The 144,179-nt window shown below is 39.4% G+C and overlaps 5 protein-coding genes across 9 annotated transcripts; 2 read left to right on the forward strand and 3 right to left on the reverse strand.

The window, feature by feature from the left end:
* Positions 1 to 260: 260 nt before the first annotated feature.
* osbpl2b (oxysterol binding protein-like 2b) lies at positions 261 to 24,113 on the reverse strand. Its single transcript, XM_058409820.1, has 14 exons — positions 24,005 to 24,113; positions 14,551 to 14,680; positions 10,941 to 11,061; positions 10,682 to 10,757; positions 10,457 to 10,591; positions 9,592 to 9,689; positions 8,253 to 8,435; positions 7,838 to 7,945; positions 6,353 to 6,442; positions 5,321 to 5,447; positions 3,685 to 3,810; positions 3,470 to 3,593; positions 3,276 to 3,366; positions 261 to 2,239 (listed from the first exon to the last, which is right to left on the reverse strand). Exons 2-14 carry the CDS (start codon positions 14,585 to 14,587, stop codon positions 2,137 to 2,139), a joined length of 1,419 nt encoding a protein of 472 aa, XP_058265803.1. The 5' UTR covers positions 14,588 to 14,680; positions 24,005 to 24,113; the 3' UTR covers positions 261 to 2,136.
* An 8,007-nt stretch (positions 24,114 to 32,120) lies between these two features.
* soga1 (suppressor of glucose, autophagy associated 1) lies at positions 32,121 to 75,181 on the forward strand. Of its 2 annotated transcripts, none has more exons than XM_058409569.1 (14): positions 32,121 to 33,232; positions 35,676 to 35,900; positions 43,573 to 43,731; positions 57,922 to 57,984; positions 58,189 to 59,484; positions 61,344 to 61,472; positions 63,793 to 63,930; positions 64,541 to 64,771; positions 67,405 to 67,548; positions 67,668 to 67,838; positions 69,635 to 69,895; positions 70,405 to 70,463; positions 70,576 to 72,028; positions 72,550 to 75,181. In XM_058409569.1, the coding sequence occupies exons 1-14, from the start codon at positions 32,393 to 32,395 to the stop codon at positions 72,700 to 72,702; spliced, it is 5,322 nt and encodes a 1,773-aa protein (XP_058265552.1). In that variant the 5' UTR covers positions 32,121 to 32,392; the 3' UTR covers positions 72,703 to 75,181. The 2 variants fall into 2 exon arrangements, with proteins under 2 accessions (XP_058265552.1, XP_058265553.1); XM_058409570.1 differs by having other exon boundaries at positions 67,671 to 67,838.
* A 22,533-nt stretch (positions 75,182 to 97,714) lies between these two features.
* On the reverse strand, positions 97,715 to 117,838 carry acss2 (acyl-CoA synthetase short chain family member 2). 2 transcript variants are annotated; one of them, XM_058409898.1, is made up of 20 exons: positions 117,492 to 117,838; positions 117,007 to 117,155; positions 116,141 to 116,336; positions 114,176 to 114,267; positions 113,993 to 114,096; positions 112,838 to 112,910; positions 111,281 to 111,356; positions 111,059 to 111,173; positions 109,761 to 109,808; positions 107,998 to 108,135; positions 106,250 to 106,420; positions 106,018 to 106,151; positions 105,548 to 105,680; positions 103,750 to 103,806; positions 103,536 to 103,616; positions 100,835 to 100,943; positions 100,444 to 100,512; positions 100,173 to 100,349; positions 99,051 to 99,125; positions 97,715 to 98,937 (listed from the first exon to the last, which is right to left on the reverse strand). In XM_058409898.1, the coding sequence occupies exons 2-20, from the start codon at positions 117,131 to 117,133 to the stop codon at positions 98,810 to 98,812; spliced, it is 2,103 nt and encodes a 700-aa protein (XP_058265881.1). In that variant the 5' UTR covers positions 117,134 to 117,155; positions 117,492 to 117,838; the 3' UTR covers positions 97,715 to 98,809. The 2 variants fall into 2 exon arrangements, with proteins under 2 accessions (XP_058265881.1, XP_058265882.1); XM_058409899.1 differs by lacking the exon at positions 109,761 to 109,808.
* Positions 117,839 to 118,492: 654 nt separating this feature from the next.
* On the forward strand, positions 118,493 to 120,521 carry rps21 (ribosomal protein S21). 2 transcript variants are annotated; one of them, XM_058410124.1, is made up of 6 exons: positions 118,493 to 118,575; positions 119,027 to 119,103; positions 119,238 to 119,301; positions 119,691 to 119,762; positions 120,111 to 120,166; positions 120,459 to 120,521. In XM_058410124.1, the coding sequence occupies exons 2-6, from the start codon at positions 119,054 to 119,056 to the stop codon at positions 120,466 to 120,468; spliced, it is 252 nt and encodes an 83-aa protein (XP_058266107.1). In that variant the 5' UTR covers positions 118,493 to 118,575; positions 119,027 to 119,053; the 3' UTR covers positions 120,469 to 120,521. The 2 variants fall into 2 exon arrangements, with proteins under 2 accessions (XP_058266107.1, XP_058266108.1); XM_058410125.1 differs by lacking the exon at positions 120,459 to 120,521 and having other exon boundaries at positions 120,111 to 120,170.
* A 5,095-nt stretch (positions 120,522 to 125,616) lies between these two features.
* On the reverse strand, positions 125,617 to 138,721 carry gss (glutathione synthetase). 2 transcript variants are annotated; one of them, XM_058410123.1, is made up of 13 exons: positions 138,281 to 138,721; positions 134,121 to 134,265; positions 133,866 to 134,011; positions 133,615 to 133,690; positions 132,872 to 133,008; positions 132,637 to 132,753; positions 132,377 to 132,457; positions 131,249 to 131,326; positions 131,081 to 131,150; positions 130,726 to 130,920; positions 130,559 to 130,640; positions 128,198 to 128,387; positions 125,617 to 128,020 (listed from the first exon to the last, which is right to left on the reverse strand). In XM_058410123.1, exons 2-13 carry the CDS (start codon positions 134,259 to 134,261, stop codon positions 127,897 to 127,899), a joined length of 1,437 nt encoding a protein of 478 aa, XP_058266106.1. In that variant the 5' UTR covers positions 134,262 to 134,265; positions 138,281 to 138,721; the 3' UTR covers positions 125,617 to 127,896. The 2 variants fall into 2 exon arrangements, with proteins under 2 accessions (XP_058266106.1, XP_058266104.1); XM_058410121.1 differs by lacking the exon at positions 138,281 to 138,721 and adding an exon at positions 138,109 to 138,172.
* Positions 138,722 to 144,179: the final 5,458 nt, after the last annotated feature.

A 144,179-nucleotide genomic window follows, 5' to 3' on the forward strand; every position in this document is an offset into this window, starting at 1 on the left:
CCGGAGTGGCAGCCTTTGCATTTTTAATGGAAATTAAAATTTGAAAATTAATCCCGATGTAAAATAAAGAGTTTTAATAATTTCTCACCAAGAAAGTATTTAAATACTATAAAAATAAATCATTGCACAAAGTAATAGGCTGTTTGCGATTATTATGGATGTGCAACATCTGGGATAAAATGACCTTTGTACACAGAAATATGACGTACAGTGAAGCCTACTAGCAAAACACTGGACTAACAAAATGAATCCACACAAAGCCCAAGAAACTCTGTATAAGTTTTATATTGCTAGATTTCATATAATCAAATGTACACTCGATGGAGGAGCAACTTATTTAATGGAGGCAATCAAGTAGTGTAATGCACTGTGCATGTGTACATCATACAGCGTGTGAAAATCTGACAACAATTCTCACTGACTTGAGTATTTGAAACTGTTAATCACAGAGGAAAAAGAACGTGAGATTTGCTTAAGCACACGGAAGACAGAACAAAAAAGCGAGGATACTTGTGAAGAAATCTTAAAACACCCATGACACTGATTAAGAAACAATAATAAAAAAAAACATCAACCAAAACATCAAGTATCAGTGATTCAAACTCAGGCACTGAAGGAGAAAAATAAAGTTTGGTATTTAAAATCAAAACGCATGAAATTCTAGCATCACTGTGCTGAGAAAACGTCAAGGTGACAACTCCACAGATCACAGATCATAACTAGAGATTCAGCGATTAAAGGAAAAGAAAATAAGATTATATTGTGGGCGCGGGGGGGGGGGGGGGGCTTATTTTTACAATCCCTTACACTGTCTATAGACACTTGTCTGCAGTAAGACTAAACTATGGACTATTTATTTAGCTTCAGACCCAATACAAGAAAATATACAGGGATTTCGAACATTTGATGAGTTGCATAGACTGCTCTTACAAGAGGTGTGTGACTTCCCTCAAGTCTAGGAATAGTGATGAGGCATGAAACTGAAATGAGATGTGCTCTAAACTGATGGAAAGAACAAGACGCAAAAGTCTTGAGAACAGGGGTGAAAACCAAATCACAAGGAATTGCTACCATACTAACAAAAACACAACGTTGATGCTATTAAGGCATGATGCCGAGTGCATGATTATTATCTTTTTTTTTTCCCTCTTGCAATTCTAATCTTGTCATCACAACACAAATGGTCACACGTCACATGATACTTCGAGAACGATCTCTCAGTAATCATTAACAATACATTTTATAGGTGCATTTTTTTAAAATGTGAACTTTAATGTGAATATTTCTGCTCTAGAAAAATCTTTTTCCCCGCCATGAGAATTAAAAACCATCACATTACAATGTACATCCACATGAGGAATGTTGGCCTTTACATAAACTGAAATATTCTATATAGGCACACACACTCACACCCAGAGCAGTTCATTATTATTATTATTATATTAGTTTTTTTCCCCATTTTTTTTTTTATCATGGTGATTTGGTTCACTTTTGACTATTTAACAGTGGTCAGTTGGTCAGGTAAGTATGTAGCATATCAGTGCTCTCAAATGTCAAAAACGTTTGTCCACTATTTTGTTTCACGCACATTTGAGTTTGATTAGAAAAATCAGATCCATGTGACAGAATGTGATGAATATGGAGCTCGAGCTGTAGGTTTGGTGATGGAGCAATAAACTGGAATGAAGCACGGCACACGGATGTAACGGGAGTATTAAGAGTTCTAAGGCAGAGAATAAGGCAATTCTCTGATCACCAGTCCCTCTTCTTTTCTTCAGCATGTTCCTTATGTTCTATAGGAAACACATCAGTGCTCTCACAGCAAAAACCCTCACCGAAAAAAAAAGAAAGAAAGAAAGAGGAAAAAAAAAAGTCCGAGTTGTGTAATCACGTCGTCCACTTTCACCCATCAGAAAGGCTTAACTCGAATGAGTGCTCAAATCCCTGATTTCAATACAGACCAGACAAGTTACGTTTCGGTAAATACAGTAAGCAGTGTGTGATGAATATATTTGGTTGAATGAAGGAAAACCTACTAATGCTGCTGCATCAGCAGAACATGTGAGATATGACGTGATGCTGAATGCTGTGGTGGTGGTGGCAAAGGAAGGAAAGGAAGTGAGTGCTGGTCTCTCATTAGTAAATATCAGGGCAGTCTGTGTAGTTCCTATCAAAGTAACCTCCAGTGTAGAGCCAGTCCTGTGATCCTGTGTGTAGGTTTGTTCCCAGTTGAAACCACCTGCAAGAGAAGAAAGTAGAAATGAAAGTTCATTTTTAAAACAGGAGATAAGAACACGTTGTATCTGATTCATCTGTCCGTTCAGAGATGCCTGTCTGTACTGTTTGTACATTCTGTACTGTTACTACAGGCAACATCAAGTAAACATCAAATACATCCATCCATCCATTTTCTAAACCTGCTTTATTCATAATTATGGTCACAAGGATCTGCTGGAGCTTGTCCCAGCACACACTAGGCAAAAGGCAGGGGTACACTGTAGACAGGTCACAGGGCCACACATATAGACTGACAGCCACACATAATCAAATACGTTTATTTTCATGTTCTCACTTTTATTTATACTTATTCTTAATTCAGTTATTCATCTGCGAGGTGGAGTAGGCCAGCTTTTCAGTTCCCCACAAATTGTATACTGTATATAACAGTGTACGTGGCAAAAAATATCTATAATTCCTCCCTGTGGACAAAACACCAACACTACCAATTTCCATCTGATCATGCACAGATGTCATATAACCTCCATAGGTGAAATAGGGTTCCTCAGGGCTTCTGATGGGTTACTGATGCTAGCTTTCGAAAGGGAATCTATCAGGATCCATTATTTTGAAACCCACACAATGAAGCAGCAGCTCCCACAAGGGAACAAACCAAATAGCTAAAGGATCTGCTGTATATTTTTCAATAAACATTGTCATTCAGATATTTTACCCCAAATTAAGGCCTTCATTTCTGCAAAATTGATTTGATGCTTTTTATAATGACCTGCAGCACTGAGTGTGTGTGTGTGTGTGTGTTACTTAAGTACAAGAGCTGATACTTTATTATTAAGATTAGTCCCACATACCAAGTTGTTCATGATCAAATATTAAATTGAAAAGGAATGCTACCAAATAGGCCTATCTAGCAATTATTTTTTATCATGAATGACAAACACCGTGATAAAGTATTTATCCCCAGATGTTTTGGAGAAAAGCACCTTAAAAAAGTTATACATTAAATACAGAGCTATACAGTAGAAACTCTTTGTGCTTACCTAGTACACCATTCCTCATTATCCTTTGCCCTATCTTTACGAGCTGCTCTCTGCTTCTCCTCCAGTCGCTCCTTCTCCCTGCTGGCTTCATCTATACACACACACACACATCATTTTTGACGAATTTTTTGAAGAATACTGTTCATCAACTCAAGAAATTTATTTTTTTTTAAAAAAACAAAAAACTTCATTACCCATGTCTCCATTCTCCATGGCTCGTATATCGGGTCGTAGCCGGCAGTCTGTCTGGGGTAAAATGCCCTCCATTCCAGACTCCAATTCATTCAGTGTGATAGCAAAGTTAGTAAAGTTATACATCTGCCGAGAGATACGAGGAGGCATGGGGACGATCAGTGTGATGATTTAGGATGAGTAATAGACTCAAATGTTCTATGTGATTTGTGTGTACCTCTGCTGAGTGAGATGGCCTAGGACACACTCTCCAGAGTAGAGTGCTTCCAGGGATCACAGCTACAGTCTCCTGTATCTCCGGCATGTCGTCTGCTTCATCATTTTCTGCAACATCTGCTTCTTCCTGCATGTTTGTACACACATCCTGTTACCTTACTTTTTTCCCCAAGATCAATAATAACAGCATGTATTTCAGACAATTTGAATTGATCTTAACTTATGTACCACTTTTAGATTATAGTGCTGTATAATCCATCACAAACATCTGTATGCCACTCACACAACTCACATTACAGTTATATTACAGAACAGGATAATGAAGCCCAAAGAGATAAAACTAACAACCAGTCACACTCTGCTGCCTTGAAGGGAGTGTGATTTACTATTTGGCATTTTTTTAAGTAACATTATGACAACATTATGTTTTGATTGCTTGTGATTAAACAGGTTGCCAAGCAGGTTATAGCATATCTTAAGCGGGTGTAGTTCAGTGTCATAATGAACATTCATTATGATTACTTGATGAACTTGTTCTTTGGCATGGGGGTGTGTTATGAAGAATTGTATGGCACTCATCAAATTATCATACATTCAAATCTGATCTTAAAAAGTAGTGTACAAAATTTCCAATCATAGTTTCCCTGTTTGTTTTATTTGATTGCAATAATTAAACAGCTGCAATAGGTGAATGTTTGACTTGCAGATCATCAAGATCAGTATACTCAAGAAGTACAGCAAGTAATAATAATCGGAAAAAATGTTTAATAATAAATAGCAAATGATAGTAAATAATGGCATAAGAATGTCATGATAACATATACAGTAGCTAATGGGGTTTGGTTTAGTGTATTTAATGTATACACCAATCAAGCATAACATTATGACCACCTGCCTAATATTGTGTTGGTCCCCCTTTTGCTGCCGACAGCCCTGGCCCATTGAGGCATGGACTCCACCACTAGATCCCTGAAGGTGTGCTGTGGTATCTGGCACACCCTTTAATTCCTGCAAGTTCTACACTTTAAGTCCTGTAAGTTGCGAGGTGGGGCCCATGGAGTTCAAAAAGGGAACCAACACAATATTACTACAGGACTTAAAGGGTACTTTCAATAGACACTGACCACTGCAGTCTGCGAGAACACCCCACAAGAGCTGCAGTTTTGGAGAGGCTCTGTTCCAGTGGTCTACCCATCACAACTTGGCCCTTGTCAAACTCGCTCAAATCCTTACGCTTGAGGACAAAATGTTCACTTGCTGCCTAATATATCCCACCCACTAACAGGTGCCATGATGAGGAGATAATCAGTGTTATTCACGTCACCTGTCAGTGGTCATAATGTTATGGCTGATCTGTGTATTCAGTCTATAGGGCTTCCATTCTGTCAGTGATTATTCTGCAGACAGAAACGTCTAGCTGATGAAAGAGGCACAGTTAAACAGGAAGATTACAGAAATCTAAAAAGAACCACTGATGAGCAGAAACACACATCAGAATGCACAACACATTGAACCTTAAGATAGATTGTCAACAACAACAGAAAACGAAATCCGGTTCCACTCATGTCAAGAACCAAGAATCTGAGGCTACAATAGGCACAGTCTCACTGTACTGATCACTTCTACCGATTTCTTACCGGTTTCTGTTTCTTGGTGTCTGAAGCTCCTTTTTTATCGTTCCTGCGATGAGATTCGTATGCCTGTGCGTCTACGCTCCATATGCATTCTGTCCATTTCCCATAGATCACACATAGCTTCTTCTTACTGCAGCATGAGGACAGACATGAGAAAAGAACGTCCAGAAGACAGTAGCAACGAATCCTCGTGGTGATCATCTTTTATGTGTGTGTGTGTGTGTGTGTGTGTATGTGTCATATTTGTGCACTGGTACAGTGTCATTCACAGGATTTCTGATCAAGAAATGAAATAACCAATGCAAGAATTGATAGTAGCCAAGAACAAATGACTTGAGCATGATTCAAATTCAATTCCTCACTTGAGTGACATGTCAGATAACATTGTCACAGATATGTCTAGTAAGTAAACAAAGAAGCTAGGTCAATAAATAAATGGGCTTTAAAAAGTTACAAATTAGTCACTGTAGAGCTATGCATCCCCATTGGTTACAACAAAACATACACACACACACACACGCATGCACACACACGCATGCACACACACGCATGCACACACACGCGCACACACGCACACAAAGATAAGAGTACAATCTCAGTGACTCATTCTCGTGTGTGCACAATGAGAAGTGACACACAGTGATACACTGTATATATATAGTGGTGGCTCAAGTGTTTAAGGCTCTGGTTTGTTGCTCGGAGGATCAGGGTTCAAGCCCCAAGCTGCCACTGCTGGCAATTAAGCAAGGCCCTTAACCCTCTCTGCTCCAGGGGGGCTGTATCATAGCTGCCCCTGCGCTCTGACCCCAACTTCCTCAGCTAGGAAATGCGAAGAAAAGAATTCCACTGTGCTGTAATGTATGTGTGGTGATAATATTAATATAATAAAAATATTTTTGATGAATAATTAATTAAATGTTAATGCTGGCAAATTGTTGAGGCATAACAGGAATACAACAACAAAAGCTTTGGGGTGATAGATTATTTTATTCAGATTTAAAGTATTTAAAGTGTTTAAAAGACAGAGGGTCTCACCTTTTATCCTGGATGTATCCCTCCACTCTGTGCAGCTCTTTGCCAAACATCCCACAGGGTTTGAAGTTCAGCACACACTTATCTCCAGTACTGTCAATTGAACCAGCCAAAGCAAACATAAGATTACACACATTTACATCAAACAGCATCAGAAAAAGCAGCAACACTATATAGGCAAAAGTTTTTGGACACCCTTCCAAATCATTGAATTCAGGTGTGGTTTTTCAGGAGTTGGGCTCGGCCCCTTAGTTCCAGTGAAAGGAACTCTTAATGCTTCAGCATACCAAGACATTTTGAACAATTTCATGCTCCCAACTTTGTGGGAACAGTTTGGGGATGACCCCTTCCTGTTCCAACATGACTGCACACCAGTGCATAAAGCAAGGTCCAAAAAGACATGGATGAGCGAGTTTGGTGTGAAAGAACTGGACTGGCCTGCACAGAGTCCCGACCTCAACCCGAGAGAACACCTTTGAGATGAATTAGAGTGGAGACTGCGAGCCATTCCAAAACTGAGACGTCTGCCTTTACATACACGTGAATGTAATATGGCATTGTCCCGCCCTTCGCAGCTATAACAGCTTCAACTCTTCTGGAAAGGCTTTCCACAATGTTTAGGAGTGTGTTTATGGGAATTTTTTGACCATTCCTCTAGAAGCTCATTTGTGAGGTCAGGCACTGATGCTGGACGAGAAGGCCTGGCTCACAGTCTCCGCTCTAATTCATCCCAAAGATCGGTTGAGGTAAGGACTCTGTACAGGCCAGTCAAGTTCCTCCACACCAAACTCACTGATCAATGTTTTTATGGACCTTGCTTTGTGCACTGGTGTGCAGTCATGTTGTAACAGGAAGGGGTCATCCCCAAACCGTCCCTACAAAGTTGGGAGCGTGAAATTGTCCAAAAAGTTGATTCACTGGAACTAAGGGGCCAAGCCCAACCCCTGAAAAACAACTGAATTCAATGATTTGAAGGGGTGTCCCAAAACCTTTGGCAATATCTATGAATTGGTAAAACTGCTTTTGGCTGAGGTTACAGCTGCTACATCTAGATTCTGATATTTTGCCAATTCTTCTTAGCTAAAAAGCTCAAGCTCAGCCTGACCCTGGGTTCTGGGTTATGATGCACTCCACTGTATTTTTGGCAGTATTCTTGAGAGTTATGAACCTCCACCTTTTGGTCTCATCAATCCAGAGCAGATATTTGTCCACATGTTCGTCTCCAAATATAGACAACACCCTTCCCCCAATAATGGCGTTCTTATTTAATTTTATTCTCCACACACAATACTGTAAATATCAATATTCCACATCATTACTGTAATAAAATTACTGCATATATTAAAAGCATAACATACTTCTCGACTGTGACTGGACAAGGCTATATTTTAGATTTGTCCTTTAGCAACAGTAGAAGCAAGTCATATTAATTTCTTATGTTTTCGTAATACTGTCATTTTTAATGCCGTAAATAAATGAGTTGTGTACCTGTGATTCAGTATTTCTACAGTGCCGTATTGTTCAATCCACAGTTTGCCCACAATGACATTGTGTACACAGCAGAAAGGGTTTGACCATGTGTATGCCTCATTGTGCCTACAAGGAACCCGCACACACACACACACACACACAGAGAGAGAGAGAGAGAGAGAGAGAGAGAGAGAGAGAGCATGTGATCAACCAGTTACCCAGCAACTCAAGAACACTTTTGGTCTGAAAAAAAAACCTTGGTATTCTGCCTCATGCAGGAAAAGCCCCAGTGAAGAAAACAAATATACACTCATAGACTGACTGATACACACACGCATCACACACACACACAGGCCTTGGTTAGACAGTAAATCAAGGTTAAGTCCACTATCTACACACATTAATCTAATCACACCTACAGGATGTGACTCACTTGAGGAGCTCTAACGTGATGGTTCCTTTTGGTTCTGCTTCCACACTCTTGCCCCAGAACTTGAGCTTTGGGTATATAGAGCCATGGAACAGGAAGTCGCCTGCTAGGCCCTCCGCATGGAACGCACTGATTGGTGGGTGATGACTAACCTGTTCTGAGATCAGCCTGTAGCCTTGATCCTCTCTAAAAGACACAGAGAGGGAAACAGAAACAAACAGTATATGAAGAAAAGGGAAGGAAGATATATTGCACCAATTAAACATGCCTACAGGTATTTAGTGCAACTATCAAATCCGGTAATCTTCAGATGACATGCTAATACGATTTTAGGAACCCATTTATATGTAAGTGGGCTCCAAGAAGAGCAGAGAAGAAAGCAGAGCCACTTTCACATCCGAAGCCTTGTGTTCGAGTTTTTTCGCTTTTCTGCTTGAATCTGATCTTTCAACCTTGGCAGAACAAATTCCTATTAATAAAGTCATGACCATTGTATTATAAGGTTCTATTGGGGTTAAACACTATATGGCCAAAAGTTTTTAAACACTTGATCATCACATCCATATTTAGGTCTTTCCTTATCTGTTGTCACAAAATGGTAAGCACAGAATTGTATAGGATGTCTTAGTATGCTGTGGCATTACATCTTTGTCACTGTCAGCATGACAACGTCCCTGTACACAAGGCGAGGTCCATAAAACCAAGGTTTGAGTGTAATAACTCAAGTGGCCTGCAAAGATCCCTGACCTCAACTCCAGTGAACACCTTTGGAATGAACTGGAAACGCTGGCTGCACCCCAGGCCTCCTCACAAGCCATCAGTGCAAGACATCACAAATGCTCTTGTGGCTGAATGAGCAAAGGCCATTCTCTCAAAATCTAGTGGAAAGTCTTCCCAGAAGAGTGGAGGTTATTATAACAGCCAAAGCAAGACTCATATTATGGCTTTGAAGGTCCAGTGTAGTGTATATTACTAAGGTTACCAGATGACCAATCGGTCATTAGTGTGAACGGAACTGATGAATTAACCAACACACTTTTTTTTTTTTAACCAGCAACATAATTTCTACAGGCGTCATAAACAAAAAAAAGTAGTTGTATTCACAAGCAGCAAACTGAACAAACTAGAAGCACAAGCCTTCAATCCTAATTACAAAGAATATTTACTCTGTTTCTGAAAGCACATATTTGTGTTCACACTGCTTTAATAAAACCTTTTTGCAGCTTCACCTCTGTACCATAATTATATAAGGTGGTATGTAAACCTACACCCATTAACTACAATGCCTTGTTTCTGTTTGTATAGTCTTCAAAGTGAGCTGGTGGATATTTCTGTTGTTTACCGTATGAGTTCATAGGTTTCCCCTAAGAGAGGGTTAAAGGGCTTTCCAGTTCTGTCCCACTGAGAGGCCACAGCGGACACAGCAAAGGCAGCTACAGCCTGGGGGCATGAAGGGAAGAATGATTGATTGATAGAAAAAAAATACAGAATCTGACAGGGGCCATTAAAAGGGAAACTAGAAATTGAACCTTTATTATCATATTATTTATACATACTATATATACACAGACCAGGCATAACATTATGACCACATACAGGTGAAGTGAACAACATTGATGATCTCCTCATCATGGCACCTGTTAGTGGGTGGGATATATTAGGCAGCGAGTGAACATTTTGTCCTCAAAGTTGATGTGTTAGAAGCAGGAAATATGAGCAAGTGTAAGGATCTGAGCGAGTTTGATGAAGGGCCAAATTGTGATGGTTAGATGACTCTCAAATACTGCAGCTCTTGTGGGGTGTTCCCGGTCTGCAGTGGTCAGTATCTATCAAAAGTGGTCCAAGGAAGGAACAGTGGTGAACCGGTGACAGGGTCATGGGTGGCCAAGGCTTATTGATGTATGTGGGGGGCAAAGGCTGGCCCATGTGATCTGATCCAACAGCTACTGTTGCTCGATAGAAAGGTGTCAGAATGCACAGGGCATGACGGGTCAGGGCTGTTTTGGCAGCAAAAGGGGGTCTAACGTAATATTAGGCAGGTGGTCATAATGTTATGCCTGGTTAGTGTATATTTGTCTGTGTAATTTAGCCTTAGGGAAAGCTACATTTTTCTATTTAAAATGTTAATATATATTTAAATTATGCAGAAACTGAAAACTTTTACAGACTTCTACAATGTGTATGTTTTTGTGTATGCTTGCACCCACCTGCATTCTCTCAATGGAGTCAGACTCGGCACAGGCTTTGGAGATGAGGTATGTGTGCTCCATGTACTCGCTGATTCTCTGCAGAAAGCTCAGTGGCTCATTGAACACAATGGGCATGGTGATCTTAGACAGCTCCTGCAACAACAACACAACTCACTTGTTCATAACCACAACAACTAGGAGGAATCCATTCAAGTCACTAGTTATTGTGTCTGATGGCCTCACCAGTCCTATACATTTCTTCAGGATGCTCCATACGCTGAAGTTATTTCTGGAGAACATCTTGGCAGGAAGGGTTGTCCTGAGGGGTAAATTCACACCCATGTTAGCACCCACAATCTGCCACTTTGGGCAAAAAAAAGTGTTACCTTGTACAGTTACTGTCACTGTCAAGTAGCATAGATAGCTGCATATTTTTAGCACATTTTTAGAATAGACAGGTTCACACCCCTGGGGTGAATCCAGCCAAGGAATCTGACTCTACCTGCGTTTCTTGATTCCATTCTCTTGTACAGTGGCATTGTTTTTCTCAACACCAGCATCCACTACTGCATCTTTAAAGCTGGCTTCTGAAGTGCCCTCACACGACTCGTCTGAATCCAAGCCTGTCGCACAAAAATAATGATTCAGACTGAAACTTTCCAGACATACTGGAAAAGTTGCATAATGTCTTGTACCAAATGAATGCATGCAAATTCACTTACGTTCACTCATACACACACGAGCCCAAAAAAGAACATGTACAGACATAGAGAATGCAAACAGACTGACAAAATGCAGTCCTTCTAGGTTTTTTGTAAAGATTTTTTTGTGAAAACTATTAAAATTGCAAACACAAGATTCTCCCTATAACAGCTCCCAGTGAAGAAACATGTCTAATGACTTCCTATGATTGCTGCACTCATGTTCAACACACATGAAATGAAGAGGGCTTTGGCTGAATGTGTGTTGTGAAAAACCTGCGACAATTCTGAAACATTTCAACCTTCTTCTGCATCATGAGAAATCCTGGAGAGACTGTTATTGGTACTTCCAGCATTCGCCTCACACACTGTCTAAAAGCACAGCTTCTGAGAGTCTGGACTAAAACCAAAACACAAGTAATTACAGCTGAATGGCTCTCAGCAGCACTACAGCTCACTCACACCCTTCAGAGGCTCCCAGAGGAGGGACCCCTGATAATGACGAGTTCTTTTAGAAAATTAGGAACTCTTAAATTCAACCCCACTCACTCCCATATTACCAAAGGATGAATGCCCTAATTGGCATTAGCTAGTGACTAACGTAGCTCAGCAACCAAGACCTAGCCTCAAAAACTCCGGTCTAAAGCGATTTCCATGACCACCAAGGTTCCGTGTAAAGGAGCAAAAGGGGTGACTTGATATGGAGGATTATTTGCTAGGTCGTGTCGACCTTTTGTTATCAAGTACAATCTGACTAGAACAAAGACTTTAGAAACTTTATATGGCTTTAACGCTCTGATTCTCCCTTTTATTGATTTATCCATTTTTTTTCCAGTGTACGCAGCAGTGACAGAAGCTGTCAGCCAGTCTGGTCAACGGTGCTACATTATTAAAAGCGTGGGCAAAGAGGAAGGGTAAGATGATACCCAGGTGCTTCGCTATTGTCCTCCACTGGCCTGTTAAACGCAAACAAACAGCCTGATGGAGCTCATTCAGAAGGCACAACATAGAAAAAGGAGTGCTAAAGAGAGTTAAGAGAGGGCAGTGCTGTTTAAAAGCAGCTACAAAGTGGATGTATGCTAGGTCCAGCTTGCATTCTAACTCACAATTTCCAGGAATATCCTCAGAATAAGAATTAATAGAACAGCTATCGATTTAACAACAAAAAAATGTTTAGAAACCATAAAAGCAATTGCTGTTGTCAGCTAGAACATTTTCACTCAGGGAAGTAGCGTTTCTTCTGGATGTGAATTCGATTCAAAATCCAAATAAACAAGTTTGCACTGAAACAAGGCATGTCTCATTTGATGTTAATATCCTCCATCTCTCTCTGTCTCTCAGTCTCTCAAGTGAAGCTCAAAATACAATTAATGGAAGCACACACACCCAAACAAGCATGAAAATACTTTGACCTTTAGCACTGCATCTGTGGATGAATCTCAAATGTCTTTCAACGCTGTGTGAGTGCTCTAGGTAAGGCATTCATCTCTGTTACATTATAACACAAACAAAAGCCATTTAAAATGTGCTCTAAATAGAAGACAGTGGATTTTAATTGGATCACTGGGAAGCAACATTACTGTGGGCAAATAATTAAAAACTAATCTGAAACATTTAATGTTAGGGATGAGCAGCTTCTACTGGTAACTGCTACCATTAAACTGGAGTTCAGAAAAAAGAACAATTCAAGACTGTCTTTCTCTGTCAAGCTATACATCCCACTCTCGAGTTCCCAGAGTGACCACTTCTTCCCGGACCCGTTTGATCCATCTAGACGCTCTACCCCTGGTTGGAGTTCCGTCACTTGGTGGTGCTCACTGATGCTGGGGATAGATCTGCATGGACAGCCTGTGACCCAGAGGACTGCTGAGGAGAGAACCACTTGGAGACATCTCTGAACTGCCGTCGCATCACTCAGCTTGCGACAGCAAGGAATTAGTGCCAAGTCTATCAAAACCTCAGAAACTACACTGACCTATTAGTTCCTCAAGAGCTCTTGGTTGCTGTTGTAGAAAGGACATTATTTACATGTACATTATAAACTGTCCAGTGTCACCCAAATGAGGATGAGGTTCCCTTCTGAGTCTGGTTCCTCTCAAGGTTTCTTCCTCATATTATCACAGGGAGTTTTTCCTTGCCACCACCACCTATACAAATAAACTGACTTTGGCTGTCACTATGCCAGACTCCTGCTGTCTTCAGCCAGAGATATTAATCAGAAAGTCTGTTCAAATGCCTTTGACCAATCACTGACCTGCTCTATTCTTAGCTCCACCTGTGCGTCATTCTGTCATGCCACACCGGCCGGCGTAAAAGCACCACAAGAAACATCGAGAACACTCTGTACTGAATTGCTCATGAATGCACCTAGGCACATATTACACATGCTGGCAAAGACTCACAACTTTCCAGGAAAATGTCAGGAATTAGAATTACTTACATAACTACTTATTAAACTACTCACCACCTGCTCAACCTCCTCACAATTCCAGGTCTTAGAAAAATAAATAAACAACGTTCATGACACTGTATCTGTATATAGGAGGTATTCAAACTGTGAGGCAAGGCAGGGATGAGGAGTAAGATGGAAAATACCAAAAAAATTGAAATATTTATACAGCTTTAGGTAGTTTGGATAGGAGTCCCATATTGTTCACTTTTTGCAGACTTTTTCTACCTAATAAAAACAGAAGTTGAGCCAAGAGGACATTTGCGCAAGGTGTTTTGAACGCTCCGATAATAACCGACACTCACTAGAAGCTCCTCCCTGTCTAATATTTCACACGAGTAATGTTTTAGTCCTTAATCCCAGTGCATAAAACATGTGTTGATGCAATGCCCTTGCTTTCTAGGTGAATGTTTTCTAGCTTTTCTTTTTTTTTCTAAAAATGATTTAATAGACATATAACTAATACCTAATAAAATGTTAATGAGGCAACAGCAATTAAAATGCTGTTTCACTGCCTGAATATGTGAAGTTAATATCTAAACTACATTCACAGTGTTATGTAATAACGCAGCACTGGAAAATGTGCCAGGTATTGAATGATGCTATGTTCACACACAGACAGCAACTTGCAGCACAAGGTGACCAGAGATCGTTGATGTGCTGGCGACTTCCAGTGACATGAGTGACGTCAACTTTTGGTGATGAGAAAAGTTTTATCTTTATGTAAACATGGAGCAAATTGGTGCAGTGAAGACAGAAGAGCACGTGTACACCGTGGTAAAGCGCACACACTGTTTCTCCTTCATCTCGTAGGTTATAATTCCTGTATATTGGCTTTGTGACAGAAGCACTACACAAATAAAACTGAACAGAAGTGAATATATACCCAGGTGAATTTTATATACAAACGCTCACCTAGTTGTTAGTCTGAACAAATGAGTTTCTGACTGGTCTGTACTCACCTGTGACGGCGTCATAGAACTCGTCCTCATTGTTCATTGTATTGTCGGACAGCCAGCGCGAGCCACTAGAACATGGTCCCTCGATGGATGCTTGACTGACGTTCCTGTCTGAACGGACTCCAGGTCCGAGCTATAAACAGGTAAATAAACAGGAACACAAGTGCACATCAATAATTTGATCAATAATCCCATGGTGTCTTCTGTACACCCCTTACAATCATTTCACACAGAAAAGAAGTGCTGGAGCACCGATTTGTCATGTGTAGTGATGCTTCCAAGCATCATTTTAACTGCATGCACATCAATCAATTTTAGGAAATGGTGAGTCTCCGCCATACGGCAGGTATTTGGGAACATGCATGCTAGAGGACTGATCTTTGGACTCGATCACCACCCAGTACATGCCAGCCTGTGTGTCTGCAGCTGATGGACTGATAAGCTAACATGAGCAGAGAACACAGTCACTAGTATGCAGGCCTTGATCGCTGTAATCAAAACTAAGAGAAAAGGCTTCTGCAAAGACAACCACTCCACAGAAGGGGGCAAATTTCATTCCCCATCTCATTTTAGACAAAACATTTCCTCTGCTTTATTAAATGACTCTGCATGCATGGAAACCTCTGAGTATATCTATGGACTATTTTTTGGACTGGTGAATTTCACAGGTTGCCTAATAAGCAGGAAAGCATGGGTGAGGCTCGCTTGAACTCTGAACCTTATTAATATTTCTAAGCTGAATGGCTGTGAACTCGAGCATGTCAGATCGACGGTGTAGGTTAACGTGAGCTCTCATGTTCGGTGGGACTATAAACGCTGAAAAGCCGCTGACAGGGGCTCTGTGTGACAGCAGATAGAATGATTTTATGAAAAAACACAAACAGGTTATGTTGCACAAGAAGACATCTCTGTTTAAACTTCTATTTATCTTGTAGGATGTAATGCTACACAGTGTCCCTGCATGAATGCCTCGCAGTACAGAGTGAGCCGAAAATCCAAATGGTTTTGGTTTGCACCAGTAACAAACACCACAAGACATAGGTTACTGTACAAACAATATACAAACAATACATCCCTCTGCTAGAATGTAAAAGCACAGAATTATGGTACTGCCCTCATCAATACATGGCATGTCACCTTCAAAAAAAAAAAAAAAACAGAAAATAGAACTAAATACTCATCTTTCGCTCATCGTTCACTGCAGCCAATCATGTTGAAGTAGCACAAGGCATAAAATCGTACAGCTACAGGTAAAGAGTGGGGATACAGGTCAGAATGAAGAAAAGTGTTACACCGAGTTCACACTGCACTGATTTAGCCCTGATTTTCAGTCGCAGACAAATGCCCAAAATCAAGGCAAATCAGAGCTTGTGCACACGAGGGACAATCGCGAAGTGTCTCGATCTAACCGAGTCGCCGATGACCCCTCGAAGCTCGTGAAATATTTAGCATGCTAAATATCTGGACCTGTCTTTGAGTCGTGCAGTGTGAAAGGAGTTCTGACTGAAAAATACCTAGGCAATGACCTACAGCCAATGAGAGAGCGAGATACAGGGCAGCGGGCAGTTCGGGGAGGAGTTATAGACCACAATATCAGCAAGCACGGCTTCAGTTGGAGCACAATATTATAGTTTAATTGAGTTCATAGGTTTTTATCAGGAAAAAAAAGTCTTAAATATAGTTATATCAGAATAAATAAACTTTACAATTACATCAAACAGAAATAAAGCAGAAACATTTGCTTGACCAGCCACTTCAGCAGCAGCAAATTGCAAAATTATTCATTTGTTCAATTATACAGAACGCACAATGCTTGTTTCCCGCACCGAGCATCTGGCTTGCGAACCTTTTGCATGGTACCATTTCCAGTCTTGCGTGAGAACTCTCACGTGTGATCTTGCATTACTTCCTTATTATTTCTCGCGTACTTTCAGTTGTGAAACGCAGTTTGTGGACCATACAGAGTTGTGGGTGATTCTTCCTACTGTGAAGTCATGCAGTGTGAAACCTCCTGTCACCGATCCATCATGCAGTGTGAACACAGCAGTGACTGAATGCTACCCTAGATAGTCATGCAATATGAAAGCAACCATGATTCGACAACTTTGAAAATCACGCAGTGTGAACTCGCATAACTGTGGCATGGCTGCTGGTCTTTGGTGGTATGGTTTGAGTATTTCAGAAACTGACCTGAACAGAACCGCTGATCTCCTGTGATCTCCACACACAATGGTCTTTAGAGTTACAGAGAATGGTGCAAAAAACAAATAAACATCATTTGTGTGGAGGGAGGTCGGGCTGAAACACCACGGTGATGAAAAAGATCATAGGTAAAAAACTAAACTGGTTTGAGCTGCTGGGAGGGATACACTAACTCATATAATCACTCTTTATAACCACGGTAAGCAGAAAGGCATGCGCAACACACCAAACCTTCAGCTGGAGGCGGAGCCTGTTGTGTGTGAAATTCCTAGAGCAGCAGTATCTGAAATAATCAAACTAGAAAATTTTCTTCATTCAGATGTTTGATGATTTATTAGCAGAAACTCACAATGCATTATCCTGTGACATGATTGGCTGATTAGATAACTGTATTAAATGTGTTCCTATTAAAGTGGAGTGTATAGTGTATACACAATTATCAGCACATGCAAACTTCCTCTATCAAAAAAAAAAAAACAAAACAGGTTGATGTATGCCAATGTTTTAAACCCCATATCTCTGCTGAGCTAGCTGATTTCGGATTTCATCATGCCTTCGTGACTGCCCAACTAATCATCGGATTTAAAAAGGCAAAGATCACGCTTACCCACTGCCATGCAATTCTCTACAAGAACTCACACACACACACAATGTATTGTCTGTTTCATGGATCATGGCTACAGTTTCCCTTTAAAAAATGTTAACCCTCCCCAAAAAGACAACAGAGCAGTAACATGACTACAGTGAGATGGAGAGCAGTACTGAACGCTTGACCTCTTCTGAATCCTGATACATTATTAACTTTGAACTTTCAATCAATAATACACTGTGAGATGTTAAAGGGAACACATGAAATATCATAGTGAAATATCTGTAGTGGTGAGGATTTGTTGGTTGGCTAGCTATGGTGCTAGTTACAGTCGTGTTTAACATTAGATTAAGGGAGATAATCATAAGATTTAAGTCTTAGCGCTTGAAAAGAAGACAGTAAGAAATCCGGTGTCGTAGTGGAGGTGGATAAATTCCAAACAGCACAGTTATATGAGTAACGGAGTAACGCAGGATCCCGCGCTCTCATTGCTGTGACCGGGATTCGATTCCTGGGCAGTGTGCTAACCCAGCCACTGAAGAGTTAACTCAGTGTGGGTCCCAAGCCCGAATAAAATGGGAGGGTTGGGTCAGGAAGGGCATCCAGCGTAAAACCTAAATTGAAATGTGCGAACCAAATGATCCGCTGTGGCATCCCCAAACCGGGAGCAGCCGAAACAACAACAACAACAACAATTATACGAGTAACAGCAGAGACTCAGCTTGGCTTCTTCGCAACATACTAGAGAACGTTTTTGTTGATGCATTTTCTGCATAAATGTGGGATTAAACCTCTATAACAAAACGATCCTCCTGAAAGTCAAACACTCCAGTTTTAACACGTTGGCTGATTTAATAAAATATAGTCTCAAATATAGCGTATGCTTTAATAGTATATACCCACAAACCCCACATCTCTGCCATGCAGTTTATTTTTATATTCAGAGTGCAGAGCTCTGCGTGGAGGAGTAAAGCTCCAGCGGAAACCAAGTCCAAATGCCCTGTCGAATGACACCTGGCTAAATAAACCATGCCTCAGCAGTGCGCAGGTGCTGTATTGTCTGTTAGATCGAAACACAAAAGTCATGTGAACATGGAGGGATGAGCAGCTTCTACTGGGTGTTAAGTTTGCACAAGCAAACACGCACAAAACCCAAGCTCATGGCCAAGCATCATGAAGTTCACATCACACTGTTAGACAGATAGATAGATAGATACACTATATTGCCAAAAGTATTCGCTCACCTGCCTTGACTCGCATATGAACTTAAGTGACATCCCATTCCTAATCCATAGGGTTCAATATGACATCGGTTCACCCTTTGCAGCTATAACAGCTTCAACTCTTCTGGGAAGGCTGTCCACAAGGTTTAGGAGTGTGTTTATGGGAATTTTTGACCATTCTTCCAGAAGCGCATTTGTGAGGTCACACACTGATGTTGGACGAGAAGGCCTGGCTCTCAGTCTCCGCTCTAATTCATCCCAAAGGTGTTCTATCGGGTTGAGGTCAGGACTCTGTGCAGGCCAGTCAAGTTCATCCACACCAGACTCTGTCATCCATGTCTTTATGGACCTTGCTTTGGTCACTGGTGCACAGTCATGTTGGAAGAGGAAGGGGCCAGCTCCAAACTGTTCCCACAAAGTTGGGAGCATGGAATTGTCCAAAATGTCTTGGTATGCTGAAGCATTCAGAGTTCCTTTCACTGGAACTAAGGGGCCAAGCCCAGCTCCTGAAAAACAACCCCACACCATAATCCCCCCTCCACCAAACTTTACACTTGGCACAATGCAGTCAGACAAGTACTGTTCTCCTGGCAACCGGCAAACTGAGACTCGTCCATCAGATTGCCAGATGGAGAAGCGTGATTTGTCACTCCAGAGAACGCGTCTCCACTGCTCTAGAGTCCAGTGGCGGCGTGCTTTACACCACTGCATCCGATGCTCTGCATTGCACTTGGTGATGTATGGCTTGGATGCAGCTGCTCGGCCATGGAAACCCATTCCATGAAGCTCTCTGCGCACTGTTCTTGAGTTAATCTGAAGGCCACATGAAGTTTGGAGGTCTGTAGCGAATGACTCTGCAGAAAGTTGGCGACCTCTTCGCACTATGCGCCTCAGCATCCGCTGACCCCGCTCCGTCAGTTTACGTGGCCTACCACTTCGTGGCTGAGTTGCTGTCGTTCCCAAACACTTCCACGTTCTTATAATACAGCTGACAGTTGACTGTGGAATATTTAGGAGCGAGGAAATTTCACGACTGGATTTGTTGCACAGGTGGCATCCTATCACAGTTCCACGCTGGAATTCACTGAGCTCCTGAGAGCGACCCATTCTTTCACAAATGTTTGTAAAAACAGTCTGCATGCCTAGGTGCTTGATTTTATACACCTGTGGCCATGGAAGTGATTGGAACACCTGATTCTGATTATTTGGATGGGTGAGCGAATACTTTTGGCAATATAGATAGATAGATAGATAGATAGATAGATAGATAGATAGATAGAAAATTATATACATATACAACAACCAGGTATAACATTATGACCACCTGCCTAATACTGTGTTGGTCCCCCTTTTGCTGCCAAATAACCCTGACCCATCATGCACTGTGTATTCTGACACCTTTCTATCAGAACCAGCATTAACTTCTTCAGCAATTTGAGCAACAGTAGCTCGTCTGTTGGATCGGATCACACGGGCCAGCCTTCGCTCCCCACGTATATCAATGAGCCTTGGCCGGCCATGACCCTGTCACCGGTTCACCACTGTTCCTTTTTTGGACCACTTTTGATAGATATTGACCACTGCAGACCGGGAACACCCCACATTTGGAGATGCTCTGATCCGGTGGTCTAGCCATCACAATTTGGCCCTTCATCAAACTTGCTCAAATCCTTACACTTGCTCATTTTTCCAGAGACATCACACTGTTTTGTGTAGAGTGTGTGCTGCTACAGAAGAGCTGCAGAGTGAAAGATCTGTGGAGGAGTTCTGGGTTTTAATATTTAGCCCTAGAGTACATCTGTACATCACGCATGCATGCTCATGACCAGAAGCAGGAGGAAAGTGTAAATGCAGATGAAGAGAGATGCTTGGTTATGTATCCAACTCTACCCACTCAAACAGATGATCATCTCCTTCTTTATCGTTTCTTTATTATTTTTTTGTAAAAGTTGCAGCCAGAAACACTCGATTTTGAAGTGCTTTTCCCCCAAACTTTGTGATGCAACTTGTTTTTGTGCTTTTTTTGGAAAAATATTGACAGTCTTCTGTTAAACTACCACCAGTGAAGACACAGGTGTTGTTCCATTTTTGTTCCATGATCGCTGTGTTAATGTTAGACGTGATGTGAAGCAAGCTTTGGCTGAATGTGTGTTGTGATGATGTCACATGACCCAAATCTGCAAATCTGTCATTTTGAGAAATAGCAAACTCCTTGGAATATCATGGAATTTCATGTTAATCTCAGTAATCACAAAATCCGTGAGGAACTGTCTTAGCAGTCAATCACGCAGTGTGAATTACTAAAGACGCGATCTGAGTGATGTGTTGCCAGCGACCGTGAAATATTTGGCATGCTAAATACCTAGACCTGTCAGTGACTCCAAGTCGTGCAGTGTGAATGGAGTTCTGACTGAAAAATACCTCGGCAATGACCTACAGCCAATGAAAGCATGAGATACAGGGCAGCGGGCAGTTCGGGGAGGAGTTATAGACCACAGTATCAACTAGCACGGCTTATAATAGAGTTTATAGGTTTTTATCAGGAAAAAAAAAAAAGGCCTTAAATTTAGTTATATCAGAAGCTTTACAATAGCATCAAACAGAAATAAAGCAGAAACATTTGCTTGACCAGCCACATCAGCAGCAGCACATTGCAAAATTATTCATTTGTTCAATTGTACAATTGAACAATCCTTGTTCCCTGCACTGACCATTTGGCTCGTGAACTTTTTGCAGTGTACCATTTCTAGTCTCGAGAGAATTATTTCTTTATTATTTCTCACGTACGTTAGGTTGTGAAATGCAGTTTGCGGACCAGACAGAGTTGTCGGCGATTCTTCCTATTGTGAAGTCACGCAGTGTGAAACCTCCTGTCGCCGATCCTGTCGCCTCCTGTCGCCGATCAGCATGAACACAGCAGAGACTGAATGCTACCCTGAATGCTAAAAGTTAATGGTCTGAAAATGCAAGAAGGCTAAACCTCTGATTAGTTAGTAACCAACAGGAGAAGCTGCTTATTTTTTGTTCAAATAGATCAGGCACAAAGTCCGACATCCAGCAAGACTGGCATTTGTAAAAGTAAATTTATATCATTACAACTACAAGGAAATGTATGGAAGCTTCTGCTCATTTAAGCTAAGTGCAAGAGCAAATGCAGGAGCACTGAGGGAGCAGGTACAACATGTGAGCTTGAACTGCATGGGACACTGTCCAATGAAAAGTGTGTGATTAGCAGAAGTACTGGCCTCTGCTGATTCACTTCATTATTGTCCTTACGCGACAACATGCAACAAATTAGAAAATTAAGCTAGGTAAAACACAGCTGTATTGCAATAGTAAAATCTTACTAGGGTCAATAACAGCTGTATAAGGTCACAATAACATTTCTAGTAACTTTCCTGGTGAGACAATTAGAAAGACTTCTAAGCATGTACCTTCTGAATAAAAGCATTAGCCAGTATTGTCAAGAGTAGTGTATTAGTGTATGCAAAGGAGTGTCATTCATGTATGCCGAGGAGTTGTCTTGTTTTACAGGAATCCCCACACACACACTCTTTCAATTTCATGACAGATGGTCATGTGTGATTAACTGAGCACATGCAAACAGGTTTGGTTAAGCACAAAGGTCAGGACTGAAAATCTGAAACACTTACACAAAGCTCCCACACCTTTAAATCACACGTCAACTTTTACACACACACACAACAAAGCATAGCATGGATCAGCAAGTTCAGGCACAAGACACTGATGTACAGACAAGTGGACACACCTTCACTCTGACATACCTGCCGACCCATATACCTGCCCACACACACTTGCGCACTCGCACTCACTCGCGCACACGCTCACTCGCACACTCATCAGCAACAGGAGGGCAAACTGGAAACTTGAGAAACAATTCATTGCAGGACCCCAGTGATTTGCATGGCAGTGCAGCAGGTAGTTTTGTCACCTCACAGCTCCAGGGTCTCCAGTTTGATCCTGAGCTAGGGTTAATGTCTGTGTGGAGTTCTGCAGTGTTCTCCATGTGTCTGTGTGAATTTCCACCAGGTTCTCCATGTTTTCACCCACCTCCCTAAAAATATGATGAACTGGCAACTCTAAATCCCTAGTTGTGAAAGGATGCGTGTGTGTGTATAGTCCTCTGTTATGGATTTGTGTCATATTCCGGATGTATTCCTGCCTCATGCCCAGTGTTCCTGGGATATGCTCCACACCCAGAGTGACCATGCCCTGGACAAAGTGACAAATTTCGAACCTCCACAAGTACTCTAGAGCACAATAGAATACGAGTTCACTGAAAAACAAATTTCATTATTCCGAAACCTGAAGTTTAAGAAGATCGTAATACTACAAAGAATGCGTTTGCTATTTATTAGTACAGTATTTACACAATCAGGTGCAGCAAATGGAGCTCCACCCTGCAATAAGCCAGGGCTGGGTGATAAGCTGATATGGTCAATAAGATGATCAGTTACATCATAAGCAAATTTCCTTCAAGACCATCAGTTTTATAGCACAAAAGGTACAGCTTGCCTTCTTTTAACTTTTTTTTAATTTCAGACGTTAAATGAAAACATCTTTTAAAAAATAAAATCTAACTATGGTGACGTCACACATCATGACAACCAGCAAACTACTACACAACTTAAGTCAAAACATGTGAAATAAACAGCTAGAATACATCATAGTACGCATTTGAAAAATAAGTTTAATGGTTTAAACAGTTCAGAAAATGTTTAACTTATTATTATTATTTTTTAAAAAAAAAAGAAATAAATACAGATGAAGGGAATTCTGTCTTCAAAAGAACAAAAACATTTTAAGCTATGTTCAGGCTGATGGCTGTCATGTCAAATCCAAGCAAGAATGTTATCATGTCACTCTATACAGATGAAATAAATTACAGATGTGAAATAATATTTAATGAGCCAGATTAAGAACCAATTTATATATATATATATATATATATATATATATATATATATATATATATATATATATATATATATATATGTATCAGAGAGTTTGTCCATAAAAGGGGAGTGAGTCCATATCAACACACAGCTATAGTTATAAACAAGCAGCAGCACCAGCTTTTAGCTCGTTAGCTCGCTAGCCGTGCTAATGCAAGTTCGCATCACTCCACTTCAAAGCATAACCTGTAGCTAATAATGCTACATATGTGAACTTCCATGTTGTAATTACAGTAAACAAACTCCTCTCCTTGTGGCTCCTTCTACACAGGAGCAGATGCTCGCATCATCAGATGCTAAATTGCTAAAATGCTAACAAGACAGCGTTCACTTCAATCAGGATAGCTTAAGCTAATTTACAGGGCGAACATCAACAGAGGGTTCCTCATGGACCGACATGTTTTTTAATCCGAGTCACTAATATCATAACAAAGCTATAGTGTGAAGGCAGATAGATCACTGCCTACCTGTGCTGATTTGAATGTGATGTAGTCCAGCGCCTGGTTCACATTGAACCTCAGTGCTGGGACGCTAACGCAGTTGACACAGAGACGGAAGTGAATGAAAGTAGGCGGGTTGACTTGGCCAGCGGATTGACCAATCGGATTCGCTGAATTCTGTCGCCTGACATCATTTCAGCGTACGTCACGTTGTACCTTAGTGATAAACGGCACATTTTAGGGCGGGGCTAATGGGTAATGCGAAACTGCATCTCAAGGGTCCCAGGTTCAATGATGATGTCCTGGTCACTGTTTGTCTATGTTCTGACCATGTCCTTGTGGATTTTCTCTGGACTCTTAAGTCTATTTAAATTATAATTATATTAAATATATATTATGTTATATTTAAAATATATTTCAAATTATAAATTGCATCGGGATGTCAAGGTGTGCATCCAGGATGTATTGCCAACTTGTTTATGATCCAGCCCTGACCAAGGATAAGGTGCTTACTGAAGATCGAATGAAAGACCCATCTGGGTAATTTGGGCTCCGTGGTCATACAGTGACCTAATAGGCTCTTGATTGCTGTTGTAGAAAGGACATTAATTAGTTACAGTTACATTATTTAGTGTTCAGTGTCACCCAAATGAGGATGAGGTTCCCCTCTGAGCCTGGTTCCTCTCAAGGTTTCTTCTTCATATCATCACAGGGAGTTTTTCCATGCCACCGTCACAACAGGCTTGTTCATTAGGGATAAAATAGTTTAATAATTGTCCATTGACAATGTCCATTGTAAAAGGCGCTATACAAATAAATGAAATAGAATTAAATACAGCAGGTAGCATTGGCTCCTTACAGCTCCAGGATTGGGTTACTTTCACGTTAGTGTGGGATTCCTTCGGGGTTGCCCTTAGGTGTGAGTGAGTGTGTGAATGTATATGTGTACTCATGTTGCAACACAGTCCATGGTGTGTGCATTCTAGATAGGATCCCCGATCCATTGCAACCCTGATCAGGATGAATGGCTTACTAATGTGTAATAACGCTACATTTTGTAAGTCAGGTCACATCTACATAGACATTCCTCCATTTGTTTTTGTTCTGATAATCTTTTTTTAAATGCTTTTTCTATAACCATATAATTTGTTACAGTCAGTGATAAAGTATTTACATAAATCCTGACAGCAGCTGCTATGGCTGAAAGTATTGAATCATTGGTACATTATTAATGAGAGATAAGTTTGGCCCGTGTGTATGATCCTTCTTGTTAATAATGCAAGCAGGCATCACTGATACAGTCTTCTTTTCTTCTGCATTACAAATAGAGCGGCACGCCATGACCTTCAGTGACCCTGGTACTAATAAGAAAGCATTCATGAGTGCAAAATAGGAGGCTGAATGAGAAAGAAAAGAAGCTGTGAATGTAAAGGTTCTCAATATGCTAATTGAGAAATGAGACGGTATGACTTTGCAGGACGACTTGAACCATTTGCACAGTTGTTGTGACTTTTCACTGCATTGAGATGAATAAGGTGAACTCCATTAAGATGCTTCCTGAGTCTAAACCAGACAATTAAAAATGAAGTTATTTCATCAGCAGTCTTTTTTCTCTTGCCAGTTAAACTCTAATTAGAGGACATTTTCAACTGTTTTTCCCCCTGATTATACTTCCTGTTTTTAAAAAAAACACAAGAACACTGTCATGAAATCCCGGAGGTCATTAGTGCACAATTATTGATTGTTGCCGAGTCATTGGTCCAAAGATTTGTTGAAGTTTGAGGAACACAGAACGATGAGAAGAAAGGCTTTCATCCAGCATTACACACGCCAATTACACCCACTAACTCTGCACAACACAGCCTTGTTCCCTGCTCATTAAACACAAGCCAAAAATCACTTCTTTCCCACCCACACTGAAACTCATGCTTACATTTGACTTTGGAAACTATTCCTTATAACTGAACATGTAATCTAATGTTTTTTATTCTCTTATGATTATCACAATTCAGTTCTAAAACAGGAGACAGAGCTGGAGGTAGCATACCTGAAGATGTTGAGGTTCTCTTTGGGAGTGACACGGTTGGACAGGATTAGGAACAAGTACATCATTGGGACAGCTCATGTTGGATGTTTGGGGGACAAAGTTAGGGAGGCCAGATTAAGATGGTTTGGACATGTTCAGAGGAGGGAGAGTGAGTATATTGGTAGGAGAATGTTGGACATGGAGCTGCCAGGCAGGAGGCAAAGAGGAAGGCCAAAGAGGAGGTATATGGATGTAATAAATGAGGATATGAAGCTAGTGGGTGCAAGTGATTTTACTTTTCAGTGCTCGCAATTGTACTTCCTAAAAATAACCACTAGATGGCTGTGTGCAGCTATACTTATGCCATTAGATTCCTATAGATCTTGTTCGAAACAGAATCCTATACAAAAGTGTACACTATTATTAAATCACATCTGCATTACATTCTGGGGGCGTGGTGGCTTAGTGGTTAGCATGCATGCCTCGCACCTCTAGTGTGTGTGTGTGTGTGTGTGTGTGTGTGTGTAAGTGTGTGTGCTACAGAAAACAGATGGATGCACATAACTGTCTGGACTAAATCACATAAAATTACATTGCAGTACATTTCTGGAATTTGGCAGATGCTCTTATCCAGAGTGACGTAAAAAAAAAAAGAGCTTCGAAATCTCTGTAAATTAATACATTCACATACATTAAAGGTTTTATTCAACATACAACAATACATAAAGCAAATAGGTAAAATAGGAGCTAGTTTAAGTGTTTCAGGATGAGGTAGGTCTTCATCCGCTGTTTGAAGACGGTCAGTGACTCAGTTGTGTGGACATCTAGGGGAAGTTCATTTCACCACCCTGGTGCCAGAACAGAGAAGAGTCTAGATGTATACCTACCTCGTACCCTGAGAGATGGTGGGACCAGTCGAGCAGTGTTAATAGGTCTGAGGGAGCATGGTGCAGTGCGATTTTGTAAAATTGTGTAAAGATAATTAGATACAACTTCCTTATTACTTTTATTATTATTGCCTTATTAATTTTATTCTCTCTATAGAGGTGTTATTGTGTTCTCTCTTTACAAATATACTTGTAACTTTTCTATACACTAAATGGTCAAAAGTATTTGGAGACCTGACCTTCCCAACATATATGGGTCTTCACCCAAACTGTTACCACAAACTTGGAAGCACACAGTTGTCTAAAATGTCTATGTATACTGTATTATTAAGATTTCTCTTCAATGGAATGAAAGGGCACAAAACTATTTCATCGTGACGATACCCCTGTGCCAAAAGTGATTTCCATTAAGATAATGTGTGATAGAACTTGAGAGGCCCGAACCCTGACCTAAACCCCAGTGAACATCTTTAGGATGAGCAGCGCACCAGGACTTCTTACTTGATCCTGGTGGCTCACTTGATGGCTGAATAAACACAAATCCCCACAGCTATGCTCCAAAATCTAGTTGAAAGCCTTCTCAGAAGAATTGGAGGCTGAAGACCAAAAATCTGTATTCTGTGTTAATGTCCATTGGTATGGAATGGGTCAGATATGAGTGTGAAAGTCAGGTGTCTACATTCTTCTAATCATATAGTGTATATTATATAATATCTAAAATGTCTCAAAGGTTTTATATGGTTCAGAGCTTTACTGCACAACTGGAGGTGCAGGATTTAACTGTGTTATAAACATCAATAAGCACATTATCTTGTGTTATAAGCATCAATAAGCACATTATCTTGTTTCATGGTGTATATTTCTGTTCTGTGGAATTTGGTGCAAATCATTCAGTTACTATCATCTATAGAAGAACATGAAGCTATACCATACAGAGACATCCATGAATGAAACAATGCTAGACATGGAGTATTTTATTGCAGGAAACCACTGCCTAGTTTTCAATCTGAAAATGAATTAGTATATTTAGTTTTGTCCTGTATTATTAGAATCTATAGCTTTTTATATGTAAACAGGAGCTATAAGATACTGTGCACTCAGACTGACACTGTCCTGATCAGTAATGAGCAGTAATTTACTTTATCGAAGTAAATGTAATTCGTTACATTACTGAAATATATATTTTTTCAAGATCTGTACTTTACTTTTTACTTTCCACTCCACTACTTTTCGAAGTAACATACACTATATTGTCAAAAGTTTTGGGACAACAATCATTGAACATTCAATCATTGGACAATTTCATGCTCCCAACTTTGTGGGAACAGTTTGGGGATGTCCCCTTCCTGTTCCAACATGACTGCACACCAGTGCACAAAGCAAGGTCCATAAAGACATTGATGAGCGAGTTTGGTGAAACTTGACTGGCCTGCACAGAGTCCTGACCTCAACCCGATAGAACTTTTACTGGAGTAACATTTTAACTGAAGTAGCTCTACTTCTACTCAAGTACAGGAGATGTGTACTTTGCATACCACTGGTCCACTCTGTGAAGAACACCTTTGGGATAAATTAGAGCGGAGACTGCGAGCCAGGCCTTCTCGTCCAACATCAGTGCCTGACCTCACAAATGCGCTTCTAGAGGAATGGTCAAAAATTCCTATAAACACACTCCTAAACCTTGTGGAAAGCCTTAACAAAAGAGTTGAAGCTGTTATAGCTGCAAAAGACGGGCCAACTCCACATTACATTCATGTGTATGTAAAGGCAGATGTCCCAAAACGTTTGGCAATATAGTTTATCTTACTTTCTACTCCACTACATTATGCCTCATCTCTCATTACTGGAATTAAAAACACACACAGTTGTTAAATTACTGCACAGCAAGCAAACACAGTTACAGCATGCATAATTTTTGACCTACGTAGCTTTTTTGTTTCACTAAATGTAGTGAGCACAAACTGTACAGTACAGTAAAACTGCATCGCCACAGCCTGAAATACTGTATCCTACGATGGAAGAAAACCCTGACCCCATCCTGCCACCTGCACACACATGGCCTGTGGCCTTACCTGCAGGATTTCTTTCAAACTGTAGAACAGAAGAAAGACTCTTTCATATTCACATACCTGCTCTGCCTGCCTAAATAACATACCATTTCTTCTTACAAGAATTCTCCGTCATATTTGAAAAAAACATGTAGAGGAGAGCACATTTTCTTTAACATAAAATCTAATGTTACCTCCCAGCAATGAAGGATTTTATTGTGTATGTGAATAAATCTGTCATTATCTTATTTATGCTGCACATGGCTAGTTAGCTAAGTAACTAGCTAACATTATCAGTACCTCTTGAGCAGCAGTCTATATTAATGTTACTGATGTTATACAACAACCCAATAACCTAAAAGCTCAACTTTTATTGTTGATATTTGACCAGTCTTTTTCATATATTCTTTTTTTCATATATTAAATATTTTCAGATATTTTTTAATGTAAATCAGAATAAGATTACTGCACAAACACTGTAATTCCCAATCACACACTAAAGCATTGGTTAGCTAAATACTGAAATACTGACTGTGCTGAATTTGAACTTTTTTTCTTCTTATCTGTAGAGCAGAAGTTTCTGCTAAAGTGAATTGGCTTAGCTCCTTGCTTGTCATTTGTTTAAAACAGATTCCCCAGGACACAGGCATGTCCATCACACATTAGTTATTCTGTATGAGTTACCAAGTCAGACTGTCCCGCTGTATTACTTAATATTTGCTTTTACCGTGATATATTTTCATTTTTCAGCACTTTATGTAGGAAACTGCAAGCTACAGACCCTGCCTTTATATAAGGGTCCTTTTTTTGTGTAGTGTCCATGCACAAATACCTGTGCCCTGTAAATACTGACACACACACACACAAATGTGTCATTTCAACATCTGCATGGTGTTTCATTGCACACCCTGACTACTCATAATACTGATAACTGATATCTGTATCATGATAATTTCTCAGATAAAATGAATAATTAATTACAAAAAAATAACAACATTAGAGCTAGGATAAATGTAGGACTTGTTGTACTTCAACTCAAGTAGAAATTCACATTGAGGACTTCTACTTTTACTGGAGTAACATTTTAACTGAAGTAGCTCTACTTTCACTTAGGTACAGGAGATGTGGACTTTGCATACCACTGGTCCACTCTGTGAACCAGACAGTTTAGCCACAGGCATCCATCCAATTCATATGCATATTCTTTAAAGTCACTAATAACTCTGATACATTTGCCTCTACTAATAGCTTCTGAACTGTTATTTATGTGAAAAAAGGCTCATCATCTTCACACTCAATTCATCTTCACACTCACTCTTACTCTGGTTAATAGCAATAACAAGTATTTATTTATTTATTTATTTATTTAAATGGCTGCTTAAATTATTTGTGGAATTTTATACTATCAATGAGAGAGAGAGAGAGAGAGAGAGAGAGAGAGAGAGAGAGAGAGAGAGATTAATTTAGATAATACCTTTTACATTTTCTTGTATTAATTTCTGTCACAAACTCCAACTCCCAACATGCAATGCAGCCTATAAACATGGCCACTCTCTCTCTCTCTCTCTCTCTCTCTCTCACACACACACACACAAACACACACACACACACACACACAGTCCACCTCCTTTTTTGAGTGTTGTTTTCTTGCTTCCTTTTTTTTGGTAGAATAGGAACACTTACATATAATTATATATAATGGGATAAACAGAACCCTGAAGATAAACAGAAAGAAACGAAAAAAATAAAATAAAACAAAAGCTTTAGCAGGAGAATAATTTGAATTAATTATCAAAAGAATTAACAAAAGAAAAGATTGCAAGTATTCTATACAATTGTTTTGCTTTTTTTTTGATTTTTTGCACCTTTCTAAATACATTGCATCAGTTCAGTTTTATGTTGCATGTTTGGTTCAGCGTTTGTCACTGGATTTTTAACAAGGCTCACAGTATGCACTCTGCTTGGTCTCTACTGTGGTATGCACTCTACTATGGTCACTCTGGTTTTTGACCTGTATCCTACGACCTGCCTAATGTTTTTGACTATCCATCTCATCACACATGCATTCAGGGTTGCATAAACATCATGTTTTTATCATTCATTTTTGTAGAGATTAAAAGTCAGGATTGAGTTTACATTCTAAATGAAATTCTGTGAAATGAGTGAAATTTTGGACGGCATGGTGTCTTAGTGGTGAGCACATCTGTCAGGAACATGGCAAACTATAGCTGTGTGTAGCTTCTCGTGATGCTTCATTATTGCTTATCTGTATTGTTCCATTATGAAGTCAAAATCTTTCAGTTTATATTTTAATTATTCCATTTACTTATAGCATTGCATGTTGTGTTGGATTACATTGCACTCCTTACATTGCACATGCTTTGTGAACTCCTACAGAAATGCTTTAGTGAAGCTCAACTTTTGCTGCATGCTCAGTGCAGAGAACCACCTTGATCTGCCAGGACTTAAGCACAAGCCTGGCCTTCTGTATGAAGCAGTCATTAAAACTCAATTACAGGGCTTGGGCTCTGTGCTCTGCACCTGTCTACTGCACAACCGCAGGCATTGCACTGCATCAGACGTGTGAATGAGTTATTATTTAACAACTAATCCTGATCCTCTGTAGCACACTATAATCACTGCCATATTTTTGGAGGTACAGACGTGTGATAAGCATCAAGAGGGCTTTATACACCGTGTTACATAGTGCCGGGTCTGGATAAAGATGTTACTGAAAACTAATGAATTAATACATATCACCACTATTTCTGAAGATCTTATTTTTCCAGGCCAGAATTTTTTGGTTCTGTAGTTTATTATATAATGGATTACAACTCTTGCACAAAGCATCGGACTGCACTGAAATACAGTAACCTATGTATAGGATCATCTTTGATGGAGAGTATATAACACTAGAAATGCAGGAGCTCTACATAAACACCAGAAAGGTCTCATTGGATTGACCTTGGAAGGACAATCTGTAAAAGTCCTGCAAGACAACACCCCATTCCTGGCATGGATTCAGCATTATTGTGTCCAGCTTGACTATATCTAAGGTTATCTTTGGTGGTCCTACTGAGTCTTGCTTTTTTCCTCCACAAGGCGCTGGTGGCAGTACCGAGCCGTGAAGGATGTTTTGGTCCTGATCGTCACCAGAGCCGCTATCTGGGCGGAGAGACAGCCCTACATTCACTGACTACATTGTTAAGCAGAAGAGTGGAAGTGGAACCGGTTAGGGGAGAAAAAAAAAGGAAGGAACGAGCGTTGTAGCTGAAACGTGGTCCAAAATCAGGCAGTACTCCGCTTTATGAATCTGCGTTGGACCATCGGTATTTTATTTTGATATTATTGTTAGTATTATTTAGCGGGCGCGGCTTTATTCCAAAGCTGAGCCTCTGCTCCTGAGCGTGGGGGCTTTCATTTCTCTTTCAGTCGGCACTGAAAAGCGGAATGAATGACCAAGACAAAGGTTGACGCCGCGTCCCCGACTCACTTCGTCTCGCCCAAGGAAAAGAGACTCAGGAGCAAAATGGAAATGGAAAGCGGGCATGAAGCAGGCGACGGCGTGCAAGCTCAGTCAATAAACCACGAGAAGAAGAAACCGCACCGCGCGCCATCGCCCGCAAGACCCAAAGACGTACCGGGATGGTCTATCACCAAGATCCGGGGAGGAATCGGTACACCGACCCTGAGTGTGAAACCGGGGGCGATCCATTTAGGGAGCCGTCTGTCCAGACGCAGCCCTATTAGCGGTAAGGAAACAAAGGGTGATAAGATTGGAAAATCACCGGGGAAATCCGCACTGTCTGCACTCGCGGCTGCGAAGAGTAGCGTAAAGTCAAACAAGGCCGCTCGGAGGAAAGTCTCAGATGCCAGTATCGCGTCCGACGATCTGAGCAAAGACTCGGGCAAAGACTCGGGCAAACTCTCACCCACTGACAGCAGCTCCGAGCTCTCCGACTGCGCTTCGGAGGAAAACAAGCATTCAACGGACGCGCTGAGCAGCGATAGAGAAAGCAGCAGCCGTGCCGGTGGAGCGGACAGTGAAAGCGCGGCCGCGGAACTGAGCATTGCTCGTGCCGAGAGGGACGGAGAGCGGCTCGCTCTGGGAGGAGACGCCGGGCTGGACAGCACTTCTCCGGGGGATGAGCGCTCCCTCACCTCTCTCGATAGTCGGATGCTCGCTAGCACATCGTTGGCCTTCTCCGATCTTAACGAGGACCTAACGGATGGCATGCACGAGGAATATCTCAGAGAAATCGAAGAACTGAGATCGGAAAACGACTATTTAAAGGTAACGTGGCATTAGAAAATGCCAAACTGAATCTGCATCACTCATATTCTGTGATTGTCCTTCTGCTGGAACACGCCATGCTCTTGTTTATAGTCCTATGTTTATAGTGCACGAGCGCAGTTACTGCCAGAATTCATCTCGAAGCCAAACGTGTTCTTCATATATAAAATAATCACTTTTTTTTACAGAGAGTATTTACATATCATAAAGGGTTTAGACCAAATAGTCTCCTGAATATTTAAGCAAACAGTGGAGAACCCTTAAAGGAAAAGTATTTTCTCCAGAAATTACAGACAGACCAATTTAGTCTTATTAGTAGTTTACTAAGCCTTTAATGATGTTTAACTACAAATATAGTAGGCCAGGTAGTGCTTGTTGTTTTTGGATGTAACAGTAGAATAGCCTCTATACTGTTGTCTTTATCAGCACTGCTTATTAAACCCTGCAATGCATTCTATAACCTAGTCTGTTTACTCAAAACCTGGCTCATTCATGTTAGATTTGTAGATGATGTAATGTGCTTATAGGATTGATTTGCTTCTGGAGAGTTTGTAGATGACAGAGCAAATGGTTGATTAATGATATCCAGTTATCCTATAGTTTGAATCCTCTCCCTGGTTAACGCACTGACCCATGAGGCCAGGTGCTAGTTGCACATGGGGAGGTGTTAATACAAAGCATGTTGCAGGCAATAAACATATCTTTGTGCAACTACATGAAGCTCCTTGTTCAACACAAGCATGCAATTTCTGTATCCAGTCATGGATAACCGTGCTGGTGTTGATCTTTTAAGAAAGCCAGTGTTTTTAGTCTGCTAAAAAGAAAAGGCTTGTGAATTGAACTTCACTAAAAAAAAATCTGTAAATTTTACAGATAAGGGTTTCCAAATAAAATACTGTAAAAATGTACAATAAACAACTGTATTGAATCCCATTAACAATATTTGCCTGGTGCATTTTAAGATAGCGGCTTACAATTTACACTATGCAGGATACAACTGAGCTGATTAAGGGTCTTGCTCAATAACAGCTGTTTACCAGGCCTGGGATGTGAACACACAACCTTCTGAGCTGTCTTAGCCTTAGCCACTGAGCCACCACAGCCACCTTAGCTAGCTTCCAAAATGCCATGGTTGGGTTTTTATCCTTCAGCTCAGTCATATCCTGCAACACTTGATAAGCAGTCTTAAAAAGCATCATTCAAATGAGCAAAATGTACTTGGTTATGTGTTATATTATACCACATAAAATATTACAGTACCTTACTGTAACCCTTTTGCCAGTATGTTACTGTTAAGTTTTTTCAATGTATAATTCACATGACTTTTCTTTTTAGCAGACGTGAAATATCGGCTTTCTTAAATGATTAAGCGTTAACCATTCAATCCATGACTGGATGTGCTTCACGTAGTCGCACAAAGACAGTGTACAGTGTATGCAGCGTTGCGTTTAATCATGTTTCATTCATTGGAATGCTGGTTTATGAAGTATAATTTAATAGCCAGTTTAAAGCTCATGTTGACCTTTGCTCCCTGATCAATTACTCAGAAAAATATACACGTCTTATTATTAGTGTGATTATATTAGCTAGGTTCTGTTGTTTATAAGTGCATGGATCACATGACCCATGCTGTACTGCAGCACTGACCTACATTCACATATACCCTGTATGCTATCCAAGATTTACATTTACTTACCATGTCATATTATTCCTCCACCTCACTTAGGAGCCCTTTTGTTGAATTGCTCAGGTAGTTGATGTTTCCAAAACAGTGCTTTGCTTTGCAAAGCAGGAGCAGGAGTAAAGGGAACTAGACTGCAGCTAGTGATGAAGCAAATAAATTAACACCAAATGGGCACAAATACTAGTCTGATTGGATTACTACATGCCTTGCTCTGAGATGAACTGAGATGTGGCTCAGACAAGCTATTTGGCTGGTCATGGAACAGTGGATCAGAATAACAGTACTTACATGCATCATTAATCCTATTTCACTTCAACCGTTAACAGATTCTAGAAGTGATGCTCTAACAGCGTAGTACAAAACCTTATAAAGACAAAATAAATAGTCAAACGAAAAGAAAGGGACCTGGATTTCAATACAATCATCAGGTTATTTCTTACGATAAATAAGAAATAATTTCACATTAAATTTCACAGAATTTTTTTCAGTGAGTGATTTAGAGGTGAATATATATTATATTTTTAGAAAGAAATTTGATTGTTGACTGAATTGTGCAGAACTGCAGCCACTCAAGGCGTGTGTGTGTGTGTGTGTTTCAGTAGGTTTTTTTTTAGCCCTTTGTTTTGTGTTGTTTTATGAAGCTTTGTAGCTCCATGGTCCTGGAGGAACGCTGTTTCATTTCACTGCTATATATGGTTGAAATGACAATAAAAGCTTCTTGACTTCACTTGACTTGATCTGTGTGTGTGTCTCTATCAGGATGAGGTTGAGGAGCTACGTTCTGAGATGCTGGAGATGAGGGACATGTACATGGAGGAGGATGTGTACCAGCTCCAGGAACTTAGGCAGCAACTGGAGCAGGCCAACAAAACATGTCGCATCCTGCAGTACCGACTTCGCAAAGCTGAGAGACGCAGCCTGCGTGTGGCTCAAACCGGCCAGGTGGACGGCGAACTCATCCGAACCCTGGAGCAAGATGTAAAGGTGAGCCTGAGTTGGTGCTTCAATATGTTTTTCTGTATAGATTCTTTCTTTCTTTATGCATTTTTATCACAGTTTGTTATGTTATATGCTTGTTAATAATGGAAATTGTTGCAAAACAGCTTTACAGAAACACATAAATTCTGTATATACACCGATCAGGCATAACATTATGAGCAGTGAGAGGTGAAGTGAATAACACTGATTATCTCTTCATCATGGCACCTGTTAGTGGGTGGGATATATTAGGCAGCAAGTGAACATTTTGTCCTCAAAGTTGATGTGTTAGAAGCAGGAAAAATGGGCAAGCGTAAGGATTTGGGCGAGTTTGAAAAGGGCCAGATTGTTATGACTAGATGACCGGAACAGAGCATCTCCAAAACTGCAGCTCTTGTGGGGTGTTCCTGGTCTGCGGTGGTCAGTATCTATCATAAGAATCCTTTAAGTCCTGTAGGTCTTTTAAGTCATGTAAATTGCTAGGTGGGGCATGTTAAAGGATCTGCTGCTAACATCTTGGTTCCAGACACCACAGCACACCATGAGGGATCTAGTGGAGTCCATGCCTTGATGGGTCAGGGCTGTTTTGGCAGCAAAAGGGGGACCAACACATGGTGGTCATAATGTTATGCCTGATCAGTGTAAATGATGTATTTGAAATTTAAAAGCATCCCTTCAGGATTTTGTGGTCACAGAAATGGATGCAAAATAAAGCAAACTCTGATATTCTGAGCTTGCAGTTTTTCGAAAGATTTTTTTGCAGATTTGGACTAATGCTGAAATTCTCTTCAATTTATGTGCATTGAACAGGAGTAGAGCTATCATATATTCCATGTGTGTCTTAACTGGTAGTAGTTTAAAAGAAGAATCCTGTGCTTGCAATTTCACCTATTAAAGTGCTTATGCCAAGAAAGATATACATGCAATGCTGCCATTATCATCATTCCAAATCTTAAGAATGTGCAAATGTTGAGCAAAAAAAATGCAGCCTCTGCCTTCTTAATGCAATTCAGTGCTACCGGTGATGTTGTGCGTTGTCTGCAGTTACTGTATTGTGTGTGCTGAACATCTGTTTACAGCACCATGTGAGAGTCTTCAGGACAGAACACTTCACACATTCGTGGCAAGCTGAGGTTTTTGTTGTTATTATTAGGGTGGTGAGGGACTGGCTGTTTTAGTTGCTATAAGGTAAGCGTTAACAGGAAATAACTTGTCTTGAGAACATTACAAATAGTTAAAATTCATTCATTCAGGCTGTTAGTCATTGGCAGATTGCTAATGGTATAAAAGGAAGAAAACACACTGCCACATGCTTTTGGAAAATAGTAATCTCTAAGGTGGTTATGCATTTTGGGTTATTTGCTTTGCACTGAAACACCAAAGGTCATTCATTTTTTCCTAATTCAGTGATCAGATCTACAAATTTACCCTCAGGCGCTGTTTAACCAGGCTTTTAAGAGCTTACATTAATGGCTTACATGTGAAGTTATTTAGGTCTCAGTGTCTTGTGGCCAGGAGGACAATGCTTCTCTTCTCAAGCCTGTCAGCTATGGAAGCTTCAGTGATGATGTCATTCCCTTAAGCCACGTCCTGCTACTGCCGGGTCTTGTTTTTAAATAGCCAATATGTTCTTAGTAACACGCACAACAAAAGGAGCTGTGTTCTGTCTTCAGCAAGGCTAACATGGCTGACATTTAAATCCAAATGACTTCAAGTCCATCCTGCCTGTGCTCTTGATCTGAATCGTGCTTAGCCAATCAAACAACCCTTGGCAATTGTTGGCACATGGGACAAAATGGGCGTGTAGGAAGGATTTAAAAGTAAACACTCAGTGTGTGTGTCAGATTCTTTAAGTGCTAGCAGGAGGCTCCTAACAGTGGGCCAATTGTCTGTCTGTGCTAGTAGTTAGCAGTTCAGATTACACTGTCCACTCACTGTTTGCTGTTTCAGCTGAGTTTAGACGGCATCGTGTGACCGACGATGCCACAGAAAAATACTAAATCTCTGGCTGAACTGGGTCTGAAATGCTTTATTTATTGAATGCTAGTATTTAAGTCTTGATTTATATTAACACAGCAGAAGATAATGCTCATTGCCAATTTGGACAAATTTCTTAACTGAACTGCAGGACTTAGTTAGTTCTAAAACACATTGCAGGTTTGTGTAAATGTTTGTATGATCCAGGATAAAATGTTGAATACAATATTCATGTTTTTGTTGTTTTGGGGGATGTGTTCGGCCACTAATCACCCCTCTATCTGTTGCTGTTTGGTACATTCTGAATGAATGAATGACCAGCATTCACAGTTCAGTCGTGCTCTTGCTGTCTGTGTAACTAATGTTTTGTTTGATTTCGAATCATGCCTTCAGCAGTTCCCACATTGGCTTTTTCCTGTCAATTCACAGAGCACTAGATGATGTCATGTTATGTAGGTCATGAGGGAGACTGTGAGGACTGATACTTGGAATTTAGGGAAAGCCCAGCACTCTTTGCTGCCCTCTTATGCATTGACCTATTTTTTCAAAACCCCAAGAACCAGTGCTTAGGGAGATAGGGGCAGGGAAAGAGAGAAAAAGAAAACAGTGAGAGTGAGAGAGAGAGAGAGAGAGAGAGAGAGAGAATGTGCTCTATGTCATTAAGATGGCTGTTATGGTTAAGTGACCGTAGGTTGAAGCAGCACTCTACATTTATCTGAAACTCTGTTGAAGAAAATGGCCAGACTATGAAGAGGAGATCACAGAGACCTACACAGGAAGAAGCTTTCCTTGAGCCTCAGTCTAATCAGTGTTTCCACTCATCTCAGCCAGCTCGCACTCTTGACTGATCCTTAGCTGTTGTTCACCCTTGGTTACTTGATTGCTATTTTGGGCAAGGTTCTTAAAAATGGAGGACGAAGTTATTACGTCAGTCCAGCTACCAAAAGTCTTAAAATATCTGTTTTGTGAATTAGTAAACGTTCCAAGTAGAAACACTGAAACATAAAGCAATAATGAAAAACTGAGGTCACTCGAAAAGTATCTTCGACTGTAAAAGTGTCTTTATGGTTAACTTGGCAAAAATGCTATTAAGTATTCTTTAAATACAGAAAAGACTAGCGAGCTACGTATTAGCCATCCATTTTCAGCCATCTAAACATAAGCTACTTTTTGAGTTGTTAAAGCTGTGTAACATTGTGTTATTTTTATATATTCCCAACTGACTATTTGCACAGCTCACAAATCCCACTAAACTGCTAATTATAACTAAATTGTTTTGTGTATTTTAAAAGCTTGGCTGAGGTAATGGCTGATCGCAATCTTTGCTAAGCTATAATAAAAAAAAAAAAAAAAAACAAGGCCAAAAAAAATAGAACCAATCTCCATCAGGAAAAGTGCCACCCCTCCCCCTTCCTCTTCCCCTTCCACATTCCACAGACAATAAGAGCCACATACATAATGGCTCATGTGCTGCGTTCACATGTCACAGTCAGTCCAAACATCTGACACAACACGCATCAGTGATGACCACTGAGAAGCCTGGCACCACATGGAACCTGGAGCCTAAAAACCCTACTGCTATCTCCAGCTTATTAGAAAAGGCGTGCTACAATTTGTTCGGCAAAAACAGTTTCTTTTTTCCTCTGTGAAGGTACAGTCGGTTGGAAGAGAAGCCAAGGGTGTTCTAAAGGTTCACTCAAGAACAATTCTGGACGCATGTATTATGAAGAATAATACCATATATATTATAAATTAATTATTAGACAAATGTCTAATAATTCTAATTCTGATCTCTGCTCCCAGTCCACAGACATGAGTTGTAGGCTAAATGGGATCTCTAAATTGTACATAGTGTGTGACTGTGGCATCTTGTCCAGGTTGAACCCTGCCTTGTGCCCCAGCTCTCCTAGGATAGGCTCCAGGCTTTCTGTAATCGAGTAGGATAAGCAGTATAAAGAATGGGTGAATAGATGGAGGGATGGATAAGTGTTCTAGGCATGCATTTGTACTGCTAGTGTCTCTGAGAAGATAATAAAAGACTGATTATACTGGCAATATTAATAATTATATTAATATGTACTATTATTATTATATTATTTATAAAATAATAATAATAATAATAATAATATTTTTTAAATTTTGTTAATAATGTTTTTTTTTTTACATTTCTTTTTACTATATTTACAGTCCCCTCTGAACATTTAACATTAAACAGTTACATTCCGTGAGGCAGTTGTTTGTTAGTAGGGTGCCAGGTCATGCAGGACCACACACATACACAGGTATCTCTTTCATAGCTAACTGCACTCCTTTGATTTCTGTTGATTTATTTTTTTTTACATGGTACACACAGACAGCCGATTATGTCTTTGACTCCTGTAGGGCGGGAAGAACCAGACAAGGGAGGGAACAAAGCAGTTTTAACATCTCTAATGCCCCGTGGTATAACACCTCCTTCTCACTTTTAAAACCCCACTGCACTAGCCCTTTTTCCCTCCTCTATCTTGGCTCTGCCTCATTAATCCACCCCCCTGGTGTCCTCTGCTTTACCATATCAAAGCAGCACCTTTTAGGAGTGCTAAAGCTGGCAGACAGATGCAGGTAGGTGGTGACAGACAGGAAGGTGGAGAGTTCAGCACAAATAAAACAACTACTTTCAGAGGACTGTTTAAAAGATTTTGCAAGGATGCATTTTAATGTATTTCATATTTCCCTTTTTGGTGACATTATAAATAAAGCAAATGCACTCAAAATAATCCACTTAAAATATTATCTTATTATTGTTTTGGCTTTTTTTTTTATTGCCTTCTGTTCCCGAGGAATCATGATAAGCACTGCCACTATAAAGCAACAGAAAGTGTCGGGAAGGCTTGTGTAGTGAATAAGAACATTGATGCATTGACACTAACATAACTGACTCTGTGAAGAGCCAAAGTGCAACTGAGAGCACGACTGTATTGATGGGACAACACAAAGAGTAACTGGTGGAGTGTCAGAGATGGACAGTGATGGTTTATTCTGCAAAACAAAAATGGGAAAGAACTAGAAGGAATAGATACACAAGTGAGAGGAGGCAGAGAGAAAGTGGCAAGGCAAGCGCTTGTATAAATTCAAGGATGGTATGTACACAGAGGGGTATTGTGGGTACCCAGCTGCTCTCTGGCCTTGATTCAGATTCAGAGCAGGGATTGGTAAGAGAGAAATGAGAACCACTATATAGTCAGACTCACAAATGTCCACTATGCTCTTGTCTTTGTAGTGAGTATTGCCTTGTATTGACTCCATTCTTTCTCATCACACACTGTGCCTTGACTCTGTTATTTTATAGATAAACGTATACACCAACCAGGCATAACAGTATGACCACTGAGAAGTGAAGTGAATAACACTGATTATCTCCTCATCATGGCACCTGTTAGTGGGTGGGATATATTAGGCAGCAAATGAACATTTTGTCCTCAAAGTTGATGTGTTAGAAGCAGGAAAAATGGGCAGGAGCAAGGATTTGAGCGAGTTTCACAAGGGCCAAATTGTGATGGCTAGACGACTGGATCAGAGTATCTCCAAAACTGCAGCTCTTGTGGGGTGTTCCCGGTCTGCAGTGGTCAGTATTTATCAAAAGTGATCCCAGGAAGGAAAAGTGGTGAACTGGCGACAGGGTCATGGACGGACAAGGTTGATGCACGTGGTGAGCGAAGGCTGGCCCGTGTGATCCGATCCAACAGACAAGCTACTGTTGCTCAAATTGCTGATGAAGTTAATGCTGGTTCTGATAGAAAGGTGTCAGAATACACAGTGCATGAACGGTCAGGGGACCAACACAATATTAGGCAGGTGGTCATAATGTTATGCCTGGTCGGTGTATAACATTGTGTATAACATAATATTGTGTAAAATCATCTTGCACATGCAGTCAGTGAATTTTTCTTGTTTCTAGGGGGTGTGGTTGTTTTTTTGTGGGCAATTTGTACTCACACATCATTTGTTCTTCAAATACATCAAATGTTATCATGTTCCAGCTTCTATGTACTATCTTGGGGTCTGTCTCAGTCAGCTCCCTACGTCATGAATCAGTATATCACACACATGAGTTGAGTCACTGGTAAGGACCTTAGCTCACTGCACATTGGGACACTGATGACTAAATTTCCAGGGAAATTCTAATTTCCTTATCAGTCACTGTAAAAACTATGTAAAAACAAAAGTATTTAAGTTTTATAGGTGATATAAATTTCTTAATAACATGCAACTCTGTCATGGTGCTTCAAGCAGGCTAGCCAATGGATTTTTTAAACACTTAAAAGCCATTAGAGTCAGACAAGCCATATATACTGTGGAATATCCAAAAGAGTTAAAGAGTACTAATGTAACTAGTCATCTATAACAACAATAACAAGCTACTTATATTTTGAAACAAAGTTGGGAGAAAGATTGTTCCCCTTCTTTATTTGAGCTAAAAAAGTGTTATTCAGAAAATAAACAGATTTTAAGTTAAATTGTCTTTATTTCTCACATATACATTACTGCACAGTGAAATTCTTTCTTCGCATATCCCATCCTTTGGGGTTGGGGACGGAGCACAGGCTCAGCCATGATGCAGCACCCCTGGAGCAGGGTGGGTTGAGGGCCTTGTTCAAGGGCCCAGTGTTGGCAGCTTGGCAGTGCTAGGGCTTGAATAGCCAACTCCCTGTTAACAAGGGAGCTGATTGAAAAGCACCCTTGCTTTTTGACAAGATGAAGTGAATACTGAAGATCAATGAATGATAAGTGGACATAATGCATATTCCAACACATCAGAGCTTGTTTTATTATACTGCAAATAGACTTCTGTGTGTGTATATGTGTGTGTGTGTGTGTGTGTATGTGTGTGTGTGTGTGTGTGTGTGGACAGCAGGTCTCTTTACCTCTCCCATCCCTGGCAACAGCCCTTTTTAAGTAGCATGGTTTCCTGATGGAAAAGTACAACGCACTTTCATGCTTCTTGAGGAAGACATTAATTCTACACCCACTGTTAGTCTACAATACATCTCTTTAGTTTAGCTCTTCAAAATAAATATTATGGAACAATCATAAGGTGTTGCAAAAAAAAAAAATTAATATGTGATTTTTAAAAAATATTTAATTGTTGCGGAGTTCATTTCCATTTTCAAAATGTATTTCCCCAACAAAAGAAGTAATTCAGTGGTTTAAAAAAATCCCCTTTGTATTAATATGGACTGACATCTGGCTACTTTACCACAGACACGCACACATTCATGTGGAACTCCTGCAATTACAACACACAACTAACTATAACATCAGTCTCTTCTACAGCTTGTGATTCATTGCACATCAGACCACTTCCACCCTGTGTCATGAAGAACAGAGACTGTAATGTGGTTTCAAACACATTTAGGAATGGTCACTTTGAACACACCTGATTCATCCTGAGTCAAAGCTAGTGTTAGAACAGCTAAGAACATTAGTTGGAAACCAGTGGTTTAGCTAGATTGGGGTGATCAATCTAGGAATGGGCCAGCGTGGGTGCAGATTTTCATTTCAACCAAGCAGAAGCTACACCTGAGTCTACTGAAGGCCAAGTACAACTAAATAAACAGGTGGAATTAGGTGTGGCTCCTGCTTGATTGGTATGAAAACCTGTACACACAATTGAGCTAGATGATGCAGAGACTTTCTCTCACATTCATTTTTTGCATTCCAGGTGGCCAAGGACGTGTCCATCCGCTTGCACAACGAGCTGGACACAGTGGAGAAGAAGAGGAGTCGACTTGAGCAGGAGAACGAGGAGCTGCAAGTGAAGCTACAGGACCTGGAGGTGGCCAAGCAAGTTCTTCAGGCTGAGCTGGAGAAGAGCCGAGAGGTAGGACACGGGCCAGGCTTCTGAAACATGCAGTATATTAATGTCTGCTGGTTTACCCGGAGCTATTACAACTAACCGCTCTTAAAAAGAAAACTAAATTAAATAGGCTATAGTGTTTAGAGGAATATACATGTTTGACGAAGGGACTAATGAAACTTGGAAGGGAAGTCGCATTGAAGAGCAATATATAAAAATTTTACACAGACTTTAAAGATGTACTTACCGACCCCTTTATTAGGAACACCTGTACATCTGTTAATCCACTGTTTATTTAATCAGTAAATTATGATGCATACAATCATGCCAGGAGGAAATATTTACATCAACCATCAGAACGGGGAAAAATTAGGACCTCAGTGATTTTGACTGAGGCAGTTTGTTGATGATGGTTTAAGTATTTCAGAAATGGGGAACTAGAAAGTTGATCGTTAGGAGCACTTGTAGCTCATCAGACTCGAGATTTGATGTGTTGTGTGTGTCCTGAGATGCTTTTCTGCTCTACACAATTGCAGAGTGATTATCTGAGTCACAGTATCCTTCCTGTTGGCTTGAAACAATCTGGTCATTTTCATCTGAATTCTGTCATCGACATGTTTTTTTGGATTTTTTTTGCACCATTCTGAGTAAATTGTTGTGTGTGAAAATCCTAGATCAGTAGTTTCTAAAAACCAACCCATCTGGCACCAACATCCATGCTACAGTTCTCAAGTTTTTTCTCTTTTCCGATGTTTGATGTCAACGTTATTCAAAGCCCTTAATCTGTCTCTGTATTATTGAATACATGGTGTTGCTGTAATACATTTACATTTACACCATTTGGCAGAATCCTTTATCCAGAGCGACGTACAAAAGTAATATGATCATGGCTGATTAGATAATTGCATGTGTGTGTGTATGTGAGAGAGTGAGTAGGTGTATAGGTGTTAATTAAATGCCCAGTGAGTGTACATGGCTCAGTAAGCATTTCAGTTATAGACATTTTGCATATTGTAGTTGAAATGATTAGCTCAAGGCTAGTCTGTGCTTGAACAGACACCAGAGATGAGCTGTTGACTTTGCCGTTGTAAATGTCATGGATGGGGAAAGACAATAATCGATTTTTTAATAATAAACACACACATGGACTTCAGTGGTGGACTCATTCCGTGAGGCATCAATGGAAGCGTGTGGCTGTAAAGCTCTCTTATATACAGCTTTTTGGTTCATACTGGTACGTTTTGGTTGTGATTTTTTTCCTCCTGGAGAAGAATTGATTATATTAGGCTTTATTAGTGTTTATTAGCTGAGAGGGCCAACCGAATGGCTATCAATTAATGTATCACTTTAAGGGTTCATAGTTTACACTTTGATTTTAGAATGATTTTTGGGACTGTTTTGATTTGGATTGCACACACAGATACTCAGCTGTGGCTTGGCTGCACTTCTGTACGTGGGCTGCCACACAAAGCTGGCAAAGGCCAGAGTGGCTGAATTCCTGAGCTAGGCTTTTCTACAGTTTACTGACCGTTTGTGGGATGCAGGATGTGTGTGTGTATCTGTTTGTGTGTGTTTTACAAACAGATTAAAGCTGTTTACTCGTCATGTTTTGTGTAAAACAACGAATGAGGTTTATTTTATTAATGTAAATGAGAGAAGAAAATACGGAACAGATAAAGATAGGAAGTGGAGACAATTTACAGAATATTATAGAAATGGGAAAGTATATCGTGCAGAATTAAATGGATTTCTTTATAAATAATAGTGCTTTGGTCAGCTTATAGATTATAGTTCAGTTACACATAATGAAGGGTATATAATTGATAATCTCCTGCCAGTTAAGCATTATAAAAAAGATATGTTTGGGCTTACATTGAAATATTTATTGAGAAATGTATTTAATGTGTAGTTCTATGATGTGTGCTGTTAAAGGTGACAGTTTAAGCATAGTCTACATTAAATTTAAAATCAGTAAAACGTAGTGATGAGCCGTGCAACGAAGACAGGACATGCAGGAATTATTTAGGATGTATCGATAACTTCCATCAAGTGTCACCACAGAGCAAAGCACTTTCTGTTTTGTTTAGACAGAATATCAACACATTGATGCTCGACTTGCTGCGACTGCAGAAGGTCAATTAGGAAAACGCACACTGAACTGGCCAACCTCATGTCCTGTCATGTCCATGCTCACACACTCACACACACACACACACACACACACACACACTTTTGTCTCTTGTCTTTCTCATTCGTGCCTCAGATTCCAGCTTTGCTCTCTTTTCTCGCCTTCTCTCCTTCCTTACTTTCTACTCCATTTCATCTGCATCAATCTTCCAGCTGTTAGAAAGCTTCATGGGGGATTTAGACAGGGAAGGAGAACAGGATGGGGGATGTGCAACGCATTTGTAAAATGGCTTGAGGCTGATAATTCTCTGTGGTAAGTCTCTGAGGAAAGAGGAGTCAGGCCTTTTAAAGCAGTAGTCGGTCGGACAATCAAACTTACAGTAAATTCCATTTTATTCTGAATGTCATTAATTGGCCGTCTTTGGTATTTGGTGTTTGCTTCAGATATGAAGTGTGAGGATGATCAGGGAACTAGCAGATATACCTGGTAGCCATATCAGATTTGTGGCTTCAGTGCAGAGAAGAAACACACACACACACACACACATACACACACACACACACACGTATATATACATCTATATTCTTCAAACAAAGATACTGTCAAAATTATATTTTATAATATAAATTCCAGCCATTTTTTTTATGCTAAAACAGGCTCTCTTACTTTATTTCCTTTCTCTTTTGACCCTTATTGTTCTATTGGTAAACATATACAGCAGGTCACCTGTAATGCACTTAAGAATATGGCTTCTCTGAGGCTACAAAAATGACCCAGTAATAACCCATAAAAAAATAACCCAGTAATGCTCTGTGTGTGTGTGTGTGTTTGTTTGGTTTGTGTGGGGTAAGCTGCCAGCAACACTTTAAAAGTAGTAGTTCTAAGTTATAAAGCTAAAATTAAAGCCAACCCATGGCCCAGTTCTCCCAGTTAGCCACTCTAGCATTGTGGTATGGTCACCCTGGAAGAGACCACTCGGCACCATTTAAATAGAAATCTTTTCTCATATGATAAAGGTGTAATTTAACCAATTAACAGAACCACCAATTGTTCTTTTAATTTGTCACTTGTATGTAAAGGGTTGTGTCTGTATAGAAGAAAAGTCGAGAACCTGTGGCCTCTGAGCCACATGTGGCTCTTTGACTAAACATAATGTGGCCTGCCCGGTGTCTCTGACCTTTCATAGTATATGATCCTTAAAAACTTATACATATCATTAGAGATCAGTTTCCTGCAGAAAATGCAGTCATTACAATTCCTTACTGAGTGTGAATTCTGACACAGAGTGTGCTTTCATGACACCCAACCATTAACCATTCAACATTAACCAAAATGGAAAAATTGCTCTTTGTTGTAAAAACCCCTGGTATCCCTAGGAGCTCATTTCACTGTGACCATGTTATCAGAGCTGTCCTAGCCAATATGACAAAAATATTAGTAACCATACAAATTCATGGGATAAAATTGCCAGGGAAGTACCGCTGTGTGTTGGCCTTAGTTTCAATTTCTAAACAGGAAGTGCATAAGCAATGACCGGTATTAAAATAAAAGGTTTGTGCTGAGTCATTATGCAATGACAAAGAATTTCTATTCATATTCCTATAGTTCTATTAAGTCTACACTTAGTGGGATAATCTGAGATTCAACTGTCAGACACATTAAACAGGAAGACTAAAAAGAAACATGCCACATACTGTATTTTCATTATACATGACATTTAAACTGCTTACGCCTAATTAGTCACAAATATTACATAAGGAACAATAAACAGAAACTATTGTTTGTTTTCATATGCTATTGTAATGTATAACCATAACCCCAAGCCGTTCTCTGTGTTTGCTATGTGGGAAGATCTTGTTTATCCATCATCTGATCTGACCTGTCTCTGGTTTTGTCTCTAGAACAAAAGTAACAGTCTAGTCTATTCTTTTGTCTTTTCTAAGGCTGTTAACTTCAAAGCAGTGCTATTATTATGTGTTTGTGGGTCATTAGAATTGATTATGCATGGAACAGCTATATTTACTATAGAGGTCAACAAAAAAACAAGACACACACACACACACACACAAAGACAGGTCACTTAATAAAATGTTGAAGACAGGATGGACAAAGGCTTGTTCAGGGATTTGAATCTTATACACATACAGATGCAGCGGTGATCAGAGATGAATTACTTTCACGTTGCAATAAAAAACCAGACTCTCACCCTCACTGTACTGAGTTTTATGTCTGAAAATGTTATCCCATCAGAAGGAGGTCCCTAAACCCAAAACCGTGGACATTTGTGAATATTTTAAATATCTAGTGCTTTCTTTCTTTTCAACACCATCAGCTGTTTGAAGAATTTGTAGCCTTACACACTCCCATGGCTGTTGTTTTTCTGTTCCTCCTTCTTTGTTTCCCCACCCTTATCTTTGGAAACACTTATTGGATGAGAGGTGTTTTGAAGTGTCAGGCTGCCGGACCCAGTGGGATACACTGTCCATGTGAGAAGCTTTTAAAGGGACCAGGGATGCGTTCACTTGGTTTTTGGAGTCTGTTGGGAGCCATTGTTGTCTGGGTTGAAATGTTGAGTGCTGCAGCGGTAGGGGGAAGTGAGTGATTGTGTGTGTGTGTTGGCGTGTGTGCGTATGTTTTAAAGGGTTGAAAGGATACTAGGGATACTGTGAGTAACAGCCTTCAACATTTACAAACACTAAGCCTTTGTTGTTGTGATAACTGGTTATCCATGCCTTTAACCTTGGACATGTGAATATCACTGAGAAGAGGAAAGGAGCATCAGTGTGAGATGATGGGAAATTCACGTTTCTGTATATTACAAAGGAATTACACTATATATAGATGCTTGAATTGCATCTGACCAAATATGCCAACATATTACCATTTACATTCTGTGATCAGCAATTCTATGTGATCCGATTTTTCCGATCCAAAACCATGCTCTGTTTTGGACTAATCTGCCAAAGCTGAATTCCCCCCCCCAAAAAAGGTATGACCATCTTTACTGGGAGAAAGAGTGTTCCAAGTGATGCTTGCTCTACCATTTGTGTTGTGAAAGCTTGATGCGTATCACAAACCAGTAGAAAGTAGAAAGCATTTGGAAGGCTTTAATGTTTGGGAGCCTTGCCCTGATACTCTTATCCTGAAGAAACAGGTGCATGCACCTCCTCAAACAAGATCAGAGATAATTTGATTGATAATTTGAAAGATTTGATTATAACTACTACCATCTACCCAGGTCATCTGTATAGCAGACACATGTTCTCTCTCTCTCTCTTGCATGGTACATTATTCAGAACATCTGCCACTTCTATTTATGGCTTTAATGCTGTTCTAATAGTGCTGTCACTAAGCTGCAGCACCAAACATCTTGTGATGTCAGACAGCACAGAACATAGTGAGCCGTAGTGCTTCATTTTAGTTTCTATTTCGATAGTGTGTTTAACAAATAACATTACCACAGTGCGTCTGTTGCATACACACAAACCCACACAAAGACACACACTTGTGCATCTTGACAAACACTGACCAGGATCCGTTCTATGGATCCCCTATGGAAACTACGCTGCTCTTACTGTCGACAACCCTCTACCTTCTTGATGCACACCTCTACTGCTGCAGTCTTCTCTGTCAGAAAGCTAACTAATACACACTTTTAGCTATTAGTAATGACGAAGGAAGAATTACTAAAATGCTACACTCACATACTTAACAAGCTGACTGTTTACCATGGTGAGTGTTTAACATAGCTTTGCTTTGTTATCATAGATTTGTTGATATTATTTTAGACAGATCCTTCATAGATGTCCTCAGCTTGCTGTCTATAGACTAATAAAAGTGTTCTTTGAGACAGTGAAAATGTAGCAGTGGAAAGTGACAATGAAAAATAAAAAATTGAATAGTTTTGTTTAAATACGGACACAGGAAAGAAACTCCCAGCAAACTATGTGAAACCAGGTCCTACTACATTTGGCTAATGCAAGGATAGAACTGAGTGATGCCAGCATTTAAACACACAGTTTTATGCACTGTGAATCAAAGCCTTAACCACTGAACCACCACAACTTAGTTCAACTCACTCTCAGTGAATCTCTTAGTGGAATTAATTCAGGTGTAGAAGTGTTTGAATAAGGATGGAATAGGCTCAGTACTGGAGGCTTGAGAATTAAGGCCTCCAGTTTCACCTTTAGGATTGGCTTGGTAATGGAGAATGTCAAGTTGATCTCCAGGTATGGCTTGGAAATGAAGCTGTGGTGTGTGGAGTCCTCCAGGTAAACCTTGTAGTGACTGGTGAGCAGCTGAGCACTTGTCCCAGTAACTTTCTGAAGTCAAGGTCAGAGCGGCACTGCGACACTTTTGCCTTCCTGCCATGCCTGTGATTTAGGCAAAGTATTGTCAGATGCAGAGAGTGGGCACAGGTGCAGATGGGCTTTCTTTTAAAAAATCCAAAAGGAAATACAAAGGCAGATAATTAAAAAAAGGGGCAGGGGCAAAATCAGGTAAAAAAAAAAAAAAAACAGCAGGCAAAAGACAGGTCTGAATCAGGCTGTGGTCTCACAAGGCAGAAACACAGGCTGTGGTCACAACATGACTAAGTCAAATCTAGGTATTCACAGAGAAGATGGAACAAAAGGCTTAACGTTGCACACTATCCTCCCAAGAAACTATGCCCCTGGCTTGAATCAATGTGTGTTACTAGAACTAGTTGTGGTGGCTCAGTGGTTATGGTATTGAGTTACAGATACGAAGACTGTGCCCTATCTCCCTCAGCAGAACAAGTCAGTATATTAGTACAGTATATTAGACCGACAAAAATAAGAAGTAATTCATTGGTTCTTTCCTGATATTTAACATAATTCGATGATGTTATACCATCATGTGGGACCAATTTATACTAATAAGACTAGTCTATTAAAATGTATTTTCACTACTACGTTAACAATATGCATTAGTCTCTTTGTGTCCACATTTAGCCAGGTATTTTTTCCAGTCCAGTAATTGTGCATTGTGACGAATCAGCCCTCAATGGGGTTTGACAGTAGATGGATGCTTACATGTTAAAAAGATCAATTTACAAGCCATTAAAGTGCCAACAACTACACTGAATAAAATTAAACTGCCATTGAAGGGGCTTTGTAGATTAATCAGGGCCTAGAAGTTGTCGACATAATAAATGAGGGACAGGATTAGCTCCATTAAAGATACAGGATTTTTCATTTTTTCTCTTAGAGAGATTCTAAGAGATGTAGAGAAAAGGTTTCCTTATCGTTTTTTTTTCTTGTGCTGTGAATTGCAGATAGTCAGTGATGTTTTGCTTTTGTGTAGTGATGGAGGAGTTGGGTGAGTCATCATACACTTATAATACATGGTCCAGGAGTTCTACCTACTGTAGAAACATATAACAGATGATCTCTCATGTGTGTGAGCAAATGCTTGCATGGTACAGACACTTTTAGGCCAGACTTTGGATTGTGCTTGTTGTGTCTTTATGCCAGACTGACTGCGTTCTTTTAACATGTCATCCTTTATTAGGTTTACGCCAAGGAATTTGACCTAGTTCCCTTCTCACAATCCTCCTCCAGATGTATACAAAAATCTCTTCATCTCTGAATCCCAGTGTTAGTGTTATCGACATGAATGTGTACCTGAGAAGTTGTATGTGAGGAATTCACTAAGCTGTGTGACTCTGCTGTCTGTAAATGCGCATTAGTGGTTAGCTACTAGTACAAACAACTTGCGTAGTTTCAAATGCTGGATGTTGTCATGCACACATGGCCTTACTGATTAAATTCCCCTCAAATAGGGAGTGTAGCAGCAGCACTCCTTTTAGACTCTCTCTTTTATGCTCCATTAAATTGTGCCTTCTCAAGTTTAAATGGCTGTAAAGCCTTATTGTTTTCTTGATGCCTTAAAAGGTTAGAGTACAGCTATAAATAGGCCATGTTTGAGGGCATGAACGTGTTCTCTAAAGAAGTTGGTTTTTGGTTACCTATTGATTGGGCATTGTTTTTATTCTTATAACAGTCTCTACAGTAGCAAAGTTGGAAGACCTTTGGTGTGGTCCATACTTAAATAATGAACCCTACACAGGACCTTCAATGGCAGACTTTTATAGGGTTGTTCCAACCTGAAGAGATGAAAATCTTTTACTTCAAAGAGCCTTTTAGACAAATGGGATCTGATGGAAGTGTAACTACCCGGGCAAATGAGACAGGGTTAAAGGCATCACAAGGAGTTCCTGGGGGGTTGAAAGTAAATGGAGATGTTTTTCAATAATTACAGATTGTTTGCATTTAATTCATATATTCTTTATGAGTGTCAATTTTCATATTTTGGCCATTAATGAAATGACTATTATTTTAAATAATTTTATACAATTGTTTCTGCTTACTTATATGAAGGGTTCCAATAATTTTGGAGGGCCAGTTTACATACAAAATATATTAACAGCATATTTTTAAAATAGAAATATTTGGCAAAGGCAATAATACAGCTCAAAAATTCCATGTTTCTATTCCTAATTCAGTTACCAGTTTTTGATGCTTAGTGCGTAAATCGAGGAAGATTTTGTCGAGCACATATTACCATTATCCTGCTTTTGTCTGAACGATAATAAGACTTATTTTCATGTTGTCCTACCGTTTTTCATTGCCTCTGAATGGAATTAATAAGGACCAGAATGCTAACATTACCTTTGATTAGGCCAAATCTGGGTGTAAAAAGCTTTCTAATAGTCCTAATAGTTCCTCATAAGTCCTTGGTTGCTGTTGTAGAAAGGACATTTACAATATTTACTGTCCAGTGTCACCCAAATAAAAATCCTTTCTGAGCCTGGTTCCTCTCAAGGTTTCTTCCTCATATCATCTCAGGGAGTTTTTCCTTGCCACCGTCTTGCTCATTAGGGATAAAATAGTAACTTTCATTTGAACTTTATAATTTTCTTCTTCTATTCTTCTGTAAAGCTGCTTTGAGACAATGTCCATTGTTAAAAGCGCTATATAAATAAATTGAATTGAATTTTACCACAAAAAAAAGAGTTTTCTAGTGTTTTCTCTAGTGCCTGTGGAACCATTTGAAAAGCTTTTCATCCACATTGGCGTTGCACCAAGTATTTTTATGTGCTGTGTTTTAGGAAGGATGGTTAAGCTAAGCGAAAAAAACCACAACAAAGAGTATTCTTTTTATGGCTGATAAAGGCATTGAGCAAACAGTAGTCTCTCATACAGCTGTGAATACAAAAGGATTTTGTGCATCCAGGAATTCTGCATTTATATTGTACATTATTGTATGCATAACTAATAGTAAAAGAAGAAACATAATCTGTAAAAAAAAAAATTTCTGTTGGTCAAGCTAGGGACATCACTGGTTTAAAAAATCTTTAAAACTCTGTTAATGAGGTATGATTATAGTTAGAAAGAAAAGGCTGCACTACATGCTAGGTCAAGAGAAATCGTTTTAATCCTCGTATAAACCTGCCACCATTTCTTGACATTTAGACGTTTTACGCCGTGAAATCCGTCCATTTAACACTACAAAAAAGATGAACGGAGAGTTTGGTGCCATGACGTCGAGGTGAAAGCGTGTTAGGCTCAGCTGTGTTTGTGTGGCAGAAATACGCTTGTTACTAGGCTATTACGCTGGGTTGTAATATGGCTTTGGAAAAAACTACATCTTTATTCATCATGGCGTTACAGAGATGAGCTGGGGGGAGGGTGGGGGGGTGTCTCAGCACACCCACTGTTCATCTTACTGTAACATTTAGATGACCTCTTTGTTGTTCTCTGGCCTGTTGATGGTGGGGAATGATTACATACTGTGAATGCCAAAGGCTTTTAAGCTGCACCTTAAGGCTGTGTACTTCAAGTGATGTATCTGATTCAAACAAAAAGCAGGATTTCTCTGGTGTTCTTGAATCTTCTTTAGTTATTAATTCCTTTTATGCAGGGTGTGTGTGTGTGTGCAGTATGCATGCTATACACGTTGCTGCACATCTCTTGAGCCCTACAGGGATTTAGCTTTAATTAGAAAAGCCTTCTCTGGCTCTAATTAACAGTAACATCTAATAGTATTATAAAATAGCTGTCTCATTAAGAAGTGGACACAGGCTCAAGCTTTTCTGGATGGTATGGCAAGAGACTTAGTGTATATGTCATTTATTCTATAAATTACTCTACAAAAAAAGCGTGATTTGTAAATTGTTTACACGCTTTTAACAGTCCCAGGGAGAGAGAGCTTAGCTGTGTGTGTGTGTGTTTTGGATGGGTGTATTTTATCCTCAGCATATGGGCTCTCCCTAGGGCTCCATCTCAGGTGTCATTGTGCAGCTTATGGGTTATAAGGGTGGGATCTGCACTGGCCAGTAAACTGCTTGCAAATGTGAACAGGCAGGAATGTGGGCCAATAAGGATTTTGGATGGAGAGAACAATGGAAATAAAAACCGCTGAAATTAAAGTCGAGGTTTTAGAGGAAGCACCTCGTTGTGAATCTTGCATCCTATTGCAGAAGGAGAAATGACAAACAGCGCCACTTCATTTCGGTTAATATTCAGATAGCTTATGCAAAAAAAGGATGCAAATGAAAAAGTTGCTGGCTTTATTGTTTGCATGAGTGTGGTCTGTGTGTATTTGTATCAGCACGTGTGTGTATTTGAGAAAAAGAGAGAGAGAGAGAGAGAGAGAGAGAGACATTATGTGTCTTTGGAAGGAGAGGAGCTACCTCCTGTCAAGAGGATTTTCAAGGCTGCCATTTCCTGTTTCCCTCCACCACCCCACCACCCCTCAGTTGGTTCCATCAGCCTCGACTGTCACCATGGGAACCTATTATGGTCTGTTGCACCCATATGCATTCTGCAAATGTGAAAAATCAAAAAGCTTTAAAAATCGTCCCCCTGCTATTGTCTCTGCTACTGTATGTTTCTCCGCTCACTTCTGTTCCTAGCCCGTAGCTATGCATTTTAGCACTCTCAGCTCATTAACTCATGAAACTAGACTGATCTCCAACTCTACCACTTTTTCTTTTTTCTTTTTTTTTCTTTTAGCTCTGATGAGAAATTATAGTAGTAATAACTTCTGAAGCCAACAGGAAAGCATTTTTTTATTAGCATGTTATTGCAAGCAGAAAACAGGCTCATTGTACCAGCTACATACACTGTCCAGAGGCACCAATGATTTTTAGTCCTTTCTTCCAAGCTTTATTTTCTTCATAATATCTCAACACACACTTAATGAGAGGTCATGTATGACAGAATAAGATAAAAGCATGTTTTTCTTTTCTTTTTTGCACATCACACAGAAAATAAATGATAACTTAAAAGAGAACTATAAGGAACTGTGGGGAACTGAAGAATTGTCAAACACACCACATGCACTATATTGCCAAAAGTTCTGGGACATCTGCCACAAGGTTTAGGAGTGTGTCTGTGGGAATTTTTGACCAGTGCTTGACCTCACAAATGCGCTTCTAGAGGAATGATGTTGGACGAGAAGGTCTGCCTCACAGTCTCCGCTCTGATTCATCCCAAAGGTGTTCTATAGGGTTGAGGTCAGGACTCTGTGCAGGCCAGTCAAGTTCCTCCACACCAAACTCTCTCATCCATGTCTTTATGGATCTTGCTTTGTGCACTGTTGCGTAGTCATGCTGGAACAGGAAGGGGTCATCCCCGAACTGTTCCTACAAAGTTGGGAGCATGAAATTGTCCAAAATGTCTTGGTATGAAGCTGAAGCATTCCAGAAGAGTTTCTTTCACTGGAACTAAGTGGCCAAGTCCAACCCCTGAAAAACAACACCTGAATTCAATGATTTGAAGGGGTGTCCCAAAACTTTTGGCAATATAGTGTATCTGATACAGGAAATACCTGTGTACCTGAATTGAGAAAATATCCATTCAAATGTTGCTTGGTTGCTTGCTTCTTTGAAATTGTGCCTCAGTGTCTTATGTGTGAATAGAAAATGATTTTTGCCGCTGCTAATTCACGTTAGTGTAAATGTAGGATAATATCGATTCCATTTTGTTTGTCTAAGTAGAAGATTATGAATTTAACCTGGTATTAAGTAATCCTAAACCTTTGCACAAGAGACAATTTTGTTCAGCTCTATCAAGCAGTGACAAGCACAAGATCAGTCCTGAGCTGAACAAACGAATGTCATGTGTCAGGTTTCGGATCCCTTATTAAATTTCATGGTGATGAAACCCGGAGTGTGGGAGTCAGATGACAACACAAACTGTTGAGCCATCCAGAGAGTAGCTAAAGACGGCATGGATCGGTTACACCAAATGTGTTCACCTATAAACTATGGAGTTATATATGATCAGTAGTATATTGTGCCATTGATCGTTTGTAAGATACTGTGCTGCCAGTTACTGTGCTGAAACACGTATCTGTGTATGTACATGACCTCGTCCTGAGATGACGCATTCAGCAGCTGATGAAATTGGAAGTGATTTTAGACTGATTTTGTCTCTTCATGCAAGTTAAGACATTGTGTGTGGATACTTGCCAGAATGTATGCGTGTAAAGTCCTGAGTGTCTTTCAGGAGGCACTGTTTAAAAAAAAGTCAAATAAATAAATAAATAAATAAATAGAAGATTTTTCATTTTAAAAAGATTTGAATTTTAATGATGAATTCCTAATATTGAAAATTTAAGACATTACATTCAAAATATTTATTGCCAAGTATTGTGGATTTACATGAACAAAGAATTTCTCTTGGTGTACTTAAAGTAATGAAGCAAAGAAGCATAAATAAATAAATAAATAAATAAATAAATAAATAGAAGTTATAAAATAAATATAAAAAATGTTAGATTTTAGAAAATTTGAAATAAAAAATATAGAAATATATAAGGTTGAAAATCGTTAGTTCTTGAAATTCATGCTATTTTTCAGTGTTTAGAAATGTCATATTTTAAAAATTCTGGCAAAATTCAACACCAAAAAAAAAAAACTCCCAATAAACACACTGGTGATATAAAGCACTGCACCTCAGTAAAAATAATAATTAATAGCTAATTAATAAAAATAAAAAAAATTAATAATTACTGTTAATAAGTGATTGATAGAATTTGATTCTTTAACCAAAGTGGCTAATACTGCTGAATACAGACAAATTAAGCAAGGCACACATCATGCAAGGTTTCTTTTTTTCCCCAGGCATTTTTCAAAAGAAAGTTATGTCCACGTTTTCTTCTATTTATGATTTCTACTGTGAAAAAAAAACACTGATTTCCAGCTATTCTTTTGTGTAATTTCTGGTGTGGTTCTGTGATAGCACCTCCTAGGGGACACACTCACGTTACGTGCATAAACACTGACTTGCATGCTGTGATGCATGCAAGTATAAAAACCGGCCTTAAGAGGCCTACAGGAGCTGTGTAACTAATGATGTTAGCTCTCTGTAATCTTGTTAGCCCCATAAAAACTCTGCAGAGACCACAGTGGTGAAAGAGATCCAGTATTGAATCGAGCCTTCTGTAATCGTTCTGAATAAGCATATCGATTATAAAACGAATATTTGGTGTTATTTGTAAACGCTTCGCTGCCTGCTTTACTGCGGCATTCTGTCTGATTTGATGCTGCACTTTTACTGTAAGATGAATACTTAAAGGTTCCTCTAGCTATGATTTTTTTCCTCCTCTCTCCTTATTATAAAGGAGTATGTGCCATACTTGAATAACATGTGCTCTGATTAGATTTTAGTGTCCAGGAAATGTGATTTGTTTTTGTCTGCACTGACTCGTGTTATGATGATAGTGCATTCCCTCTCATTCTGCAGTGACACGAGGGTTGGTGGTTTCTATGGAAACCCCAGATCTTATACTGCAGCAGGCTTGGGTGTGGGTTTTACTCCCCCTTCCATGCTCTGTTCATTACAGTGCACGACAGTGTTACTTCTGTAACCATAACTCACACCTAATTTGTTTGTTTACATTACTTTAACTCTATATCTAACTGTAGCTTTGTGCCCTTATTGCTGTGATGATAAATGCTTGGAGTGGTGTGTGTGTGTGTGTGTGTGTATGCTTTTTGCAGTTATTCCTTGTCCCTATAGTTTGTAATTAATTTTACTGTCATGTTTCTCTCCTAGAACTCTCTAAAAAAGCGAGGTGCAAGGCCAAACCACAAACCCGATAAGAAGTCATCACCACAGGTAGAACGTCTGTAATTATTCCATACATTTTAGCACAGTATATTACTGATTATAGTTCACACAGTCAAAGTTGTACCCTGTAGGTAAAGACAACTGGAGTTTTCAGTTCAATGTAAAGAACCTTATCTGTTTTGATTTAGCTTGTTATATATTTGTCGATGTGATTATATATCAGATTTCTAAAAATGTTATCTCTGCTATCAGCCTCCAGAGGATAGTTCTGACCTGAAGTGCCAGCTCCATTTTGCCAAGGAGGAGTCAGCACTTATGTGCAAGAAACTCGCCAAGATGGTGAAAGACAATGAGGCCATGAAGGAGGAACTGACCAAATACCATTCAGTCTATGGTGACATGGACACTTCACTGACTGTGGATGAGGTGGCTGACTCGCCCCACACGCGTGAAGCCGAGGTCCGAGTTCACCTGAAGTTGGTTGAGGAGGAAGCTAACCTGCTGAGTCGACGGATAGTGGAGCTGGAGGTGGAGAATCGTGGTCTCCGGGCTGAAATGGATGACATGAAGATTCAGGAGACCCCTGGAGGTCTTGCAGTTGGGACAGGAGTTGGGCAGCTACTAATTTCACCTTCAGTTGAGAATGTTATGGAGATGCAGCGGCACCTGCAGTTTGTAGAAGAAGAAGCAGATCTGCTGAGAAGGTCACTGATTGAGATGGAGGAGCAGAACAAACTCTTGATGAATGAACTTAATCGGTACAAGTCAGAGCTTCCTCCTGATTCTGACATTGAGTCACCCTCCACTATCCTTCCTCCATCCATCACTCCTGGAGTAGCAGCTTCTGAAGAAGGAGCTCTAAATGAAGCATCCCAAGAAGAGCTCTTGGCAGCCAGGCTTCAAATCAATGACCTGAGCAGTAAAGTAAAAAAGCTTCAGTATGAGAACCGCATTTTGCTGTCCAACCTCCAGCGCTGCGATCTGGCTTCCAGACATGTGGACATTCGGCCTGCTCTGGAAACTGATGCAGAGGCAGGGGACTCGGCTGAGTGCGTGCCCAGCCAAGAACGTAATGATAGCCCGATGGATGGTGAAGAAAACCAGCCTCTGGAGGAAAGGACTGAAAAAGTGTCAGGAAACAACCATTCTGATCAGTGCCTCAACATCAAAGAACTTTTGGCCATCCGTGAGCAGGCCCAAATAATTACCTCAGCAATCCAGCTCCTCATGTCTGCCGATTCCAACTGTCTTTTAGCCGTCTCATCAGACACAATCTTACATAAAATGACAGCTAGGGAACCCGGAGAAGTCGGGTTCCCGGAGAAGAACCAAGTGCAGAGTTCTAATCTGTCTCTAGTTGAGGCCCTTCACAGTAGGCTTCAGTCTCTGCAAGCCCAGCTGCTGGCTCTCAGTCAGAGGATAGAGGTCCTTGGGGAGTCCCCTGAAAATAAGCATGTGAAGGGGCTGCCGTCTTTTGCCCTAGTCTCTCAGTCAACAGAGCCCTGCCCTGTAGATACCCAGGTCAATCAGATCACAGTTCACCAGAAGGTAAGAACCTTTGATTGTCAGCACTGCCTTGAAACTTTTAAACGCTCGTTTTCATTTCGTTTTCTTTTATCCCTCCTTTTTTATTGAGAGCAAATTAATTTCTTTGCTTTGCCTTTTATATTATTGCTAACTTACTAACATTGCTCTGTTCATTTTATTTATAAAGCCTGCCGACCAGTGCAACTGACTAGTGCATGCTCTTATTTTGAGACATCTTGGCCTCTAATGGAGTATATTGTGGCTAGTGTTACACTGCTCATCTTGAATCAAATTCCATGTTAGACGTCTTCGAGAGAGTTATCAAATCTTTTCGGAAATAAGTTTTATTTATGAATAGACAAAACACCTCTGTATAAATTGCTGAGCCCGAGTTACTTTGTTTTTATAGAATCACAGTGGAATTCACACAATCCATTCAATCAGATGCAGCCTATAAGGTTCAATATTATAGAGCCTCTTACTGTATATTCTTATATGTGATACATTGAAATGTATGGATATATGTGTCCTAGTATATCATCTGACAAACACAACATTATTTATCAAAAAGATTACTTTTATAAACATAAAGATGTATCTTGGATCGATGTTGTATGTAAGTATCATGTAAAGATTTTGTGTTGCCTAAGTAACTAAGCTACTGTTCAGTGAAATAGCCAGAGCATGAACGGACAATGGGACATTTATTAACATTTCAATAACGTGCGCCTTTCTTTCAGAAGTGACTTAAAGGGCAGAATTTTTAGGTCTATACTGACATGAAGAGTATTCGTGTGGCCATTTCGTGAGTGGCTAATATAGGCTAATATAGAGTTGATGATGTTCCCTGCTGTCCACTATGCCCTGAACAGCTGCTTAGTTAACTGAAGGCCAGTTAAAATACATATATGATCTCATTAAAAAAATTAAACCTGATGATTATTTGTTAAAGTAATTCAGAATAAATTGAGCCCACCCTTGGTAATAACACAGAACACATTAGCTGGTTTATGAGATTAAAATATAAAGTAAGTACAAAATTTAAAATATAATGAACTAAATTATTTTTTTTAATTTTCTCAGCAATCATAATAAACAACATATTTGAATAGACAGTAGGCTAACCACTGGATGCTAGCAACCATTTCATTATCTATTATATACATATATACTTATATATATTAATATTTAATCAGAAAATAATGACAGGTATCAAAAAGTACATACATACAGTTAATAGCAGGTGTAAAGCTGGAATATTTTTGTGTGAAACAGGTCAAAAGGCTTAATACATTATGCTGTTTGTTAGGTGCAGACTCCATTAGAGGTCCAACTTTTTAAATCCCAATCCAGACCACTCTGTCTTTCCTTCTTCCTTTCTTTCTTTCCCTGCACGGGCACCATGACCTGTGGTTTCTGTCTTTACCTCTTTCACTCCTTCTCTTTCTCTTGTTCTCTCTTTTGTTATTATTTTCCCACTCTCCTTCCTACCACAGTCAACACTGACTCTACTCATGGGCATTTTGGTTCTTTTTGTCACTCTGTCTTCTGCCACATTGATCAAGCTGTTGTTTCTTTGCATCCTTTTTTTTCTCTTGTGAGGTTATTTTTTTTTTTTTTTTCAAACTGCATGTTTTTATGGACTCAGTTTTGCTTTAACGGTACCATTTTATGTACGATGATTTCTCACCTGCTTCCCTATTCAAATTCCTCTTTGCCTTGTCCTGTCTTGCGTCCTGTATTTGACTGTCCACATTCCAACATGTCTCCTGTCTCCTTCATGACCTGTCTTTCCCATACTCCATTCCTGTTCTGTTGTATTGTTTGATTTTTGTTGCTTTTGTTTCCTTCATTAACTTGCCCATGCATGCATGCAACAGCCCAACATTAGGGACCAAGCAGATGTCAAATGTCAAGATGCCCACCTGTGCAAAGCCGTTGAGAGTGACAGCAATACAGACAGAAACGAAGACCAAGTGACAGACTTGCCGGAGACCAAATGTGCACTGGTAGGTGCTCAGAAACAACAAGCATTCTGTGATTCTTGGAGCGAATACACACATATACGTACAGGCTTGTGGTTTTTCTAGTTTATTGTGTTAAATAAATAAAACCCAAATAATGCTACCATCTTGCATTAACCAACATTTTAAAGGAAATATTGCCATAAAGACAGCCATGGAGAATATAAAATATGTGATTTGTTTAGTACATTAGTTTGTAAAGAATCTTTACAGTAAAATGTTACAGTAAAATCTCAGTAAGAGTATGAGATGTGTCCAAACTTTAGTACTTGTATCAAATCTGGTGTAGTTTGAGAAGTTTGAGATGAAGTTTTGTGCTTTTCTATTTAACAGTAACATAACAAAATGCAGTCTCTAAATTGCCCGTGATTGTGTGAGTGAATGAGTGTGTGTGTGCCCTGTGATGGGTTGGCACTCCGTCCAGGGTGTATCCTGCCTTGATGCCCGATGACGCCTGATGTACGGGCACAGGCTCCCCGTGACCCGAGGATAGATCGGATAAGCGGTACAGACAATGAAATGAAAAGCGAAAATAACAAAATGCATTTTTGCCTTATTAACTTTGAGAGCGTGAGAAAAAGAGTATTTGGCAAAAAATATCACACAACTGCATCTGTTACTGTTTCGTTTTGCATTAATGCATTATTATATATCATAAAGTCTGAGCCAAGTCTCAGCCATTCACTACCAACTAACCCAGATTGCCTAACATACAGTATTTACAGTTAGTGTGATATGATATTAAAACGTGCCTCAGCTAATGCTAATGCCAGCTGTACAGTGTAGAATAAACAACCTCAGGGCCTTGAAAATCAAAGGAGATAGAGAAAGAGAGGGAGAGTTATATAGTCTGCCGATTTAAAGCATCAGTAATGTGTCTTTGTGGGAGGCTCGTAACAAGATTATTGGGAGCTCACTGGGACGGCTGTTTATTACCTGTTTGGCTGCAAGCTTTATTAAAAAGAACAATCGCTGTAAAATGTAAGCCTTCAAAGCTGCATTCAGTCACAGTGATGTAGAATAGATATTATTGCAAAAAAAAAAAACTGAATCATTCAGTGATAAACATCGAAGGATTATATTGAGTTCTGTCCATATTCTCATCAACACACCTTACAATTTGTAATTTAGGTACCTGTAATAAATCTGGGTGTGTTAAGCTGTTTGCAGCTGTAACCCCTGACTGTTATACATGTTTTTAAGACTAACAATGTAATACAAGCACAAGACATATTTAATGGGGGAGGACGGAAAAAGTAGGAGGCTGACCCCCCCCCCAAAAAATGTGGGATATGTGCAGCTAATTTTCTAAATTTTGGGCTGTGTCACAGTGTGGGTTTTCATTGTTCATATAGAGCTTTTAATACTGTCTCATAAGAAAATATGTGACCATTTCAGGACAATAATGAATGGCATCCTAAAAGGCAGTGATAGTGCAGTGGTTTAGATGTTGGACTGTTTATTAGAAGGTTGTGTGTTCAATTCCCAGTACCTTCAAGCTGCCACTGCTGGGCTCTTAACCTTTCAGTAGTATAAAATGAGGTAAATGTAAGTTGGCCTGGATAAGCGTAAATGAAAATATGTGGGGAAGCTTTGTCTTTGTGCCTGTCAGCCCTGGTTCCCGAATGCTGGTTTGCTTTTTAAGAAAAAATCACTACATATTAAACTCTGCTGGGTTTATTTATTTATTTATTTATTTTTAGATAGACATACTTTATTTATTGATCCCATGAGGTAAATTCTTGTTGTCACCTGAAGTGTTTGTTCATAGAAGCTAGTAAGCATCACACAATTGTAATTTACTTTCTATTTCCCATGACTGTACCTGAAGCTGTCTTTATGCTGCCAAAATAATTATGTATTGTGTTTAATTATGTATAATTATGTATAAAAGCTCCCAGATAGAACAAAATTGACAAATTTTGTCAAGAGAGCTCTGAACCATCAAGACATGGACTTCACAAGACCACTGAAAGTGTGCTGATACCGTATCTGGCACCAAAACTTGCTTAAATCCTAGAAGTTGTGAGGTGGGGCTTCTTGAACTCATGTACATTTTCCTCAAACCATTCCTGAACATGTTTTGCAGTGTGGCAGGGAGCATTATCCAACTGAAAGAGGCTACTGCTATTAGGAAATAGTGTTGCCTTGAAGGGGTGTACTTTCTGGAGCAATGTTTGTATGATATTTAGTCCTCAGTAGTACTAAATCACGATGGAGTTTCTCTCAGAGCAAAAACAGTTGTTCAGTCTCTCTTCTACATAGTCATGGGTCTGTGTTAAAGAAGCTTTGTTTCCCTCTGTAGCTTCTGGAGCAGGTTTGTGAGCTTCAGGATCAGTTGTGTGAGGCAAAAGAGAAGGCTAAGAAAACTCAGGAGGAGCTGGCACTGGAGAATCAAGCTCACCGTGATTACACACAATCCTACTCCCAGAAACTCTTTCAGGTAATACTAATGCACAAGATGCCACATACCTGAGCATCACTAGGCATACTGAAAAGACAACGTTATTCCTGGAATTAATAAATCATTTCTTGGATTCATTAAAAAAAAAAAATTGCTATACAAAACAATAACGTTTTACATTGGAAAATTTTAGCATAGCAAACTGTGCATGCTACCACAGTTTTATAAATTAGGAGATCTGACTGATCAGACATACATAAAGTACTCTGCAGAGTTCATCTGAATGTTCAAAAATGGTGTGACTCTCTAACACAGCATTCTTCATGTCATGGTTATTTCACGGATCACTCACACCTTTTTTGTTATTCGTCATTAGCACTCCTATTTAAGTTCTGGTTTCTGTGTCTTTCTTTGTCAAGCTTGTGTTCCAATGCTGTGTGTGTTGTGTGTGCCACAGCTCTTTTTGCCTTGTATTCATAGTTTATGTATGCATTTTTTCACAGTTTTAGGTGTTAGTGTGTGTGCTGTACTTTATGAAATAAATTTATATGCAGATGGATCTGGCTTTGCATCCCAAACCCTGACACTTTACAGGTGTTAACTGATTTTCCATCTCTTCCTCTTACCTTCCCTGTCTGCTTATTTTCAGCTGCAGGAGGAGCACAAGAAGGTGCTGGTGCAACGGGATTTTCAGCTGCAAAGCATGAACCTGCAAACACGGCTGCAGCAGAAGTTCTGGAGCCAGGAGAAGAACGTCTTGGTGCAGGAGTCCCAGCAGCTTAAGCAGATCCTACTGCTGGTCAGCCTCAAGCTACGATGGCTGCTGAAGCAGTGGAGGCTTGGCAAGAAGTTTGATGCAGAGGGCAAAGACATGTTGCAGGTACCAAGAGACATTTAATACAATAATTGTCTATACTAAGAGGCACAGAAGGATTGGGTTTGTTGCCACCTCACAGCTCCAAGGTCATGAATCAGCATTTTACTGTGTTTTATATGGATTTTTTGGGTTCTTTCCACTTGCACAAACATGCCAGTAAGTGGAATGTGTAATGTGTGTATTGACTAATATGGCATATATTAAACACGTATTGGCCTGCAGCCTGACAGGTTTGGTAGTTTGTAGTTTCTGGAGGTAATTTAAGGTTTCCGTTTTCATTTTTATGTGTACCTCTGAAAGTATTGGAACAGCAAGGACAATTCTTGCTAAAATGGGTTTAAGATCAAGAGATGTAATAGTATATAGCAATTTCAGCTTTCAATTTATGATATTTATATCTACATGTGTTAAACAATTTAGAACATGGCAACTATGCTGGCAGACCACCATATTTTTTACCAAAGCAAAAGAATAAAAACAGATTTTCTTAAAGTAAAGAACACTTAATATATGTAACTCTGGGTATGATTCTTTTCTAGGCTTTTACCTCAGCCTCTTTCAGTTGGTTGTTTTAAAGTGTTTCTCCCTTCAGTCTCCTTTCAGGAGATTAAATGCATGCTCAGTTGGATTAAGGGCTGGTGTTTGATCCATCAAATCTAAAATCCTCCATTAAGCAGTATGTTTTATTTCATAGTCTTCCTGCATGATGAAGTTACTCAATTTATGCATTTCTCTATAAATTGGCAGACTGAGTGTTACTGTAGACTTCAACAGAGTCTTTAGAAGCAGCAGTGTAAGCCCAAGCCATGACTCTAGCTCCACCATGCTTAACCATCAGGCTTATGTTTTTGAAACATGCGTAGATACTTTCTTTTTCCACAATTCCGCCTTTCCATCAATCTTGCTTTGAGAACTTTTCTGGCTCATCTCTGTATTTATCTGAGAATTTGAATTCTTTCTGATTCTTCCTATTAATGAGAGGTTTACATCTTGTGATATGGCCTCTATAGTTTTGTTTTCATATTCTTGCATTGGCCAGGCCCAGTGCTTGTGCATTGGTTCTGACTGATTTGCCCTTTTTTCTCACCTTTAAAATGGTTTGCTTTTTTCCCATAGATAGCTCTCTGATCTTCATCTTGGTTTATCCTTAAGACATTCAGTACTGTTGTTTAAACATTCAAGCTAACAGATCACAACTGAGCAACATTTCCCATCAGTCACATGTTCTAAAAATACTTGAAAAATGGGTAGGTTTAACAAGTTTCCAAATTGCTTAACAAATCTAGATGCAAATATCAGTTAGTGAAAGAGGAAATTCTAATCTATAATCTTAGGCTATATCAACATTAGTTCAGATAGATTTAAGCTCATTTTGAAAATGCTATTTGTACATTGTAGAGTGGACGGCTTATAATATACTCATATATGTTGATAAAAAACAATGTCAGTATTTTAATAATGTAATGCAGTCATGTGACCCATTCAGCTCAAAACAAACAAGATGGTGGACGATCTTACGTTGCAGTTGTATTTGCTGTATTTCTTTCGCTATGATTCCCAGTGAACATTTTTACTAACCTACCAAATAAATTGTCCTTGCCGTTTAAATCATTTCAGAGGGAGCTGCACGTATGCTAAGTTAAGTGTAAGTGTGAAAATATTCAACAGCATAATCTTAGTGGTCTGCAAATAAGGGTTGGACCTGTTTGCAACCTTCTCTGAATATCAATTAAATGAGCAACATACACTTTAACACACACACACACACAGACTACCTTACTTATACTGCTAAACTCTTGAATCCTCTCATAAAGACATCCACTCCTACACACAACACATCTGAAGACACTCAGTAACATCTGTACATTATTCTGGCTACAACCTTGGGGCAGCTTCCTAAAAAGGTTTAAGTTGGGAATCCTTTCTGCTAAGGAAACCCTGTAGTAGGGCTGGTTAAACTTTTTATGGCTTATCAGAGAAACAATCAACAACCCTTAGGGGTTTCAAATTGAATGTTTGTTATTTCTAGAGGTGTGGGTATTGTATCGTGCAATAATGATTTCTAAAGTGATCTTGAGGTCTACATTCTGGTGGCTGTTAGATCTGATTGGCTGTTGGCCAAGCGGCTGTTAGTGTAACAGCATGGGTATGAGAAGCTGTCAGTGGTAGTAGTGTATTGATGTGTAGCTCAGTAATACAGCCTTGGGAAAAAGGCAGTAGGCAAACAAAATAGCACATCTGGTTGTGTATAGGTCAAATATAAAAGCAGCAAATAAAAATGCAAGACCAAAGAGCACATCTAGTGTTAAGCACAGGTTGGTGAAGGGTTATGTAACAGTGAATAGAATTTTATATACATTTATAGAAACTTTATTTACAAATACATCTGCAGTGAGTAACAGTCACTGTATTCATTAATTCATGATTCGAACATTTCCATGTTTATACCTTTTCTAATGTTTGAGAAATTGCACTTCTAGATAATCATTGAGCAGCGATCAGCTGCCCATGAACCACTTGGCTTTCCAGGATGTAGCCTATTGTTTAAACAATGCATTTACCACAATATTTGAAAACAGGCTTAGTCTGATAATACAGTCAGTTCACGTGCAAATGAAAGTATGTTGCCTCTACAGATTAACAGCATTAAGGAGCTTCACCTTCCTCTGGAGGACGATGGCCTTGCCCCTCACCATGGAGACAATAAGACAGCAGCCTCCAAGGAACAGCAACCAAGTCCCACAAAGAAAGATCGCAGCCTTCCTGAGAATAACCTTCAGGTATGTTAATCAGGTTTGACCAACTGGATGCACAGACAATACAAGCTGAAACCGTGAATGCAAATTCAATTTTATGATAAAACATCTCAAATATTTCTCACTGTCCTCTACACTACCAGCAGGCTAGTGGTTTGAGTGCGACTTTGTCTGACCTGAAGGTGGCTCTTCAGGATCTGAGCATCGAGCTGCGAGAGGAGCGTCAGAGCTCCCAGGAGCTAACACAGCAGTTTGCCCGAGCTAAGGCCTCCTGGGAGGTGGAGCGCACTGAGCTCAAAAGTCTCATAACCCAGGTACTGGTTTAATAACTGTTTCATTCACTGAAATACAGAGTTTTAGTTTAGCCTCTTGTGTGCCCCTTACTGAACATGAAGGTTAATATATTTAAAAGGTTGTTTGTCATAGAGCTAAGGCTAATGATCTACTTGAGACATTTTGTCATTGTTGCTGACAGCCATTATTATGACTTTTGCATTAATTTGGCTATGGTGAATTAATGGCCGTCTATTTCATAAAGCCTGTAGGCAAAGTGTTGATGAACAGGATGTGGCCAAGCTGCCAGTGAACCATGAGCAAACATAATTTAGTGAATGTTTGGTTTTAATTGCATCCCTAATTACATTTTAAACTGCAAGTGAACCATGGTTAGAAATCATACGGCTCAATCACACACACAATAGACAATATAGACATGACAGACATGTCCACAGGAATGTGGATGGAAACCAGAGATTCCTCAATTTAGAGGTGCCACAATTTAGCCTTCATGATTGTCAGATGTACATGTGTTTATATTTGTAAGCTTGTAGTCTGAGTAAACCATGATGAGGACAGTTAGCGCATAGGCTGGAAGGCTCACCAGGCTTGCCTCGCTATAGTCGCCATTACTGGGGCTACATTTTATATCTATATTCTGGACATTCTAGACATCATAGTTAATGGTTATACATGAAAATGTTAATGTAATCCAGAGAGATCTTGGTCTAAGCTTGGTGAAATGCTGATGTATAGTATATTTTTATTAAGATGGTAAGAAACAGCAGATGTTAGTTGATACGGGAGATCTTTGGATGGAGCATGGACTCTCTTTGGTTTCCCTTTTCCTGCCACTCCTTATCCTCCATCCATACTCCTTTTGTTCTGTGGTGTGTGTACAAGTAAATGAAAAACAGGGCAATAGTGGAGTGAATGAGATGTTTTAGATTTTATATATGGTGTCTCAGACTCTAATAACAAAGCTGGTCATTAAATCCATCTTATGAAGTATTAAAGTAGAGATACAGCATGTTAGTAGAGATACAGCATGTTATATTGATATTGTTGTTAAAGGGATTTAATGGACATTAAATTCAGTAATATGCTGAGATCTTATTGATATTGCAAATGCAAAGCCATTTTTATTTCTTTCTGATTGCCCACATCTGGTGTCATTGGACAGATTTTCTGTGATCTGAAATCTCAGTGCTCTTTTCCAAATTATCCTGTTAAACTTTTGTGCCACAGTGTGTGGCACATCCTGCAGCTGGGCCTGTTAGAAAAGTGAGTGCCAAGCACTTCAGCAGCACTGGCACCATGGCATTGTTCCACTAGCCGCTCCGCTACTCCACCCTATGTCTGGCTTTTTTCCCATAGTTCTTAGTAAAAACACAGGTTTTGGAGAAAGGAGCATGAGTTTGGAATGGGGTTGGTTTCCACAATAAAGCCCATTAGTCTTTGTTTGCAGGAATATGACAAAATCCACTCACACCTGACTCTAATTATGTAATTATCATATGGGTTGCCAGGTTTCTCTGGTACTTTATATGGCAGGAACTTGCTGTGGTGCGTGACTAATAATCTTCCCGGAAGGCCTAGGTTTTAATAAAATTTAATTCATGATGAGATAAAAAAGTGTGAGTAGCAGCTTTTCCTTTGCTCAGCTTGAGAAACCACAAAAAGGAATTAGAGACACAAAGAAACAATGACTAGGTTTTGAATATCTTGATTTAATTAAGCTTTAATAATATTTTTAATAGTTTTAATAATAATTTGTTGTGTTTGCTCAGCACTTTTGCACCGTCATGGTTTTATTTCTCCATACTCTTTCCAGCTGGAGGGGAAGGCAGGGAAGACGTCTGCAGCTGGTACTGACGTGGATCCTCCAGATCTGAAAGTAGCTCTAAAGAGGGAGTGTGAGGAACACCAGCACCTGCTGGCAGACTCCTATGCTGCAGTAATGGATCTGACCAAGCAGTTACAGATAAGTGAGAGAAACTGGAGCAGGGAGAAACTGGAGCTTCTGGAACATTTCAATCAGGAGAGGAGCCAATGGGAGCAGAGGCTCCATGATGCCCAGAGCAAGGGCACACAGGTCAGAGGTCACACTCATGTCACTGGTCAAAACAGTTAATAATTAAGGGTTCATTAGGATGCCTTGACTTATCGAAAAATGTATTATCTATTATTTAACATTATCATTACATTAACATCCTGGTTGAACACTTCCAAAGATTACTCACAGATTGTTGTCCTGTTGCATCATTTACATGTGGGGTCCATGTTGCTTCTTGATGCTGGTGTTAATACCAGAAATTCTGCCCAGAATTGCTTATAAGAGAACAAATATCTAAACTTTACCATTGGTGCTTTCAAAATGTTTATGCTGTTTGTCTGTTTAGTGTATATTAACAGAAAGATTAACACATACTCATGTACCTGTTAAGCAAACTTCTTCTGTGGGAATTTACTTATTCACCATCCCCATGAATAAATTAAGAGAGTGCCCTATGAGGCAGTAATATAACAGTGTGATCTGTGTATGACTGACAAATTAAAATGCTCTAAAAAAGCAAGCTCAAACAAAATATGTTCCTTTTTCAGTCTCCCAGTGGCAAGGGAATGTCTACAGATGCTAACACAAATGAAACAACATTGCAAAGGTAATATTATTTATAATTTGTGACCCTGTGATACATTATAGTTCTCATTTTCAGCATCAGATTTTCATCTGTTTTCTTCTTTCATCTGTTCAAACCTGCTCCTTTTCTGCAGAACCCAACTGATTTCCTCCTTGTCAGACCTTGAGAGTTTGCTGGATGTCACAGCTTTTCTTCCAGATCATGAGGTCAATGGAATTGCTGAGGTAAAGGCTGGGAAGCACCAGTTTAATGATCTTGTAACCCGCACAGACCTGAATGACCTCAACCAGAAGAACTGGAAGTATCTGAGTAGTGAGTCAGCTTCTCTGGAGAAGGCTGAGCCTTTTAAAACCTGGGACTGCCCTAGCACAGCCATTCCAGAGCTACAGCTGAGTATGGAGCATGTGCAAAGGAGTTACACTGCCCCAGACAAAACAGGTATCCGAATATACTATAGCCCTCCAGCTGTCAGGAGGATGGAAAGGAAGGTCAAGGATCTGAGCTTAAATGATACCCAACAGGGACTCAGATTTTTCAGTGCAACTAACTCAGACCAAGCAATACTGCCTCCAACATCACAAACTTCAACTTCACACTTGTCGTCCTCATATGAGCAATGGCTAAGCTCACTATCCCAGCAGCACAGAGACCTACTCGATGGCAGGACGGGCAGCTCAGGCGCCCTCCACACCCTTGAAATTTCTGCAAATCTGAGTGATGACATGAAGGAGATGACCAACTGTGTGCGGCAGGCCATTCGTTCTAGCTCACTTGAGAGGAAATCCAGCAAAGATGCAGGAAGTCAGACTGTGGGCTTCACCAGCACAGGAACACAGACAGCTAAATTTGTCAGCGTGGGACTGCAGACGGAAAGTCCAGCCTCCTCAGCGTCCCGAGGAGCAGGATTTAATGGGAAGGTGTGGTCTCCACGCCCATCCACCTCACTCACTTCAGCACGATCACGCCAGATCTCCTCGTCACTGGAGAAGGTGCACGGCCGCATTGACCGACCCTGCTGCTCACCAAAATATGGCTCACCCAAGCTCACAAGAAGGGTCTCTGCCTCATCCTCATCTTCTAAGCTGGAGACATCTTCCACCTCCTCGAGAGATAGGAGCATGTGGAATCTGCCAAACCGTAGCATTGCCCAGAGCGGATCTGCATGGGCTCGGTCCACCACAACCCGTGATAGTCCTGTACTTAGTGGCCTCAATGATGGTCTGTCCAGTCTCTTCAGTGTTGTGGAGCACACCTCCAGCATGGAGTCACTTTGGAGGGGTGACACATGCCCTGGAAGACAAGCTGCTGGCAAGCCCTCTTGCCCCAGTGTTGGCATTAGCCTTGGTGATCCCAGCACTCAGAAGTATGGCATTGTGCAGGAGTTCTTCCAAAATGTGTGTGGGCGGACTGTGCCAGGAGAGAAGACTGGAGCCATAGATGAGCCCAAGCCTGAGTGTCTCACTGGTGCTCTGATGGGAACAGACAGTGTCACTAAGATTGTCAATAGAAGATTCATGAAACAGACATTGCGGGATGAAGTGGTTGTCAGTGGGAAGGAGTCTACTGCAAGCGCCAGTAGCCCAGAGGTGAGGGTTGACAAAATTTCACCATCTTCAAAATAATTTGTGAAATTATTACCATAAACACATAATATATTTATTTTGCTTATGCTGCTAGTCCACTGGATTATCACTAAACTAGAACCATCCATATTTAAAAGTGCAGCAGTTCATGAAAGTGATATCATTTGGAGTGGATAATGTTGAGTTTTACATTAATTAGTCTTCTCATGCGTAAATTGAAACACTAAAATAGTAAAATAAAAAATGATCAAAGAATATTAAACACATAGCAAAGCTTCAGTATTTCAGCCTGTAGCTTTACTATAGCATAAACAAATACATGCTTCATGCTTGTACTTGGGGTCAAATAAAATGGACGTTAGCGGATGTGTAGGGAATAACAACTGATTTGTGATATAATGCAACTGAGTATTTAGCTCCCATGTCTGCTTAGGAGCTAAGTTTGCTCTAGGAGCCAGTGAGTTTAATTCAATGTTAATTTGTTTAAAAGGTTAATGTAAATTTGTAATGTAATTTCTTCCTAGGATTCATCTTGTGATTGCAAATCACAGTCTCCAACCTCTTGTTTTGCTCGCTCCTCCCGGTCCACGGTTCGCCACACCCACAGCCAGTGCAAACACCGTGTGCAGGAGACTGCCTTGGGAAATGAGGAGAGATTGGATGTCAGCAATGAGTGAAGGAAATGAGGCCACGCCTTCTATCACTGCTTTAAAACAAACACACTCAGATACTGCCACACATACAAATGTGTAAATGCATTGCCATGTATAAACTTGCACATAAACAAGCACACAAAGCCACAGTAGAATACATGTCTGGGCATTTCCAAGAACCTGTGATTAGCACAAGGACTGATGCCAAGAAATATCTCTCAGCCAGCCTGACCTCCCTTTTATGGTCACCATTCTATACACCTTCAACCAGCAGGACAGCTCAAGTCTGCCATCTTAATGAACTGACCATTGGACAACCATGGGATCAAGCTTCTGTGTATAATAGGGGTTGAAATGCAGTGTAACAAGTAAAATGTAAACATGTAGAATTAAGTTAAAACCTGACAGCGATTACCTGTGTATTAAGCTGCCCAAATCCCATTTGGATGTAATGTATTTACATATTTACTTGCTAAAGATTTAGATAATAAAGGCCTCAAGCAGACATCTACAGCCTTTATTTTCATCCCCATAATCACAAACAAAAATAGCTCTGTTGTTTAAATCTCACAGTTCATCAGTCTCATCCATCCTGTTACACTGGGGAGCTTCTTTAAAATCATTACTTCTATTTTTGCTGTAATACTGTAATATGACTAATATGTGTGTGACAGACTGAAAGTGAGAACACATGATCCAGTTTACTGTTTATGTTTGACCATTAGAAAAGGCACTGGTTAGCAAAGGGTTTTCTAAGATAACAATTTTATAAATGGAGATAGCTGAAAGCTAATGTGTGCGTGTCACTCCTCACGGTGATTACCTGGGAATGTCATTGTCATTGGATCTCTCCTCTACCCATCAGTCTAGAGTCTGTTAACAACATTAACTATTATAAAGCCATGACAGGAGTTTCTTTCTTATGTGTTAGCCGGGTGTACATTTTACATATTGGACGCACTATTTTCCCACCTTAAATTATGTATTTATAACTGTCTATGATTAGAATGGTGCTACACAAAATAAAATCTTGATCATATTTTATGTTATTTTCAGAGCAGTGACTCTTTAGCTGAATGTGATAAAATAGTTCATGTTTAAATCGAGTTGACTGCTAAATGATGCAGTCAGCATTAAACACTGTATGAGGTGTAGAATGATAACCTTGAAAACATCAGACTTTTAGCAGTGCTCTTTCTATATACCCACACAGTTTTGCTCTAGCCCTCCACTTCTTCACAAGTATATGCACACACACACACATGCAGAGAATAGAGCTTCGCTAAATAGCAAGCCAGTATGGTCAGGTTCCTTTGTATGTGTCCTGCCACTTTCTGCCTCAGCTCTTTAATAAATAGGGCATTAATGGTGAGCCACATTTCTTTATTGCCGTTACCTATGGTACTGTCCACAGTGTCTGCCATAAAATGTCATTACCAGTCTGTTAAGACTTCAGTACACCTCATGCATTATACATACCTCTTGCTGCTACCTCCTTTCTGCATTTTCAGTGTAACTACTCCAATTCATTCTTTCTTGAAGGTCTCAAGTGTGCCTTTGTATCTTTTCAATGAAATTCATATGTTTCTTTGCTATTAGTCAGTGAGGAGCTGCGTGCAGTGAGAACACTGGGATAATTTGCAGTGGACTCAATAAACACATGTATTTCATTTTTAACTTAAAGCCCAGTGTATACAAACTCTGGTGGCAGCCATGACCCACTGAACAATTTCCCAATTCTGAGTTTGGTCATAACTATTCCTCATTGCAGCCACAAATCATTTGCCTCAGTGTGCATTGTGTATGTTGATGAGCTCGGTCTAAATGATCCCTAAAATGCACATAGACTCATGGGGGAGGACTCCAGCTCAACTGCCCTGCCTACCATACAGACATGAACTCCAGCCAAGCCTTATCTACAGGCTACTTCAAAGCAAATCTAATGGAACAACTTCCACTCGTATAATTTGAGTAAATTACTTCCAAACAATTACATAAACTACAGATTCTTGGTTCACAAGGACACAAGAACTGATTCATCTCAAACAAGTCCTTAATCATCTCCTCTTATCATTCCACATCCACCTCCCATAACATCTAGCAATACCTAAATGACATAGTAGCTTAATACCATTTTCTAAATTATTGAGAATGCATGTATATTTTGTTTTTTTTTCCCTCTTTGTAAACATTTATTAAATAAAATTAGTGAGAAAAAAAAACAGTCTTTAATATTGTAACCTTAAACATACTGTACATATACAATTTATACTCTTTCTATCTTAGTCTAGAAAAAACTTTGGAATGTCTCTGCTGAAGTGGCTTGAATTTCAGAGCTCATATCCTCCCCTTCGAGAAAACAAGAACTTCTTTTTTTGTGTGTAAGTAGCTCCATTTCCGGGAAGAGAATATGCCACAATAAAACTGGCTGAAATTGTTTTAGCCTGGAAGAAGGATAGGTTTGGTTGTTGCCTCGAATGAAACTTTCCTGTTTGTTACAATTCACAAATAAATGTTTGTTGAAAAAATGTCTCTGTTTGGATGTCAGGGTTTTTTCTAATTATTATTATTTGACCTTATCTTTTATTACTAGCATAAATCGTCTTGCATCAAATCAAATATATGTCACATACAAATAATTATTTTTTAATATTAACTTTTTTTAACTTTTAATTGCTGGTAATATAATTTGTAATAACAAAATCTCAAATTCTCAAAATCTTTTAAGCTTGGCCTTTTTTCATAATGGTGTACATTTAGCAGTCTCCCTTACAGGCCCAGATGTTGTTCTAGTGGCTGATTTGAGCAGCTGCAGGCAGACATGATGAAATAGCGTGCAACACGTGCTGACAGATGAGGGTGACGGAACTAGGGAAAAGAGGAAGGTTAGATTCATAAGAATAAGCAGACTAGAGCAGCAAGAAGCATGTCTAGAGGTAGTCTCGGTCTGTGGTGCAAGAAGACACAGTAGTCTTAGTCTGATCTCAAGATTCATTTCAGTTCACCACTGATCACCTGCCAGCCTGCATAAGATGAAGCATCAAATTTATAATGATAATAATTTACAATTATGATAATAATTAAACCATTGTGTGTATATAGAGCTCGTATATAGAGCATTGTTTAACACTAGCAGTGTGTGTGTATGTGTGTGTGTGTGTGTGTGTGTGTGAGAGAGAGAGAGGGAGAGAGAGAGAGAGAGTGAGAGAGAGAGAGAGAAAGAGATATCATGGGTAGGGAGGAGGAGCATGGATTCACTTCCTGGGAACATCCGCGATTCTTCCATGAGACATTTTTTCCTCTGACTCATTTTCCCTTTTTCCCCCTCAAATATAAACAAGTTTATATTTAAATCTCCGCATGTGCATCACAGGATGTGACCAAACTCTGATTACATTCAAAACCCCATCATTGCTACAAAATGGGACCGGAAAGAGGTGATTTTCAGCTCTGCATCAGAAAGCAGTAGAGGGAGGAGAGATAAAGAGGAAAAAGAAATTTGATCATTTAGCAGAAATCTGCAACTGAGTGTGTATGTGTAGTAGTAGTAGTAGTAGTAACAACTTATATATAAACTCTACACTAAAGTTATAATGCAGTGTGCTCCAAAGAGAAACTTAATATTCTAATATTTCAAACCACAACACACAGAGAACTCACAAGGGGCTAAACCTCAAGTCAAGTCAAGAAGCTTTTATTGTCATTTCAACCATATAAAGCTGACACAGTACATAGTGAGAGGAAAAAACCTTTCTCCAGGACCATGGTGCTACATAAACAACACAGAGCTAAGGACTGAGAGTAAGCCTAGCCACATAAAGTGCATCATGTGCAACCTAGTGCAAACAGTGCGAGACAAAAGATATTACAGGACAGATACACAAAATAGCGCCGACCAGTGTACATTCTGGATTTTTATACAGTACATTGTGCAAAAGTAAGAGGATTGTAAACAAAGAAGGCTCTTGTAAACATACACAGATCAGCCATAAGATTCTGAGCACCGACAGGTAAAGGGTATTAGGCAGCAAGTGAACATTTTGTCCTCAAAGTTGATGTGTTAGAAGCAGGAAAAATGGGTAAAAAGGATTTGAGCAAGTTTGATGAAGGGCCAAATTGTGATGGCTAGACGGCTGGATAAGAACATCTCCAAAACTGCAGTTCTTGTGGGGTGTTCCCGGTCTGCAGTGGTCAGTATCTATCAAAAGTGGTCCAAGGAAGGAACAGTGGTGAACCACGACAGGGTTATGGGCGACCAAGGCTCATTGATGCAGGTGGGGAGTGAAGGCTGGCCCGTGTGATCCGATCCAACAGACGAGCTACTGTTGCTCAAATTGCTGAAGAAGTTAATGCTGGTTCTGATAGAAAGGTGTCAGAATACACAGTGCATGGTGGATCAGGGCTGTTTTGGGAACAAAAGAGGGACCATTAGGCAGGTGGTCATAATGTTATACCTGGTCATTGTATATAGACATATAATAGCAGCAGTTGGTGGCAGTATTGAAATGTGGTGTGCAAAAACAGCAAATGAATGTGCAAGTTAGGTGGTAATATGGGTGGTGCTGTAAACATTGATGTATATTGAATGATTGTTCAAGTGTGTGTGTGTGTGTGTGTGTGTGTATGTGTATGTATGTGAGTTCGATACAGTTCAGTTCTGGGTGTTGAGGAGGGCCCAAATGGCTTGGAACTTTTTTCCAGATAGCAGAAGGGTGAAGAGTGTGTAGGAGAGGTGTGTGGGGTCATCGAAAATCGGGGACGATGGTAGTGGGGACGATGGTAGTAGTCTTGAGGCGCATTGGAACAATGGCGCTGCTCAGGGAAATGTTGAAGATTCCATGAGCACATGCCATGTTGTCTTGACCAGCCAACTTCTGAGAGTTAACCCTACATAGAGTTCTCCTCGCTTCAATATGGGTGACTTCCACCACAATGTTGGAAGTATGCAATTGTACAGGATGACTTTGTATGCTGTAGCATGACAGTTTCCCTTCACTGGAACTAAGGGACTTAAACCTTTCAGCATGACAATGCCAGACATGGTTCACCATGGTTGTAGTGGAAGAACTTTAGTAACCTGCACAGACCCCAAAACTCATCTGCAGTGAACACGTTTGGGATGAACTGGGGCACCGACTGCACCCCAGGCCTCTTTGCCTGACATCATTGTCTGACACTGTCTATAGTTAAATGCTGTACAAATAAATAGAATTGAATTGAATTAATGCTCTTGTGGCTGAATGGGTTTGTTCACAGGATCGTTCTAATATCCAGTGGGAAGCATTATAGAAAATATGTATAATGTAATGTATAGTATGTATGTAGTCTATGAATAAAATGTAATAATGCAGTAGCTGCTTGTTTTTGTGCATTACAGAGACTGACTTATTACGTTGTGGTAATAGAATATTTCTTTGTGCCTTTGTGGTGATGCAAATTAAATTGTGTGTGTGTGTGTGTGTGTTATGGGAGTTACAGCAATTTTTAATTACTCTGGCATGCTATATCATGCTAAACATCACAAGACCATCAAGTGAATGTGCTAAACAGCCTAGCCAGCAGCACAAATTAAAAATGAAATGGAGTGCAAAAATAAACCTGTGTAAATATCGCTTCACTTTCACTCGTTTCAATGCTACGGCCAAGTTTTAAATGAAAGGAAGGGTGTGCATTTCCTGTGGGCCCCAGTAACAACATTAACATGTTGATTAGCATTAATGTCAAACACAAACTTGAATGCTTTTTAAATGCTGAATAGAACGGCACAGCTACTAAGCAAAGCCTGATTCAACTGTAGGCTGTTAAGATCAGACTGAACATCCAAGGGCCTTTTTTTCAGCTTAAAGGTCAATAGTTAGCATTTAGCCTTTTTTTTGTGAAAGATGAAAAAGGGGCAAGGCAGAGGATGGAAAACAATATGAGATATAAAGATTTTGAAAAGCACAGAGCTTCAGTTAAAAGCTTCAGTTAGAAGAAGAAGGTCCATGAGTTATCTAAAGACCATCAGGTCATAAGAAAAGGGGAGAGATGTAAAATAAAAAGCGAATAACTCAAAGAATTTTTAAAAGAAACAGTCTTACTGTACACAGTTTCATAAAATACACTGTATATTCATCTGTGCAGGCACACAAGAACTATGGACATTTGTTTAAGAATAAGCACATCAAATATGTTTAGAGATGAATTTTTTGTGGTGTTTGTATAGGTTTGTAGGTATTTCGTGTCTTGTCGAGTATAAGCTACATCTAGCATTTTATGCACATATCAGGTGACAGCGCCTAGGGTAAGAGAAACTGAGAAATGTCAAAGGAAAGATTTACCCCCCCAAAAAAATCGAGCTAATTCCTGCGAAACCTTCATCAGTCAGTTTGTAGAGTAAATTGAAGGTCTCCTGTCAAATCTCTCTGCCCAATATTAGGAGGAGGAACCAGGCAGACCAAGGTCTGTTCAGGGCCACAAGTGACAATCATGATGTCTAGGAATCTATGGCCTCATTGCGGAAATATGGCAGCCAGATTGCCTAAGATAGTCAGTAGCTGTATATGTTATATACTTCTATATTTGTATGTGCTCTTCAAGATCATAAACCTCATGTGTTAAAGAGAAGATCTGGTGTTGAGAGGGAGCTGTTTGGGAAATAGTCCCCAATCTCTGGGTATTTCACAATACTGGAAAGTACCCCGTCATCCAGAATTTGGATTGAATCTAAATATTTGAGTAGTGCAGGTAATCTTTCTCCTTTTATTATACACTGATTATTGTCTAGCTCAGAGATACACTATGTTGGCAAAAGTTTTGGGACATCTGTATTTACATGCACACGAATTTAATATGGAGTTGGCCCGCTCTTCGCAGATATAACAGCTCTAACTCTTCTGGGGAGGCTTTCCACAAGGTTTAGGAGTGTGTTTATGGGAATTTTTGACCATTCCTCTAGAAGCGTATTTGTCAGGTCAGGCACTGATGTTGGACGAGAAAGTCTGGCTCGCTCTAATTCATCCCAAAGGTGTTCTATCAGGTTGAGGTCAGGACTCTGTGCAGGCCAGACAAGTTCCTCCACACCAAACTTGCTCATCCATGTCTTTATGGACCTTGCTTTGTGCACTGATGCACAGTCATGTTGGAACAGGAAGGGGTCATCCCCAAATGTCTTGGTATGCTGAGTTCCTTTCAGTGAAATTAAGCGGCCGAGCCCAACCCCTGAAAAACAACACTTGAATTCAATGATTTAGAGGGGTGTCCCAAAACTTTTGGCAATATAGTGTATCTGAAGGATGAAAACAATCCTGTTGTAAGCTTAGTGATTCTGTCTCCCTCGTACACTTCCCTTAACCAAGGTGCAATTGACTGCAAATTAGTTTTAGATTAGTAAGTATTAAGATAAAATGACTTCTAACCTAAAGCTAAGTCAACAATTACACTATTTAAACACGAACATTTTTGTTGTTGTTGTTTTTTACTGTGGTCTTTCGCAGTGTGAAGTGAACAGCTTACAGGCCAAGACTGTGGCTGTGATATTCAGTAGAGTGAAATGCAGGACAGAAGAAAGCTGAACATACTTTTTTTTTATTTATCAGAGGTGAAGGCATTTTAGGTCACAAGCTTCACACATTTGGCATAAACTTGACAGTGATTGGTGTTGTTTGTGTACACCAGACTCACACAAACACATTTTATGAGTCAAGCTTAATTACCATGTGTGAAAATCTTGAAATTACGTGCAAATAAGAAGCTAAATATAGTAGAAGGAAAAGGAAATGTGTGCATTTACGTAAAAATTGGTGCATTGGTGTTTCAAATTTAATACATATGGCTAAAAACGGATATTTAAATTTGGGGTCATTAACTGAATGAATGAATTTAATTAAAGTCAGATTCCGACACACTTCTGATGATAAGCATAAATCATAGCTAAAACCTTATTATGTCATCCCCGATATTGTTTTTCCTCCATGATATCCTAATCGGTTATTTTGAAAAGACCAGTGATAGCTCACCTAATTCATAATTCAACACTGCCGCCCATGGATGGGCCTCTCAAATAACCGAACCAAAGCACAATCCCTCTAGTCTCCTTTTCTATCCCTCTCTCTCTGTTTCCATGGAAACTGTTGTCAACGTGGAGAGAGCAACGTGGCCGGATGTTGTAATTGATATTTCCCAGAATACAATGCTGCTGATGGAGGGAGCTCCCCCTGGGTGGTTCAGCATAACAATGAGTTCCATGAGTTGAGACTCATAGTAATCATCATTGGTTACCCTGTGAACCCCTACACATGGCTTTATTTTTTTTATTTATGAACTTCAAGATCATACATTATTCCCTGTTTTCAGTTGTACATGTTGAGTGTTATGTTTGACTTTGGATCTACATGGCTGCTATGTATATATATATTAATATATTCATCTTATATATTATCATTCATAATATATGAATACTATATATGTTCTAAGGCTAAACTGCCAGTACACCACTAAAATCTAGTATATGATGCTGTTACTGTTACTGTTACACCTCTATTCTGTTTCTGTTAATTTTTGTTATTTGTTTGCTTCCATTTTCATGTGTTCCTGTCTCCATCCCTGTATTGTCATTACTGTTTCCCTCATATGTTACAATTAAGTTCACCTGTTTTCAGTTTTGCTCTTGATGTATGTCTCCATTTAAATGCTTGTGTGTGTTGTTCTTGTTGTGTTTGTGTCCACAGACCCGGTACCTAGTCTAGCCCATGATTCTGTTTTTGCCACATTGATTATCCACAGCCTGTTTTTGAAGCTGACCTGCTGTCTTACATTCGATTTACCTGTTTGTTTATTTTTAAGTTAAATAACGTTAAGCCCACATGCACCTGTGTCAGCCTGCTTCTCTTCCATGCCACTCTGACCCTACCATCGACTGACTACATCTGCGTCCGGTAGTAGTCTGCCCTCAAACCCTGGGGGCCCTTTGGCGAAGGCCTGCTACTTGGTTTCATTCAACAGGCCCAGTTCTATTGTGAGAGCATGGCAGAACCCAAGCCCAACAAGGAACAGTGCCCAGGGTTTTAAGGCTGTAGGACAGGCTGTGTTTGCACCCTCTGTTCAGGTTGGTACACCACATATTGCCCTAGGTAGAGACAAGATTACTGTTCCTTAGAGTGATTTGCACTCCAGAGTGCATGAGAGGGAAGCAGGCTGAGCCACGGGGAACCTGCACTCCAGTCTCTCACCCAAGGTTGTGGAGACTACGTTGAACTTTCGCCTTTGGTGTAATCAGCATAGTCAGAATCTAGTTCACTGCCCTGTTACTACGGTGCTAGAGTTCGTGCAGACCCCCAGGTAGGACCTCTTAGTTGTCCTGGAGGGGCTGCTATAAGCACCCTTTGATAAAGTGGCCACCAAGCAACACCTTGTGCTGGGTAGTGGTGGGTATCTCCTAGGCCTTCGAGGTGCACTGTGTGGCTTCGCCTCTAGGGATTAAGGCACACTCCTTTATCACCTTGTCCAGCACTCTGGCTAGGGGCATTCCCCTCCAGGATATTTGTGCTGTGGCGGGTTGGTTCTCTTCTCACACCCATATCATGATTTATAACACTCCTGGATCCTGCGTCTTACAGGACTAATAGTGCTCTGCCCCTGGCTCGTTCGTGTCCTTTCATTACCTCCAAGACAGTCATCTCCTGCTGTGAGGTGAGGTTAGTATTGGTGTTCCCATATCGTCAGCCATGATGCAGCGTTGAGTTCCTGCAAAACTACATCATGTTATATATGTAACCCAGTTCCCTAAGAAGGGAAAGAGACGCTGCATTGCTTGCCACACTCCAGGCATCCACTCGCACTTCCTTTACAACAAGTAGAAGCTGGAATTATGTGACATACATGCCCTTCAGACACAACTTTCGCAAAGAAGCGTTCCCATAGCATTGCCATGATGCAGTGTCTCATTCCCTTCTCAGGGAACCGGGTTACATATGTAACCTGGTGTAGTTTTCCTGGCTTTGACAGTTCACTGGGACTCATTGATTAGCTCTGCAAAATGAGAATTCAATAACATCTTCATAGTCATAGGAACAAAGTGCCTCTTGAATCACATTACCAGTACTGTATATGAGACTATCCATAGTTATTGTCAAAGTGCAACATATTTGGAGGTACTTTGAGCAGATCTTCAGATCTTGACAGCTGTGAATTTTGTCCATTAGTTATGGCCTGACGTGTCTATAACAAAACAATTATGTTATTTAACCTGTTTTAAATTCCACTACTATCCCCATGCATTGGGGTTTTAATGTGGGTGGGGCAAAATGTTTAATTGCATAAAATGTAATGTATTGTATCTGTTATTGCCCAGTGGAATATTCTTCTGTCACATGGCATTTTAAAGATGTAAACTAAAGGGAGACAGTGTGGCGAAGTAGTCCAGTTCCTATTGTAAATTAAGCAAACATGGCTACACCCATCAGATAAGCATACCCAGTCACACTTAAATCCCCACCATGTTCATGGAAAAAAAGGGAGCACCAGTATCTTTCCTGGAGCAAACCAAGCATTTGATATTTGAAACATTTTCAGTATATTTTAGTATTTCAAAGCTGACAATTAAAGTTGGCTATTTTCATTTTGTGTGAAAGATTAAGAGAAACACATTACATAGATGAGCAGTCTTGGTAGCATTTTGGAGTGAGGGAATTGAGATACACACATGCTATAATTCCTCTTCACATTGTGATAAACAAACAAACAAAAAACACACATATACACAAAATCGTACATATACACAAAATCATACCACAGAATTTCTTTGTCAGTTAGTCATGAACCTCCACACAGTTTTGTTCTTAGGCTAACAAGATATATATAATATATTAAGAAATAATATTTATCAAACAGAAAATCCTGACCTTTCCAGACTGCCCTACAGCAGTAGTAAAAAGGTAAGAGATCTTTAAATGTGCAAGAGAGTTTTTGAGTGAATCCAGGAGTGAAGTTTGGTCTATTAAAAAGATAATTAATTTAGCAAACTAATTAAAAGGTAAAGAAGCGAGTGCAGGCAGGTTGGAATGGGTGGAGAAAGGTGTTGGGAGTTCTGTGTGATAGAAAAGTATCAGTGAGGGGAAGGTGTACAAGACAGTGGTGAGACCAGCCATGCTGTATGTTTTAGAGGCAGTGTCACTGGGGAAGAGACAGGAGTCAGAGCTGGAGGTAGTAGAGCTGAAGATGTTGAGGTTTTCTTTGGGAGTGACACGGTTGGACAGGATTAGGAACGAGTACATCAGAGGGACAACTCATGTTATAATTTTTTGATGGACAAAGATAGGGAGGCCAGATTAAGATGGTTTGGACATGTTCAGAGGAGGGAGAGTGAGTATATTGGTAGGAGAATGTTGGACATGGAGCTGCCAGGCAGGAGGCAAAGAGGAAGGCCAAAGAAGAGGTATATGGATGTAATAAATGAGGATATGAAGCTAGCGGGTGCAAGTGTTGAAGATGCAGAAGATAGGTTGAGAGAGATGATTCGCTGTGGCAACCCCTGAAGGGAAAAGCTGAAAGAAGAAGAAGAAGAAGAATGTAGCAAACCAATTCTCAATAATATATGGGAACTAAATCACAAATGCCCCTCAGTAATCGTGTTATTTGTAGAGCTAAGCCAATCTAGGCTTTGGAAGGTTAATATTGGCCAAACAGAATATGTGATGAAAAAACCATCTGACTGCTGAATGTTTTTCTTCAATAGCTGCTTTTATTTATTGTTCTCAGGGTTATCATTCTTTAGCTGTTGTTTTAGCTATTATTTTGAAAGCTGTGTTTTGTGTTTGTCACAGAGTTCAATGCTTTTGTGTTGGTGTATGACATCCTGTCTTCTGTTTAGCCTGACTTCCAGGTATGTTTACTGCATAGATCCAAACAATGGTGGCCGTTCTACAAACTACCAGCTAATTATCACTGCCCTGACTACCTGTAGACAGATGGACTAGTTGAAAGATTAATGCCTTAAGGACCATACCCCACTCCAGAGACTCTATTGAGTGCCAGGGAGTCTAGTAGCAGCACCCAACCTAGGCATGATCAACACATCAGGGAGTAAATAGAGTAGCCCAGTTGTCCTGGTCCCCAAGTAGGATGGGTCTCTCTGTCTGTCCATGGATAACAGAAAGTTGAATGCTGTCAAAATTGCCTACCCCATTCCACAGATTGGAAGAACCAGGCAAATTGGCATACTGGACAACTGTTGGGGCTACCTGTAGGTATCATCCAGTGCCTCATGGAGCAAGTACTTGAGACTGTCAGGACTGCTTTGAAGCCTACTTAGATGATTTTGTCATCTACACTGACACATGGAAAGGCCATTTTCAGCACCTGCGTCCTAGGTAGGATCCATTAGGCAAGACAGACATTAAATGGTGTAGTCACTATTGCAGTACCCCTGACTAACCTGACCACCAAAGGTGCAAGTTCATGCCTCAGAAGCCACAGAAATTATTGCAATGCTGAGCCAAGGGGACACAGGCAAGGAACAGTCCATCTTTGAGACATGCTATCACATGAGCCCTGGACAGCCTGAGGTACTACCTGCTAGGGAGAGTTTGACTTAATAATATAATATGATAATCGGGGATTCACCTGAATCCATTCAACTCACCTATTGATTGGACAACTCTGCACTCTAAAACAGATAGAACGTGAACAATGCCACCCCATTACATGCTAACCACAATGCTTCACCACTGAGACAGTATTGTGCAAGTGATGACTGTGGCTTGATTTCCTCCCAACATGCACCTTGGAATGGTGTGTGTTTTTTTTTTTTTTTTTTTGCAAAATCCAATATTATGTTGCACTGAGGAGAGGCTTCCATTCAGCCTCTCTCAGATTGGTAAAAAGTGCTGCAGTGATGGTTGACCTTCTGCAAGTTTCACCTATTTTTACATACCATCTAGTCACCTCTCTGGCCAAGGCTCTTCTTCCCTAGTTGCTCAGTTTGGCCAGGCAGCCAGCTCTATGAAGTGTTGTGGTTCTGCCAAACCTCTTCCATTAAGATTTATGGAGGGTATCATGCTCTTGTGAACCTTCAATGCAGCAGAAAAAATGCTGCAGCCTTCCAAAGATATATGCCTGGACACCTTAACACAATCTTGTAGTACCTGTTTCCTATTTCTTATACTATACACACACACATACATATATATATATATATATATATATATATATATATATATATATATATATATATATATATATATATATATATATATATATATATATATATATGGGAAATTTCAAAGTTTAATTATAGAGATAGCATAGAGGTAATTATGCTATCTATTATAGGCACCATGCAGGTGAAACAGAAAAGACAAGTGTGGTAACAAGTAGCAAAGAAGTGAGCTAGAATGGATCATTAGCCAGAACCCATACAATGTATGAGTGGTGTGTAGGCTGTGCTGCAATTATCTGTGCTTTTGAGAGTCTTGGCGATTTGAGCATCCTACGCAGGTGCATTATCACAGGGACTGAAGTACGTTTTAATTAATTTTAGGATGCATATCCTTGGTTTTGATATTAACATAAAGGAAGATTCAGGAGAACGAAGTGTATCGTTAATGTTCGGGACTAGTATAATTTTGTTTTTAGTATACCCTTCATTGTTTTGTTGCAGTTTTTATATATTAACTAAACATGTGTGTGTGTGTGTGTGTGTGTGAGAGAGAGAGAGTGCATGACAGAGAGAGAGAGAGAGAGAGAGAGAGAGAGAAAGAGAGATACAGACAGACAGACAGACAGACAGAGACATAGAGACGCAGAGCATGGCCATGGACTACTGTGGGATGGAGGAGACGTAACCAGTGTGATCCAGGGTGAACATCCTCTAATCGATGCTAGGTGAAATAACCCCCTATATTTTATATTTTTTAACTAAATTTCCACCTTTGTTTCCCCCCAATATTTATTGTTTACAGAGCAAAGAAGAGCTGATTGTATTAAATGCTTAGAAAAAATATTGTTCTCTTGTCTGCAATATAGTGACATGTTAAAATCTCACAGTGTGTTTTTTCATTTACGTTGTGCATTCATTTGGACTGCTGCTACGCTCGGTGTAATTTGTTGTAATGGATAGATAGATAGATAGATAGATAGATAGATAGATAGATAGATAGATAGATAGATAGATAGATAGATAGATAGATAGATAGATAGATAGATAGATAGATAGATAGATAGATAGACAGACAGGCGAATGGATTGGTGGATAGACTGAAACATAGATTAGCAGAATGTTGTTATTTAATGAAACTGTAGATATATCTTCTTTTTTTTTACATTGAAATAATTTTTAATTAATAAAAGATAAAACTGGAAGTATACTCATTCACACTTCATTTCCCCAGTGTTCAAATCAAATCTTGTGGGGTTTGGTGGTTAAGGGGTTACAGTGGTTACCATAATGGTTACTCTGAAGTAAGCCAAGGCAAAAGACAGGCTTCAATTTATTTCCAGTTTGTCAACACACAGGTGTGTTCAGCTTAATAAGATGTTTACTGACTGGAAGGCTCACAAGATGATGATGGTGTCAGGCAGGGACAACTTATATAAGCAGGACAGACAGTAGAATGAGAGAAGACCTTAAAAGGCAACAAAATGTGAAACATCTCCCTTCTATGACTGGCGAGAATGAGAACAGCATAGTAGCTGTGGTATCAGAACACTTATGGTCAGTATGTGCAATAGATTATAATGTTATATAATGTTCATATTGCTATTTTAAAAAAGATGTTTATGTTTTTCTCCCACTTAGTAGCTCAAATACGTGGAGGTAAAAAAAAATGTCCAAAGAAGAATACAGAGTTACTTACATCTTAGATATTAATAACTGCTAACTAGCAGAATGACCAGCCATCCTCAGAGTCTTGCATCCAAAACATCTAGTTTATGTAGGCTACAACATACTGTCATGGGCTATTCAACTGCATTAAGTATTAACAGTTTAGTTATCTACTGATAACAAACTGGGGTAAACAATTCAATACTCTTTTAATATTCTTTAACTGTATTAGTACGGTATATTCAGTATTTACATAGGCTGCCACTGTATTTATGGACAAGTCCAAGTGCTCAATTTGATTAGGATGTGCAGGTTTTTACCACAAACATTCTATTTAGTGAACATACTAGTGAATTATTAATGTACTTTTTATATTGCATAGACTTCCACTATGCCTTCAAAACAGCACCGTTGAGGCATGGACTTCACTTTTGGTTTCCCAAACCATTCCTGCACATTTTTTGTAGTGTGGCAGGGTGCATCTTTCTGATATGTGTCACAGTAAAATCCATATGAAAACCAGGTCCCAAGTTTCCCAGAAGAACATTGCCCAGAGCATCACACTGCCTCTGTCAGCTAGCTCTCTCCCCATAGTGTATCCTGGTGATAACTCTTCCCAAGGTAAACAATGCACACACACCCAGCTGTCTACATGGCATAAAAGAAAACATGGTTCATCAGACCAGGCTACATTCTTCCAAATGCTTCATGGTTCAGTTCTAATGCTCATATTGTAGACACATTTTGCGGGGACCATCTGCAGCAAGCATATGTGTGTTCTGACACCTTTCTATCATAGCTAGCATTAACTTTTTCAGCAATTTGTACTGCAGTAGCTTTTGTGTAAGATCGGACCAGATGGGCTCCTTTTGGTTGACCTAGTCCTTTCTTTGACCACTTTTGGTAGGCACTAAACTCCACCTAGTGGCCTCTTTCTGAAAGAAAGCTCTTGAAAGGCAAAGTGGGCATTGTTCTTTGCAAACTTTAATGTCATTTCAACCAGGTTCTCAGAACACCCTAGTCCTTTCACGCTTAAATACTGCAAAACCAATGCAACCAGTGACAATCTCATCCTACCACCATCATGCTTTCTGAGTCTAATCATGTGGGACATTGACCAGGAGCATGCTCACCTGCACTTCAAGTACAATGGAGGTTGCTGATCAGTGTAGAAGGGAAATTCTGCAGTACGAATTTGGTAATTGAGTATTGACTGGCAACCAAAGACATTAGAAACACCACAGGCTGTAAAAAAAATAAATAAATCCACAGTACATAGTCCTGTTTAAGACTGTGCTCCACATCACTGAGATCATGTACAAACTGGTCACAGCAAACTAGTCCCTTCCTTTCACATGTCCTTAAAGACTGTAATCCCAAGACCTCTAGCCACTGATGAGCCAACAACACCACCTGTACCCCTAGACATCGAGGGATAACCAGCCTACATTTTAAAGGCCATCTTCAACTCTTGTCACAAGGAAGCTAGGCTCGAATAACTCATTGAGTGGAACGGCTTGTGGAACAGTGCTTGATCGAGGCAAACAGCATTCCACTCCAGGTACACTAAATATCCTCGAGGTACTGTTATGTCAGTGGTTGCTTCAGTGATAAAAACACACTACAGACTGCAAACAACAGAATATACTTCCCAACACACCCATGGTCATGTTCATAGTCACCAGACATGCACATTGGTCTCTAGTCACACCAGCAATTCAAACAATCTCTCACCCTAAAGTAACACTTAGGGTGGAGAAGAAGCTGTTTAAGAATCAAACAAATACACAGACAGCAAACATACAACAAACACAGATAAACACAACCTCACCTCCCTGTATAAACCACCAAACTAAAGAAGATCTGCTGGGCAGGCAACTGCTTATGTAACCGTAGACTTTAATGAATGTGAATGTGTCTCTCTCCTATATTATAAATTCAGTGGTTTGTCTGTTCTAAAGTAAGATTGTTTTGCAATATTGTAGTGCTACAGAAAGTACTACATATCACAGAGGATTATATAGCTCTGGAAAAAAATAAGAGACCACTGCAAAATAATCAGCTTCTTATGTTTTTTTTTTTTCTTACAGGTGCATGTACTGGTGAGATGAACAGTTTTGTTTTATTTTTTGTGAACTGCTGACAATATTTCTCCTAAATTCAAAATATAACTATTGTTATTTAGAGTGTATATTTAAAGGAAATGACAACATATCAAAATAACCCAAGATCATGGTAGTATTTGTAGAGCTTTAATAACTCAAATAAAACAAAATGCAAATCATTTGTTAACAAATTGTGTTAATGCTTTGGCTAAATAAAATTAAGAAATCAGTATTTGGTGGAATAACCCCTGATTTGCATGCGTTTTGGCTCCATGCTCTCCACCAGTTTTTCACATTGCTGTTGGGTAACTTTATACCACTCTTTTTGCAAAAAAGCAAACAGCTCAGGTTTGCTTGATGGTTTGTGACCATCCATCTTCCTCTTGATGACATTCCAGAGGTTTTCAATAGGGTTAAATTCTGGAGATTGGGCAGTGGTCTCTTATTTTTTTCCAGAGCTGTATATATAAAAGATATTGTATTTGGAGTATTGTGTGTGTGCATGCGTTTTTTATCCACAGCTCTAATTGCTGTCCAGCCTACAGACATGTTCCTTGCTCCCAATGAAAAAAGAACTTTGAAATTACTAATGGTCAAAAAGGGCACTGCACATGTGTGTGTGTGTGTGCGTGTGTGTGTGTACACTGAACAGGCATAACATTATGACCACATGCCTAATACTGTGTTGGTCTCCCTTTTGCTGCCAAAACAGCCCTGACCCGTCATGCACTGTGTATTCTGACACCTTTCTGTCAGAACCAGCATTAACTTCTTCAGCAATTTGAGCAACAGTAGCTCATCTGTTGGATCGGATCACACGGGCCAGCCTTCACTCCCACGTGCATCAGTGTGCCTTTGCTTCTAATGACCCTGTCGCCGGTTCACCACTGTTCCTTCCTTGGAACACTTTTGATAGATACTGACCACTGCAGACTGGGAACACCCCACAAGAGCTGCAGTTTTGGAGATGTTCTGATCCAGTCGTCTAGCCATCACAATTTGGCCCTTGTGAAACTCGCTCAAATCCTTACACTTGTCCATTATTCCTGCTTCTAACACATCAACTTTGAGGAAAAAATGTTCACTTGCTGCCTAATATATCCCACCCACTAACAGGTGCCACGATGAGGAGATAATCAGTCTTATTCACTTCGCCTCTCACTGCTCATAATCCTATGCCTGATCAGTGTATGTGTGTGTAATGAGTTTCTAAGTCATATGAATAAAATCTCTTTTTCTCTATTAATTACTCCTTATTATTCTATTATATACTGCTTGAGACAGAGAGAAAGTTTTAGAGATTCATATCAGGTCTTTTTATATATATTTACATAGATATAAACATGGTCAATCCTTATCTTTGTTTTATTCAAGCTAAACTATTAACTATACATTTTAATCATTCTCCAGAAATCTTGAAGCATTTTGTTGAGCTTATGTTTGAATCAGGAATCTGCATAAATAGATTGGATTTTTATGAAGTAATGATTTGCGAGAAATAATTTCCCTCCATTGTTCAATCAACACCAGCCTAGTCACAGTGTCAGAAAAAGCAACATTACTGCAGCCAGACAAGACAGCAAGATTAATGATACTCAGGTAAAATGGATTACTTCACACATGACGGGGGGAAAGAACTCACCTACAACTATCTCACCACATGCCAATTTTAGTCTCATGAGACTAGACTTCATCAAATTGGCTTTAAGTACTAAATATCTCTTCCCCTTTCATTTTCTTTCTGAAGAACAGTACAGCTGCTAAGTAACTATGGAATATGGGTATATTAACAATGCACTTTATTTCTTTTAGATTTATATGATCTATAAGGAATGCAGAAATAGACATGCATACTGTATGTGTATGCATATGATCATCAAACCCAGTATCTGTGCATGAATATTAGATTCCAATTTCATGGGTATTAATTTAGTAGTTGGTCTCCTCTTTGCTGCTTTAACAGCTTGCACTCTTTTGGGAAAACTTCCCTTTGGCTCAGAGCCAGAGGAAAACATTGTGTAGCCAGAATGGAGCCAACGAGTCGATGGGGAAATCTAAAGTGTTATCCAAAATTCAGGCAAAGGTCAAAGAACAAAGAGGCAAAAATAATCCACAAAGAATACTTAAGATATTAACTTTAATCTACAGGCAGGCTCAATGAACACAACTGAAGTCTTAGCAAGGAGCAGACAAAAGACAGGGGATTAAAATTTGTGGTTGATTGCTTGGGAGAAGTTGAAAAACAGAACAGGTACAAACAAAGATCAAGCAGAAATAATGATATAAGGAATGTCAGTGCATCAGCATTATCACAGACACCTCATATCCACATGTAGGGGCAATAGTAGCCAATCCAATTACTGTCAAGATTTTAGGAGGTGGGGGTGAGGTTAAAAAAGGGGGTGTGAAGATCTTGGAGGATAATCAGTGTGCACATGGGGAGGACATGCAGAACTCCAAACAGACAGCTCAGAGCTCAACCAAATCATACAACAAAATCAATACAAATATTTCGTATTGGAAAAACAGACTATATACAAACAATTAAGGCAGTAATGGATGATTACGTCCAACAACATTTAAATGGTCAAATTAAATAGAGGTGGAACCGAAATTCTAGCTCCCTGATGTAGTCTGGCTGTTAGCACATGGATTGCTGACCTCAACCTGATAGAACACCTTTGGGATGAATTAGAACAGAGACTGTGAGCCTTTCCAAAACTGAGATGTCTGCCTTTACATGCACATGAATTTAATATGGAGTTAGCCCGCCCTTTACAGCTGTAGCAGCTTCAACTCTTCTAGGAAGGCTTTCCACAAGGTTTAGGAGTGTGTTTATGGGAATTTTTTGTCCAATTCCACTAGAAGCACATTTGTGAGGTCAGGCACTGATGCTGGACGAGAAAGTCTGGCTCGCTCTAATTCATCCCAAAGGGGTCCTGTGGGGTTGAGGTCAGGATTCTGTGCAGGCCAGTCAAGTTCCTCCACACCAAACTCACTCATCCATGTCTTTATGGACCTTGCTTTTTGCACTGGTGTGCAGTCATGTTGGAACAGGAAGGGGTCATCCCCAAACTGTTCCCACAAAGTTGGGAGTATGAAATTGTCCAAAATGTCTTGGTATGCTGAAGCATTCAGAGTTCCTTTCACTGGAACTAAGGGGCCGAGCCCAACCCCTGATAAACAACAACTGAATTCAATGATTTGGAGGGGTGTCCCAAAACTTTTGGCAATATAGTGTGAATGCTGATGTACACATCATAACCTCCTTTCCCCCATAGCCAGAGCAAACTCAGAAAAAACTCCAATCAATAGTTAAACTGACACATAAGACATAGATATAAAAAACATAAGAGATTTGTTAGAAACATATAAATGAAAATATTACTAAAAAAAATTCATCAAAATATGGAAAAAATATGGAACTGCTAAGTAATGAATAATTATACAGACAGGCTACAGGTAAGTTTGTTGGAAGCTATATGACCTTTTAATGTGATAGCATAGCCTTGGCCATCACAAAGAAGATGCATTTATTTGTCACATTTACATTACAGCACAGTGAAATTCTTTTCCCACATACTGCAGCTGGTTAGGCAGGTCACTGGCGACCCCTGAAGGGAAAAGCCGAAACAAGAAGAAGAATTAAAATTAATATCCATTCAATCCCACTGGCTTCTCCATCTTCATTTCCCCCAAAAGTTAGGAAGCTGCTTTCAAATTTTATTTGGAGCCAAATTTTAACAGGAAGCCAAGACTTAGACTCTTTATTTTGTACTTGACTTTTGATATGGAAGGGCCACGACTACTAAATTTATAGTGGTACTACTGGGCTGCCCAGTTGAGGTATAGTCCACTTGGTGTTTGACAATGGACAGCTTGTTATACTCAGCTCCTGTTAAGAAATCAAAGAAAAATACAGTTAATCTGTTTCTTAAAAAACACTATTGTTTTCATATAAATATTTCAGCAGCTTTCCTGTGCTACCTTGCTTTTGGGGCTAATTTGGGGTAAAAAGAGATGTGGGATTTAAAATACAAATAAATAAGGTTAAAAGAAGGCCAGGAATTTCCCACACAAAGTTATTTCAGTAAATTACAGGTACCCAATTCTACAAAATCTTGGGTAAGAGAGAAGTTTGGATACGAGACTTACAAGAGGCTCATGAGATGTATTGGGTATAATATACATAAAATATGATGCTAAACTTAGTGTGCTGTTCATTTATCATCAGTAAGCACTTGCCCATGCTATTCAGGATGATGCTACATTCTAAGCTTATGATATTAGAAAAATTGTTTTTTCTCCTTTCTTCACTTAGCTTAGTCAAGCAGTGGTGCTCAATATTTGGTCCAGCTGGAACAGCCGGCGTTGAATTCGCTCACAAAATAGGTGAAGGATGAACTGGCCCTCCTGATAGCTCCAGAGGTGTTCAAAATGAACACAAAGGTTCAGGTTAATACTCGCCATTTACCTTTTGCCCTTTTTCATTGGTGGAATAAAAACTGTTTATCTTGAATAAGCAAATATTGAATACAGAAATAGGGAAAGATGAATGTGTCAATGTGCAGAGACATCCTTGATGAAAACCTGCTCCAGAGCTCTCTGGACCTCAGACTGGGGCGATGGTTCATCTTTGAACAGGACAATGACCCTAAGCACACAGCCAAGATAACAAAGGAGTGGCTATGGGACAACTCTGTGAATCCAGCCAGAGCCCAGACTTAAACCTGATTGAACGTCTATGGAGAGATCTGAAAATGGCTGTGCAGCAACCCTCCCCTTCCAACCTGATGGATCTTGAGAGGTCCTGCAAAGAAGAATGGGAGAAAGTGCCCTCAAAATAGATGTGTCAAGCTTGTAGCATCATATTCAAACAGACTTGAGGTTGTAATTGCTGCCAAAGGTGCTTCAACAAAATATTGAGCAAAGACTTTGAATACTTATGTACATGTGATTTATTTTTAATAAATTTGCAAAGATTTCAAACAAACTTCTTTCACATTGTCATTATAGGGTATTGTTTGTAGAATTTTGAGAGAAATAATGAATTTAATCCATTTTGGAATAAGGCTGTAACACAACAAAATGTGGAAAAATTGAAGCACTGAATTCTTTCTGGATGCATTGTAAATGTTCCAAATCTAAGACTTCCTAACAAAGCCAGAGGTAACTGCTAACTAGAGTAAGCAATTTATTCATTCATGGTATAAATCCAAATGCTTTTTGTTCTAGTACACTTTGTTTTACCCCCCACCCCCTTTAAAAAACATGTTCATAGGGAGGTCCACGACACAAATCTTCATGCCTCTCACCATTCCCAGTAACCTGCCTGACTATACGCACCTTGGATTTTTATCACCTTGAATCTGCTGCCACTCAGAGGCCAATAATTATATGGCCATAGAAGTGGCTCCAACAATAAATAAGTTTTTCCTCACTGTTGACGTTTATTGCTTCGAACTGAACAAATCTGAGAGACAAATTGAAATGTAGTATTTTATAGAAATGATAAATGAGCCCCATTGAACAAAAAATCATCCCAGTGTGGGACAGCAAGAGGAACAACATTTGTGTGTGTGTACCATTGTACTTTTAATGGACTTCATGCATGTATGCCATCTTCTTTTCTTGTAATCTTCCAAAACTTAAAAATCATTTCTAACACCCTCTTCGCACGAATTTTTTGGCCATATTCATAGACTGTGATTAAAAGCCACATATGCAAAGCTACTGTTTTTTTTTGTGTCCCCCCCAGTTTGGAGCAGGAATATAGTGTGAAAAAATATAGAATGCTTAGAATGAAACAGCACTTGTGCAGGTTCTTTAAAGCCATTTTAACATTTAGCAGATGCTCTTATCCAGAGCAACTTACAATTTAATTCATTTTATACAGCTGAGCAATTGAGGGTTAAGGGCCTTGCTCAGGGGCCCAGCATTGGCATCTTGGTGGACCTGGGATTCAAACTGACAAGCTTCCGGATCAGTGATCCAATACCTTAACCACGAACCACTACATTTTGTAATTTAACAAACTGCAGAGGATAAAAGTGTGTGGAAACATGTGGGAGCTGACTGGTGCTTAAAATGTAAGTGTTGTAACGTTAACTGTGTTTTGTAATCTGTGTTTCTAATGCTTTTCTCCACAAAAAAAGGAGCCAAAGCTCCTATCTAAATTATCTGGATACGTTTTATTTTAGTAAACATTATTTTAGTCATCTGTTGTGGCTGAATTAAAGAAATTTAAATTCCTCCTTACTAATATTTAAGAATTACTTTACTACAGTCAGCATTGATGTAGTATTTATTGTAAGTACCTACACGTACCCTTTATGGTCAAAGGTATGTGGACATCTGATCCTTACAATGATATGCAAGCCATCCCCAAACTGTTGCCACAAAATTGAAAGCACACAACTGGTATGTTAAACTGGTAAGATTTCCTTTTACTGGAACTAAGGGGCCCAAATCTGTTCCAGTATTATAATTCTCCTCTGCACAAAGATCTATGAACATACTTTACTTTAAAAGCAGGCCCCATAGAACCCAGATCTCAACAGTACTGAAAACTTTTAGGATGTATTATAACGACAGCTTCACACCTTCCTCTATTGTGGCTGAAATCCCCATAGCCAGATCACAAAATCTAGTGCAAAGCCTTCCCGGAAGAGTGAAGCCTGTTATGAGAGCAAAACTGCAAAACTGTTTCCTGTGGATCTAGCAATGATGATTCCAGAGTGGAAGGAGGTGGGAAATGAGACAAGTCTAAAAATGGCATCCCGGTTCATCCAAGTCCCTTGTGGAGACCACCACTTACTTTTACATATATTAGATGTATTTTACCTCTACTTAAATTTTAAGGTATGTGGGCAATGGTCAGGTGTGTCCCCAAATTGATGAGACAGCAGTGATGGCAGCCTGCCTGAGGCTCAAGAGGTGGTGAGGTAGTTTCTGGGGCTGGCTGGCTATTATCAGAGGTTTTTCATAATTTGCCAGACATCACCAGCCTGCTGACTAAACTCACATTATGACCTAAAGGCCTCCTTTTTACCCTGTTTTGCTCATGAAGGATGCCAGTGTGCTGAACATTAGTTGCTATCAGGAATTTCAGCCATTCAGATGATGGCATGTGGCAGCTAAGCCATGGTCAATTATCAGCTGTGGAAGGAGGTCGGTCAAACCCAGAAGTAATACTTGATGATTCTCACCTGCGTCTTATTACCACTAGTCTAGTCGTTTGTCTCTTTGTGCTTTCAGGAATTCCCATAACCAGCACATGCCATGGAGTGTAGACTTGAACCTGACAGGGAGAAGTTGTAAATGTGGGATAGACCTATTTACTGTTGTTGAGTTTTTGGAAGTGTGCTGAAAAGCACAAACTTTGCTCATCACTACATTTTTTTTGGACAGATGAAACCAAGATTAGCTTGTACCAGAATGGAGCATGGAGAGGTAAAAGAAAAGCTCATGATACAAAGCATACCACATAATTTGTGAAACATAGTGGAGGCAGTGTTATGGCATGGGCATCTTATAGCAAACCTCGATTCAACTGTTCATACATTTCACTTACTAAAGACAAAACTGAAGGTAGAAAGACCCACAAACAAGAAGAACTAAAGGCAATAGCATTTGTAGATGTCCAGACTTCAGTCACTGACTGCAAAGGATCTGCATCCAAGTATTAAAACTAATGCTTAGTAATGGCTGCAAGTCCTAAATGGTTGATTTCAAGTTTAGTTAAATACCTCATATTAAAGCTAAAAGTCTACCCTTTATTCGAATCTCCATTTCATTTATAGACTCGACATTATAACAGGAAGTCATCCATATACAGTGATACAACGTGTTCAACACCTCCCCAAACAATCCACTTAGAAAAGTCTACAATGTGTTAGGAGGTGCTAACGGTTGCGGTTGAATGTGGGAGTAGAATACTTTACTTACAAATATATACATACAAGTACATGTAAGTATAGAAAGACAAAAGGAACAAGGGAAAAAAAATAGTTAATCAATTGTTACTTTATTTTACTCACACCAGTGTATATTTGTGTCACAATTTAATTAAATGTGAAAATGTGTTGATTAAAATATATCGATGAAAACAGAAAAAGGGCAACACAGACAATTACAAGATAAAAGTACATTAAAGAGGTTTTATTCTGGTAAGAGAACACAAATCAGACCATTACCTGGGAGTTGCTGAAATAAGATCACTACAACTAGTCACAATAACCGATCCCAATCTGAATAAAGATATGAAATACAAAACAACATTCAGAATTGTCTTTCATTCAAAAACCTAATAATGTTAGGTATATCCTGGAAATGCCTGGGTGTCAGACAGTGCATCAGTCACATCATAAGCTCACTGTCTAGACTTTAACAATCTGTAAAATTTACAAATTGGCATCTTATCCATGTTGCTCCATGAGATCACAGCACCTTCCTCAAGTAGGAAAAGGCAAATATGGAATATCTGGATGGTCTGCAGAGAACACAGTTCCAGAAATAATCACTACTGGATGAGTTAAAGATTATTTACTGGATCACAGCATTTTGGTACTAAATATTTTCTCAGTTCAGTTTAAGGAGAACCATGTCCTACCTCTTTTAAAGACAATTACAAACTTATGGTAGAACATGTATAGATGACTGCAAATATTTATACACTTTTCATGTGATATCTAGGTGACTTTATGATCAAAGCCTAAAGCAGACATAAAATGTTTGTACAGATTGAGATTTGCGACACTGAAATCCTACCAAACAGAAATCTGGGTTTGCTACATTAGTCTTGCAACAACAACAAAAAAAGAGACCGTTGGCTTTTAAGTGCCAGAAAGAATAAAAAAAGTAATGTTTGGGATCGAGTACATGATTTTTAACCTTGGCACATGAAAATTTCTGTCATATAAAACTACTTATGATCGAGTAAATGAAATAAATAGTACTCAATTCCTGGATGTGCTTAAAATATTTGAAAAATACAATGTAAGAACAAATTTTACTTAATGGAAAAAAAAAATCAAGGGAAAAAGGGTTATTATTAAACAAATATACAAACAGGTCCAGTAAAAACACTTCTCAGTTCTTAGAGATTACAAAATTGGAGTATATTTTATACGTCTTTTCTTCTGGTGACCTTCTGCTAAGATTGCTAAACATTTCATTTTATCCAGATGCCCTGAAGTAAAGTGGTTTTAATAGAGTCTCCTAATGTTCACACAGCCGTACAGCAGCGGTTCTCAAACAGCTGCTCAACAATGGAACTGTCTGCTAGCGTGGACACGTCTCCTAAATCCTGCTGGTTGGACGCTATCTTCCTTAGTACACGCCGCATGATTTTACCTGTGGACATTATAGGGGAAAAAAAAACACCACTTACTGTGTTAGAGCTAAATAAACAGAACATTATATGAATTTAACACACACGTAGCCTAAAGGGTTTTTTTTTCTCGTACCTGATCTGGTTTTGGGAAGCCCCGGTGCATTCTGTATGTAATCAGGCGTAGCTATGGCACCGATCTTCTCTCTCACTGTTATTTCAGAATATTAAAAAGGGTCATAGCATGTCAAATCAAACAGATATCAAAAACTGACTGCGTCTTTGAAGCGACTTTAAAAGTTCATGCTAAGAAACTGATATGAAGACACAGAAATTGATATGAGACAGATATCGGATATCCATACTTCACAAACTATAGCTGGTAGGATGATGGTTATGGTTATTTCCTGTATAAAAGTTTTCTTCCATTTATGTTGTCTTTTAAATTCATTGATCCAAGAAAGCCGTGCTTTGGTCAAAGCTGAGGTACTTCTCACTCAGAAATACCAATCAAGGTCAAAGCTGCATCGGTTTTATTCTCTGTATTATGGGCCTTTCAAATGTTCAGAAAAAGCAATATTCCCATCAAAAAGTCATTCCAAAGCACTTTTCATTTGCTCACAGAGAGGCCAGTATTGAAGTATACTTTAAAATTGCCTTTAGATTTATGTTAATAGTCTCTATGGTGCTGGTATCTTTATGTACACTGAATATTACATTTTAAATTGAAAAAAGTCAGATATTCTATTTAAGACCAGTATTTTTTTGTTAATAAGTGCTTTTCAGCCTAGACCTATATCTCCATGTTCCCAGAAAATGTAGCACAGCAGTTATTCTTATACTTGCATAGGTATAACATTCACAAAATTCAGGATTTAGGATTCAGGATTTAGTCCTTATAACGGACAGCACTGGGTGAAGTTGTAGAAGACTAAACAACTACTACTGGCCTCTGATTAGAGTTGTGTCTTGTGACTTGGTCATAGACGTCCAAATCAAGACAAGCTGGTATTCTCTTGAGGGGAAGCTTCACCAAATATACATTTTAAAATAATTTTGAAAGGATCACACTGAGACCAGAGTTTTGCCAAGAAGGTGTTACTTAAAAGTATGTCTTTCAGAAAAGTCCACTTTTGTTTCAGTTTTGCAATTTTACATAATTATTATTTTCATAATTTCCAATAATTCATGAATTGAATAGTAATCTATGAACACACACAGGCGTATACTGAGACCACACAAACCGACGCACACCCACCTTGTTTCTTGAGTTCAGCCTCCAGGGTGGCAGTATAGTTGATGCCATCATTGAGTGTGACAAAGCAATACAGGCTTTCCCCTTTAACAGGGTGCGGTGTTCCTACAACAGCTGCCTCAGCAACGGCCTCGTGCTCCACCAAAGCAGACTCCACCTCTGCAGTGCTCAATAAATGACCTGAGAGAAGTTTAATCATTTTTGATGCGATTATTATACAATAACATAAAATAAAATAATAACGGCCAAGAAAATGTGCTCATAACTCTCTTACCAGAAACATTAAGCATGTCATCAATTCTCCCTGTGATCCAGTAGTACCCGTCCTTATCCCTGCGGCAACCTGAACACACAGAATATGGACATGAAAAAGTCACAATATAGTTGTGGAATATTTAATAAGTTCATATGAGCATTTAATCAAAAAAAGAGGGAAGTTCTTCATAAAAACAAGAGTTTGTTTCATCAGCTAATTCCTATAGACTTCTTATTGGATGTGATGGGCCAGAGCATGTGATACGTCATGGCCTAAAACACATTCTCAGCATGGCATGTCACTTGCAATTACAAGAAAAGCTAATATTCAAATCAGTGAACTGTTCAGATCCACACAGAATCAATAAACCACAAAGTCAGTTCTGGGAAAGTGAGTATGTTCATATTACCATCTCCAGTTACATAATAGCCAGGAAATTTCTTAAAGTAGGTAGTCTCAAATCTCTGGTGGTTCCTGTACACAGTCCTCATCGTTCCAGGCCAGGGCTGCTTAAATACCTAAAGAAAACAACATACATTTGGCACAGATATACTAGATATACATGCCCATGACTATAATAATATGACCTTGCATTACACTGCGAGACATGTTAATCAATTGAAAATACTTTTTAATCTATTGAAAAAACTTATAAAAATACTTTTTAGCAACATTAATAATAAAAAAGAATTCACAGATATAAGCATTTTGCTTTATTTAATAACAAACACTGATACTATTGCTACTGCAATTTGTAATGAGGAGTCCTGGCTCACGAGGACATGGAATGCTTAAATAATCCATAAAAATTCTCCAGTGAACCAGGCCACCTAAACAGCAATTATTAGATGTATTAGAGGTCAGCAAATTTATTCTATTTATTACATTCATCTAGAACTGGACCTTTCTTGATGTCTCCCATAATACCACACAGTTATTTGGATGAACACAGACAAGGAGTGACAAAACTGCTCAGCTAAGCCACCGTTTATTTCTATGGAGTGAGTGTGTTCCTGCTTTGGTACTTTACAGGTGATTTCACATATGCAGCATTAAATCCGTTTGAAACGAACCCTGAAGCATTTCTTCTTTTTTTTTGGTGTGGATTGTTTCGGCAGGACCCTAATTAGGAATAAAGTGGGTATAGAAAAAGGAGGCTGTGTGATGGACTGGCGACCTGTCCAGGGTGTACCCCTGCCTTTCGCCCAATGTGTGCACGGATAGACTCCAGCAGATCCCCGTGACCCTAATTAGGAATAAAGTGGGTATAGAAAATGGAGAGCGTGTGATGGACTGGCCTGGGTGTACCCCTGCCTTTCGCCCAATGTGTGCACGGATAGACTCCAGCAGATCCCCATGACCCTAATTAGGAATAAAGCGGGTATAGAAAATGGATGGATGTTTCAGCAGGTGAGAAGACAGCAACAACACCCGGGTACATACCAAAATAAAGCGGTCTGAGTCCAGCTCCAAGTTAGTTCTATCGTGCTTCAATTGGAATAAAGAAGCAATTAGATCCTGACCCGACTGTAGTTAGTGAACCACACATGATGTGCATTATGGGTTGCAAGCAGCATTTTTTTTGTAGATGTTGTTAACCAAAGCCACAGGGCACAAACTGGATACCCAGGCTGCAGAAGTGTTAGGAGCTTGAGACATTTAAACTGCTGAACAAAAAGAGAATCTGGATGTGCCACAAAACATTTTAAAAACAGTGGTTTATATCATTTTCTTGATCAATTTTCAATGATAAATTTCCATTAACCTTTCAAACCTGTTTTGCCAAATCTATTGAAGCTTACTTAGTATAATGACCATATAAAAATTGCATCATTGTTGACCATACAATTTTATATTTAGCTTCCTTAAATCTGTAGTCCCTTTTGAAAGTACTGGAATAGCAAGCTCTACACTGAAGACATTTGAGTTTAAGATTTCCTGCTATTTACATCTAGTTGTGTTAAACAACTTAGAACATAGGAGCCTTTGTTTAAAGACACCCATTTTTCAATGGATCTAAAACACGTGTCTGACAGATGTTTCTTGTTGCTCATGGATGTACTGTTAGATTAATTGTTAGATTGGTTCAAACATTTAATAAGCACTGAATGTCTATTCTTGGATGGAGACCTGTGAATACTGTACTTGTTAACAAGAATAAACCAACATGAAGAGCATATAGCTGTCTGTGCAATAAAAGCAAGCCATTCTGAGGCTGAGGAAAGAGGGAAAGAAATCACTAAGAGCCACTGCACAAGCACTAGGCATAGCCAATACAATAATTTAAGAAAGGATCCACTGGTCTATTAGCATACATCAAACAAGTCAGCCAAGGAAAACAATAGCAATTGATAACAGAATCATTACCAGAGCTCTACCTCTACCAAAGTAATGGAAATGATCTGCTCATGATCCAGAACATACAAGCTTACTGGTCAAGTACAATGGAGCTAGTATCATGGCTTGTGCATCCTTGGTGTCTTTTAGAACAGGCTCATTCATATTTATTGATGATGTAAATCAATAGTTAGATAATGATGTATAATTTACAGAGAAATCCATCCAAACTAATCAAGGAACAAGGACCCAAACACAATGCAAACACAACAAAGAGGTTTTAGAATGGCTAAGTCTATTATCAGACCACCTGAGCATGCACCCTTGCAAATAACAAACATGCAACCAAATATGAAGTATTAATTACTTTAACACTATCTGTTCTTACACTTTGGTGGCAGAACAGAAAATAGGTGAGCAAAGTTGTTATGTTCTAAGGTGTTTAAAACATCTTGCGGTATAGATCAGGAAACCTTTACAATACTTTCAGTGGGGACTACATATCAGTCTGACTGAAAAAAAAATATTGTGCAATGAATAAATTAAGTTAGGAACATGATTCATGTTGGCTGTTTACTGAGTGAACATTTCCTTCTAAGATAGACAGTTACTGATGATTTCAGATAGCAGTAACAGCAGCTGAGATAAGCAGATGTGACATTTTACCTAAATGCCATTAAGACGTGCTTTATATTTCATTATTTTTGAGAGATTTTAGCATCAAACATTATAAAACATTAAAATTCTTCAAAGTGGAAACAGAAGCCTCCTACCAGGTAACCTTCATTTGGTCCCTCAAGTTCCTCTCCTGACTCATTCAGTATGGCAGGAACGACTCCAAAAAATGGAAACGTCTGCAGACACAATAAAACACATTTTTGATAAAATCCTAAACTGTAAATACAACAGAAGTTGGAAATCTCTAAAGCTTCAATACTACTAGTTTTAGACAACTATGACTGAAGATCAGAAGCTAGAAACACTCACTGCAGATCCTGGTTTCAGAGGAGTGGCAGCTGGAAGAGGTGTTAATACGTGTCCTCCCTGAAAAGCACAAACACAGAGTAAGTTAATACTGAATTCAATCTAGCATCATGCTGTAAGGGGCAGTATTGCTGACCGGTTTAAATTTAAGCCAGGACATCGGTCTGTAATGAATCTAACACATGAGCTCACTATATTTATCTGGGTAGTGTTTCACAGTGGTTTAAACCAACATACATTATATTACCAAAAGTTTTGGGACACTCTAATGGGCCTTCTCATCCAACATCAGTGCCTGACCTCACAAATGCACTTCTAGAGGAATGGTCAAAAATTCCCATAAACACACTCCTAAACCTTGTGGAAAGCCTTCCCAGCAGAGTTGAAGCTGTTACAGCTGTAAAGGGCACACTAATTCTTCCTAAAGGTGTTCTATTGGGTTGAGGTCAGGACTCTGTGCAGGCCAGTCAAGTTCCTCCACACGAAACTCTCTCATCCATGTCTTTATGGACCTTGCTTTGTGCACTGGTGTGCAGTCATGTTGGAACAGGAAGGGGTCATCCCCAAACTGTTCCCACAAAGTTGGGAGCATGAAATTGTCCAAAGTGTCTTGGTATGAAGCTGAAGCATTAAGAGTTCCTTTCACTGGAATTAAGGGGCCAAGCACAACTCCTGAATTAAATGATTTGGGGTGTCCCAAAACTTTTGGCTATATAGTGTAATCCAAACAAACAAAAATAATGTAGGGCTGCTATTCTGAGATAAACATAATTGATGGGTTGACCATTGTCTTCTTTAATAATTTAGTAGTTAATGGTGTCTTAAAATATAGTTGTACAGAAAAATGTTAACTTTAGTTTCTTTCCTAGATAGATGCTACATATTAATGCTATATAATTCTATTTTTTTTTACCCTAAAATCGACATTTTAATCTATTTATTTTAAAAATAAATAAATTCAACAGCTACTGCATTTGTTTGTAAAGTTACACTTACAGTTATTTTTGTAATAATGCAAATTATTAATCTCCGTATATAATAACTTAAATCTTAATGAAATTATTTGCCTCATTTGTTATAGCGAAGATAAATTAAAATCATGTATTAATGAAAACAAAATCTAGGATTTAAATGTATGTATTTTCATTATACCTTACATTTGTTACTGTCAGGGCTGGTTGGAGTATCTACAGATTTGTTCTCAACAAATTACACAACAAAGTATATAAGTGAAGATTTTCAAGCAAAAAGTTCTGATACTAATATTTACTTGAGTAGGAAGGGTAAGAAAGCATTCGAAAAATTACTTCATCCAAAGTAATTGAAATGACTGATGAAACAGGTCGTATACCTGAAATGCAAATAATAAAATTTCCCTTTGCTGCATCCAGTAATGTCCATTGTGTGTAGATGAGCTCATGCTCCAAAACTACTTACTTTAAGCATAGCCCAAGCATAGTAATGGATGAAAACACCTCAGTTTAAACAAATTCACTGAAAGGAGCTTGTCGGATATATTTGATTTGATTTGAGCACCACTCAACATCTACTGCAGTATGCTTACAGGTTAATCTACAGTGAATTGCTCTGTCCAATGAGCTTCATATCTGACCTCCCACATGAGGGTAAAAACTACCGGCTGACACAAATTTTTGTTGTGTGCCGTGTATGGGACCCCAGGCCCAGTGCAAACCTCTGATGGAATCAAAAGTAATTATGATCAGACTAAATCTATTTCAATTCTTTAATTGCCTACTGATACTCAAGTCTAGTCATGGAAACTAAAAAATTAGCTGCTTACTGTCTCAGTCTGCCAGAAGGTGTCCACAATAGGGCATCGCTTCTCCCCAACTACATTGTAATACCATTGCCAGGCCTCTGGGTTTATAGGTTCCCCCACTGTACCCAAGATCTTCAGAGAGCTCCGCGTATACCTGAGAACACACACACACACACTTTACCTCAGTCATCAAAAGGAAATATTTGGCTTCTTTGGTCCTTTTAATATAAAATTCCCATCTGACAATATCTTCAGCCAGATTCTATAAAACTCTGTTTTAAACAGGATAATAACCAGATGCTCAATTTACAGAATGCTGATGCACATCTTGAAATTTCCAAACTACCTTAAATGCTCATTTAATACATGATGTGACCGTGTGGCTAAACATTGCACCTTGACTGAGAAAACATTTATATAACAAATATTCTCAGTATTATGACAGTATCTGAGGTGTGAAAACAACAAAGCAGCTGGAACAAAGGACTTACTTGTGGACTGGCTCGCTGCCGTACTTCATGAGGAGTCTGATGGCTGTGGGTGCTGTGTAAAACTTGGAGATGTTGTATTTATCCACTATCTCCCATATTCTGCTAACATCAGGATAGGTGGGCAGGCCTTCAAACTGTCAGCACGGATGACAGTATGACAGTATTAAGAACCTACTGCACCAGATATTCTGAATTTTTTCAGAAATATACAGTGTTTAGACTGTTCCCTCACCAGAACGCTGGTGGCCCCATTAGCCAGTGGACCATAGGTGATGTAGGAATGACCTGTAATCCAGCCAATATCTGCTGTACACCAGTAAATGTCATCAGGGTGGTAGTCAAACACCATCTTGAATGTTAAGGCAGTATATAGCATGTAACCACTGACAGTGTGCAACACACCCTGGAAAAAAAAAAACAGTAGAACATTGTTCAGGACTTGGGTGAATCTGCTTTAAAAAAACAAAACAAAAAAAAAAAACAGAACAACTGTTCAAACGGGTGAAGTAATTTCCCCACATTGCAAATTGGGTAATGACACTCTTTCCACTTCTTTATTTGTTCTGCTCTAGAATCTTTTGTGTTAGCATTACAAATATGCTTATTATTTTTATTTCTAGACATTACCAGAACCTTTAGAATACCGAGAATACTGTTGCCATGAACGGGTGAATTTGGTCCGTACAGTAATAATGTTTAGGTAAGTGGTGCGTGTCAAAGCAACACCCACATGAACACAAGGACCCAAGATTTCCCAGCAGAACATCACACAGAGCGTCACACTGCCTCAGCTGGCTTGTTTTCTTCCCATGGTGCATCCTGGTGCCATTTCTTCCCCAGGTAAGTGATGCACACACACACAGACATCCACATGATGTAAAATGTAATTAATCATACCAGGCCATTTTCTTCCGACATTCTATGGTCTTGTTCTGATGTGCACATGCCTACTGTAGGTGCTTTTGGCAGTGGACTGGGGTTAGCATCGGCACTCTGACCGGTTGCTATGCAGCCCCATGTTTGTTTGTTCTGACTCCTTTCAATCATAGACAGCAATCGCTTTTTGGATTGGACTGGATTGGACAAGATGCCTGTCCCTCATTCCCCATGCGCATCAGTGAGCCTTGGGCATCCATGTCGCGAGTTCACTAGTTGTCCACGCATGGACCACTTTTGGTAGGTACTAACCACTGTGTATCGAGAACACTGTTATTAGCTGACTGTTTATTACAGCTTATGATATGTTTAGAAACAGCCTTGCCATGACATCATACATCATCTCAAATACATCACATTTGATCTTGCCCCAGCTTCCTATCTATGGAAAGAACTTGCCCAGTTCTGAAGCTGTTTAATCTAAAGAGACTTTGATCGACAAGCAGAAATAACCAATAATTGGTGTGTTTCAGTGTATTTTGTGTACTTCAAACTTAGTTCCACTGCAATTCTGAACATGTAATTCATCCACCAGCTTGCATTCATCCCATAAATCTGGCAGTAGCAATGTCCTGTGAGATTACAGTGAATCAATTATTTCCCTTTTAACCAGAATCTGGATTTCAGTTAGCTAACTAAGGTTAGGTGACTAGTTCATTAACCCTCACACTGCAGAGTCCATGCTGAAATACATTACTGCAACCACAAAGTGTGGAATTGTGAAATCATTTATCTAGCAGCTTCAGACAAGTGAAGTGCATAGATTTAGCAGCATTCTTTAGTGTAAATTACCAGGGCACAGATTTTTATCACAGCAACAGCTTTATAATAGCTTCACTTCAATTCAGTTTCATTTGATGTACAGCACTTTTAACTATAGACAATGACACAATTCAGCTTTATAGAAAAATTCATGCGCATATGTATATATAAATAAATATACAGACCCAGGAGCAATCCAGATACCACAGTCACAAGGAAAACTTTCTGAAGAATCCCCCCATCAGAGCATTTAGGACAGCAGTAGGTTTAGAGACACAATACCTTTGGTTTGCCAGTGGAACCGCTGGTGTAAAGGATGAAGAGGGGGTCCTCGGATTCACACCACACTGGCTCACACTCATCCGATGCACCATCCATCAGAGAGTGCCAGCATACATCCACCTCTGGGTTCCAGGGTACCTGTACCAACCAAAGTCCATGAAACAGAGAAGCAGGTCATGATTTTTTCTTTCTTTCCTTCCCTGAAATTCTCTGAAAACGGTTTTAAAAAGATTCAACCCAAAATGTCCAAGGTGCTCAAGGGCCCGCACACATCTCTACTCAGCGACATGCAATCTGGAATATATCAGTAAAAAGTCCAAATAAACATAGTGATGCACACTATTGAATCTTAATAGGGCTACAGAACCATGAGCAGAAGCAAGTCGGTTGGGTCAATTCCAGCATGCATGATCGTGGTTGAGAGCAGGAAACACAGAACTACATTTCATTGTAAGGAAACGAGAGTATTGAAATGAAAATAAATAGTGATCTAGCTTCAAAAAGCTTCCATGTGACAGTAGGCAAGGAAAAAAAAGTTGCAAGATTTTGCCATTCACAAACCCATGGGATGTGAATGAACAGTGCTGAATACTGTGGTTCCAGACACATTTCCCCTTACACTTAAACAGTTTTGAGACAAGTATTGTTTAAATATAATTTCATAAAGTGATAGTGCCATTAGTGTCGGCCTTAGTCACTCTGCTCCAAATAGCCATCTCCTTTCATTACAGATGTTATGCTGCATATAAACAGAGTGCAAAACCTTGCATACCCTTAAGACAAAAATAAAATTTTAAATGCAAAATGACATTTAGTTTTAGGTCTGACATTTGCACTTTTCTTAAATAAGAAAAATGGTCAAAAAGATATGATCAGTTATGAACAGTCGGGAAAACCCCCCACAAAAGTATCAGTACATATATTTTGCATGGTATAGACATATTCCACAATAAACCATATATCTACTGATCATTTTTATAACTGCCTCAAACCTCTTTCATATTCCTGACCCTGTATTTAAAGAGCATGTAAAACTTTACACTCCACTGATGCAAAGACGAGTCGCTAGAATGAGACTTTGCAAAAGTCCGCCAGCTAATTAGCTGCTAGTGAGATAAAAGTACATAAATCAACGAAGCTTGAAAGCACATGGAGAGACACAGCAATCATACATGCTACATAAAGCATTTTATTCTACTAGACCATGCTTTATGTGTTAAATCTGAAAACCAGCAATTCACCACAGTCTCTGTGGCTGAGGGATCCAGCAAATAATGTCCTGTGAGTATATACATGCAAAAATAATGACTAACAAAGTTTTGTTGGAAGAAATATTATCAAGGTCACATGTTTGGGATCCACAGTATTGCCATTCTTGTAAGAACACAAAACAAACAAAGTCTAATATCTGGGACACAGGCTATCTGGGGTTTTTCCCCCCAGACCAAGTTACTGTCAGGTTTCAGAATTGGTATTCCCCAAAAATGAAAACTCATGCAAGCTAAGTTTGTCAAGAGAAACAGTATTTTTCACAGCTTTCTGTTTGAAGCAGCAAAGGTGTACCAAGTCTGAAAAGTGTGTACATGTGCATGAGCAGATGCATTTACAAAGACACACAATGTTAGCGTTTCAATACTAATGCAGGCCTTGAACCTTTCCAAGGAACGATTCCCATTATGGTCTCCAGGGAATCGGAACAACCAAATGTTAAAGAAAGTGTTGGGGAGAAAAGGATAGTTAAACAGAGGGAGGGCTTGAAATACCTTGGGGATCGGACGAACCTTCCTTACTTTTTCTTTCTGATTCTTCTGCTAAAAGGGTAGGGAATGAAGTGAAAGTGAGAATTTGGATAAATATGGCAACACTTCACGGTACGTGAAGACATTTAGCTCCATACTGCAAGAAAATACAATGACATAATTACCAAAGTATTAGAAGCAGTAAAAGAATGAAATAATCAAAGAGATTATGCTGTCCGTCCCAACAGCAATAACTGTTAATTTTCCCTATATGTTCAAATTTTGATCAATGAAAAAATATGCAGGTAAACCTATAGCTTAATTTAAAATTAAGAGAAAAAATGAAATGCATGTTAATATATAAAGTAGATTACAACAACTGGGGATGAACTGAACTCGGCTGGACATACACCGATCAGGCATAACATTATGACCACCTGCCTCATATTGTGTTGGTCCCCCTTTTGCTGCTAAAACAGCCCTGACCCATCATGCACTGTGTATTCTGACACTTTTCTATCAGAACCAGCATTAACTTCTTCAGCAATTCGAGCAACAGTAGCTCGTCTGTTGGATCGGATCACACGGGCCAGCCTCCGCTCCCCACGTGCATCAGTGAGCCTTGGCCGCCCATGACGCCGGATCAACACTGTCCTTGGACCACTTTTCATAGATACTGACCACTGCAGACCGGGAAAACACCCCACAAGAGCTGCAGTTTTGGAGATGCACTGATCCGGTGGTCTAGCCATCATAATTTTGCCCTTCGTCAAACTCGTTCCAATCCTTACATCCAATTTTCCGGCTTCTAACACATCAACTTTGAGGACAAAATATTCACTTGATGCCTAATATATCCCACCCACTAATAGGTGCCATGATGAGGAGATAATCAGTGTTATTCACTTCAACGTTCAGTGGTCATAATGTTATGGCTGATCGGTGTATAAAATAACCTCAAAAACTATTTTTGCTGCAGTCCATTCTAAACTGCTTAACACTATGTAAGGCAGATTGCACATTGCAAATCAAAACAAATTCTTAAAATTCTTTACTCTATTGGCAGATAATCTTCTTTTCTTCTTTCTAGACTATAACACGCTGTAACAAACAAATAAAATGGCTAAAAGTTGTGCTCTCAAACAAGTTCTCAATTTATTTGAGCCAGTCACATACGCTATAATATTAACTCATAATAATCCATATCAAATGGACACCGTGTATAGATCAGCAGACCTCAGGTGCTGCCATATTTCTGTTATGAACTCAAATCAAAACCACATGAATACACAAAGTGGTCAATGAACAAAATGTCTAGTCACCTGCAGGTCAGGGCAAGCTCGTTTTGCTGGAGGTGACATGGAGCCTGGTGAAGAGGTCTCCGGTTCATCCTTTGATAAGTGTTTCAAGACAATGCACCGCTCTACAGGAAAAGACCTGACACACACACACACACACACGTACACAGACAGAGTGTATTTAACAAACACAACTTTCAGACAGTGAGCTAAAGATTTAACCCTTACAAATTTGGTCTAGCTTACTTGTCTCGACATTTCTGTAGAGCTTCATCGCCAATAACCTTCAGATTTATGAGCTTATCACCTCTGTAAAAGCCATCTGAGAGAGCAACACAGAAAGAGAACAAAATAAGACAACAACCTAAATTTCATTTGGGTGCTAGTACTTACTCGGAATAACTTAATGCAATCTAATATTTAGTCATTGGAAACTAGTGAATTATGTGTTCTATATACAATAATAACAAGAACCATAATTAACGGTTTAAACGTTCTAAAATTAAAATTCATTCACTTTATTAGGAATGCCTTGTGTATATTCTCGCAATTATCTAATCATCAATTCTTGAGGGAACAGCACAATGTATAAAAACGTTTGGATCACGCTGGTCAAGAGCTTCACTTAATAATCACATCACAGAGTAAAATCAGATCACTGAGGAAGAGACAGGAGTCAGAGCTGGAGGTAGCAGAGCTGAAGATGTCGAGGTTCTCTTTGGGAGGGACACGGTTGGACAGAATTAGGAACGAGTACATCAGAGGGACGGCTCATGTTGGACGTTTGGGGGACAAATTTAGGGAGGCCAGATTAAGATGGTTTGGACAAGTCCAGAGGAGGGAGAGTGAGTATATTGGTAGGAGAATGTTGGACATGGAGCTGCCAGGCAGGAGGCAAAGAGGAAGGCCAAAGAGGAGGTATATGGATGTAATAAATGAGGATATGAAGCTAGTGGGTGCAAGTGTTGAGGATGCAGAAGATAGGGATAGGTGGAGAGAGATGATTCCCTGTGGCGACCCCTGAAGGGAAGAGCCGAAAGAAGAAGAAGAAGAAGAAGAATGAGAAAATACAAGTTAAGTTTTAAAGACTTGACCTTTGTACAGTGCCACCACTACAGGTTTGTATCCTGAGGCAGTCAGATTACTCAACATCGTGCTGCCTCTTGATGCTCATCGGTTCTAGTCAAACAACTGACTAACTCAGTATGACTTGAACATCACTGCACACTGTAATTTACAAAGTTGCATCAGACGTGTTTTATTAAGGAACTAATTTTGTGCTGCCAATATTGCAGCAATACTTCTTGCTGCTACAGTTTATAGTTTACAGAAGTTCTGTGTGCTTATTGTCCTGTACCGTGTGGTCCTTGTCCTGCACTCCTCTCACACTTATGCACATTCTTAATTCTTGCGTACTGTTACATGGACTGGGAGAAACAGCATATTATACAAGCTGCATAGAGGAATGACAATAAAAGTCCACACGACTATTTGAATAAGTGGACTAACTTGACTCCTTTCCAAAATCCAAAGAATCCTTATTCACAGCGGTAGTTAAAACTACAGAACTAAAAACGACATAAAATTATCTTTTCTACTGCAGAAATGTTAGCCAATAATATCCCATGCAGCTTTATTTAAAAAAAAAAGAAGCCAAAATACAGGCATGCTGCCAGGATTTAGTGGTAACTTTAAAAATTAATTCAATTTCATTTCTAATACATAACTAACTATCACTGGTTAAAGTGCATTGCTGTGTCAGTAAATTCAACAGGATAAAGTTAAAAATGACATCGCTCTTACCGGCCGTAATCAGCATACAACACTGAGAGTCCAGAATTCTTTCACAGAGAGATTCGGCTGAAAAGCCTGCAAACTGGAGCATGACACATTTTTAAAAATAAATTAAAAACACATCCTATTTATAAAGTTACTAGATATATGTGCATGCCCAAAGGTCTCTCAAAACAGGGAAAAGAATGAAACATGCAACAGATGCAAGTACTAGGTGGGGTCCTAGGTGGGGATCCTCAAAATATTCGTATCTGGGTTTTTTTTATCTGTTCATGTGTGAATTCTGATTAAAACGAAAAGTGGGTGTAGTTGATACTGGAATGTTTTTTGTTTTCTAATCCTGCCCTGAAAAGCTTGAAAAAAACAGGGCTGCTGGAAAAAAAAAAAAAGTCAGTTGTATAGATAAATTAAAACAAATATTATCCAACTTTAATCAACACCACAAGCCCTGTGGAACTTTCTATATCTTATCTAATGTAATGTTTCTAAGCAATGATATCTTTCCGAAATCAAGAAACTGTATCCACGGATTATTTTATTTTCTTCATATATTTTTAAACCCTACTTATATCTATACATTACTGAAGCCTGAGACATTAAAACTGGGTTGCAGTGCTTCAGTGAGTTAAAAATGGCATCCTTAAAGTGGCACTTCATTATATTGCCTGTAGAAGCTTTTTCATCTTATATAAGATTTACTTTTAATAATGATGTAGAACAATAATCTACGAACGCTAAAAAAACATGAACATCAACAAAAGAACCCAGCTATGCACAGTGCACGGAAGGCACGGAACCAAAGTTCCATTTGTTTGTACATAAACAGTTTTATTATGGGCTCAGGTTTGGTAAAGGTCTCGTGTGGTTTCTGAGGATCGCAAATATTGACCCGACCTCAAGCTTATGTGACCTGTTTTTTAATGAGCTATGTTAAAGCAAAAATTATCACATCAAAACAATAAGCGAACACGCTACCATCTGACAATTATACACATTATCTGTTCAATTAAAAATAACAGATTTGTATCTGGTGACACCCCTATCATGAACGCATGTTTTAATAAATCTAGAATCCCCAGAAATTATTGTGATAAAAACGTTTGTATGGTAATAACAAATGCAATAATCTGATCACTAAATAAACAAGCTACAGGATTAACATACCACAATCGAATGCACGGCTCCGATCCGGGCACAAGCCAACATGGCCACCACCAGTTCGACTACCATCGGCATGTAGATGGAGACGCGATCCCCCTTCTTCACTCCTTTAGGACAGAGCATAGCATTTGATTTTCCTGACTTCTACCAACTTCTAAAAAGTCAGCTGGTTCTCATTTAACATACCTTGGGACTTAAGAACATTGGCAAACTTGCACACTTGCTGTAGTAGTTCTTTGTAAGTCACAATCTTATCGACTCCTGGCTCATTGCCCTCCCTAAGGAAAAGACAGATGTATAAATAATAATCCACAGATAATAATACAAACATTAATACACCAAACTAAAATTTTGACATTACTAAACCTTCTCCCTACAATACTCGGTAGCCAATTGTTATATATTAATAGCACTACATTAAGAGGAAAAAAAGCATGGGGCTGCAAAAACATTAAACATTAACTGTTTGTTTGCACGTTCTTCTAAGAACTTGGCAAGTTTGGGAAGGACAGACACATACAGCGAAGAACAGTTTTATTTCTCCGAGATTCAGTTTCCACCCACATGTACAGAGATCACCAAATACAAACTATCCTGCTTGAAAACAGACTAGAGTCTGCTCTTGCATGCCAGTCTGGTCATGTGTTTTTATGTATTTTTATTATTGTTATTATTAGTAGTAGTTTTGTCATTATTACATTTATTAGTAGTATTAAAAGTTTTGACATTGAGCCTCATTTACTGAGGTAGATATGAAGTCAAAGTCAAGTCAAAGTAGCTTTATTGTCACTTCAACCATATATAGCAGATGCAGTACACAGTGAAGTGAACCAACGTTCCTCCTAGACCAGAGGTGCTACACATAACACAGACAAAGTACAGTGACGCAGACAAACATAGAGCTAAACACAGAGATAAAAAAAATTAAACTATAATTTAAAAATTAAAATTAAACTAAAAAATTAAACTATACTTAAGGTGCAGTCTTTAAGAACTAGACATACAACAGAAGTGCACAGGAAGACAAGACAAGACAAGACAGGACAGTGCAGACAAACAACATACAGGCCGACTTTGTGCAATGAACAATGTATACAGTGATTGCAGATATTAAAGCGACACATGTAAACAGGATTAATATAAATATATATAAATGTAAAGTGGCATGTGTGTGCAAACAGGAAGGATTGAAATGAAAGGAATTATCCACAAATGGTTTGTATAAACATTTATACAAGTAATGTTGGTATTCATGAAAATCCTGTAAATCCAGAAAAACCTCCTATTCATGTTCCTGAGTGTGGGTAAATAAAAAAAAACTTGTTTGACTTCAAATCATATTATTTTCGCTTCATATTCCACATTATTTATATCCTCCTGTACCATATTCTTTGCCATTTTAAACTGCTTTATTATTGTGTCTATTGCAATGACGTACGCCAAATCAGGCATAACATTATGACCACCTGTCTAATATTGCATTGATCCATCTTTTGCTGCCAAAACAGCCCTGACCCATCATGCAGTGTATTCTGACACCTCTCTATCAGAACCAGCATTACCTTCGTCAGCAATTTCAGCAACAGTAGCTATCTGTAACAGTCTGTTGGTTCGGATCACACGGGCCAGCCTTCTCTCCCCACGTGCATCAATGAGCCTTGGCTGTCCATGACCCTGTCGCCGGTTCACCACTGTTCCGTCTTTGGACCACTTTTGATAGATACTGACCACTGCAGACCGGGAACCCCCCACAAGAGCTGCAGTTTTGGAGATGCTCTGATCCAGTCGTCTAGCCATCATAATCTGGCCCTTCGTTAAACTCTCTCAAATCCTTACTCTTGCTTATTTTTCCTGCTTCTAACACATCAACTTGTGATGTGTTAAACAAAATGTTCGCTTGCTGCCTAATATATCCCACCCACTAACAGGTGCCATGATGAGGAGATCATCAGTGTTATTCACTTCACCTCTCAGTGCTCATAATGTTGTGCCTGATCGGTGTATCTACAGATTAATATTTAAACCTTGACTTTCTGAATTAAATAAGAAGTGTTTCTTAAGTAAATAAATAAATAAGATGGGTGGACTGAGTGGCTGTACAATATGTGATTGGAAAAAAAAAAAAACCAACACACACACACAGAGACTCACCAGTAAAAAGCCACTTTGTCTCCCAGCTTCCTCTCATGGATATTGCGGTCCAGGACGTTGTAGCAGATGTTTGTGGTGGCTCCTTCCATGCACTTGATGTAAATTTCCCCCTGAGTCACGTCAAAGTTGTAGTCCAGGAACTTGCCAGTATGTTTGGTCTTCCAGAAAAAATCTTTGGCAACATCTCCCCAGAACTCTAAACATAGAGAGAAGCCAGTTTTACAAAACAAGTGATGACAAGAGGGCAGCACAGTGGCATAGTGAGAAGGTCCTGGGTTCGAATCCCGGGTTCGTACAGGCAGGGGCCTTTCTGTGTGGAGTTTGCATGTTCTCCCCCTGCGTGGGTTTCCTCTGGTTTCCTCCCACAGTCCAAAAACATGTACATTAAGTTGACTGGTAATTCTAAATTGCCCATAGGAGTGTGTGTGTGTGGTTGTCTGTCTATAAGTGGCCCTGCAATGGACTAGCGACCTGTCCAGGGTGTACCAATGACCCCTGTGACCCTAATTAGGAATAAAACGGGTATAGACAATGGATGGATGATGACAAGATTCAGAAGATCGATCTCTCGTGTGCCACAGACAGGACAACACACATCAGACAGGGTGTGCACTGAAGGTTACGCTTTTTTTGCTCGACTTTTTACATTTTTTTGTACATCATGGGAGGAAAAATGAGGCAGGTAGGCACACTGAATGGGTCAATAGTCCACTGGTGTCAGTTCACACACACACACACACACACACACAGGTTGGGCAAATTTGTTGCTTAACCAGTGCAATGTTGTATCACATGCACAACTTCTTAAACTAGAAAGTTAAATCATTACATATAAATGAATACAACAACAACACTTCTCATAATACCCTCTGGAGAGTCGACGGATTTGTTGTAGAGCTCAGTGTATGTCTCGAAGCTGGAGACATGGGCGTGCTTCCTCAGCTCCTCGGGGGCGTGCAGCGTCTCTTCCTCGGGAACTTTATCAGGTAGCATCGTGGCTGATAGGAACCCAAACCTACCAGTAGAAAACAAACAACACGTCCTTTTTTTTCACTGACTCTTAAGGTGGAGTGAAGCGTAAAAACAGAAGCAGCTGGTGAACTTCCTTCAGTTCCCTTGGCTAAACGTGCCCTGTGACAATAACTTCCGCATGCAGACACTTTTACACACACAGGAGGCAGATCTATAAGTCTTGGATAAGCCAATAGAATCTGCTAGCAAGAGTCAAGCTAACGACTTCTAGCTACAGAAGAGCCAGCCTCGTTATCAGAACAGATCCTGTAGCTAATTCGAGCTACCTTATTCCAAGCACGTTGACATTGGTGGACAATTTTCTGTATAAAGGACAAACCTAGCAGAAGAGACGCAGATCACAGACTATATGATCTACCATGTAGAAACTTCCAGGTCGGTTTAGCAGCACGGCTCTCGCGCTCTCTCTCTCTCTCTCTCTCTCTCTGTTCAGTAAAACAGCACTACTTGCACTTTGCACTTGAAGGAAAGACGAGGCCGTTTTCTTTCTTCTAGCTCTTCGAAATGAACTTGCCAATAGCGTTCACTCCCTGACTACTCACAGTCCGGATAATGAGCTTTATTATTGCCTTTAATCATGCAAAAAAAAATTAAAAACCCTGTTTTCACATCGGTCGCGTGCCTTTCTTACGTCCTTAGACAGTGGGGTACAAGGCAAGACACGCTCCGAAGAGAAGGGATACTACCCTGAGAGAAAAGTCAGCCAATCAGCATTCACAACGCCGAAAATGAGGCGGGGACTTCAAACGAATGCTCCAATTGGAGGACACGTCGGGGTAAGCTTATAAATATTTAGGTTATGCAAAGCCGCGAGAGCTAATTGGCTGAAACGGAGCCGCGATGATGGTGCAGTGACGGAGTTTATCAAGTGAATGAACAATAACACAACAGTTCCCCTTTCTTTTCCTTTTTTTCCAGTTGCTGTGTTCTGATATTATGTTTGTTAATAAATAATTAAAAAAACACACACATTAGCACACAGAACACAACAGACAAGCCTAGGGCCCAGAACAAAGTGCATAATCAGTTAGACACAAAAGGTGCACGCATCAATACAACATGGCTTTTTAAGTAACCCGGGATTTCACACACAGAGAGGGCATAATACTGGGAGCTAGATAAATTAAACCTCGATACAGCCTCACACTTCCCCCAGTCACTCAGTTTAAACCCACCCCCTTTTAAAAAAAAAAAAAAAAAAAAAAAAAAAAAAAAAAAAAAAAATTAACAAACAGGAAGTGTAGCACCAGAGCACCAGTGTAGGGGGCGCTGAGAAACACTCCTGCACGCTTTCCTATTCTCTCGCCTTTATTTTCTCCGGCTTCACGCGCCCGACCTACCTTTACGTCATTTCCTGACGCTGTCGCGTTCCTTCCTTTTCCCTCAGCCACTCGTAGTCTGCGGTAAGAAGAAAACGTGCTCCTTAACAAAATCGGGTTTTTATTTATTGTTTCTCTGGATTATTTGCGGGATTTTTCAAGATAGTTCTGTGTGTAATGCTGATTCAATGAGAATTTTGTGTATATATAGGTGTAGTGACCTTTTAAATAATGTACTAGGCTTTATACATGTGTACGGCGGTGCGCAGAAGTTCCTGTGCTATGTAGCATTAGCCTAGCTGCTAGCCCTCTACATGATGCTAGTTCTGGTGGCTAACGAGAACGGCTAGTGTGATTAGATTCGTTAGTTTCACGAGCTGGGACTTTACGTTAATTAAATTCTCGAGCCGTTACATTCATTAGTTGCTGGTTGTAAGAGAGAGAGTGTGTGTGTGTGTGTGCGCGCGCGCGCAAAGAGAACTGAGTATTAAGTCTCTTGTTTGTAGTTAATAGCTAACATTATTGTCGTGTTTAGGTCTTGAAAGCCTTAAACATCTACACCATGCAGAACGACGCTGGAGAATTCGTGGACCTCTACGTCCCCCGTAAATGGTAAATAAAAAAGATTTTTTTCCTTGTGTAATACATTCAAGACGTGTTATTGCATATTCACTATGGCGCATAACGATCCCTAGAGTCATTGAAAGGTAAATGACACATGTGAGTGATTGCGTTTCTCTCTGCAGCTCTGCTAGCAACAGAATTATTGGTGCAAAGGACCATGCCTCCATTCAGATCAACATTGCTGAGGTAAACAAGCTCATCTTCACGTTGATCCCTGTGTTTGTGAAATCTGACATTGTGGATGATGTTCTGCCTTTGTCTCATTTGTCTCAACTGGGTTGCATGCATTCAAGTTTGTCATGAAAATATTACTATATAGGCTGTGAGGTATAACAACCCAGTGTCTTTAATGATGTATGAATTCTACCAAATGCATACATATTTTTTTACACTTATGTAACCTGTTTTTTTTTTTTCCCCTGTCGTGTTTTTTTTTTGGTTACAAATCAGCTGCTACAAAAGTTTCAGCGTCAGTCTGATTCTTTCCCAGTGATGCTGTTCAAGTCTGGTAAAGGTGCTCTCTGTTGCACTTCACCTGTATGATAAATGTCCCATTCTCTTCCAAACTTTTTCAGGTTGACAAGGTCACCGGCAGGTTCAATGGCCAGTTCAAGACCTACGCTATCTGTGGTGCTATCCGTAGAATGGTAAGATGTAGATTGAATTGGTTAAGTCATGTGGAGCACAGTCGGAAGGAATAAAATGAGGTTTTTTAGTCAAATGACATTTTCTGCCCTGCATGTTTTTGTCTGCTGTTGATGAGCTAAAAGCCATGCCATAGAATCAAAAATACTTTTTCCTCATCGCATAACATAAGCTCAGGTTTCCCCAAATTGAAATGTGCATATGTAGAAATCATAAAAGCTTATTTTTCATGAAGCAGGAATATATATTAGGCATGTAGCTGTTTATGAAGCACTAGGTGGTTTGTAAATCCCAACAGAGTTCAGGACAAAATCAAACATGGCTTTAATGCTTTTTTTTTTAATTCCTAGGGTGAAGCCGATGATTCTCTCCTGAGGCTGGCAAAGAATGACACAATTGTGTCAAAGTAAGTAACTTTTTGTAAAAGACCTTACATAATTAAACCTTTTCTGATGGTACTGGTAAATATTTGGAAATATTTACATTTAAACATTTATTTCATTTTGATTCCATTTAAACATTCATGTGCTTGGATTTGAGTTCAGTCTGTCATTTCTAACACTACAGATGGCTGTTCAGTTAGTTTAGCAAACATTTTTGATTATTCTCTCAAACCTTTGAACAGCTGAAAGTCAAAGTTGGTGTAAAAGTCTATTGTGTTTATTGTGGTTTCTAATTGCATTCTTTTCTTGTTGCAGGAACATCTAAGTTTAAGGAAAGGACACCTGGTGTTTCTTTGTAAAATAAAATGTAAACGAAAACGAGTTGTGTAGTGTGTTTTTATGATGTTTCTCAGCATTGGAGGTGCTTTTATTTTTTTGTTCAGTAACAAAGCTTTGTTAATGACTTTACTAAAAAAAAAAACAATTTCCAATGTCCTTACCAATGTTGAAATGGCTAGTGTTCCTCATTCCTCACCTTTGCTGTTGGTCATCTGGCATTAGCAAATCACAGCTATATAGCATTTCCCTTAATGACGCATATTTTTGTGGTTGTAAAATACTATGCTGAGATCAAGCAAGGAGACACTGATCATGGCCGCTATCAGATCATTCACTACTTTATATAGTGCTGTCTCCATACTATGATGAGGCTTAAATTCAATTTATTTGTATAGCGCCTTTTACAAACTATTTTATCCCTAATGAGCAAGCCTGCGGTGATGGTGGCGAGGAAAAACTCCCTTTGTTGATCTGAGGAAGAACCCTTGAGAGGAGCCAGGCTCAGAAGAGAACCAATCCTCATTTGGGTGACTCTGGACAGTAAATAATGTAACTGTAACTAATGTTCTTTCTAGAACAGCAATCAAGTGCCCATGAGGAACTATTAGGTCAGTGTAGTTTGAGTTCATTATAGACACTAATTCCTTGCTGTTGCAAGATGACGGATGTAACAGCAGATCTATGATGGTGTGATAGTCCCCAAGTGGCTCTGTCCATGGCTGTCTCCTGGTCACAGGCACTCTGACCAGGGGTAGAGGCAGTGGTCATACTGGAAACTCAGAACACTGGGAGCTCAGGAATGGTATGTATAGCTCAACAGAGAACGATATTAAGTAAGCTTGTGATTGTGTCATGTTTTAAGACAATGTATGTTATGTGTAAAGTGCAGGCAGGGACTCTGGCAAGACTAGCTATGACAGCATAACTAAAAGGGAGAGCCAGAAGGTGACAGACATGAAGGCTTCCTGGGACATGAAGCGTCCAACTACTTCAGTCAGCAAACCTGAGTAACTTGTGATGGTGGTAAGGCGACAGCATCCAAACATCCCAGTACACCAAGCACTCTATGCCCATGAAACTTCCAGATCTGCTCCTTTACCTAAGAAAAACTATACAATGAAAGCTTGACTAAAGTGTCTTCAGCCTGTACTTAAATCCTGGCATACATTTCATGATGGAAGTATGAGGCTAGCTGCTGAACTTCTCTATAATGAGACAAAATGGGATGTTTGATATTGGCTTTGGTAGCTTGGGTTTTTATAAATAATTTGAAAACTGCTAGTTTAGAATATGTAGGTATATTCTAATATACCTAATATACACTATATTGCCAAAAGTATTCGCTCACCTGCCTTGACTCGCATATGAACTTAAGTGACATCCCATTCCTAATCCATAGGGTTCAATATGACGTCGGTCCACCCTTTGCAGCTATAACAGCTTCAGCTCTTCTGGGAAGGCTGTCCACAAGGTTTAGGAGTGTGTTTGGGAATTTTTGACCATTCTTCCAGAAGCGCATTTGTGAGGTCACACACTGATGTTGGACGAGAAGGCCTGGCTCTCAGTCTCCGCTCTAATTCATCCCAAAGGTGTTCTATCGGGTTGAGGTCAGGACTCTGTGCAGGCCAGTCAAGTTCATCCACACCAGACTCTGTCATCCATGTCTTTATGGACCTTGCTTTGTGCACTGGTGCACAGTCATGTTGGAAGAGGAAGGGGCCAGCTCCAAACTGTTCCCACAAAGTTGGGAGCATGGAATTGTCCAAAATGTCTTGGTATGCTGAAGCATTCAGAGTTCCTTTCACTGGAACTAAGGGGCCAAGCCCAGCTCCTGAAAAACAACCCCACACCATAATCCCCCCTCCACCAAACTTTACACTTGGCACAATGCAGTCAGACAAGTACCGTTCTCCTGGCAAACGCCAAACCCAGACTCGTCCATCAGATTGCCAGATGGAGAAGCGCGATTCGTCACTCCAGAGAATGCGTCTCCACTGCTCTAGAGTCCAGTGGCGGCGTGCTTTACACCACTGCATCCGACGCTTTGCATTGCACTTGGTGATGTATGGCTTGGATGCAGCTGCTCGGCCATGGAAACCCATTCCATGAAGCTCTCTGCGCACTGTTCTTGAGCTAATCTGAAGGCCACATGAAGTTTGGAGGTCTGTAGCGATTGACTCTGCAGAAAGTTGGTGACCTCTTCGCACTATGCGCCTCAGCATCCGCCGACCCCGCTCCGTCAGTTTACGTGGCCTACCACTTCGTGGCTGAGTTGCTGTCGTTCCCAAACACTTCCACATTCTTATAATACAGCTGACAGTTGACTGTGGAATATTTAGGAGCGAGGAAATTTCACGACTGGATTTGTTGCACAGGTGGCATCCTATCACAGTTCAACGCTGGAATTCACTGAGCTCCTGAGAGCGACCCATTCTTTCACAAATGTTTGTAAAAACAGTCTGCATGCCTAGGTGCTTGATTTTATACACCTGTGGCCATGGAAGTGATTGGAACACCTGATTCTGATTTTGGCAATATAGTGTATATAGGCCAGTGTTGATAGAGGAGTTTTTTTAAATAGAGGATTGTTGCTTTTGAAAAAGAAATTGGGCCGCAAAGTGGCGTAGCAGGTATTGGTGCTTCCTCAGTTCTAGGGTTCAATCCTTATGTTACTGTCTGTATGGAACCTCTGTTCATGCACACAGCTACATATACATATATTTCTAATTGGGCTGTTCTCAATGTCTAGATGCAGACAGAGAGGTTGTTTGTTTGCTGCTCGGATTCAAGTATCAATCCACTCTCAGTTTTGTCCCTATGCCTATCTGGGTCCCATGTGCCTCTGCCATTTCCATGTCCAGACTAGAATGGATCATTAGGTGTGCTGTGAGGATCATCAGCCACAAGATTCCCAGTATGAAGAACCTGCATTCGTCCAGATGGCTCAAAAGATCTCGGTGTATACTGTAAAGTGTTGCTCTAAATTCATATTTGGTTTAACAGACCTGTTTCCATAGTTCTGTGTTATAGATACAGAAGTGTATGTAACAGCGTTTCAAAACTTCTGGTGAAATAATGACCAGTGTCAGTAAATTCAGTTAATAATCACTGCAACATCCCTTAAATGTATAAACAACTCATTTAAACATCCTAATTTGTTTGCTGTCCTGTAGCCTATATTTGTTATAGCTTTACCTGTGCCCCTGAAATTTAGCATTTTGAATAAATGGGCAAGCAAAAGGATTTGAGAGACTTTAACACAACTGCAAAATTGTGATGGCTAGATGACTGGTCCAGAGCATCTCCGAAACAGCAGGTCTTGTGAGGTGTTCATGGTATGTAGTGGTTACTAGCTACCAAAAGAGTTCCAAAAAACAATCATTGGTCAAGTGACAGGGTAATGGACACCCAAGGCGCTTTGGTGTGAGTGGGGAGCGAAGGCTAGTCCATCTGGCCCAATCCCGTAGACCAGCTACTGTAGCACAAGTTGCTGAAAAAGTTAATATTGGCTATGATAGAAAGCTGTCAGAAAACACAGTGTATTGTGTAGCTGCACACTGGTCAGAGTGCCCATGCTGACCACTGTTCAATGCTGAACGCACTTACAATGGTTCATAGAGCAATAAATGAAGGTACCCTGGTCTGATGAATCACGTTTTCTTTGACATCATGTATGTTCTTTTACGTTAGGGTGTGTGTGTGTATCTATGTGCGTCACTTAATGGTACCAGGATGCACTATGGGTGAAAATGCAAGCCGAGAGACAGTGTGATGCTTATCTTTACAATTTACAATCCTTACAATCTAATCAAAATTCTGCTGGGAAAAATTGGGTCCTGGCATTCATGTGGATGTTTCTTTAAACCTTACCACCTGTCTAAACATTATTACAAACAAAGTACACCCAATTCATCACAACAGTATTCCCTAATGTCAGTGGCATCTTTCATTACATTATTTTTTCATTATTTGGCAGATACTTATCCAGAGAGACAAACATTTATCTCATTTACACAACTGAGCAGTTCAGTGCCTCCTAGTGGTCCAGCGACAGGATCCTGTGCTCTCTTGGCCGTGGCCAGGGAATCAAAAGGGAAAATTTCTATCCATCAGTTAAAAGTCTCAATAAGAGTAGGTCCAGAATTCTGCTCTTTCTCTCTGAATTTTAAGCTTTATTTAAATTTTAATTACTATTTTTGCCTGTCTTAAACATATAAAACCAAGTTTCTCAATCTTACTTGAATTGTAGCTACCATGATGAGGGGCAAATGATTCTCATAGGATCCAATTCTTCTTTCTGCTATTAATGTGCTCTAAAGTAATAGGAAATGCAAAGACAGCAGCTAAGATGAACGTGGTAAATATTAAGCCCTTGGTTCTCTGGATGAAGGAGACTTCGTGCCTATTTTTATTTACATTTAATGCATTTAGCAGACACCCTTATCCATAGTGACCTAGTACATTTATCTCATTTATACAGCTGAGTAGTTGAAGGTTAAGAGTCTTGCTCAAGGGATTAGTAGTGGCAGCTTGACCATGCTGGGCTTTGAACTCATGAACCTCCCAATCAGTAACCCACAATCTTCAACACTGAGTAACAATGACCAATACATCTTGATACTGGTTTACTCAGAGTTCTAGTGTGAAAAACAGCAAGTATTTTTAGATTAACAAACTTTAAAAAAAATTATAAGTACTCCATGATTAGTCTGTGGCCAGTTATGTTCGGACATCTAGGGGAAATTCATTCCACCACCTAGGTACCATAACGAAGAGGCTTGATAAATACCATCCTTTAGCTTGTGAGATGGTGGGACCAGATGTGCAGTACTAGAGGATCAGAGGGTGGGGTGTAGTGTATGATGTTAGGTTGATGGGTACTGGTTCATTTTTGGCTTAACAGGCAAGCATTTGTGTTGTAAATCTGATGTGAGCAACTACCAGAAGCCAGGAGGGAACATAGCATTGGGGTGGTGAGGAAGAACTTGAGAAGGTTGAAAACATAGGATGGCATGCAGAGAGACCTGCAAGAAGCAACTTGCAGCAATTTAGACAAAGGATTGAACAAGTACTCGAGTGACCTTTGTGCATAGAAATGAACAAATCCTTTAGAAGATATCGAAAAGTGACAGTATGTGAGTACAATATTTTATAGTAAACAGAACACAGTGTTCAAATCTCACAGAGTGCAGCTTTAACTTTCCATCATCTTTTCTACAACATCGCATTAAGCATATCATTTTAGTATTTTTCATTAAATTACATGGTTTTCTTTCCTACATGATGCAAGTTTACACTGTTTGAAATGAGAAAAAAGAAAATCATTATTTGGATAAAGTACATGTTCTACCAAAACACTGGCATTGATATATAACAAATGCAAATTTAGATTTGTTTCTGATTTCATTCATTTAAATGCTGGATATAGTAAGTATAATATTTTGACAAAATATCATTCACAGGTCTTATAAAATACATTTTCTATAAATGAAAACCAGTGTTTTCCCAAACTTGGAAATGTACAATGAGAGAGTCCTAATTTCTCTGAGATGGCTTACTGGAATTTGCATTTTTGAATCATCCAAGGCTGAGTTGCTAACACTCGGGTCAACACTGCCAATCGTAGAGAGTTGTGATCAGCAAAAGGCATTTTTTAGGACAAGGATCATTTTATACAAAATGAAAGCAGTGAAGTACAGAATTTCTTGAGCACCATCTTCATAGGGAATGTATAACCTAAGAACAAGCCTTAATGAATCAAGTATATTTTCTCCTACCATGTGCTGAGAGTGGAATAAATATAAAATAAAACTACAGTGAGGGAAAAAATTATTTGATCCCCTGCTGATTTTGTACGTTTGCCCACTGACAAAGAAATGATCAGTCTGTAATTTTAATGGTAGGAGTATCTGAACAGTGAGAGACAGAATAACAACAAAAAAAATCCAGAAAAACGCATTTCAGAAAAGTTCTACATTGATTTGCATTTTAATGAGTGAAATAAATATTTGATCCCCTATCAATCAGAAAGATTTCTGGCTCCAGGTGTCTTTTATACAGGTAAGGAGCTGAGATTACAGTAGGAGCACTCTCGGGGGACCTTGTTACCTGTATGAAAGACACCTGTCCACAGAAGGAAGCAATCAATCAGATTCCAAACTCTCCATCATGGCCAAGACCAAAGAGCTGTCCATGGATGTCAGGGACAAGATTGTAGACCTACACAAGGCTGGAATGAGCTACAAGACCATCGCCAAGCAGCTTGGTGAGAAGGTGACAACAGTTGGTGCGATTATTCCCAAATGGAAGAAACACAAAAGGACTGTCAATCTTCCTCGGTCTGGGGCTCCATGCAAGATCTCACCTCATGGAGTTTCAATGATCATGAGAACGGCGAGGAATCAGCCCAGAATTACACTGGAGGATTTTGTCAGTGATCTCAAGGCAGCTGGGACCATAGTCACCAAGAAAACAATTGGTAACACACTATGCTGTGAAAGACTGAAATCCAGTAGCGCCCGCAAGGTCCCCCTGCTAAAGAAAGCACATGTACAGGCTCATCTGAAGTTTGCCAGTGAACATCTGAATGATTCAGAGGAGAACTGGGTGAAAGTGTTGTGGTTAAATGAGACCAAAATCCAGCTCTTTGGCATCAACTCAACTCGCCGTGTTTGGAGGAGGAGGAATGCTGCCTATGACTCCAAGTACACCATCTCCAGGTGACAGGACAACTGCACCGCATCAAAGGGACGATGGACGGGGCCATGTACCGTTAAATCTTGAGTGAGAACCTCCTTCCCTCAGCCAGGGCATTGAAAATGGGTTGTGGATGGATATTCCAGCCTGACAATGACCCAAAACACACGGCCAAGGCAACAAAGGAGTGGTTCAAAAAGAAGCACATTAAGGTCCTGTAGTGGCCTAGCCAGTCTCCAGACCTTAATCCCATAGAAAATCTGTGGAGGGAGCTGAAGGGTCAGCCACAAATCCTTAATGACTTGGAGAGGATCTGCAAAGAGGAGTGGGCCCAAATTCCTTGAGATGTGAGATGTGTGCAAACCTGGTGGCCAACTACAAGAAATGTCTGACGTCTGTGATTGTCAACAAGGGTTTGACACCAAGTACTAAGTCATGCTTTGCAAAGGGGTCAAATACTTATTTCACTCAATAAAATGCAAATCAATGTATAACTTTTTTGAAATGTGTTTTTCTGGATTTTTTTTGTTGTTATTCTGTCTCTCACTGTTCAGATAAACCTACCATTAAAATTACAGACTGATCATTTCTTTGTCAGTGAGCAAACGTACAAAATCAGCAGGGGATCAAATAATTATTTTTTCCCCTCACTGTAGCTATTCAGAAATGAAACCTGGATATGTTTATCAGTGTACAGTTCAGCTTGATATGTTGAGACTTAAATCAGTAGTGGATTGTCGAGCAGTGCGACTCCTGCAGCAACACCTCCGTCTGCATGTTCTGCACCCTTTGTCCTGAGCAGGTGGCCCACACACTCGTTCATCAAAACCTCTGTTCCTCTCCTGAAGGACAGTAAAATAGGTTAGTGGGATTTCCTGTCTGAATAATAAAAGGTCAGTTCGGCTGTTTGTTTTTTTTGCCTTCTTCCAAAACATGTGATATTAACTAATAATGCATCTTTTTCTGAGAAAATTGTTTGTCTGTTTAGAGTGAAAGCAGCACAGTTTTCTGCAGTGTACCTAACGTAGGCTCCAAAAACACCCAGTTCACTGAGGCATCTCTTCAGCTTCAATGGCTCCCCCTCTCGGCAAAGATAGTTATACATGGGCTGGGGCTGGATTTTGTCCATCAAGATGTAGGCGGTTCTCTCTGTGCTGTTCTTCAAGCTCTCCAGCACACTGCAGATCTCGTCCCCATAAATGTTGTTCCCTGTGAGAAGAGATGTGCAGTGCACTTATTGTGCTGCATCAACAGGCTGTGCATCTAAATAAATTTAACTTGAATGATTTTGTATATCTGAATAAATGTAAAAACAGTAAAAAATGTAAAAAATGCCTTTTCCTGATTTTTGAAAGGGAGCTAAGTTATATGCTATATAAGTTGTGTGGTGGAAAAAAAACAGACCAACTAATATAGAGATCGATCTTTTTTATGGTTTGGATAAATGCGTAGGCAGAATGACCTCGAAGCAGTGGTACAGGTGTTGTGTGTGTATATTTATATGTAAATAAATCACTACGTTTTAGCTAATTGTGTCATGGTCATCACTTGAATCAGAACACCGACAGTGATTGCCAGCGTCAATCCCAAGGAATCCAAAACGTAGGTTTTTTTGCTCATGTCCCTCTTATACCTTTTAGCCAAACCTTTAGGTGATGCAACAGTCATGATTTACATTTACGGCATTTGGCAGACACCCTTATCCAGAGCGACTTACATTTATCTCGGTTTATATAATTGAATAATTATATGGTTAATAGAATTGAGGGTATAATTGAGCAATAGAGGGTTAAGGGCCTTGCTCAGGGGCTCAGCAGTGGCAGCTGGTTGGTCCTGGGGTTCGAACTCACAACCGTCCAATCAGTAGTCCAACAGCTTAACCACCAAGCTACTACATCAGCTTTTTTCTTTGATGGTGATCAAGCCCTTCATAACTGCCCTACTTTGAATCATGAGGCAGTAAGGCCTCATCTGTCAGAGCCAAAGTTGTACCAGAGTGGGGTGTTGTGGGTGGATGCATTGCCAGCTCTTTAGTGCAGTATTCAGTCCACACCAACAAGGGGGATTGTTCTCAGCCATTCTCACCACCATGCTGAGGCAAAATAGAAAGACCCTTTCCAAATCCACTTAGTAACTGATTCAGCAATGTTGTGTCAGGACTTGGATACATGCCTCACACTGTACACTGGAGCTACTGCCTAAACAGGGTCAGTTTGGGAGAGCTTTAAATGGGTCTGATGGCATTTAGGTTAGGTTAAGCTTGAAGTGAAGATTCCCTTTGGCTAACATGTGATTAACACTCACATCTCCTCTCCATGAAGGACCCACGTTAAAAGAAAGAGGGTAACCCTTTAAAGTGTTGAGTCATAATATTTTTTCTCCTTACTCTTAAGTGGCCCAACGCTGTGCACACCACGCTGGTGCAAAAACTGTCCATCCACATCAGGAACAGAAAACAAGAGACTGACCCTATACATCAAACCAGTGTCATTGATCACAAATTGCTTATAATGATTAGTTTTAAATTATAATGGTATTGCATGGGCAGGGCATGCCATCTCAGTCTGTGACTTGCTTTGCTGCATACAGATGATTCTTCATTTAAAGTTCTTCAGGCATATTACCCTGTAATCAAACATACCTCACAGTTTTACTGATATCACTTCATCTACACGTCCATTGTGAGTAGAAAAATCATTTACCCAGATCTACCATTTTTTTTGTTTTCTTAGTCATTATATAGCTCCACCACTGATTTTGACAAACACTGTTAAAGATAGTTTCTCATCTCTGTCAAACCCAGGCAATATTCAAAACCTATTTAACAGCTGATTGTTCCACTGAACTTGCTCTCTGGATTAACTAGCTATGGAATAGATTTTTGTCATGTTCTGGCCCCTTTAGGTACTTAATGGCTGTGTGGCAGCACCACTTAACTATATATGGTTCAATATTTGATTGATTGAGTGATCTCCTTCCTGGCATGAAACCCTGATCTTATCATAGGCCCCAATTGAGAGGGAAAGCTGCTACAGCCTCTCATATCATTCTGGTTCATCAGCCTGATTCTGATAAGTCATATATTATATGTTCCTACCTTTTGTGGACCTGTGAACTGTAATAAAGTAATAAAAATATGTAGTGATATATATCACTATAGAATATTATAAAACAATAAGGCCAAGTCAGTGCATCAGTATTTCTAACAGAAGTTTTCTTTTGAAGATCATGCTCTTTCAGTGCCTGCTTTAATGTGAAAGCATCAATGGACATATTATAAACATATATTACATTATAAACATGTATTAATATATAGTTTTCAATATAGTTGTGGTTAGAGAAGAGTAGAATATAATGGAAAAAATACAGGTAAGGCTCACCTCCTCCTTCTCTCTGTGGTTTCAACACATACTGGTCTGGTTTGGCCAAAGCCATAGCCATGTTCTTGTCCCCGTCCTCCCCCTAATATGGCGGGAAAAAGTTGTGTCAATTGGCATATTTCAGAAAGCACATAAATTTGCTATAGTTCTGCAAGTTTGTGCCCTACCATGTCTAATGAGTAAAGGCCGGCAAAAGTGGCACGTATCCGAGCCACTGTTTCGGGCTCATCAGGAAAGAAGGTCTCGAGGACACCTGGCCGAGCCAACTCCTGCTGGACCTTTTTAGTGCCAGCAAGGTGGGTGCTGATGTCTGGACACTTCACAGCACACGAGCGCTCCATCATCAACCGAGCCTCCCAGCTCTACAGTACAAACACATATTTTATATGTTGATATGCCGGATTACATATTCTTACAATGCATAAGCTACAAAAAACTTTAACTGATTATTAAAACCAAGACCACATGAAAATATTATGGAATTAAAATTAAAGTCTCAGCTATTAAAAATAAATGCTGTACTTGTTCCGATTTGTAATTCTGAGGCATGTATCCGTTACGGAAATAAACAACAGCAATCTCTTGTCCATCTCTGAAAGCAGAGAAATATGTTTTCCATTAGATTTGTTAAATCAATTTGTAAAAGTCCAGAAGTATCTTCTAATTAGGAGAAATAATTCAAACACTCACACAAACAGTCTCTTGTCCTGGTCTAGAAATCCCCTTCTGCTCACATCTTCAAACTGTCTTCTTATTACCCGAATGTTTCTGTGAATACAACATGATTTTTGTTTTTACCTTCAAAGCTATCTACAGCTTGTTTGTTCATTTGTTTAGACTGATTTTATCTAGCGGATATTGAGCCATATGATATACAGGAAATATTTTGGTGTAAAACGTCTTACAAGTACTTTATGACATATATTTTAAATCACTACTGAGTGAGCAAGAGTGTACTTACACTGCATATTGGCATGACTGTGGTTAGGCTGTAGGCATGAGGCTGCAGGTCATCTCAGCCATGCCAATATTCAGTATAACAGCACTGTTGTGAAAAAAAAACTGTTTATTTGTTTAAATTTGTTTTGTGCTAAGCAAATGGAAATCAATCCCAAGGAAGACACAATCATTAACAGTCCATTTGCAAGTTGGCTAACTAGCATAACAACTATTTGAATATGGTGAAACTCACTCCCTATTTTCCAATTTCATCTTCATCTGATGAGCTTTCATATTTTCAGTCAGAAGTTATATTCATGAAAAATGTATCATTTGTCATGTCTGGTGATCAGTCTACTTTTCTAACATGTATGGATGGAATCTGGTGTCAACAGTACATTTTCCACCCTGGACAAGCCTACAAGCCTTTATATTTCTCTAAGAAATATTTCAAGAGACAGAAGAAGGTTGCTGGAGGAATGTTGTTTACAGCTGCACCACGTGATAACAGGAACTACCTTGTTTTGCAAATGTTCCACAACATTCTATGTAACTATAAGTCGTTAAAAAGCATAAGGTGTCTTATTAATAAAATTTAAAAAAATGTAATAATTCACAAATTGCTGTGGTATACAAGGAGTAAAACTAGGAAATAGCATGCTGTTCTAGGAAAACAATGTTCATGTTTAATAATTTACTTAACTCACAAATATATAAATAAAATAAAATAAATATAAATATAAAAAAGTTAGAACCTTCTAATTCCAGTGCTGTAAGTTTCTGTTTTCAAGTCAAGCATGCTGTGTATCACAGTTCACCTCAGACATTAAATAATAAGCCTTATATACTTTGCATGAGATGATAGAGAGAATCTTTTACCTCGCCCAAAGCTCATTCTCTACAAATCGGTGGTCATAAATGTTCCTCTGAACGTCCTCAACTAGGAACATCACAACAGCCCTGTGATAAGCATACAGTAATTTACTATTAAAGCAAACAAGAGAAACATTGATCTTTTAAGATCCTTAACAAAGTTAACAATGATTTGCTGTATCAAATGTTTGTCATTCATAATACACATTTGTCATTCATAGATAGATGAAGATTTAGTAATTAAAGGACCTTAATGTTAAACTAACCTCTCAGAGCCATAAAGCTCCCAGGCCATTGCCAAGCCTTTTGCCAGACCTGCTGCTGGATTATTATCCAAGATCAGTTTGCTTTCCTTCAACAGCCCTGCAACCTTCAGAATGTGCCTGGGATAACAACAAATTAACTGCTAAACTGCAAAACACAGCTTCTAGGCACAGTTAGCATTCTGGCTAATGCACTGATTGCATGCTACTGAATATTCAAGTTAGAGCACTCACTCACCGATGAACAGCTGGTGTTTGTGAGGAAAGTCCCCCAAAACTGGCTGCAATAGTATTAAGTTCAATCTGTTTTAAGGCCTCTTTTCCATTAGCATGGTCAATCATGTAATCGGAGCGATTCAAGCCCAGCACTATTGCCTTAAATGGGAAACAGCATGAAAACAAATTCAATCCAATAATTTGCATACCCTCAGGACAAACAGAAGTAATTATAATTGACTCCATACTGTTTCATGTCCTGTGTATGGCAGGTCTGGAGACTGAAAAGTCATGATAAACCTTTAAAAATATATTTTTTCTCTATTATTATTATTATTTTATTATTATTGTTATTAATATTATTGTGATTATTGTTACTGTTGTCAAATGGACACTGAATTGTGGAAACCTAACTTTTTGTGAATTAATTATTTTTCATGCAGGAACAAGCTTCCGCACTGACCTGTTGATATAAATCAGGGGTGTCCAATCTTATCCAGAAAGGGCCGGTGTGGGTGCAGGTTTTCATTCCAACAAGCAGAAGCTACACCTGATTCCAACTGGCTAATCAACTGATCTTGGCTTTCAGTAGACTCAGATGTGGCTTCTGCTCAGTTGGAATGAAAATCTGCACCCACACCGGCCCTTTGCGAATAAGATTGGACACCCCTGATATAAATCATAATAATTGTAATGTAAAATTTACTACAAATAAATGTATTCAAGTTGAATTAAATCATCCTAGACATCATCACATTATATTACCATGTCCTGAGGTTCCTGCTGAACTTGTCTGTAAATATTGAAGAGTTTTGCTGTGAAACGGTCAACCTTGATGGTGCTGTTAAGATACATAGAACAATTAATGAGCTTCTGAGCATGAGCATGCAAAAGCACACACTCCATATTTTCCTAAAATTAACATTCAAAAAATCAATTAAAAAAATGCATTTTTAATTTCAGACACCCCTTAAAAAGTATTCTTCTAAATAAGCTTGTTGCCAAATGAGCGATACCTTGCAAGAGCCTCCTCAAGAAAATGTGGACTCTGACTGACTCTGTCGATCAGCCGATTAAAATGGGTCGCAACTTCAAGAGCCTGATTAAAGAGTACTGTAGGCACCGGGGAAGGGAAGAGTGTGAATGGTGCATAACTTACCACCTAGAAACACACAAACACACACACACTCACAGTTCCTACACAGATTTGGGTGTATGTATTTTAACAAGTGGGACTGTGACGGCAAAAAAAATGTCAAAAAATAGTTTACTTCTGAAGAGTTTGGTGATTCTTTGGTGCGCATTAATACTCCATGCAGCAGTGCAGAGTCTTTAGCAATTTCCTCCAGTTCTTTGATTAACTTCTCATTTCTGAAGAGCTCATCTGGAATCCTTTGAGTAGCCATTGGCATCGACCTAGAATGAAACAAAAGAATTCTCGTTACTTAAGCAATATGGTATGAGCAGGAATGCCGTTGTATTGAATATCAGCATGGCTGTTATGGCTCAACCAGCATTCATAACTGAATAGTTTCCAACAAGATCGATTTATATGGCTCTCCAAATTGTAACTCCTACTCGGAAAATCTGGGTTTTCTCAGAGCTCAGACTTCTGAGATGAAATTCTTTAACATGGCAGTGCTCATATAAAGAAGAATAAGAAATAAGGTATCTTTTATATGCAGTCGCCTCTCAGTATTAGGCATGAGACATCAAATATGGCATGAGACATCAAAATTTCAGCTTTAATTTCCTAATATTTAAATTTGATGTGTTAAGAGGCATCACAGTATCACAATCAACCGCTTAAAGAGGACTTCAAGAGCAGGAATATAGAGGCCATACAACAAGATGCAAACCATCAGCAGTAAGAATCAGAAAGCCAGATTGGAATTCACTAATACAGATAATAACTTAAAAGTTCTAGAACCAAGATTATCCTCTACCAAAGTAATGAAAAGGTCCAATTGTGCTGTTAGACTGGCCAAGTCATTCACTCAAATGGGCATGCATTTCATCTCCTGAATCGAATTTGCTGTATCTATTCTTTTGATCTCAAACCTAAATGTGTTCAGGGTATTGCCATTCCAATTTATTTAAAGGAGACTGTATATATCAGGGAATACCACTGCCATGAAGGAGTGTACCTGGACCATAATGATGTTTCCAGAAGTTTCCTTGAACCGCCACCAAGCCACATGTTTTGCATCATATGTAGATTATTTCTTTCTTCTTACTTTGGCCTTTCCATCACATTGATGGAGATTGGTCCAGAACATTTGTGGCTCATCTCTGTATTAAGCTGGCCTTCTGATTCTTGGTATGGCCCCAATATTCCTTCTCTGAAATCATCATCAGATGGTGGATAGTAATGACTTCACCCCTGCTATGTGAAGGTTGTTGGTGTTTTTGTTGTTTTCCTTGGCCAGTCTGTTTGATCAATTTTTTGTACAATAGGTATTTCTTTCTTTTTCAGTATGTTCTAAATTGCTTTATTGCTTATGCTCAATGCTTGGGCTAAAATTCTGTTGTATTTTTTGTTCTTTATTGTATAGCAAAAACAACGTAATCGAACACCTTTGGAGCAAACTGTGTATCCCCAGATCTTCACATGCAACTGGTGTTAGGAGATAATTAATTTTGCATAACCAGACCTTTAGGCTTTGCAGCCAAGGGCAGCTCAAGAGGGCATCTGACTGACATGTAAAGCGATCAGTCACAAGTTGTTTTGTTCAGCGTCATGTTTAGGTGTGTGAAAATGTAAAGTATATGACCCTTAATAAATAATAAATCGGCAGGAGTCGATGACCTTACCTCAGAATTTTATCAAGATTTGCAAAAGATTTGACGGCTTTTTAACTGAAAGTATTTTGTGAAAGTATTAGTGTGGGATTTCTCCCTTCTACCTAATGCGAAATTACTAATTGATGATTGGCGTCTGATTAGTCTTAAATTTTGACTACAAAAATTATCACTGCAAACTTTTCAACACTCGTAAAAACTATTTTAGGGCGCTGATCTATGAAACACAGTCAGGCTTTCTAAAAAACAAAAACATTACAAACAATATTCGATCTTTGGTTCATGATCTGTTTGACTATTCGGAATTAGCGAGGGATGAATTATATTATTTTTTTCTGGAATTTATCAAAGCCTTCTTTGACATTGAACAAAGTTTTACATTGAAATCTTTGAAAAATCTGGTTTTGCATATTACCCTTTTCAGGTTTTCTTAGCTCTTTAAACTTATTCCAAAGCTTCTGGGATTTATTTTAATATATTCAAATGGGAACTAATGTTCATTAAGCAATATTCTGTTTCCAACATGTGTAATAGATGTGATATTCTTACGCTGCCATCTCTTTAGATCTTGATAGAATAAAGTGTAAAAAGATGAATTAATTATTGATTTATGTTGTATGGAAAAATAGATCCAAAAAAATTCAAAAAATCTGTTTTGTCCAATAGCTACATTAATGATGGTCTTAATTTGGTTGACTTTGCAACATTAAATACTTCACAGAAAAATCACAGGGTTGAGGAATTAATTAGGAAATCCATCCAGTATTTGGAATGTTACACCAAAATATGTCAAAAATGTCTTTTGCCAATTGGGAAAATTGAAGTTTATATTTTTTCCTGCAGCTTCAGGAATGATAAGATTCCCCTTGCTCTCTCTAATTTCCACAAGAGTTATTCGCTTGGTCAAGGATTTTCAAACCATTTGTCTTCATTTAATTATATTACTTGGAATACCAAGCACACTTGTTATAAACATATCACAAACACACTTATTATAAAAGTCCTTTTTTCTTTTAAACTGGTATAAAAACAGGATTAATCCGGTTATTTAATAAGGACGATTAATTATTCAAATACCAAGAATTACTCTATCATCAGAATATTCCAGTTACACCAAAACAGTTTGCCACTGTATTTGATGTTATGCCCTAATGGAGTAGTTTATCATATTTAAGATTTACACCAAGCAGGCATAACATTATGACCACTGACCGGTGAAGTGAATAAGACTGATAATCTCATCATAGCACCTGTTAGTGGGTGGGATATATTAGACAGCAAGTGAACATTTAGTCCTCAAAGTTGATGTGTTAGAAGCAGGAAAAATGGACAAGCGTAATGATTTGAGCGAGTTTAACGAAGGGCCAAATTGTCATGGATAGACGACTGGCTCAGAGCATCTCCAAAACTGCAGCTCTTGTGGGGTGTTCCGGGTCTGCAGTGGTCAGTATCTATCAAAAGTGGTCCAAGGAAGGAACAGTGGTGAACCAGTGACAGGGTCATTGGGCGGCCAAGGCTCATTGATGCACGTGGGGAGTGAAGGGTGGCCCGTGTGATCCGATCCAACAGACGAGCTACTGTTGCTCAGACTGCTGACAAAGTTAATGCTGGTTCTGACAGAAAGGTGTCAGAATACACAGTGCATGACGGGTCAGGGCTGTTTTGGCAGCAAAAGGGGGACCAACACAATATTAGGCGGGTGGTCATAATGTTATGCCTGATCAGTGTATAAGAGTTTCATTAAGTTCTGAAACACTTCTTCCAGACCCATATATAGTAATGTGTTGTCCACAACAAAGAACAGAAATATACTTTATTTCTTTCTGATTGTGCCTCATGTCATTACAGAAAGGAACAGGTTAATGGAAAACAGTTTAGGGAAGATTTAGACTCTTCTTAATATTAGTAAAGAGGTTTCTTTTAAACTTATTCATCGCTATTATCCGGTTAAAAAAAACCTTCATTGTGTCAGGAGTTAAACTGAGGACAGATGTGAATTGCACTTTCTGTAATTCACAGAGACTCGTTTTTTGGCACCGTGATCATACTAGAAAACTCTGGCAGGATATTTCACTGCAAATTTCATACACAGAGTTTTTATTGATTGATTTATGTCCTTTTGAGGAGCCCGATGAAAATATTTTGCCCTTAACTTAATTATACTGCATGCAATTTTTTTATTCATAAATGTAGAGAATTAAAAGTTTTTCCCTCATCATTAAAAAGATAGTAGGATTTCTACAACCTCTTTGTTCACTGTTCTTCTGTAATTTTTATTTATATTTTAAGGGAAGAATCACATGCAACTGTTCTATATTGATCTCCTCTCTGTATATACAGACAAAACTCCAAATTTGTCAACAAGTAATAACTGATATGCCACAGTGCTGAACTTCTAGCTATGCTGTAACTATAAAAAAAAAACTATATTTAGGTACTAAAACACGAAATTATTACATAAACCTGGAGGCCTGCTGCAGATCGAGGGAAAATGTGGAGAGTCATCCACACGCTGAAGAAATTCTGACAATCACTGAAATGACTCGTACAGTATGTCAAAATAAAAGCTGCACTCCTAAGTAATAAGACGGTCGCTGATCGCTAATCAGTAAATTTAATGTCAACTTACCCAACAAGTGAAGATCGTTTGAAGGTTGCTTACGTTTCTCTGATTTTTTGGAACGCTGATATAAGAGCAGTTTGCTGTGTGTAGCCACGTGGGAGTACCGAATACTAAATCACTAAGCGTACAATGCAAACAGAAATGACGCAACATTAGTCGTTCCACGTGATTTTCAAAATAAGAGCCCCGACTCGTTCTTTTCTGACGGTGCTCCTGCGCCTCCTACTACTACAACTACTGAGACTGTTGAACAGAATTGTGGATATAACCAGGGGCGTCACTAGGGCCAATCATTCGGGGCTCTAACCCCGGATGATTTTAATCTAGCCCCAAATGTTATCCCGCGTTTTGCCACCGGAGTGTAGGAGAATTTATGAAATATTGATCGTTTTAGTTGAGCACTATTGCCGTTTACTGCATACGATTTTGACTGACATCTCTCTCCGCACGCGCGCGCGCACGCACACACACGCTCGCGCCAAAATACCGCGAGAGTGTGCGCTGGAATATGGTCTAGAACCGCTCTCGCGATACTTTAATGTCCTACATCTATCGGTCTGCACAGCGCCGCTTTCACACCACGTGACTAAAACACCTTGAGCCGGACAGCAATAAAAATGTCAGAAAACACAAAAATCTTATTATTCAGATAAAAGTCTAACTTCTAATATTTAATGTTAACACAGTTGATAAAAGTAGGCTAACAAATGTATGTTGTGTCAAACAGGAGGCCCACTGTCTCCTGATTCTGAAAACCCCTGACATATAGGACCCTTTAGAATATTATTCCATACCCAAGACGTAAAAAAGCCTTAAATTAAATGAGCCTAAAGATAGATCTAAATAAAATATAAACTGTTAAAGTGCAAAGACATTACAGTTTGAACATCATGACTTTCTATTATTCAACTAATGCAGTATTTAAGTTAAAATACAGACATGACTTAGGTGAACAATGGACCAGAACAGACTCCATCATTCGGCTGTTCTGTCAATTGATAAAGGAATTTTCAGCACTAGAAATACTAGTATGGTAATTGACCGTTTTGCTCAAGTCCAGTCTCGGAGATACTCTCTGATGATTCCACCCTCAAAGAAATTGTATAGAAAAGTCACCATGAGCATGAAGTAGACAAGATACAAGCAGCAAGACAGATGAGAGGATGAGAGATGAGAGAACAAGAAGAGAAGTGAAGCTGTAAAAAAATTAAAAATAAGGAATAATACATACAGTAGTGGAAGCATAAATCAGGAATGAAACAAAAAGGTGCAAGTATAATATAGATTATTGTAAAATAATAGTAATAATAAAGGATCTACATGGCACATAAGCTGTAAAAGAGATAATATTGCATGGCATACCTGTGTGAGAGAGAAAATGTAATGACTTTAATGAACTCCTTTTTTAGTAGCAAGACTCTGAAATGATGGGAGGAGTCAGAAAAAAAGATTGAATGAAATTTTCTAAAGTTGCATACTGTTTGTGTTCATTTGTGTTTATTATTAAACAATATTACATAAAAATGCTCTTACAAAACGTGTTATTCTCACTTACCTCCTCTTCCTAATTAGCCCCTGATGTTTTCAAATCCTAGATGTGCCCCTGGATATAACCAATTCTGTTAGCATTCATAGATCCTGCTTCATCATCATCATCATCATCATCATCATCCACGGTTATTTTCAAAATGTCAATGTCAGGCAGACATTATTTTTAAACAGACAAACAAATCCAAAGCATGAGGTCCAATCAAAATCAGAAAACGGGCAGATACAAAAGCAAAGACATGAACCAAATAATCAGAAACATTGCCATAAACATGAACACATAAACAAACAAACAAACAAACATACAAATGTTTCAAATTTTTAGTGCAAACTTTGCAATGTCAGCTGAGAGCCCTTAAGTAAGGGGTGTCCAATCTTACCCAGAAAGCGCCGGTGTGGGTGCAGGTTTTCATTCCAACCAAGCAGAAGCTATACCTGATTCCAACTGGCTAATCAGTTGAGCTTGGCTTTCAGTAGACTCAGGTGTGGCTTCTACTCAGTTGGAATGAAAACCTACACCCACACCAGCCCTTTGCGGATAAGATTGGACACCCCTGCCTTAAGTAGTGTAACAGTGACTGAGTAATCCGGTCCAGGTGTGTGCAGTTAGAATAATGGCAAACTTGACAGTGTTTGCAATGGCTGTTGGGTGCTGTAGTTTTCTGTGGCCTTATTTCTAGGCTTCTGTGCATTTTGGGATTTGTTGCTTCTAGGTTGCTCTGTGTAAAAGTAAACATATTATGAATATATGGTAATTACAGTGGTGGGCCTTTAGGGCCAGCAAGGCCTTCTCTGCTGGCCTAAACAGCAGTGATCTGAATCACCGATGTGCATTCTAATATATTTAATATATTTTTTCATGAATGTGTGGCTGACATCATGTGTTGAAAGAAATCTGCCTTCAGAATTAATAGTGCAGGCGCCCATAGCTTAAAATAAGTGGCAATGAAATTGTTACATTAACCAATCAGATTTCGAGTTGGTGTCACTGGGGCCATCTAGCAGGCATACGATTACGTCAGCAATTTCCCGTCCTTTGATTGGATAATTGGAGTAGTCAGAGGCAGCGACCCGCACATATACATTGTTTCTATATTCTCTGCGTCTCATTTCGAATGCTGCATCCTCCGGAGATTGCAGTTTGCTGCATACGTCATCAAGAATGTCTTTTTTGAGAAAAGTAACCGTAATAAAATTGACTATTCCTTGTGAGGTGTGAAATACTGTAGACTAATTTCTTTTTTACTTTGCTATTTAACGGTTAATTAGTATTTATTGCCATGGCATCATAATGATGGTGTAGAGCTGGATTAATTCAGGAAGGACACGGCCCGCCACTGGATAATTACAGTGAGGGAAAAAATTATTTGATCCCCTGCTGATTTTGTATGTTTGCCCACTGACAAAGAAATGATCAGTCTGTAATTTTAATGGTAGGTTTATCTGAACAGTGAGAGACAGAATAACAACAAAGAAATCCAGAAAAACCCATTTCGAAAAAGTTATACATTGATTTGCATTTTATTGAGTGAAATAAGTATTTGACCCCTTTGCAAAACATGACTTAGTACTTGGTGGCAAACCCTTGTTGGCAATCACAGACGTCAGACATTTCTTGTAGTTGGCCACCAGGTTTGCACACATCTCACATCTCAAGGAATTTGGGCCCACTCCTCTTTGCAGATCCTCTCCAAGTCATTAAGGATTTGTGGCTGACCCTTCAGCTCCCTCCACAGATTTTCTATGGGATTAAGGTCTGGAGACTGGCTAGGCCACTACAGGACCTTAATGTGCTTCTTTTTGAACCACTCCTTTGTTACTTTGGCCGTGTGTTTTGGGTCATTGTCAGGCTGGAATATCCATCCACAACCCATTTTCAGTGCCCTGGCTGAGGGAAGGAGGTTCTCACTCAAGATTTAACGGTACATGGCTCCGTCCATCGTCCCTTTGATGCGGTGCGGTTGTCCTGTCCCCTTAGCAGAAAAACACCCCCAAAGCATAATGTTTCCACCTCCATGTTTGACGGTGGGGATGGTCTTCTTGGCGTCATAGGCAGCATTCCTCCTCCTCCAAAAACAGCGAGTTGAGTTGATGCCAAAGAGCTGGATGTTGGTCTCATTTGACCACAACACTTTCACCCAGTTCTCCTCTGAATCATTCAGATGTTCACTGGCAAACTTCAGATGAGCCTGTACATGTGCTTTCTTTAGCAGGGGGACCTTGCGGGTGCTACTGGATTTCAGTCTTTCACAGCGTAGTGTATTACCAATTGTTTTCTTGGTGACTATGGTCCCAGCTGCCTTGAGATCATTGACAAAATCCTCCAGTGTAATTCTGGGCTGATTCCTCGCCGTTCTCATGATCATTGAAACTCCGTGAGGTGAGATCTTGCATGGAGCCCCAGACAGAGGAAGATTGACAGTCCTTTTGTGTTTCTTCCATTTGGGAATAATCGCACCAACTGTTGTCACCTTCTCACCAAGCTGCTTGGCGATGGTCTTGTAGCTCATTCCAGCCTTGTGTAGGTCTACAATCTTGTCCCTGACATCCATGGACAGCTCTTTGGTCTTGGCCATGATGGAGAGTTTGGAATCTGATTGATTGCTTCCTTCTGTGGACGGTGTCTTTCATACAGGTAACGAGCTGAGATTAAGAGCACTCCCCGAGAGTGCTCCTACTGTAATTTCAGCTCCTTACCTGTATAAAGACACCTGGGAGCCAGAAATCTTTCTGATTGATAGGGGATCAAATACTTATTTCATTCATTAAAATGCAAATCAATGTAGAACTTTTCTGAAATGCGTTTTTCTGGATTTTTTTTTGTTTTTGTTTTTCTGCCTCTCACTGTTCAAATAAACCTACCATTAAAATTACAGACTGATCATTTCTTTGTCAGTGGGCAAACGTACAAAATCAGCAGGGGATCAAATAATTTTTTCCCTCACTGTATATAGCAGGGATCTCCAACACATTGTAGCCTGCCTAAATTTTCATAGAGTATGTACAAAAGTGATTAAAATCAAACCCTTTTTTAATCTAACCTGCTTAAATTTCATCCCAATCAAACTCAATGCTGTACTGAAATCTCACTCCCTGGACAAATCAGAATCCTCTGCATGTGCATGCCCATCACACAGTTTAATACAGCAGTTCATCAGTTGATTTCACACACAGCTAGCACCAAGACCGTACATGGAAGTGTTTTATAAACTTAAATCTGTAGGCACAAACTGAAGTAATTTGGATAAATAAAACACAGGGCAGATCCTTTTCAGAGTAAAGTGTTGTTCCCATTAAACATTCATATGAATGCCATAAAAATACCATTATTTAATCTCAGAAATTCCCATACAATTTCAGGTATGTGTTTTCAAAATTAATATTACCTTTAATATCAAAAGGTGTTCAATTTTTATTTCAGTTCATTTTTTTCAGTCTTGCTGAGGCCATCAGGGTATGTGCCATGGGACAGTCAAGAACAATTTGCTGATTATTAACAGAATCCATGTGAATGAATGAAATCTGACAATATGTAACGACTTGTCGGAGACAGGAGTGTTCGAATCCATGTGCAGATCTTTATTTAAACTCACACATCAAAACCGAAACACAAAACCGAAACTCGAAGTCGAAGACGAAGGCAAGGATCATACACAAGAAACAATCTGAGAGCAGAACTACGGCAAGGCTTAGTATGTCACGAAGGAACGATACTTCACAATGAACAAAGGGAGCATGCTGCTTAAATGCTAAAACAAACCAGGAAGTGAGTACGAGAGTGCTATAATACTGGGGCGAGGGCTCCCTCTGGTGTTCTGGATCTGGGTGTGATGTTACACAATAATAACTGATGAGTCAAGTCAGCAAAGCTGTTGTGTTAAATCACTTATCTCGACTCAACCGTTTAAAATGATTTTTTGGCAAAATATGACTGTTCGATATTGACATGTTTTTAAAAAGTTCAAACGGTTTATGGAAATGCAAAATAGCTCCTGGCCAACTTAATTTTAATAAAAAAAAATAGCTCTCTGAAGAAAAAAGGTTGGATACCCGTGGTGTATAGTAACCTTGGATTTTTTTTTAATGGGATTTCAATTGTAATATGGTGACACTGGATTCAGTTTCTGTTACTTTCTACTATACTCTTAAAATGGTACATAAATGCATTTAAATGCACAGGATTGTTTTGTAAAAGCTCAACTGCAGGATATTCATGACAATATAAAGAGACCATTTAAAAATGAGATGGATTTGATCTTTGGAGAACAAAAATAGCATGTATAGTGTATAGGCTAGATCAATATCTCATTTTGCTTAAATAAATAAATATATAAATAAATAAACAAATACAAATTGT

Source organism: Hemibagrus wyckioides, linkage group LG15 (genome assembly GCF_019097595.1).
Source record: "Hemibagrus wyckioides isolate EC202008001 linkage group LG15, SWU_Hwy_1.0, whole genome shotgun sequence".
Classification (NCBI taxonomy): domain Eukaryota; kingdom Metazoa; phylum Chordata; class Actinopteri; order Siluriformes; family Bagridae; genus Hemibagrus; species Hemibagrus wyckioides.

Bases quoted from the DNA above. Each gene is read 5' to 3' on its own strand.
- osbpl2b (XM_058409820.1), bottom strand. From the start codon at position 14,587: ATGAACAATGAGGACGAGTTCTATGACGCCGTCACAG. The intron at 9,690-10,456 runs GTGGGTGCAAGC...TCATGCCCCCAG, and splicing joins ACTCCATTGAGAGAATGCAG to GCTGTAGCTGCCTTTGCTGT. The intron at 3,811-5,320 runs GTAAGAAATCGG...ACAAACATGCAG, and splicing joins ACACCAAGAAACAGAAACCG to GAAGAAGCAGATGTTGCAGA.
- soga1 (XM_058409569.1), top strand. From the start codon at position 32,393: ATGACCAAGACAAAGGTTGACGCCGCGTCCCCGACTCACTTCGTCTCG. The intron at 59,485-61,343 runs GTAAGAACCTTT...TGCATGCAACAG, and splicing joins AGATCACAGTTCACCAGAAG to CCCAACATTAGGGACCAAGC. The intron at 70,464-70,575 runs GTAATATTATTT...CCTTTTCTGCAG, and splicing joins AATGAAACAACATTGCAAAG to AACCCAACTGATTTCCTCCT.
- acss2 (XM_058409898.1), bottom strand. From the start codon at position 117,133: ATGCTACCTGATAAAGTTCCCGAGGAAGAGACGCTGCACGCCCCCGAG. The intron at 103,617-103,749 runs GTGAGTGTTTCT...TTGTGTCTGCAG, and splicing joins CTCTGAAACCAGGATCTGCA to ACGTTTCCATTTTTTGGAGT. The intron at 100,350-100,443 runs GTAAGAGAGTTA...AACTTCTCTCAG, and splicing joins TGACATGCTTAATGTTTCTG to GTCATTTATTGAGCACTGCA.
- rps21 (XM_058410124.1), top strand. From the start codon at position 119,054: ATGCAGAACGACGCTGGAGAATTCGTGGACCTCTACGTCCCCCGTAAA. The intron at 119,104-119,237 runs GTAAATAAAAAA...TTCTCTCTGCAG, and splicing joins CTCTACGTCCCCCGTAAATG to CTCTGCTAGCAACAGAATTA. The intron at 119,763-120,110 runs GTAAGATGTAGA...TTTAATTCCTAG, and splicing joins GTGGTGCTATCCGTAGAATG to GGTGAAGCCGATGATTCTCT.
- gss (XM_058410121.1), bottom strand. The intron at 130,921-131,080 runs GTACAGCATTTA...TTTGTACTGTAG, and splicing joins AGAATTACAAATCGGAACAA to AGCTGGGAGGCTCGGTTGAT. The intron at 128,021-128,197 runs GTACACTGCAGA...ACTGTCCTTCAG, and splicing joins GTTTTTGGAGCCTACGTTAG to GAGAGGAACAGAGGTTTTGA.